This window comes from Magnolia sinica, chromosome 5 (genome assembly GCF_029962835.1).
Source record: "Magnolia sinica isolate HGM2019 chromosome 5, MsV1, whole genome shotgun sequence".
NCBI lineage: Eukaryota > Viridiplantae > Streptophyta > Magnoliopsida > Magnoliales > Magnoliaceae > Magnolia > Magnolia sinica.
Window position 1 is genome coordinate 19,839,307 of NC_080577.1, and position 139,524 is coordinate 19,978,830.

A 139,524-nucleotide genomic window follows, 5' to 3' on the forward strand; every position below is an offset into this window, starting at 1 on the left:
GGGTTGGACTGAATCCGGTCCGACTCGGTCCGATGCCCAGCTCTACTTCGTGACATGGGCCCACTATGATTATGTAGTGAGGAGCTTACTTTACTCTACAGGGCCCTCCGTGATGTACGTATTTTATCCATGCATTCCATCCATATTTTTCATATTATTTAGCTCATGAATCCAAAATTGAAGGATATCCTAATTTCAAGTGGATCATACCAGCGGAAATAATGGGGATAATATGATGTACATCATTGAAATCTTCTTAGGGCCTACCGCAATGTTTATTTATCATCCAACGTATTCATAAGGTCACATAGATCTAGATTAAGGGAAAATATTACAAATATCAGCTTGATTCAAAATTTGTGTCTCTCAAGAGGTTTTAAACAGTAAGCATTCAGTTTCCATTATTTCATGTAGTGTGGTCATCTTGAGCTCTGGGATTGCTTCAATTTCAGGCTTATGCCTAAAATGATATGGAAAAAATAATGGACGGCATGAATAAAACACATAGATCAAGGTGTGCCCCACATACAATCCACACCACGCTGTAGCTTGGTGAGCTCCACGCTACACAATCGGCGTCCGCACGAGCTAGCCGGTTGTACAAGATTCCTTGGGAGAGGATTAGGTGGGCCCCGGCCTACCCAAGACGGTGCGGCCCTTACCATGGGGCCCACTTTGATGTATCTATTATATATCCTGCTGTCCATCAGTTTTTCCAGATCATTTTAGAGTATGATCCTAAAAATGAAGAAGATCCAAATCTCAAATGAACCATACTCTAGAAAACAGCAGTGACCCAACGCCCTACCATTAAAAACTTCTTAGGGAATATTTTCATATTTTAGTAGTGTTTATTTGTCATCGCATCCATTGATAAGGTCACATAACCCTTGATGAAGGGAAAAATTGAATATAAGCTTGATCTAAAACTTTTTTGGCTCATTAATGTTCAATCACTGCTTCCTCTGGCATGGTCCACCTGATAATTATATCTAAATTAATTTTTTGGATTAAAAAATAAAATGATATGGAAAAAATGATGGAAGGCATGGATACACAATAGATACATCAAGGTGGGCCTCACAGTAAGGGCCGCACCGTCCCGTGTGAAGCTTGGGTCTCACGTGATCCACTCTCCAGATTCCTTACCTTAAACAGTGCCCTCGTATGTACTAAAGAAACAACCTTTTTAGTGACCAATCACCATCAATACCGCTTTAACCAGTAATCTTTGCGTGAAATTTTTGATACTCTTGTGGAGTGTGGCTGACGATGCACAGGCACTTACAAATTGCATACATGTCATAAAAATAGATCAAATTAAATTATTCAAATTATTATTTCCAGTTGGAATTAAAAAAAAAAAAAAAAAAGTACACTTTATTAGACATCTAACTCTTGGTTTGGTTGATATTTATTAGACGGTCAGAATGAGTAATATACAATGGTTCGTTTCCACCAAATAACGAATATTCTTTGGGATTTTGACTAAGTGGGTTCAACAATTTAGTTAGTTTAACTTCATTTAACATATGCCAAGTGTACAGTTTCGATGGAAGTGGATTAGGTGCAGGCCAGGTCACCTATCATGGTGCAGCCCTGAATTTAGGACCCACCTCGATGTATGTATTGTATATTCACACCGTTCATCCATTTTTTCCAGCTTATTTTAGGGGATGGTTCTGAAAATGAGGCAGATCAGGTGGACTATACCGTAGCCCGTAATGTCTACCATAATGTTTACTTGCCATCCAACTGTTGATAGGGGCACACAGATCTAGATGAGCCGAAAATGGATTATATAAAAAAATCTAACTTGATCTAAAAATTTCGCGACCCATGAGAAGTTTTAACGATCAATCACCATTATTTCCCGTGGTGTAGTCTATCTAAGATTTAAATATGCTTCTTTTTTGGGCCCGTGCCCCAGAAAAATGGATGTTTGAAAAACATACTGACAATGTAAATATACAATTCATACATCAAGGTGGGCCCCATGATGATGGCCGGGGCACGCTTAATCTACTCCCCTACCTCACCCAAGACTATGTGGCCCTTACTGTGGGGCCCACCTTGATGATGTATGTATTCTACATTTTATGGCATGAGCCATCAGCCCAAAAATGAAATAGCCCTAAATCAATCTCAAGTGTATCATATCACATGGAATAAAGTTGATTGACATTAAAAACTTCTTATGGGCCACAAAAGTTTTGGATTAAGTTGTTATTTATTTTTTCTCTTAACTTAGACTTATGCAATCTTATCAACGTGTTAAATGGCAAATAAACATTGCAGTAAGCCCTAAGGAAGTTTTTAATTGTGTGAGCTTGATCTCTACCGTTTGCTATAGTATGGTTCACTTGAGATTTAGATCTTCTTCATTTTTAAGCTCATGCCTTAAATAAGCTAGAAAAGAGTATGAATCCTCTCTTTGCCACAACCAGTCATTTGTTGCAACGTGATTGGACCACATTATCACAAACTACATTTAATGCAACAACGCCATGTCAGTGATAACATAGACCAATCACAATGTGGTAAAACAGAAAATCCTGTTTGTGTCAAGCAAGATCCCAATTCGCGAGACAAACAAACAAACAGCATGAATATACATACATCAAGGTGGGCCCGCGGGAGGACCGTACCTTGTTCGTATTGGATGAGACCGGAGCCGTACCTAATCCGCTCCCATTTGTGAGTGACTGCAAAGCAAGCATCACGCCCCTCCCCAAGCATCATATCAGTCCATCTTTACCTCAACCAATGCTATAAACCCACGTATGCACAAAAACCTCTTTAAGACCGCTTGGCCAAGGAAAGGAACTCCACCCAACATTCCCAAAATGCCCACCTCTCATGTCCTTCTAACCTTCATTTGTGCTCTATCAGCCCTCCCAGCCATCCTTACCAAATCCCACTCATGTGCTGATGGGAATTTCTCTATCATGAAAAATGCAAGAAACATCACAATCACAAACTGCAAGAAGTTGGGAGCTCTTGATGCTGAAATTGGCTGGGAAGTCACCAATGCCACCACTAATGATCAGATGATCCACATATTGTTCGGCGCACATCCCCCGACCCCAACCGGGTGGGTCGCATGGGGCGTGAACCCTCTCAAACCACAGATGGTAGGGACGAGAGCATTCATCGCCTTCATGCAACAAAACAGATCTATCATGGTACTACCTTACTATATCACCGACGAAACCAAGCACCTGTGCCAACTCAAAACGTCGAAGATCGACCTCGTCTACACATCACTGGCAGCAGACTATTCAAATGAGACCGGCTTCATTACCATGTCGGTAACGTTATCTCTCTCGTCCATGTACAGCGTATCAGGATTGAATCATGTATGGCAAGTTGGCACACATGTGATTGGCACCGAGCCTCGTATGCACGCCACCACCATCCACAACTTCGATAGCCGCGAGACCATCGATCTAATGTCTGCAGACAGTCGATGCACACATTATCACCGTCAAAAACTAAGAAAAGTACGTGAATTAAGTTCCGCCAAACCATTGTACATCTTTTAATACCTGATTATAATCATAGAAAGAGAGAATTGCAATGAACACAAAGGATTCTAGTATGGTTGTGTTCTACCCTTTGTTCTCCTTTCTTTAGTGAAAGTTCCATTTATTAAATGAAGATTAGTGATGTAATGGGCATTTTGTGCAGGTACATGGGATAGTGAGCATGATAGGTTGGGGGATAATCCTGCCGCTTGGAATTATCAGTGCAAGGTACTTAAAAGAATTCCCATTCGAAGTCGAGAAGAGTTATGCTATTCATGTGCCGTGCCAGATATGTGGGTTTGTGATTGGGACGATCGGTTGGGCACTTGGAATGTCGCTTGGAAACCAGTCGAAGAACTACATTTTGAGAAATCATCGGATCATAGGCATTACGATCTTTAGCATGGCTTTATTGCAGGTAAGTTTTAATTACATGTTCTACATACAAGGACTCGTGAGAATATGGAAGATTAGTTAGAGATTATAGATTTCCATCAGGTTGGGGACAATGTATCTAAAAATCATGATATTTCATTTCTTGGGTGGGCCACGGTGAACAAAAGATCATGGTCCATCCATTTGGGTTGTACCATAGTTTTAATAATCGGTGATTGGAGTTGCAACTCAGATGAGTCAACTTGACTCAGGTTTTGGACCAAGTTGTCCTGCAGACTCGGAATGTACAAAACTCAGCCCTTCACTCAGTTGACTCGCCCATGACTTGGTCGACTCAAACAGAGTCACTCAATTGAAAAGAAGGGAGAAGGCAAGATTTGATTGTTTGACCTTCAAGGGAAAGGAAAAACAACTGACCAATACAAAACAAGCCATTGTTTGACTTCGGAGGGAGAGGAGAAACATACAACCAATAGAAAACAAGCTATTGATTTGGCACCTTTATATATATATATATATATATATATATATATATATATATATATATATATATATATATATATATATAATTTGGTCTCGGCCATAACATCAAAAGAGAGGCAAATCGAGGGAGGAAACTATTTCCTTTTGCCATATCCTATCGGAATTGGATCAAGGTAAAAGTTGAGCCATGAGAGTTTCATTGGGTGTTACATTCGGTGAATGGTTCAGATTTTGAGCTCATATCATTAAAAATGAGTTTTCATAGAGTTCTCAAGCATATAAGGAATGCTCGGCTACCCACAATTAGTTTTCACAAGCTTTCATGAAAACTTTTTGAAAACTCATTTCCGATTATATGAGCTCAAAATTTGAGCTGTCTACCTAAGGTAGCTGCACCCCATGAAAATCCTAGTATTCAACTTTTACCCTGATGTAAATCAAGGGAAACTATGTCCTTCTACCATGGCCAACCAAAGTTTTGGATCAAAGTAAAAGTTGAGCCCAAGGGTTTCATGGGTGCTGCATTAGGTGAAGAGTTCAAATTTTGATCTCATATCATCAAAAATGAATTTTCAAAAAGTTCTCATGAGAACTTTTTGGAAACTCATTTCCGATGATATGAGCTCAAAATTTAATTTGTCCACCTAATATAGCACCCTAAGAAACTCACAGGACCCAACTTTTATCCTGATTTAAAACTTTGGTAGGCCATGATGAAAGAGATAGACAAATTAAGGGAGGAAACTATTTCCTTTTGCTATGGCCCACAAGAGTTCGAAATCAAGGTAAAAGTTGGGCCTTGAAAGTTTCATAGGGTGATGCATCAAGTGAATAATTTAGATTTTGGGCTCATATCACCGGAAATAAGTTCTTAAAAAGTTCTCTCTCTCTCTCTCTCTCTCTCTCTCTATATATATATATATGTGTGTGTGTGTGTGTGTGTGTGTGTGTGTGTGTGTGTGTGCCAAATGCTTGGCCGCACATAAGTTAATTTGCACGGAACTCATGTGAACTTTTTGAAGAACTCATCATACGTGATGTGACTCCAAAATCTAACCGTGAAGCAGCACATCATGAAACCTTAGGCCCAATTTTTACTTTGATCCAAAACTTTGGTGGACCATGAAAATCGAAAATAGTTTACTCCCTTGATTTACATTTCTCTTTGCTATGGCCCACCAGAATTTTAGATTAGGGTGAAAATGTGTCCCTTGGGGTTTCATAGGATTCCGCATCACATGGACCGTTCAGATTAGACGGCCATGACACGTGTGCAAAGGTGCGCACATGCATAGATGCGTAGGTGAGCATGATTCTATATAAATATAAGGCTTAGATATTAATGATGATGATATACTTCACATATGAGGTCTTTGGTCCGATCCATTGGACCTCATGTTATTGTCCACCCTGAACGATTAATATGAGGTATAGTAGCCCACATTAATATGGATCATCCATCATGTGGGGACCTTTGAGTTGGACCATCCATCATGTGGGTCTCACCTTCGATGTGGACCTTGCATCATGTGGGATCTCCCTTGATTATCAAGACCATCCATCACATGATATGGGGAGTCAAAAAGTTATTTAAAATATATATATTATATGAAATAAATGAGTTCACAACCCTTTAAATAGAGATACTAAGCAATGTGAGAAATTTCAGAATCAAACTACAACTAAAACTCCTAGAATTTGCAACTTACTATAAATAGTAAATTTTCTATTTATGGCCTGTTTGATTTTTAAGCTTAAGTGTCATTACCATGGAAATGGGTAATAATTATTTACCTAGGTAATTACCACATCTTTACCAATGTAGATGTGACAACTTACTTTTTAAACATTTAAATCAAGAAATTTACAAAATCAACATGGGGCACATTGTGATGTAAGTGAGTTATCCACACCGATCATTTGTTATGCCAGCTGAATTTAGGGCATGAGCAAAAAAAATGAGGCAGATCTAATGCTCAAATGGACCACACCATATTAAATAACGAGAATGAATACCTACCATTAAAAACTTCTTGGAGCCCTTAAAAGTTTAGAATTAAGCTGATATTTGTGTTTCACCCTTATCCATGTCTGTGTGACACTATGAATGGGTTGGATTATGAAAAAAAAAAAATCTTAATGTGGGCCTAGTGAAGAAAACAACTTTCAATGGTGGACGAATTAAGGCCACTATTTCCTTTCGTGTGGGCCATTTGAGTATTGGATCTGCCTCGTTTTTTGGGTCATGGCCCAAAATTTTCTAATAAAATAGATGGACGGTGCAGATACATCATATACATTATAGTGGGGTCCACATATTTAAGTTAACACTTTTGTATCGATTTTCGAGGTGGAATTGCTCTCACATTTTCAAACAATGTGAAAAGTAATAATTACTTATTTACCGGGATTTACCTGTATTGTGAAAAATTAAATAGGCCCCTTATAGTACGTGTCCTATGTGTATTAACCACATTATTCTCCTAATTTTTCTAAACACTTTTTATGTTGGACACAACTCCAAAGCCCAACGGATGAAAAGTTATAATTAAACTAAAACTTACTAAAATTAGTAAAAATGGAAATAAACATAGAATTCGATATGATGGAATCTAGCGAATTTGGCGTAAAATCGTATATGGTACGTCGAGTAACTCCTTGTTTGCAAGATATGCCTTTCTTTAGGTTCTGACTGTCTTGATAACTTCCGCTTCTGATTGGGTCTTCTCTTGTTCATCCTGGACATGAAAGTGTTCCGCGACCCACATCAATCACATAAGTTACTTTTGGATGACATCACAATTGTTAAACTAACTTAAGTTTTTAAAAAAGTAACTTGTTGAGTTACAAAAAAAAAAAAAAAAATTGTTTTTTTTTTTGTAAAAAAAAATAATAATAAGAACTTATTGAGTGGTATCTAAAAAGGCCTTGACAGGCCAACCGGTTGGACTTTGAGAAGACCTCTCAAGTATACACAACTACCCTAAAAATTTACATAATTAATTAATCTACAGATTTCAAGTCTAAGACTCGTCCAGGTCTCCAACTCAACTCAGCTAGACAGACTCAAGTGCAAGCTCCAAGTTTTTGAGCCATGGTTTCTACACCGTGTGGCCATGTTGGGGCTGGAAAACTTGATTTAAAATATATAAACAATGTGACACACCTGATGGTAATTACAATTATCTCTCTCTCTCTCTCTCTCTCTCTCTCTCTCTCTCTCTCTCTCTCTCTCTCTCTCTCTCTCACTCTCTCTCTCATAGTTTCCCGACCAGGCGAGTTGACTGAGAACTCAACCGAGTTCTACCCTTATTAGCGAGTCAGCAGAACTTACCGAGTCAGTGTGTGACTGGCCTAGTTTACCGAGTCCTCAAGAGACTCGATTAACTCAGCCAAGTCGAAGTTAGGATAAAGAAGTTCTTCTTTTTCTGTTTTCTATTTTTCTTTTTCTTTTTCTTTTCTTTTTCTTCCCCCATTGTGTATGTGTGTGTTTCTCTGTTTTCTGTTTAAATTCCTTATGAAGGTTTGTGTTTTGGGTTGGTGATGTTGGCACAGGTGCTGGCCCTGTGGCTAAGGCCTAAGAAGAAGGACGATTTCTTGAAGTACTGGCGCATATACCATCATTTCATTGGCTATGCTTTGTTTACATTGATAGTAGTGAATATTTTCAAAGGTATTGACATTCTCAGCCCATCTCAACAATGGAAATGGGCTTATCGTACCATCCTTGCCTTTCTCGGCCTCATTGTCCTCTTCTTTGAATCCATCACTTGGGGTAAATTCATATATCAATACTTTTATGTCGACAAAGAGAAGCTAGTGAACACTAGTGGGTAAACCTTTTCGGCACTCACATGCATATGACATCCAATCCACTCATCAGATGGGCCCCACCATGGAGATACCTTCTTGTGAAAACTAGACCGTTCTGATTATCTGTTAGTGGGTCAAACGACGGTTACGAGAAACTAAATAGGACTCCAGATGTAGCCTTTGAGGATCCAATTTTTTTTTGTTAGGCTAGTAAAAACAGTTTGAAGTCATGGCATTCGGTGGTTAGTTTGTATTTGTGTGTAAGATTGCTAACTAGTGGTGAATTAACATTTTCCGTTGTTCTTTCTTACTTGAAGGCTCTGGGCATGGACCATGGTAGAACGTAAACAAACTAGCTCTGCTTTTTTCTAAGGTTTGCTAATTCCACCCGCGCGTGTTAACCTTGACACCCACTCGGGCACACGTGCCAATATGGAACACTTGATCAGATCTTTCCATCAAGTGGGAGTGTAGGACACAAAAACATGCAAAACAAATGAATGGCTCGAAAAAGAATTTGCTTTAACCATCAGTTCACTGTATACATTGTGGCCCATCTGAACTGCCTAAGCTTACAGGCTCCATATTAGCACACGTGTGCATGTGTATCAGTGGGCTAAACGTGCATATATAGAATTAGCAAATATAATCCTTGGTCACTTTTCCACACGTGTCTGTGCACGCACGTGTATGTTTGTAGGCCATCTGCTGTTAAAGACAGAGGGGCCCAGTTGTTTAAGCGAACAACTTTCTAACTTAGATTTGCATGGACTCATCAAATCCTGCCTAGGCAATGATCCATATTTTCAGGTGATTAAATCATTAGAGATATCCCCAATTACCTAACATAGCAAGATTTGATTGGAACATGTGCCGCTAGAGAGCTGGCCCAACAAAATTCCGTCATATTAAGCTAAAGATGTCTAGGATGGTATGGTAATTATCAGTAATACTTGATATACAAGCACTCAAAAATCATATCTTGACATATATTAGCAAAAATAAGAAAAAAAAAATTAAGTTAATTATGAACCCACATTTACCAAGTCGCAATCCCAAAATCAAATTGCTACAATAATTCTAGCCTTTGATTAATGTACACAAGTATGTTCAAATAGAGCCCTTGGATATTTTTCATTTCAACTGTCCATTAAATGCCATCAATAAAATGGTTAGATGATCATATAATTGTCATTTTTTAAAGGAATTTTACAATTAATTCCTACCTAATTGATATGCTACCTCATTTGTATGATAAAGCCCAACTGATCAAATGGGTTGGTGGCTCAGATAAGACCCACTGTGATATTTATGTTAAATCCACCTCAACCACAGGTGTTTCACCCATGTTAGGCCTGGGACCAAAAGTCAGCCCCATCCATGAATCAGATGAAAGAAATAATTAGAAATAGTGTAGAGGTCAACACTAGGTGTGACTCACTTGAATCATCGATAAGCTTGATTTTTTAGGCCTAGGTCTAAACTTTTGTATAGAATCGAATGGTTGGAGTGGATTCTATTAAATTATCATGGTGGGCACTATAAAATTGAATGTTGGACGTCTCCTTTCTAACTATTTCCTTTGGTGTGGCCAACTGGAATCACAAGGCAACCTGGATTTTTGGAACAAGCTCTAACATAGGATTACACATATAATGATTGGAATGGATTTGACATAACATGATGGTAGGCCCACCAAAAATCAAAGGGCTGGCCTTCCTCTCCCACTGTTACACATTTATATTTAAAAATAACAATAATGATAAAAAAAAGAAATTTTATTGGACCCCGACCCTTCATTTTTCATAGCCCACTAAGATATGTATGTGAGATCTACTCCAATCATTAGATATGCAATCCCAATCATTAGATATGCAATCTCACATTAGGCCCTAGAGCCCATAAAAAGTTGAATCTATGATTCAGGTGGGCCACACCAAAAGAAACTACTGGAGAGAGACATCAACCCTTTATTTTTACCAGGCTTATTTTGATTATTATATGAAATCATCTTCAACCATTGGATGACATAACATAATTTACGACTAAGGCCCAAAAATAACCTTTGTAATGATTTAGGTGGGTTACACCATAGAATTGTTTGGAGGGTAAGCATTTTCCTATATAATATTTACAGTCCTGTGGCCCACCCATATTTTCCTATATAATATTTACAATTGTGTGGCCCACCCAAATCACCGATGGGGCTTAGTTTTGGGTCCTCAGCCTAATGTGTGGTGAAGCACCCACTCGTCAGCAATTCCACATAAGTATCACAGTAGGGCCTACCGAAGCCTCCAACCCATTTGCTCTGAGGGGATAATCTGTGGGACCCATAGTCCCCGGCAGCAGAATATCTATGTGCCGAGGTCACCGGCAATACGTGGATTGGGTATCTAAAGATGGACGATCTTTTTAGGGGATCCTTGTGACCCATTGTGATATATTTTTTATCCACGACATTTATCCATTTTGACAGCTAATTTTAGGACATGAACTAAAAAAAGAGGTAAATTAAAGGCTTGAATTGACCAAGGGAAGTAGTGGGGATTAAAAGCTTACCAATGAAAACTTCTTGGAAGCTTAGAAGTTTTGGATCGAGCTAATATTTATTTTTTCCCTTCACACAGGACTATGTAACCATACGTACGAGTTGGATGGCAAATAAACACCACAATAGCCCTTTGGAAGTTTCCGATAGTAGGAATTCAATCTCCACTACATTATGTAGTGTGTTCCATCTAAGCCTTCAATCTGCCTCCTTCTTAGACTTATGCCATTAAACAATCAACATCACCCAACAGTACTTTTGTGCCCCGCAAAAAGTTTTTAATAGTCAATAACAACGGTTTGTTGTGGTGGCCTACATGTATTGAGAGGTACCATATAATGTTGGGCCCGGATAATAGAGAGATCAGTACAAGTGGGACCCATGATCTAATAATCAAAAGCATTTGTCTCATGAAACATCAATCGATGTGTATAAGAACTATACATTCAAAGGAATGAAAAAAAGTGTTTGATTTTTTTAAGATGGTAGACATTTTTTTTTATTTCATATATTTATTTAATTCAAAGATACCCAATGCTTAATATTATTAAAGATTTATGATTATTCTATTAAGAAGAGTATAGAATATGGTCCATTAATTGAGGGGTTGTTTGATTGATGTATATAAATAGGGCATGGGTCGGGTGGTCTTTCCGGCTTGGCTTTTGTTTCATTAGACGGGTCTATGGGCTGGTAATGGGCCTGGTATGTATGGCCTGAACAATTTTGGGGCGGGCTTGGGCTCAAGTCATAGCATGAATCACATTTCTTTTCATTTTTCTAAATGTCTTTTTATTTTTATTTTTATTTTTATTTTTATTTAAAATTTTTATGTGCGGTCCACTTAATTAAGGGATAGGGATTGGATTATTCTGGGTTATGGTAGGTCTGACTTGTGACTAACTAAAGTGCCATTTGGTAAGCCGAAAAATAAAGTCTGAAAATTAATTCAGTTAATGAAAGCTTATACTGCTAAGTTTATGTATTTAAAAGTATTGAAAATTTTGTTTGAAAAAAATATTATATCTGAAAATAAGTTTTTTTTTTCCCAAAAATCCGGTTGATAAAAATAAAACACAAATGTATAAGAACGTTGGAGAATATGAGACAAGATACACTATTGCCTTGTCACGAAATTTGGCACAAGCAGATTTTTGTGGGAAAAAAAAAAACTTATTTTTAGATATCGTATTTTTTTCAAATAAAGTTTTCAATACTTGTAAGTACATAAACTTAGCTGTACAAGCGTTCATCAACTAAATTAATTTTCAGACTTTATTTTTCAGTTTACCAAATGGCACTTTAGTTAGTCCCTAGTCAGACCTGCCATAGCCCATAATAATCTAATCCCTATCCCTTAATTAAGTGGGCCACACATATAAAAAAAATAGACATTTAGAAAAATGAAAAGAAATGTTGTTCATGCAAGATATGACTTGAGCCCAAGCCTGTACCAAAATTGTTCAGGCCATACATACCAGGCCTATTACGGGCCCATGGACCTGGCTAATGGATCAAAAGCCAAGCCGGACAGACCACCCGACCCATGCCCACCCCTGCCTAGCAAACGGTCTCTTCGCACGTGGACCCAACGGTTTCCTCCAAAAAAATGTACTATATTGGAAGATCCCAGCTATAAATGCTTAGCTTCTGGTTGGATCGTTTGTAGTCCACTGATTAAAAAGCTAGGATCCTCCAATATAGTAGAATTCAGGGGCATCTCCTATCCACGGTGGGACCCACTAATCTAACGGCCTTGATCACTAAACATAGTACCACATATGCAGCTTGGGGCCGTCATAATCCGATAATTCCTCACCACAGAAAGGATCGGGTCAATGTCCTAGTTGCCCTTAAGAATCGCAACTGCAAGAGCAGCGCCCTGCCACCAAAATTTAGGATAGGTACAAATTAGTGAGAACGGATTGGCTACTCTCCCTGCCACCAGCCCCGTGCTGATGGTCGGTGCTCCGTGGGCCCCACCATGATGTATTTGTTTCATCCATTCGGTTCATCCATTTTTACAGATCATTTCAGAGCTTGATACAAAAAATGAGAGGAATATAAATATCAGGTCGACCACACCACAGAAAAACAATAGTGATTGGACATCCACCCTTAAAATCCTCCTAAGGCCCAATGTACTGTTTATTTGACATCCAATCTGTTGATTAGGTCATAAATACCTAGATGAAAAGAAAAAACAAATATTATCCTGATCCAAAACTTTTATGGCCCCCAAAAAGTTCTTAATGGTCGACGTTCATTCAACACTTTCTCCTGTAATGTGGTCCACTTGAGAGTGGGATATAACTCGTTTTTGTTCTCATACCATAAAATGATATAGAAAAATAGATGTACATCATGGATGAAACATATACATCATTGTGGGGCCCACAGAGCACTGATCACCAGCCATTAGCTGATGGCAGGGAGAGTAACCAATCCGTTTACCAAATTAGTGGCCTCTTCATTTTGTGCAAGTGGGACCCATAGTTGAGTGATCTATACCACTGATCTGTGAGGGCCCACTGTGGATTGAGTATACATACAAAAGTATCCTTGATAGGAAAATCTTAACCATTCAATAAGAAAGCTGAGAACAGACGATTAAGCAGAGAAATACCTCAACGGCATACGTTAAAAGAAGAGGCTCGTGATTAGTAGCTATGATCTTCCAATCTGGGCGATTTCTGGATAAGCCCATTCCCGTGGATTGGTGATCGAGGCTGTTGAACATGCATGTGGGGCCCCAAAAACATTCGTGATTGAAGAATCTTAACCCTTCTATTGGTGACATGTAGATGGACGGTTAAGATAGCAATATAGCGACAACTTCAATTGTAAAAGGGCAAAGGTTGCATGTGTAAAAGATCCAATCTAAGAAAATTTTAAGGCATGATCTGTCCATGTTGAGGCCCATTTGATCAGTGCTCTGAACCACCAATATGTGGGGCCATCCACACACATATCTGACCGTTAAAAAATTTATCCCTGGCCATCCTTTTTTTTTCGTATTCTGTGGCCCACCTGTGGTTTGAAATGACCTGAAATTTAGACCATAAGATCTAAACAGTCTAGCCCAACTGATGAAATCTCAAATCTCACACACGTGTCAGAATTTCGCACATATACCTTCGTGTGGATGTAAGGGCTCCCACAAGCGTGTGGATCTGAAAATAGCAATTGGGAGGAGTTCTAGGATCATTACACTCGGGTTTTTATTTCTGACAACTTGAGCTTATGGTTCAGCAATCCAGATCATCGGTCTGTTACAATCCAGTGTGTATGAAAAACTATCAGAAGATCAGAAAATTCGTTCAACTTTTCTTGGGGTTATTTTCCGTCGAATGTGGACCGTTTATTCTGTTTTCTCTAATTGACCCTGTATTTGTAGGGCGTAGATTGAAAGTTTGCAATATTCCTATTAATTATATTTTAGGAAAATGTCCATCAAAGATGGGAAACAGCATACCAATGGTCTAGATTTTTTGGCCCACTTGTCAGAAATGAAAACCCATATATACTTGTCAAAAAAAGAGTCGCACGTACCATATTACTCCTTCCTCCAACAACCGTTAGACTCCTGTGTTTGTTCACCCCATTTAACAAAATGGTGGTGAATCATCATCCTCACATGTGGCACAGATTACAGATGATCTGACCATCCAAACTGCAGGTTCCATTGTGCATGAAGCATATCTCTATGTATTATACTACTAAAAGTAATATATATCAAATGAATGGTTAAAAGTAAGCATAAAGTGGTCCGAATTGGAAGAATAAAAATAAGAGATTTAAGTATTATATTCTAATCAAAATGCTTTATCTCTGCTCCATCCACATCTGGGTCACATATTTGGACGGTCTAGATTTTCATACAACTAAACCATACGTATGTTCTAAGAATCACCACCATTTTTAAATGGTGCATAACTAACATAAGGGATAAACCCTGACTGATAATATGCGGGAGAGAAGATGCAGGCGTACAACATCCCACCAATTCCAATCGGATCCTCGTTTTTGTCTGAGAAAGAGAAAATCAGAAAGAAAAGAAGAAGCGCGGGCTACATAACTCCAGTAGTCCTCTCTCTAACAAAACAATTAAAATGGCAGCAGCGGCCGTGGAAGGGGCAACCGTGTCGGCACTGAGGTCCGTGCTGCAACGTGTATATAAGGCCGCGGACAGGTGCGGGAGGCCGTACGATGGAGTGAGGGTGGTAGCCGTTGGAAAGACGAAGCCCGTGTCCCTCATCCGCCAGCTGTACGACGCTGGCCATCGCTGCTTCGGCGAGAATTACGTCCAGGAGATCCTCGACAAGGCCCCTCAGGTATTTCATCTTTGGGCTACAACACCTGTTTGTGGGGCCCACCATCTCGTATATTTGAAATCCACTCCGTCCATCATGTGGTAACTATTATTTGGACCGTATATCCATAATACAACCGAAAATTAAAATTGATGTGGGCCACACCTGAATTGTTGATGAAGCTGATTTTTATGCTTTAACTACGATGATATAACCTGATAGACGGATTGGATTCTACATATACAACAAGGTGGGCCCCACAACTTGAGTGTTTTACGTGCTGCAGAAAACAGGTGTTGTAGAGGATTCCTGTGTGCTTCGCGACCCACTGGGGCCCGCACGCTGAGATGATCCCAGGATTTGAACCGTTCATTTTCTCGTTACTACTAAAATACATAAGATATTCGTCCCGCAATCACGTTTCTCTGGTGATCCTAACCTCTGTTTTTTAGAGTTGAATGTGAGCCGTCGAAAATCTTATTTTATTTGTTAGAAATTCATATATGGATGGGGATGATCACTGTCGTCCATTCAGCGTTAGTTTATCATGGTGGACTGTATGGCACAGAGTCTACAATATGGACGGTTCTGATCATTGGAACGTTCGGGGCCAATGGGCATCAGGACACTCAGGATCCCTGAGTTGCGACGGAGGTGAAACAAACTTGGGGATGATCACCTAGTGTCAACCTCTGCGGGGCCCACCGTGATGTTTGAGTCACATCCGTTCTGTCCATCGGGCATGTTGCCACAAGTTTCACATAGGGCCCAAAAACCAGGCCCATCAGACACTCCAGTGGTCTACAAGACAGGAAACAGTGGAGAGGAAACACCCATTGTAGGGTTGGGCGTGGGGCCCACCATGTCGTTTATCTACCATCCAATACGTTCATCATGTTCAGCACTCCATGATGAAGGGACAGCCCAAGAAACAGACTATTCAAGACCCTAGGTGAGCCACCTCAACTGATTTAAAGGTTCTATACTTGATTTTACATTTTTCCTGATGCTGTGGCCCACCTGAGTCTTAGATCTGTCTGATTTTCGAGGCTTCTCACCTGATGAACTGTTTGGATATCCAATTCACATCCACAGCCGGCTTGCACGGTCGACTTCACAGTATAGTCAGACTCAATGGGGACATCCATTCATGGATTTGCTATTTCTTGAAATTCCACCTTTCATTATTTCAAGAAATGGAAAACACCATTAATCAATTCCTTTTAGTTGTGCAGCTTCCACCAGATATCGAATGGCATTTCATCGGGCACCTTCAGAGCAATAAAGCAAAATCCCTTATTGGTAAGCTATGCTTGTGTTTGTTTTAACTCGAATTAAACTGACTAAATTGCAAAACACTATGACAAGTCGCAGATTGGTCGAACGATCCTAACCTCTGATTCATGGATACTTGTTTGTAGAAATAGGACCATTGGGGTTATCTTTTATTTCAACCATCCAATAAATGTCCACCAATCCAATAGTCACAAAATCAAATAAGTGTGATTTTTTGTTCATGATACATCTAATGTACTTGTATGATGCCTGCCCATCATCCATCAAAATTTGCCAAGTATCGTAATTTGAAATTCTTGTAGAATTTAATTTAAATTCCATTTCCCCCTTTTTATTTTCCTTTTTAAAAAAAAAAAAAACCAAGTCATTTTCTGTAAGTGATGAATATCTTGAAATTCCAATTCTGCAGCTATTGTCCCAAATCTTGACATGGTTGAAGGTGTGGACAATGAGAAGGTAACGTTTTGTTGCATGTTTGGATACATTACCATATTCGATTCCAATTTGCTCATCTAATAAAGCTGAAATAGCCAAATTCTAATTTCCATCCACTTTGTCATTTTGCAATCTTTTGTCTAATGAAGTTGATTGAACTAGCCAAATTATAATTTCCCAACCGTTCGCTGGCACAGAATTCCGATTATGAAAGAAAACAGCAGCCTGAGGCTACTTCCTCACTCATGAGTTTTTAGCTTCTCCTCTTATCACATTGAATGCTCACGATTCAATCAACTCATTCATCCAAACACATATTTCATGATTCAATCGACTCATTCATTCAAACACATCCTTAATCAAATGGTCATCATATTGATAGGCCTGTTTTTTACTTCTGGGATCTTTGATGGAACTGAGTATGTGCATGGTAGCTGGCCAAGGCATTGTGCTTCTCTGACTTGTCTGATTCCAGATTGCGAATCATCTCGATCGTGCGGTCGCAAGCATGGGAAGGAAGCCTCTGAAGGTTTTGGTACAAGTTAATACCAGTGGGGAAGCATGTGAGTGGAATTATAAATAATTATAATAATAGTAACCCCCCATTTTACATGGCTCTATGAACTTCAATTGCAATGATTTAGTTTGTGGTGAGGGCAAGCTCCTGAGTCATAATTTCTGTTGTTCCATGTCCCACTTGAAACACAGAGAATTGCATCTGGGGGTTTGCTTTTCATCATAAGACCCACTGCACTCATATCCTATGTTATGATGTGAATGAATTGCAATGAGCCTCCAAACGCACCCTAAATCGATATTGACTTGTGTCTACACCTCAATTGGAATGAGAGAATCTGGGTTTGAATCTAGTAGTGTTCTCCTCTCACTTCTTTAGGGGCTGTTCATATGCAGGACCTCCCATCTAATTGGGTTAGCTTAGCTCAATCTGCTTGGTTACATTGAGGAGGAGAACCGAAATAATTTTTTCAAAAGAAAAAGGGGGCACTCATTTAAAATGCTTCCACTTCGGCCAGAGAGATTTTGTGTAAACCAAACATCGATTTTTTCCAATTCAAACCCTTTTGGATAAAAAAGAATCCATAAAAGATGGGATTCCACCAAAAAAAAAAAAAGAACCAAAAAGAAAAGCCAACCGAACTGAGTGTTTCTTTTCATCTTTCTCATAGTGTTAATGAGGATATGTGCTTTCATGTGCAGCAAAATCGGGTGTTGATCCCACAGATTGTCTAGAACTCGCTAAGCATGTTAAGCTGGGATGTCCAAACCTCCGCTTTTCTGGCCTAATGACAATCGGGATGCCAGACTATTCATCAACTCCAGAGAATTTCAGGGTGATCATTCTAGGTCCGATAGTCAGTTATCACCTTCGATTCTACTGAATTATACTAATGCAGCATTGCTTGTGTTGGAGTGAGACAGACATTGTCGAACTGTAGGAACGAGGTTTGCAAAGCACTCGGAATGGCAGAAGAGCAGTGTGAGCTATCAATGGGCATGTCCAGCGACTTTGAACAAGCAGTAAGGACTAAGGTCTAACATCATCGAAAGGTGCAGCGAAAACATACAAGGAATACTGACATTTTCAGTTAAATTGGTTTCTGCAGATTGAAATGGGGAGTACGAATGTCAGAATCGGATCAACCATATTTGGACCGAGGGAGTATCCAAAGAGAGCGCAAGGCTAGTAATCATCAACCTCGAACACATTGAGTAGTATGCAATCTTCATGCACCTCATCCATTTCTTGATCATGCAGATTAATGTTAATATCTACCTCTATACTCCAATCTCTCGTGGCCGAGAAGAAGTGATGACTTGATGATCTGCCCCTTTAATCATAAATCCTCCTGTTAGCTATTAAATGAATTGGTTTCTTACTTTCTTAGCTTGCTGGTTTTGTGCAGTCTAAGAGCTTATTACCAGTTACAAGCATGGAAGTGTAATTAGCAGCTAAAGCACTGGAACTTACATTTTTTTTTCCTTGCCAGTAAGATAGTCTTTCAGGGTAATACCACTTACTCATTAAGCATAATCGCATACGGTATCAGACACGGTCGGTTGTAAAGTGCTTAATTCATGATTATGTTTGTGACCATCCAATCATGGTTATTTTTGGCCTTTTGGGTCATATCCAATCTACAGTGGACTCCATCTGATGGTTTTTGTTGATTATAGATCGGTCTACTTGGGCTTCACACAAGAATTCGCTGAATAATAGGTTATGAAGAATGTGTGCATGATCATGTCTCTAGACATGCTTCAAATTTCATGTGTTTGTTCCACTTTGGTTGAATTTATTCTAAAGAATAGTTTAATGATTCTGTTATTATCTAAACAAGCATTTAAAAGTGTAAGATGGACTTCTAAACTTTCGGGACATGTACAGTCTTCTTCTGTGAGGACCTCTGTACTTTCATTTGCAGGGTGAGAGATTCTGTTGAGTGTACGTTTCAAAATAAACCCCTCAATGGGTTGGGTTTTCAGGTTGCGGGGGCTTTTTGAAAACTAGCTTGTTTGAAAGGTTGTTCACCCCTCGATGGGTTGTTTTGAGGTGGTTTCCGGTTTGAAAGTTAATATTTCCAAGAGTAAGATTTTAGGGGTTGGCATTTTAAGAGAAAAGGTGCGGGCTTTTACGGAGGTATTTGGGTGCAAGGAAGCTTCTTTTCGTACGATGTACTTGGGGCTACCGTTTTGCATAGGAAGACCGGCGAAGCATATGTGGGACGGGGTGATTGAGAGATGTGAAAGAAAGATTTCAAAACGACAGTCAAAGTACTTATCTATGAGTGGGAGGATGGTAATGATTAAATCATCTATGTCAAATCTTCCAGTCTATGTTATGTCTATTTTCAAATGCCCAAAATCTATTTTGAACGCATTGGAGAGATGAAGAATGATTTTTTATGGGTAGGGTCGAGGAAAAACACTAGTTTCATCTAATGAAGTGGGATGAAGTCTGTAAACCAACGGTTTAAGGAGGAATATGGATCTTGAAGTTAGAAGAGATGAATTTCACTCTTTTGGAGAAATGGGTATAGAGGTTCAGGGTGGAGGGAAAGGCTAGATTGAGGAGGGTAATAGCGAAAAAATATGGGGTAGAGGAAGATGGGTGGTGGACGAGGGATTCATCCTTGTATCGATGTTTTTATCTGTGGAAGTTAGTAGCGTCCCTAAAAGAGAGTGTAGGAGAGAATAGGCTTTCATTTGAGGGATGGGAATAGAATTAGATTTTGGGATGATATGTGGGTTAGAAATGTGAGGTTGGGTTAGAGGTTCCCATCTTTAGCTAGGGTATCAAGGGTAGAAGGGGAGGAGGTTACATGGAGCCTTATTTTTAGGAGGAATCTTTCGGATAGGAAGTTTGAAGAGATGGTTCTTTTGCTTGAAATGTTATCAAAGATTTTTCCACTTTTGTCATAGGCGGATTCCTTGAGATGGTGTAAATCGAAGACATGTTCTTTCTCAATGAGATCCTTCTATCGGTTCTTGTGCTCGGGTGATGATTATTCTAACATTGCATCAATAGCATCCCTTTGGCATTATAGTGCTCCTATGAAGGTGGCGGCTTTTGGTTGGCTAGTAGGTAGAAACAAAGTGCTAACAATAGACAACCTTTGTAAGCAAAACATGTATCTCGGGCATTATAGTGCTTCTATGAAGGTGGCGGCTTTTGGTTGGCTAGTAGGTAGAAAGAGAGTGCTAACAATAGACAACCTTTGTGAGCAAAACATGTATCTCGCAAATGTTTGCTTGATGTGCTCCAAAGATGCGGAATCTGCGGATCATCTATTCATCTATTGTGTATTTGTCAAGGAGGTTTGGTATCTTCTTCTACAATTTTTCAGAGTTTTTTGGGTGTTCCTGAAGATGATTGACGAGTTTCTCATAGCTTGCCGTGAATGGGGGGATAAGGGAAAGAAGGGAAAAGTCAGAGGCATTTAAGTTTATTAGCGACTTTATGGGCTTTATAGTTGGAAAGGAACCAGCTCTGCTTCAACAACAAAATGACTGGGCTGGTGCAAGTTTTCAATAGGGCAATTCTTAATATCAAGGATTAAGTGGAAGCTTAGATTTTTAAATCTCCTCTTCCTTTCCATTTGGGGGAGTTCTGTTGGGTGGAGTTGTAGTTTTTTGTATTTTTGTATAGTTGTCTCCTTTGGCTTTGGCCTTTTTAATATATCATCATCGTTCAAATAAAAAAGGTTGTTCTCCTCTCTATTGTCCCATGCCCGAGAGAGAAGAAAGTTTTCTAACAGTATAAATAAAGATATTAGTATAGGGCTTGAACCCCTTCTAGAGACTATACATCTTTCTAGAGACTACGAGTGCCCATGTGGGGAGGTGTGCTTGCAAGAACGGATGTCCAATGTCACAAGCCAGGACCAAGAAGTGACATGTGCATTGAAACTTGAAACTTCAGGAATGACTTGAAGCTGGTGAATGTGATTCCTTGCAGAATGATGTATCCATGTTTTCTTATTTCTTTTTATAAATGTATCGAAGTTATCATTCACTGTAAACGGCTAAATGCCTTTAAAATTAGATTTGTAATGTTGAGGATGCTTGTTTGCACGTTCACACAAAATCAAGCCACATCAAGCCAAACCAGTGCATGCACGGGTGTGGTGTGGCATGCAGGAACCTAATTAGTTTGCAAATATTTTTAATTATTTCATTAATTCTAGTCAAAAGCATGAATATTTCAAAAGTTTTGAAATGGCTGATTGTGCAATAAAACACCTTTTTGAATCCATTGAGGATCCATAAAGGGGCTTCTCCTATGGGTTTAACATAAAAAATCTAGAAAGCCTTTCATCTGTTCTCTCTACAACTATTCTCTCCATTGTTTTCTCGTCGGTAAGCAAACAGCCCATACCACTGCTCATTTGGATGACCTAATAGTGCAGCTAGGATCTCTGTTCATTCATTAAGGTGGGCCATTGGATCCCGGGGGAATCTCTGCTGTGAACCATTGCACCTTGTGGGGTTTCATTATCCTAAACAAATTGAACCCAGTCCATGCTTCAGTCCATAATCTCAACTTGCGGATTGAGCGTGCATAGTCACTTCAAAATCATCTGCCATTGAAGGTAATATCAGCCCCATTTCAGTGATAGCTCCAATGGCTTGGAAGTAGAAGAGGCACATTTGTATTGTGATAAATCGGTTGGGAGAGAATTTGGCTTAAGATTGCATATAACATCCTATTTGAGCCAACACATTTACCATTCCAAAGTCTTGCACTGCGTTTGGCAACCTTGACAAAAATGGTGGGAAAGAGTTCAGTTCTGCCACTTCTGGCAATATAGAATTTTCTAAGCAGCTCTCTTTCCAGAATGATAAAAGGAGATTTTATAATAAAAGTGGCGTATATTAGCTCAAAGCAGACTGAATAAATTGTTGAACCTCCCGTTGCAAAGTTACAGTAACAAAATGCAGGTTCTCTTGAACAATCCTAACCTCTGATTCATGGACATTTGTTTGTTGGAATAAGACCATTGGATTTTTCTTCATGTTTAACCATCTAATGTGTCCACCAATCTAAAATTGAGATAATCAAATAAGCCTAATTTTGGTTCTTGAGACATCCAAACTGTCGCATCAAAGTTTTTCTCAATGATAAAGACAATATTCCTTGCATCCCAGTGCAAGCTTAAGGGTAGCATTTAATTACACAACGGCATGGCCCACAAGATACACTAGTGACTTAAGAGAGCATCTTCATGCATTTCAGCAGCTCTATGTAATCTGTCCAAATTGGAGCTACAAATGAAGAATTTGAAAGTTTCTTTCGATTAGTACTTCACACATCTCTTTCAGTTGAGTGGAAGCTTTATTTAGGCAAGAGGTTTAGAGCATATCGAAATGGCAAGAACGTACATGCAATGTCACACAGCAAGAGCAGGAAGCAACATCTGCCTAAACTTCGGAAATGACACGAGGCTAGTGAATATGATTTCTTGTAGAATATTGTTTCAATGTTTATTTTTTTCTCTTTTTTTATAAATGTATCAATGTTATCATTCGCTGCAAACAATTTTAAAATTGGAATGCAAAGTTAAGGTGCAGTGACCCCAAGGATGTGGAATCATTCATCAAATGCAAGCCCTCAATTTGGACCCAAAAAAAAAAAAAAAAAAACAGCCCTCAATGAGAGCCATCCATCTAGAGCAAGGTAGCATACCCGTGGATAAGCAACTACTGAGATGAATTGGTGTTCAAAACAATCAGAGGGAACTAGTTTACAACCCTGAGATGGACCCAAACAACAAGACTACTGCAGTAAAACAATGTAAATTCGTATGTTCCCTTTCCATGTGTCTAACGGTAGGCATTGGCTCCTGCGGTGGGGCCAACCATGTTTTTTTCTTGGGACCCATACAACAGGCAACTGGGTGACTGGGACACCACTTTCTATGTCTCCGTATCAGTTTATAGCACTTCAAGTAATACTTTTAAAATAGACAGCTCTGATCGGATCACGTCAGTGGCAACTGAGCACTGATTTGAAGCTTTTGATGCATGTGGAGGCCATTATGAGATGGTTGATGAACAGTGAATATGCTAATTTCTCGGCAGACATCCTCCCCAGTTTCTCTGTCGTTAACAAGATCTGATGTCACCATGTATCTCACTTCCATGAAATCCAGACAGAGCAAATTAGCCAACAGGAGCAGAACCCCAAAGAACAAGCATCAGATAAATGTTCATATTCTCCCAAACGACCATCTCCGATGGGTTCCAAGATATCACCAGAAGCACTTTGCAACTTGGGTTATGTAAAACGGCTCATATTCTTAATATTCTAGTCAACTTGTATACCTGCAACCACATTTGACCAAATCAGTTATAGGTGAATATACATACATATAAATTCCCGCTTCAGAAATTACCAACCTGAGCACTTCTACTGGGCAGGTTGACCTCCAAGCAGTATCGAAGGCCGTCGACCCTGTAGTGGAACAAATAACATTATGTACGTTTAATGGCGTGAAGTACTTTAAGCCCACTTTTACAATGAAAATGATTTCAAATTGAGGGGCAGAAACAATGCACAGATCTTCCAAAATATCCTGTAAAACCTGCACATAAAATGCATGCAAGGATCTTGATTTGAGGGAGTGAGCAAAGTACCTTTTGTTAGAGGTTCTTTGAAGATATTGATCACCCCCAATGCATCCACGTCCACCATATTTGATTTCATCAGTATTAAGTGTTACCTGTGTCAATGAATTTATGTTTTTGATGGTGAGATATGTAGACATGTAGAAAGACAGCCAGGTTAGGCAACTGCCGGATCTGCACCTCGTGGATGAAAGAGGAAGTCAGTCCCAGATGTTTTCCCATGAATTATGGTTAAAGGTCTCTACCATTATCAATGGCCCCCTTCTGGCCCATTTGGGTATCTTTTCAGTCGTTAAGTACATCATTGTATTATTGAAATTGACTATTTTTACAAACGTCGCAATTTCTTAATTTGTTGTTTCTAATTCCTGCATGAGAATGTTTTGCTACTAATATGCTTATGAGATATGGATTTCATGTTTTACTACTGATTCTTACATTTATATTTGTGAGCAAAAGACATCTATTTATACTTAAATACTGAGATATGTTTTACTTTTAATACTTATTGTCACTCAGTTAATGTCCTTTTCTATGGCATTTAAGCTGAAATGAAACCTGAAAAGCAAGGTTGTAAAACACAATCCAATTGTGGTACCAGCTCCACCCCAATTATATCTGAATTGCTGATACATGAATATTGTAGCCTTGAGAAGTGAAATAATAGACATCAACAACTTATATGAAGTTTCAATATGAAGGGATTACAAGTGATAGGCAGCAGTAACTTACTTGATACTCTCCAGCTTCTTCTACACCTACACTGTATTTTTCATAGGAATTTTGCGGGTGAAAGTTGAATATGAAGAGCAACGGACCTCTCATGTAAGAAATTACCTGTGAAAAACAAATTGTGCCCAATTCAATGTCCATAGTTTTCCATGACCAGACTCAGAGAATAGAATAACGGCTTCATGGAGCAAAATAAATAGAAGTGGATGTAGCAATGAAGCAGGATAAACAGTTTCTACAAGATGATGAAATTAAATCACAAAGTAGTCTTCAGTTTTCCTTTCAGTTTCTTGATACAAACACCCATTTCCTACAGCCTTAATACCGTAAGGGCCTGTTTGGTTTTCCTATTTCTTATGTAATGCAAAGCAAATGAGACATCATTATCATCTCAAGGTGTTTATTTAAACTGAAATTATGGCCTGTAAATCAAGAGTCAAAGATAAAAGGAATTGTAATCAATACATGTTTACATTATAAAATTATATTTTTTACCATGATTTCCAGGTGAAACAAATAACGAGAACAAATTCATCATTGCAGTCAAATGTAGATGATGCTTGAACATAATTAGAGGAGAGTAAATACTTCCCCGTTTAGCCAATTAGTGTTGTAACTGGAAAACAAACACCCTGTAAGACAATTTTCTTTTCTCACCACATTCATATGACTCAAATATACACAAATGAGGATGTGGAAAAGAATAGCATGCATGTCCCTACTTCAGATTACAGAAATGTCAAAAGATGCCTGACAAGAGATGAAGAATCAATCAAAAAGAAGAAAACTGCTGTTCTACTATCAGATGATTTCGCCCCTTTCAAGTGATTCCTGTTGAACTTAAGTCTCAGTGCACAAGACAAAGTAGGTCCATCATAAAAAATAAAAAATAAAAAGTTGCTCCCCACATTCTTTAGACAACTATACTAGTAAAGGTGCAAATCAAATGCATACATTCAGCTATACACGTGTGTCTGCACATGTAACATCTTGAGGAACCTCAATATCACTACATTAGTTGAATCAATACTGGTTATTCTTGCCTGCAGAAAAAATAGAGGCATACCATACTAGAGTTGTTTACATGATGAATGTTGGGTGGACCTCTTGACAGTATATGCTCGTTTTCATCCAAGTTCATCATGTCCTGCAAAAGAAAACAACGTCATCTGTTTGGCTAATGGTTAACACTAGAAGCCTGCTAAATCCACAAAAGAATTAAAAAAACAAAAAATAAATAATAAAAAAAAACACTAAAAATTTTATGAAAGAGTACGAATGTCATCTATATCCCACACGACAAATACTGTATCACTAGAATAGACAATTCAGCCAAATAATACAGTATAAGACATAAATGAAAAGAATAAATTAAAACAGAATAGCGAAAGCATAGATATCATACAAGCTCTGACTCATTCATTGTGGACTCTAACTAGAATGAAACAAAGAAATTGCTATCATACCAAGAACTTCAGCAGAATATAAATCCACAGCCAATGCAGCCGCAGAAGTAGCCCATGTCAGACATGAACAACATGAATAGCGAGCTCCAGTCAAGACTTGTCATGTATCAAAAACCAGAACATTAATCATGTGTTCAAGACATCGTATTCAAAGTCTGTTACGTTGCGGCCTTAACAGTTGTTACGTAACAGTAACGGTGGTGCCCGCACAATACGGGGCCATAATAGCCTATTTGAAAAAAAAAAATGGCAAGTGGGTGTAATGGACCAACATATTTTTTCCTTCGAAAATATTTTTCCAACTGTCAGAGGGCCGTGGTGGCCTCTATCAAAACAACCATAAGGGCCATTACGGCTCATATTATAACGACCATAAGGCTGGCCTTTATGGCCACCATTACCATTATTGAATACCTTGGTTCCAGGTTTCCAACCCTATCTATCATGGTCAACCTAGCACATTGTGATCGATTATCATTTCATAATGGAGAAAGGGGAGGCTGAAGATATCAAATGTATTCATTACAAGAAGTGGTTGATATCTTCACCACGGGGCTTTCAAGGATTCGACAATTATGCATTAGCAGCAAGTTTCCATTCTCAAAAAAATAAAAATAAAAAATACCAAAAAACCAAGGTGCACAGCATTAAGGGAATCATCAATGTTATACTTCAACTAATTTTTCTACACCCATAGTGTATGGTAGTCAAAATTTTGAGTGGGCTTTAATGTCTCATTTTCTATCAAGAAAATAGAAATTGCTAAATCAATTAATAGGCTGCTCCAGTTGTCTTGCATTCATAGTTTAACCAGATAAGCACTCCAGGTGCATAACAGGCCAATACATTTTATTTTTTTTTCCTTTAAATAAAAATAAAAAAATAAAAAATAAAAAAATAAAAAAAAAATCAACCATTACAGGGCTGTAAGGGTCGTTATGGCCTATACCATAACGGCCATAAGGCTGGCCATTATGGCCACGTTAGCATTATTGAATACCTTGATTCTAGGTTTCCAACCCTGTCTATCATGGTCGATCTAGCACATTGTGATCGATTACCATTTCATTAGGGAGAAAGTGGACGCTGAAGATGTATTCATCACAAGAAGTAGTTGATATCTTCACTAGAGGTATTTCAAGGATTCAACAACATTGCATTACGAGCAAGGCAGCAAGTTTCAAAACTCAAAAAATAATTTAAAAAAATAAAAAATAAATAAATAAATAAATAATAAAAAATCTAGCGCAAGGCGTACACCATTAAGGGAGTCATCAATGTTATACTTCAACTAATTTTTTCTACACCCATAGTTCATGGTAGTCAAAATTTGAATGCATTTTAATTTCTCAATTTCTATCAAGAAAATAGAACTTGCTAAATCAATTAAATGGGCTGCTCCAGTTATCTTGCATTCACAGTTTAACCAGGTCGAGTTGTGATTTTTTCCAATCCTTGTTTTAGTTTTACTGTTAATCATCATGCACTATGCTGATTGCTAAACAAACATGCAATAAGAATCATCAATATTTCATTCACAATTACATCCTTTGGAAGTGATAATTCAGGGAAGAACATGTGAAATATAGAATTGATAAAAGAAAATTATTCTAGTAAGAAGTTAATCAGAAGGGACCAAAATCCTACCTTATCAAATGAGAAAATATCATAATGCAACCCTTTATCCATAAACAAATTCCACTGACGATGGGCTAGAGAAAAAGAGAAGTCGTTGCTGGGCATAGGGAATTCAACTTTCTAGCACAACATAGAAAAATAAATAATAAGTAATTCCAGCTTTGAGAAAGATGAAAACAGGAAGGGCCCTCAAACCAGATGGTATATCAATAGAGGTTTGGAAGTGTGAGATAGATACTAGTTATTTTAGTTGACAAAGTTGTTCAACAAGATTATAAGATCAAAGAAAATGACAAATAAATATAGTGTGGTACCTACTTATAAGAATAGAGGAGACATACAAAGACGCACTAACAATCATGGGATTAAACACAAAGCTAGATTTATGACATAGTTTTACTTGACATGATGAGGGAGGGCATAAATCCATGAACATAAAGCTAGATTTATGAAGGGGTGCTCTAGAATCTAAGGGCCTGTTTGTTTCACCGATTCCCTTGGTAATGTAAAGGAAATATGTAATAATTACAAATTACTTCAACTGTCTCATGACATCAGCTGCATCTGGCCACCGATTCCCACATTTGATTTATCCATGGTAAATTCATAATAATGACATTTTTATGTTACTTTAATATCAAATCATCAGAAAATTACATTGATGTCATTGCTTGATTTGAGATTTTCACAGTAATTACATGGAAAAGTGCAACGATTACAAATTTCTTTAACTGTCTCTTGAATACATCTGCATTTGACTGACAATTCCCATATTTGATTTGGCAGCAGTAAAACCGTAATAATGACACATTTCCTTTACATTACTAGGGAAATGAGCAAAACAAACAGGCACTAAAGGATTTAAAATTAGTCAGACTAAAATAGTATATGGAGTGAAATATTAGCAGCAATAGGGTGTGAAAACGAGGAATTAGTAACAATTGCTAACCAAGAGGTTTCCCAAAATGACCACTTTCAATACCTTCGGTCAATAATTCATGAGTGGAGAGATTGAAAAGGATGTTGCCCATGGAATTCAAGCTGGGTGGAAGAAATGGAGATGTGCCTATGTGATCGACATGTACCACTCAAATTGAAATGGAAATTTTATAGTAACAATTGCTAACTAAGAGGTTTCCCAAAATGACCACTTTCAATACCTTCGGTCAATAATTCATGAGTGGAGAGATTGAAAAGGATGTTGCCCATGGAATTCAAGCTGGGTGGAAGAAATGGAGATGTGCCTATGTGATCGACATGTACCACTCAAATTGAAATGGAAATTTTATAGGATAGCTATAAGACCAGCCATGCTTTATGTAATAGATGTTGCGTAGTTAGGAACAACATCTTCATAGGATAAGTTTAGCTGAAATGAGGATGTGAGGCAATACAAGGAGTGATTGAATTAGAAATGAATGCATTTGAGGAAGATTAGGAGTAGCACCAACAGGTAATAAGATGAGGAAGAGTACACTTAGGGGGCGTTTCGCGCATGGTATTAGATGGGATTAGGAGGGATAGAATTGCATTTGGTCCCATGAAATTCCATCCAACATTTGGAGAGGGTGGGATTAGGTGGGATGGAATTGCATTTAGTCCCATGGAATTGCATTTGGTCCCATGTAGGATTTCCATGGATTTTGAAATCCACTACACATGTGGGCCCCACATTGATGCATGTGTTTATCCACGCCGTCCATCCATATAAACCGTTTACACGTGGCATTCTAGTTATATATGTGTACAAGTGAGCGACATCTATTGCTAATTTGGTCCTCTGATTACAATTCCATGGTCCACCAAACATGGTTTTGCTTAGTCCAAATTTTTATCCCAAACATGGGATTAGGTGGCTACAATACCATGGTATTTCCAGACATGCAATCATTGAGTAATGATGATGTTAATCCCATTTAATACCATTCAATTCCACGAACCAAACACGCCCTTAGATGGTCCGATCATGTGCAACGGAACTGCGTAGGTTAGATGGAGCGAGTTGGTACAAGTTGAAGGCTCTAAAAGGGCAAGAGGAAGGCATAGAAGGATGTGGATGGAGGTAGTAAGAAAAGTAACGCAGGGGCATTCTCACATCAAGCTCGAGTGGGGTGGCCTGTGGGATGCAGGGGCACACTCACGGTGGGCGACCCGTGTGAGACGAGCCCCACCCGTGTGAGGCGGGTGGCTTGTGTGAAGCGGAACCTATGTGAAGTGGGGCCCACGAGGGGGTTTCGGCTGGAGTCCTAACCCATGGGATGTGGGGCCTAGGCTATGAGATAAAGGGATTGATTCGTCATGCTCTATCAGTTCAAGCTTTTAGAGCAAGTGGCTAATTGTCCTACATCAAAAAGACTTGATGACCTATGGTCTTACCGAAGGTCTGGTCCTTGATAGAGTCGAATGGTGGTAGGATTCTTGTAGCCAACCCCAAGTAACTGGGATCAGGCTTAGATGATGATGATGATGACGACAATGAAATAAATAATATTTCCACAAAAAATTAAAGGGAAAGAAACCTCACATTTGGATGCCCAAATTCATTGCCCATGAAGTTGAGGTAAGCATGCCCACTGATTGTAAACGTAATTAATTTGATCATCTGAACTCATTAAAAAAATGCAAATTCTTAGAAACCTCACATATTTTATTTTACTAAAGAATCACAAGAAAGAAAATGAACAATGAAGATGAATGAATAGGTGCCTGAAATAAAAATATGGGAAATTGCCATAAACTTCTAATGATGAACTGCCAAAATATATGCATATAGTGTTTAGCAATGTCAAGGAATCAAAGAAGTGTAGCATACTTTGTGCAATGAAGACCCTCTAAGAATCAGATCCTCTGAACTGGAAGAATGCTCTTTGATATCACCAAACAAAATTTCTGCAAATGACTTTCCACCAGATATGGACTGCCATGGAATTAAAATGGATCACCCTAACATGAAATGATATAACAGCAAAAAGATCTGAAAAACTACTAAACCACAATAACCAATAAAAAATCAAATTGAAAATGCACTAACATATTTCCGTGCTAGGAATTCAAACAATATATAGAATCACAAAGAAAATCAATTTAATTCAAAAGGCTAAAAGGGAGATGAGATCACATAGGTAATGTAAACAATAGAAACATTATGGTAATCAAAGACGAATCATAAATGTAACTTCAATTCATTATTAGGTGAGCTAATATATGAGAAATAAACAAAATAGTGAAGTTAACAGCTATGCTGCTCCTAAACAATAAACAATAAATGGATGAATAGTGAAATTAACTTCATCTATCTCTACTTTTCCCCTGGTATATAATATACATAGATCATGTTTTCACTTTCACTCGTTCACTCTCACTTTAACACAGGAAATGAAAGGGGGGGGGAAATTGACCGATGAGTGCAAGTAAACTTGTCAGAAGAACTGCAGTTCACCTTTTCTGCAGCTACTTTTGATGGAAGATAAAGATATAAAAACTAGAAAAGAAGTACACAACTGAACTCAAAAGGGATAAAGACCAAGGCTGAAGTAGCAGACAAAGATGAACAAACCCAATAAATGGAAACCAATAGAATTTTGAATTTCTCAACTTAAACTTCAACAACAATGAGTGCATGTTAGAAACTGGGTCTTCAATGACAACAAAGGGTGGACAAAAACTTACGTATGGCCATTTGATCCTTTAAGCAGAGTTGCATTTTTTCATAAATGGTTGTGACCCTTGGGGTTATGTCGTTTCCTAATCAAAATGATAGGAGAGCACATCATGTCCCAATGTTATGGAATCACTTTGCCAAATTCCTCAACATGGCGACAAAAATCTGAGATCTCAAATGGAGAACCCTTCACCTGTGAGATGAACACCCCAATAAAAACCCACCCTATCAGCCCAATCCATTTATTAAAAAATAAAAAATAAACATCTCAAAAGCTATAAACCCTAAAATGTAGGACCATATACATGGTAATGGTGGGCCGATACATTTTCTTCCTTCGACCAGAAAAAAAAAAAAAGACCGTTACAAAGTCGTGACGCCCATTACAACCCATATCATCACCTAACCTAACCCTACGATCAGTGCAATGACCAATTCTTAAAAGGCCAAAGATCAGCTCACCAATTCCTAATGACCCTAACTGACATGACCCATTGCTGAGCAAAAGGAAAGCGGAGGTCCAAGGATAGCATCCATTTAGAGGACAAAGCAAGTAGGCTGTAACACCAAGCTGGAAAAAGAATGGCTATTTCAGAAATGCAAGAATCTGCTCAACAGCATACCTAGATGGAAAGATCAGCACATTTACAGAGAGGTGAATAGTGCGGCAGATATTTTGTCTGAAACTGCTGGTAATTACTGTCAGGAATGGTTGAGGACCACCCAAGATGGTTTCATAAACTTTTCCTACACTCTTCTGCATGTGCTTAATTGCTTCTGTTAATAATTAATGCCTTGAAGAAGAAGAAGAAGAAGAAGAAGAAAAGACATTCCTTCGACATGGTTCTCTCGAGCTTCTAGTATATAATTTTTCACCTGTGTCAATTGGGTATATAGTCAGTTCACTGGGAGAATCACCCTCCCAACTCAAAAAGTATTTTTTGGTTGGAAGAAATCGATTTCCATGGATATGTATTCCACTATTTCTATTACATAAAGTATCTGTTGAAATTGATTGTCATTATTATGCCTTTCCTCGAAAAACAATTGAATTGAATAAAATGATTATTGTTTCCAAAAAAAAATTGAATTGATGTCTCCCAAACAAGCTACTCCGTGGGCATTTCCTCTCTTCGCTGGAAACACCAACAAACCATTGAGAGTTCTTTTTGGTATTTCACACTAAAAAGAGCATCAATCCAAACAATGGCAAAAGTAAAAATAAATAAATTTCCGTGGAAATTTTAGTTGCAAAACAAATTGCAGACTGTGGATTCCTTCCATGATTTTCACATTTTTAGTTTTCCATGGAGGTTTCCAATATGCACATTTTGGATTCTTCCTATCCAAACAGGCCTGACTATGAAAACTCTTGATATTCCAGATCAATGCTATCCTTGATGACCAGAGAGGTGTTGGCCGGTGGATATCAAGGTGTCCAATGGCTTAAATCCTTGGTTGCACAAACCTTCTACCTAGGTGCCACTCCCACTACAAATCTCACTCCCCTCCCATTTCCAAGCTGTTCACATTTGCTTACATTTTGAACAAACGCTTCCCCACTCCCATACCCAAACCTATTTCTACTTCCCCCTTACCTTTTGTGCAGCTGTACTCCAAAACATAACACTTCAAGAAACAATGCTACTTCAATCCACCACACAAGAATATCTCAACAGTTGACTTTAACAAAACAAAGCTATGATGATATGCAGTGGCCATAGAAACAAGATATGACTTTTGTTGAAATAACTCGACAGCAAGAGGACTTCCTTCTTAGATAGAAGAACAAGAACACGAGAGGAATCTCAGTAAGTGGACCAGAGATTTTCTAGGGTGCTCAATCCATCGAAAGTATGAAATAAGCTTTAAAATGATATATTGTTGACACAGTCACATAGAGACTGCCTATGAAATAAACATTGGATAAGAAGAATTACCTGGTTGTGGTTTTCAGCATACATAAGCATCTTATCTGCATTTGTTTTGCTGCTCGAGAGCACGCTCGCCATCTGCATTAGTTTATAAACTCCCTTCAGCACTTGGAACAACAATAAATATAAAGGTTATAAAGCCTTGGGTCGATGTGAAAGAGAAACTCAGAGCAATTTAATAAACAAAGCACACCAAAGAAACAGTTCTGAAGTAGATAAACTACTTAATTCAACCATCACATTATAAACATAAAGGGACTTAGAGAGAGAACAACAACTATGATGGCAGTCTGATAGTATTCAATCAGCCCATGATCATAACTGAAACCTGTGAGACTTCACCATACAGTCAAACAGAAATCGAGAACACAAATAAAAAGCTGTTCCGGTAGCTAGGACAGCGCTATGATGATGGTGATGAATTAAAGTTGTTCAGTCAAAACAACATGTCAGAACTTACAAGACCTCAAAATAAATGGACTCCTAAGTCTCACCACAACTTGATAGTGACCAACATAACATACATACCATCCGAGAAAAAACTTAGGGCCTGTCTGGATTTGCGGAAAGCATGGGAAAGTGATGCAGGATGTGTGATCTAAGCTAGATATGATGTAAGGAAATTATAGACGGATTGAAGAGCAATTCAAAGTATAAGATATACTAACGTACTACAAATCTAAGAGATCAAATAAACAACAAAATTCAGATTTCAATCTAAATCACAATCCCACAATAAACTAAACCATATAAAACATGTCTAAATCACAATCCCACAATAAACTAAACCATATAAAACATGAAATTTCAAAGGATCAATGGAAGGTAGAACTTCCCCCTTTAGCATAGGCTTAGGTTTAATTCAAATGGGCTGATTTAGTCTTTCTAGGGTTAGGGATATGGGAATCTAGGGTTATGGATTTGAAAGGAATTAGAGCTTTGGTAGGATTTGGGGATTTAGGATTTTATATGGAATTGAGGATTAGGGTTTCATAGGGAATTAGGGATTAGGGTTTTAGGCTAGGGTTTATGGGATAGGAAGATGGATTGAAGAAATGGAAGAAAATGGAGAGAAGGGACTGACCATACAGTTGTACGGCCCTGTACGTACTTGTAGGGGCTGATGGTGATGGGTTGGCTTTGGTGGGGCAAGGAATAAGAAAGGATGCGTTTGGGGTAGCAAGTTTAGGTTTAGAAGGAGAGTAAAGAGATTTAGGGTTTGGAGAAAAAAAGGTGGAAGAAAATAAGGATTTGAGAAGGACGAGAAAATACATTTTCAAAAGAGTAATAAAGATGATAGATTAGGCTTCACACCTTGGTGTCACACCATCAATCTTCATTCAAAAGAGATTTCTATCTCGAAACAAGAGAGAGAGCTTCTTTTTTTTTTTCAAAACATTCAATAATGGGCTAGGGATGGTCGTCCAAGCCTTTTATAGTCTCAAGAGGGACTTTTTACAAAAAGGTACTCTCAGATAAAAATCCTCACATTAAGACGTTCAATGACTTTTTTAAAAGCGCTCTCAGATGAAAATCCACATTAAGACGCTCAATGAAAGAAAATTTGTTCCCAACTCCCTAACCTCAACTAAATGTCAAAATAAATCCAACATGAATAATCAACTAAATAAAAGAAATAAATCTAAACATCCTAAAGTCTCCGATCAATGTGAGGATCACAATGATTCAACAGTCTGATCAAAGCATCCTTAAGATCCAGCCGTCCGATCGATGTGTCCTCGCAATCCAACGGTCTAAACTCCTCAATAAGCAACCTACATACATCTTCCTAGTGTAAGGTCTTCGAAAATGCACGATCATGCACGTGGGGTCTTCAATGTGGCCCACCTAGGCTCGTGTAGTGGTCACCAAGCCAAAGTGAAATTGGAGTTGATCTCCTCCTCTGGTATACTCTGTAAGGCGCTCGGATGTCCTCATCAACTCCCCTCAGCTGAGAAGAATTCACATCTAGCAAAATAAAGTTGCGATAACACTCCAAGAGGTCCGTGTCGAGTCATTGAAGTTGTCTCTGTGATCCATGCAAAATTTGACACTAGCATGTTCTTCCACTTGACAAGATATTTCTGAAATCCTCCATGTTTGGTGGAAACCATTTGCTCGTCCAAAATATCATTATCTCTTTTCTTCTCATAGGTATAATAGATCGTACGGGTAACAAAAGCTGAGAAGATGAATCTGGTAATAGTCAAGGGTCATGGGACAGGTCGAGTGTGTCATCATCTAGGCCCATGTGGACATCAAGGAAAGGGCCCTGGAAAGGCGCAAGATCTTCCACATTAAATGTAGAACTAATGCTCATACTAGGTGGAAGATATACAATATACACATTGGGACCTAATCTAATGCAGGGGCATTTTCAAACTGGGCTCGAGTGGGGTAGCCTGTGGGATGCAAGGACACACTCGGGGTGGACGGTCCATGTGAGGCGGGTGGCTCGTAAGAGGCGGCCCCCACCTGTGTAATTCGGGCAGCTCGTGTGAGGCAATACCCATGTGATTTGGGGCCCGCGAGAGGGGTTCAGCCGAGGTCCTAACCCATGAGATGTGGGGCCTAGGCCAAGAAATAAAGGGATTGATTCCCCATGCTCTAACAGTTCGAGCTTTTAGAGCAAGTGGTTAATTGTCCTGCACTAAAGGCCTGTTTGATTTCTGTTTCGTTGCGGTAAATACATGCAAATGTATTTAATCATGATTTACCCTTTCCGCCTGCAAAACTGTCGGCAGAAATATTACTGTGTTGATCTTGTTTGGTTGCCTCCCGTGAGCACCATAAATACGGTCAAGACTGGAGCTTGTTGTTTGTTTTCCACCTTGGAAATGAACGCCAGAAGCACGAGGGATTTTATCGCACGCGTTACTGGAGTAATCTCACCAACTGTTGTGGGACCACCATGACATCAGTGTTGCGAGATACGTGGAGATGATGGAGATGATGGACGCGGTACTCCTGCGATAGCCTTTCGTAGGAAGTTCCAGCACTGGATACCCAGGTGGGGCCCAATGTGATGATTTTGATAAATCCTCTCCGTCCATTATTATTGTGAGTTAATTTTATGACATGAGGACAAAAATGAACCGTACCTAATGCTCAAGTGGGTTGAAAATGTGAGAATTGAATTTCGACAGATGAAATATTCATGGGCCATAGAAGTTTTGAATCTTTCTAATATTGGTTTTTCCAGTTCATCCCAATATGAATGACGCTATTAACGGTATGGATGGAATCTAAACATCACTATAGTACCCAGGGACGTTTCAACGGTATGAATTTCCCCAACCACCACAACCATCTAGTACGGCCCACTTGAGTCGTGGATCCCGCTCAATTTTTTTCTCAATGCTTAAAATGAGCTGACAAAGCCGATGGACAAGGTGGATTCCATACAAACATCACGGTGGGCCATGTCGGTCTGGGTTCCCAGCGCATGAAAAACCTGCGAAAGGCTTTAGCCAGCAATCGGTTTAAGTAGGAAATCCGCGTCGAGTGAAGAGTGATTCACACCGTTGAAACTATCTTATTGCCCATTAGAATCTTCGTTTGAAATACAATTGCTGGTGGAAAGAAAAAAAAAAAAAAAAAAAACATGATATGGAGAGGGGATCATAAATATCAGCACCGTTCTAAACTAGTGTGGCCTTTAAAAATTTTTAATGGTGGCATCACTGTCCCCACTGTTTTATGTGCAGGGGTCCACTGGAGCTTTGGATTTGCCTCATTCCAAAACGAACAACGGAAATGGTCCATGTGATCTCCGATATGGCCAACCATATATGTGTTTAGCACAATCCACGCCGTCCAAATTTTTCGTAATAAGGATTAAGGCGTGCAATCGAAAAATGAAGCTTCCTACTGTACAAAGTGGATCACAACACAAATACCACCCATTATACGCCACTGCCACCATTGAAGGAGATGGTGGACCCAACTCCTACATCACCAAACCGTCCGAGGTGACCCCATAAAATGAGCCGGTAAAATGGATGGATGGTGCGGATCTCCTGTGATGATCACAGTGGACCCCAGCAGTGCTTAGGAATACCCCACCTGGTTGCGACTGCGTGCACCAGACGGTGGGATATGGGATTTACTTCCAAATCCGAGATCGGTTTCACATCACTTTACGTCAGCGCTTTCGAGGAAATCCTGCAGGAAATCCTTTCAAAAATCAAACGACGGTTGCCGCCCTGACAGGGGTAATTACAACAACTTCGAATGTGCATTCAGAAATCAAACAGCCCCTAAATTGGTATAAGAGCGGGAGGTCTCGAATTCGAGACTCCTCACCGGGGGTGATTAATGCAAGGGTATTTTCACACCGGGCTCGAGTGGGGTAGCCTGTGGGATGTAGGGACACACTCGGGGTGGGCGACCTATGTGAGGCAGGTGGCTCATGAGAGGCGGGCCCCACCCATGTGATTCGGGTGGCTTGTGTGAGGCGGTACCCATGTAATTTGGGGCCCACGAGGGGGGTTTGGCCGATGTCCTAACCCATGAGATGTGGGGCATGGGCTATGAGATAAAGGATTAATTCGCCATGATCTAACAATTCGAGCTTTTAGAGCAAGTGGTTAATTGCCCTGCATCATAATTGCTTCAATATCTTTTATGGTTCAGCACTACGGGCTTGTAATTTCTTTACAGCTCCTTGTGGAAACCATTCTGGCCTAATCCTTATCATCACTTCATCACCTACTAGAAATTCTTTGAACCTGCGGTGAGAGTCGGCAAATACCTTGTACTTTTCGTTGCTCACATTAATCTATTTTCTACTTTCATTATCCAAATCATGGATATGTCATGCAAATGCATCTGCAGACTCGAAAGGTTTATAGGAGATTGAATGCATCTCCATGTGGTTCATTCGGTAGTGAAGAAAGTTTGGTAGAGTCAACCCGGGGACAAGATCTATGGCATGCTGAATGTCTCACATGGGTGGAAGCTTATCAGGTGGGTCCTCAGGAAAACATTACTAAACTCCTCCAACACCGGATTCACTTCAAGTGGCAAGTCTATGCTAACCTTGGGTGTAACCTCTCTTACCATGAGGGTATATACCATCGATTCATCTTTAGTTTCCCTTTCAAACTCTTTGGCGTTTATTATGTAGAGAAACTTAGGCTGGGATTTCCTCACCTCTTTAGGATCACCCTTCTTGACGTCATCTTTCTTCTCTGGGGTGCTTTTGGGCGAAAGAGGATTTAACTTTATCCTCTTACCTTCGTACATAACGAACAAGTATTCAAGCAATCAAATAGTGTCACATCACGATCATAGAACCAAGGTATGCCCAAAATGATGTGGCCTACATCTATAGGCAAGACATCACACCACAGCGTGTCTTTGTATTAAGCAAACTAAATGGGGGGTGAGCGGTTGGTTTTTTCCACCTTTGTTACCTCCAGTGGCTAACCTCAAGTTTGCTGAAAAAAGGAACTATGTCCTCTGAAACTGCCCCCATCCTGAGGCTAGGCGTTGAGAGGTTAAGCTTCACTTACTCCTGAGAAACTGGTGAGAAACTAAATGGGAATGAAACACTGTTGAGAAATTGGTATCAAGGACACATCGACCCATGAAACTCGATAGGGCCGAGGGTGAGGAACTGGTTTCAAACCCAAACAAGATAGTGTTAATGGAGACCACATTGGTGTAAGTATCATTATCAATTATCACTTTGCAGTTTTTATTACCATGCTTGATATAAGTGTGGAAAATTGAATTCATGCGCCAATCATCACTCTTTAGCCTGGGCTAAAGCACATCTGACAATTGCAAGTGATGCAGTCTCAACTCCTTCAACTTCTTCATCACTAGCACCAATTTCGAGCCGATATTCTTCTTCTTCGCAATCATCTTAATCATTCGCATCCTCATCAAATTCGCCAATTATAAGGGCCTTACCTTGCTTTTTCGTAGGGCATTGGTAAGCGAAATTATCATATCCCATCACGTATGCCCACCTCACCTCAAACTAGTACTAGCTAGACCTTTGTCCCTCGCATCCCTATTGTTAGGTTAAGTACCATTTGCAGCTTTGGATTGACTCCCAAAACTAGGCTTAGCTCCCTGGGGAGTGGCTTTGACATTGGTATCACGATAGTTGAATCACTTACATGAATTGTGGTTTCAAATACTGCTTAAGTTCTTGCACCACTTGATAGGCATGCTCTAGGATGCTGACGTCATGAGGAATGAGCTCATGTTGAAGCTCGGGTTGGAGGCCCATCCTGAAACGAGAAAGGGTCATTAACGGGTCCTCGATGTTACACTGCATCAGCCAGGGGGATTGCCACTGATCTAAAAGCTTCTACTAGTTAGAGAGGGAAATGTGTTTTTCCTTCAAGATCTCTTTCATCTCAGCCCATAATGATCCAGACCTCTCCATCTTCCGCTAAACATTTCTCCAAAACAACTTCGCTTGGCCCGCCAACTTTATCTTGGCAAACCTCACCTGTCGACGATCAGACACATCAAACCACTCAAAATAATGGTCCATATCCACAATCCAATCGAGGAAGGCCTTGGGGTCCAAGCGATCATCATAGTTCAGAGTCTCAATCTTCACTCTTCATGACTCGATCATCAAGATCATGGTAGTCTAAATACTCTCCATTAGGTGGTTGGGTACGCACCCCACCATGGCCAACACCTCAACCACAACCTCTTCCACGTCCTCAAATTTGGTTTCCTCTAACTTTACTTCCCGCTTGAAATTGGTCATCTTCTCCAACGTTGGGGTTTGCTTGGAGGGAAGCTCCCAACTAGTTCATGCGAGTATTGGTCTCATTCCTAAAGACTGTCAGTTGATTACTAGTGGCTCTACTTTGGGCCTCGATGGCCGCAAGATTGTTAATGATGGCATTGATAACGTTGGCAAGCTATTCTAAATTATTGTGGGGTGTAAACCAAAACCACACCCAGTACGAGTGGGCATAAACTAGGAATTTAATGGGAAACCTAAGAGCTAAATACTCTACATGCAATATGATGAGAATGGTAAGATTGCTAACCCTAGACATAGCAATATGAGAACCTAACCAACATGCAACATGAAAGTCCTATGCTAAACCTAGGCTCTGATACCAAAATTTGATGCAGGATGTGTGATCTAGGCTAGATATGATGTAAGGAAATAATAGACGGATTAAAGAGCAATTCAAAGTATAAGATATACTGACCTACCACAAATTTAAGAGATTAAATAAACAATAAAATTCAGATTTCAATCTAAATCACAATCCCACAATAAACTAAACCATATAAAACATGAAATTTGAAAGGATCAATGGAAGGTAGAACTTCCCCCTTTAACATAAGCTTAGGTCTAATTCAAAGGGTCCTATTTAGTCTTTCTAGGGTTAAGGATATGGGAATCTAGGGTTATGGATTTGAAAGGAATCAGGGCTTTGGTAGGATTTAGGATTTTATATGGAATTGAGAATTAGGGTTTCGAGCTAGGGTTTATGGGATAGGAAGATGGAGTGAAGAAATGGAAGAAAACGGATAGAACGGGCTGACCATATGGTTGTACGGCCATGTCCATACATGTAGGGGCTAATGGTGATGGGTTGGATTTGGTGGAGTGAGGAATAAAAAATGATGGGTTTGGGGTAGCAAATTAGGGTTTTGGGCTAGGATTTATGGGATAGGAAGATGGATTGAAGAAATGGAAGAAAACGGATAGAACGGGCTGACCATATGGTTGTACGGCCGTGTACAGACATGTAGAGGCTAATGGTGATGGGTTGGATTTGGTGGAGTGAGGAATAAAAAATGATGGGTTTGGGGTAGCGAGTTTAGGTTTACAAGGAAATAGTCAAGGGATTTAGGGTTTGGAGAAGAAAAGTGGAAGAAAATAAGGAATTGAGAAGAAGATGAGAAGGCCAGGAGAAAATACATTTTCAAAGAGTAACAAAGAGGATAGATTAGGCTTCACACCATCAATCTCCATTCACAAGAGATTTCCCGTCTCAAAAACAAGATAGAGCTTTTTTGTTATTTCAAAACATTCAATAATGGGCTAGGGCCAGATGTCCCAGCCTTTTATAGCCTTAAGAGAGACTTTTTACAAAAAGATGCTCTCAAATGAAAATCCTCACATTAAGATGCTCAATAAAAGAAAAGTTATTCCTAAATCCCTAATCTCAACTAAATATCAAAATAAATCCAACATGAATAATCAACTAAATAAAAGAAATAAATCTAAACATCCTAAAGTCTACGATCAATGTGAGGATCACAATGATCCAACCGTCCGATCAAAGCGTCCTCAAGATTCAGCCGTCTAATCGACATGTCCTTACAGTCCAATGGTCCAAACTCCTCAATAAGCAACCCACGTGCATCTTCCTAATGTAGAGTCTTCGAAGATGCACAATCATGCATGTGGGGTCTTCAATGTGGCCCACCTGGGCCCATGTATTGGTCATCAAGCGAAAGTAAAATTGAAGCTGATCTCTTCCTCCTCTGGTATACTCTGTAAGGCGCTCAGATGTCCTCATCATAATGGAAATTGTATTTCCAAAAAACCTTGTTTCTAGGAAAGTGTGGGAAAGGAAACAATACTATTTCTCATGTTTGTTTATCAACATCATTTTCTCAAGAAAATGAGATGTGTTTCAAAATCATATATTAAGAAAAATAAAATTCTCTTGAGAAATTCTTTTGTTTGCAACTTCAAGTCTCAAAGTGTTTATAATACAATGTGAGCCCCACTATAAGATAGGACCCACTATTGTAGCCATGGAGTCAGTTACATGTAACAAAAGATTCCATGAGGCCATGCAAGATTGATACATTGGTGGGTACTACATCCCCAAGGGCATACTTGTGATGGTCAATATGTGGAGGTTGCACAGGGACCCACACGTGTTTGGACCCTCACGAGTTCCGACTAGAGAGATTTCTCACCAATCATATGGGCACGAATGTTAGGGGTCAGCATTTTGAGCTGATATTATCCGGATCCAGCCGTCGATCGTTCTCGGGAATGCCACTCGCCTCCCGGTCGTGCACTTGGCACTCGCCCGCCTGATCCATTGCTTCGAGTGGGCCCGTTAATATGACTGAGTGGCTACAGGCTACTCTGACCAAAGCTGACCTGTTGGAGCTCATATTCACCTCCCAACTCTCTCCTGAGTCCTACAAGCACTATATGGAGAAGCGCATGTTCACGATCTAAGCCATCCATCTAATGAATCTTGCCATGCAAATGTCCTATCCTGAAAATCATGCAGATCATGAGAGCAATTGCAGGTTCGAAACAAATGGTTGGATTGGCCAAGTTTTGTTTACATACCATGGCCTGTGTACTAAGTGGACCAGACTGGCTTTTGGGACATGGCATCTACTCAGTGGGACCTAGATGATGGATGACTTAGATCTGTCACACTTGCGGACCCTCCATGGATGTATAATAGGCTAAAAACTTTCAGATGGTGTGATCCTGAGCATTCCATCTAAGGCTGTTATGTAAGACTGTTGTTATGTTCTTGTAACCACCAGTTAGAATTGTTTGATTTCGGATTTCTTTTTTCCTTCCAAACAGTATTTATCCATTGTGGGGTTTGGATCAACGGGCTACATCTCTTGATGACTGACTGTACATATGCAAACAGGCGCCACATCACTTTTATTGCACCCAAAGCTTTTGGACTTGGAGAAGATGGTCACATCATCCATCTGAACTGTCCATTACATGTGACCCACTTTTCATGGGTCGGATGTTAGTGTAAGGTTGTGACCCACGTAGTGGATAGCTATGATCATTTGAATTGTACACATTGTTGTCAAATGCGATTGCATATGCGCATATTGTGGATTGAATCGAATATGCCATGATGGCATATGCGATCCTGGAAAGTATGCCATGGCATACTTTTATATGCGATCACATATGCAAGTATACGAATGCATACTGCATATGCGATTGCATATTTCCTAATAGCCAGAGTGGAAGCAATTTATTTTTATTTTTATTTTTTCAATTTGGAGAACCTTTGCCTATAAATAGGCACCCATATCCCCTCCATTTTCACTATTCTTTACTCCAAAGCTCTAAATCTCTTACTCTAATCTCTCAACAATTATTTCAAGTATGTTTATTTTTTGTATTTTATAAGTTGTGCTTACTTTTTGTAAATTAAGTTGTAAGTTATAACTTGTATGTTGCTTCAAGTTATCCATTTATCAGTAAAATTTCTTTGTTCGAAATTTATAATAATTAGTTCTCTTTTAATGTAGCTTGATTGTTTTGTTAAAATTTATATAATATAATATAAGTAATTAAATATATAACTTAATGAAACACTCAAACTATAATGAAAAAAGTAAAATAACCCAATCCAATCATGTGTACTAATTAGGCAAGTTTTTCCTATTTTTTTTAGAATTTTTTTAAAAATTTTTAACTTTTTGCTTTTTTTAATTATTTTATAAAAAATATGCCATGGCATATGCGATTGTGCGATCGCATATGCGAACAGCATATGCTGATCGCATACAATCGCATATGCGATTTGACAACATTGATTGTACAAACTTTGGCCAATGGGCTAAATCATCCCAGGGCTACCTGATCATCATACACATGCCTCAATACTCCATGGAAGAATCCTGCCCACTGACATTTATGGGTTGACTTGTTGGTGATCTAGCATGCCCTAGGTTCAACACCATTGAATATCTTGGCATGGGAGATCCAAGAAAATCCAATGGCCGATCCTCAATCACATGCAACTTCTGAATGTGGGAAGGTTTGAGCAGGGAGAAAATGTGGGAAAGGAAATGCCCTCTCCAAAGAGGCTGGTGAGAAAATAAAACGCCATTTTTTACGGAAAATTGATTGTGGAGGAAATTGGTTTTCCCTTCCTTTCCTATGGTTTTGGTGTTTACAACCAGTGGAAAGAGGGTTTCTCAAGAAACCTTGTTTCCTTTCCCACCATTTAACTGAATCCAAACAGGCCCTTAGTTGAATTACAGTGAAAATATTCCTCCAGAGAAAGAATGGCGATATAATTTTCTCTAAGGCAATAGATTTTATGGATGTGTGTGCATGTTCACATGTGATATGTACATTCTTACTCAATTGACCATCTTGACCAATCAGTCTCCCTCTTGGTTCTTTAGCTCATTGCTCTCTATTTCAATCCACTTTTCTACTATTGCAGTAAGCTTCTGGTTATCACTACTACTACAATCACCAAAGAAGGTTTTCCTGTTTAAGATTTAGTTCCAATAGTTCATGTACATGCCTGAGCTCGTAACATTGAACAACAGTCAAATGTGAAGCTTCATATGCCTGTCCTACGAAGGTGAAGAACCAATGAAGTAACCAATCTAAAACAGAGAACGAAAATCAGAGAAATCATGTAAAGCATGCAACACATACACCGGACATGCCTAAAGTATAAAGAGTCAACTCAGCCAAGCAAACCCAAGAGAAGAGTCAAGCCTAGCTATCTTATTCCAAAGGTACAGGTGCACCAGTAGTAAAATAAAAGAGCGAACAACTTGGCTAAACAAACAAAAAGAACAACTAAGTTAATATCATCCAACACAGTTGTAAATCAGCAGTTGAGACCTTCAATGGCCACACATCATGCAAGTTGCAAAACTTTATCCTATTAATCAAGATTGGGAGAAATAGTTTTAGCATCAGCATAAGCACATGCATGAGATATAACCTAGAGACAGAATTGCAAGCAGAACAAAAGAATTCACAAAAGCCCTAATAGAAGCACATTGGAGTAGGATTAGAACTGAGAGCCCTCTGTTCCAAATACCATTCAATGAACAGGGAACAGCTTGAACTGCATGATTATGAAATGCATGAACTAAATGGTCAAACCTTATCCATGCTCCATTCATGATCAGGTACATTCTCAAGGAACCATAACCACATCTCTGATACAGAAAGATTGACATAATAATCGAATCCCAGTCCTCCTTGATTAACTGGCTCACATAGTCCAGGATAAAGAGTTGCCTGACATAGCCAAGAAAACTTCATAACAAACTGAAAAATACAATATAGCGAACAGATCTAGATCTAAAACCACGTAAAGCCTCAAATAACAAGTACCAATAGAAGTTGAAAATGTCAATGGTTTAATGGAAGTAACCAATATGTATAAAAGGCCCATTACTTATGGAGAAGATAATCAGGAGTGATAGAAAAACAGACTGTATGCTCATTAAAGAACCAACCACCATTAATTTAGGAGGAAAACAATAAACAGTACCAATGTTTCCTGACAAAGCAGGAAAGACAAATTTGGACAGCCCCATAGAATAATCCGACAATGTTAATGGATGTGGGGACAAGTTAGAATCAACTATCTCTACAATATATTGTCACCAATGTTTTAAATATCATTATCGCATAATGTATCGCACCCTTGGGATACAAATACATATCAGTTATCGCATGAGACATACCGGTTGTATTGTGTAACATATCGCTGTTGTTGGGAAACATGAGAATAATGGGAAATTGGTTGATTTTTTCAATGGAACTTCAGAGATTGTTGAAAAAGACATCAATACACACTTAGAAATCAAAACATTATTTTTTTAAAAAAAAAGTGCACATAATAGGGGTTTCCTTTGTATGGGGTCCTAATATATGCGCTTGCAAACTGAACTGGTATAAGTATATTCGAAGTCTTTTCATATAATTTATAAATGTAAGAAGACATGTATGGAAACACAAGCAATACATTCAAAAGCAAAAGAAAAATCACTAGATCAGGTTACATGTTTAATTTTGTGTTTAGATACAAAGATTGCAACTGATTTGTGAGACATTGAGAAATTTCGATTTTTCTCAATTTTCCGCAACTTGAACCATCTCCCCTAAATCTCGAAATTGAAGTTTCAAATCTATGATTTTTCATGGAAAATATGAAGAATCATAGATTTGTAACAATTTGACACTAGTTTAACTTGATTTACAACAAAAACATGGATTGGAAATCGAAAATGCTCACTGAGTCGAATAGGTGGGATATATCGGCATTACCTGTGCGTTTCATATCGCACGGGTGGGATACAAGATATATTGTGGGATATATCGGCTGATATCGTCGATATTTAAAACACTGATTGTCTCCATACAACAGTTTCTATGCCCATGTAACAGAAGGCAAAACACATTAACAGGAGAAAGCCTTCATTAATTTCCATGAGCAACTGTTGAAATCATAAATGTATGTTAATCACCTGTTCCTTCACTGTTCATTTGCTTCCAGTCTATGGAACTGGTGTCTAGGCCAGTTTGGTTTTGCATTATCGAAGTTTGCCATTATGGTGGTGATTTTGCAGGCTTGGGTGGTGGGTCCTAGAGGAGTTAATGACCAATTTCTTTGGAATCTAAGCCATTTATCTGTGTTGTGGGCCATTTGGAAGGAAAGATAACAGGACTTCTAAAAATATGAGCAAGTTGGTTTTCCAAATGGGATACTTCATATGCTCATCAGCAATGATACAGCATCCTTATGAAATATTAAGGTTGTTCCACTTGTGGCTAGTATTTTGCATATGGCCCATTGCCTTTTTAATTGAGAAGATCATCTTAATCTTATCAACCAGAAATAAATAAATTATAAAAATAGAAAGACAATAAAACTTCTTAAAACAAAAGAGAGTCAATCATCCAAGTGAGATGCTTAGTGAGCTCTTGGGCGATGCCCTTAAAGGAATTTTAGCGTTGCAGGAAAGTTGACTTCTTTGGGGATTGGATGGATATCCTTATGTAGTATTAAGATTGTTCCCCTCCTGGCTTATATTTTGCATCTGGGCCTTACCTTTTGAATAAGATCATCTTATTCACTAGATGTGTGTGTGTTTGTGGGTAAGGTTCTGCTTATGTCCCCACGTTGATGCAGACATAAGCAAAATCCCCGATGCTTTTAAATGGCACATGGGATAGCCCGTAATCCATTTGAACCGTTCATTTATTCATACAACTAAGAGCAAACCATGGTGTAATAATCAAGCCAATAGGATGATCCTAAGCATCCAATCAATATCATGGAAAATGGACAGCCAAGATTGGGCAAATAAACAAAATAGATCCAATCATCATCTCGAAACATCTACTAGATAGATCCCACTCTATATTGCTTGTGATTCTGAAGTAACACTTGGGTTGATGATTCTAACCACGTGACCTATGGCTCGGAAACAACGGGCGGGTTGTAACAAATTGGCCCCATTCAAAGGGTTAGGATCATCCAATTGGCATGATTTTTGCACCATGGCTTGCTCCCATTGGTGCTATTGAATGTACAGTCCGTCCCACGTGTCATTCAAAATGTCTCCCTACCTCCATCCGATCGGCGTGATTTTCGCACCATGGCTTGCTCCCATTGGTGATATCGAATGTACAGTCCGTCCCACATGTCATTCAAAAGGATTGGGGATGTTCTTCCCTCCCTCTCACTAATATTATCACTGGAAATTATATAGCTCTCTTTTGAAATTTCATTTATATATCCTTTAAGCCTGGAGTAATTTCTTACTAAGTTCAATGTCTCTTTCATTCTTCACAAGAAATTTACAAAACAACCAACCACCCAACCAACATATACATGGATATAATTTTTTTCTTTTTTTATTTTTTCTTTTTTTTAAAGGTATAAAGTCCTAATTTATGTAAAGGTTCACTCTAGCAGTTGGATTGTGAGAGTTACAATCTCAAGGTTAGAAGATCCAGTTCCCCTGAAAAGGTAAAATGTATAATAGGCTTCATTGTAAACTTGACTTTGCTTTAGTTTCAAGCATGTTGGCTTGGTGGATGCTCACAAGTTACATCTAATAACAAAAAAGTGCACAAAACCAGTAAGGGGGGAATTGATTACGGATAACTTACATCTTCTGCAATTGTTACTATATTAGGATGAAGCTCATGTAGCATCTCGTTGGCCAAAATAAGGTACATCAAAGCATCCTTGTCAACATATTGATTACAATACCTAGAATGAGAAAATAATTACTGCCAAATATCTTGAGCAATAATAGAGTTTATATGTGTATGTGTGTGCGCGCATCTATATATAAACAGAAGAAAAACTCGAGTTTCAGAAAATGCTAAAATGATACATCCCAATAAACATTTTACGTGAGAATAATATGCTAGCAATAGAGATTTTAAAAATGTTGCCTAATATAAGCGGCGGCAAAGGACTTAATGAGTGTCAAACAACCATTTACTCCAAAAGCTTAAGCTGTCAGAGTGTGGTGTATCAATGTACATCAAGGGACTTTATTACTTCAACACCCCCTGCACGTGCGAGGTGGGAACTCCTCACGGGAACATATTGACGAAGGTGGAGGGACACTCATATCATAAATAGGCCAGGCTTAATTTCCCGGTCCCTGGGCCGGACTTGATTTTCCTGACCCCCTATGGGAGAATAATATATTAGCGAGGCATATTTGCTACTCTCGAGATTCGAACATAGGACCTTCCGCTCTGATACCATGTCAAACAACCATTTACTCCAAAAGCTTAAGCTGTCAAAGTGTGGTGTATCAATGTATATCAAGGAACTTTATTACTTCAACACTGAGAAGCCTTCCAATCAAAGGACTTGAGTAGACAAACTTTCACAACAAGGCATGTCAGGATGGATCGAGCATCTTCGTGGCAAGTTCAACAGAATCAACAGTCATGCTTGTCTGATTAAGGGAATTACCATCACCTAAGCAAAACTATTTTGTACAGATTTTGGTACTTCTTGATATTTTTAGACGCACAACTTTGTGTAGGATCCCGATCATTAGCTAGGATTAAAATGGAGGATCTTGATAAAAGTTTGACTGAGGTGTTGAAGAAATTTGACTAAGATGATATTCAGTGATTTTCCTAAATTGCAACAACTCAAATTCAATCAGATATCATCTCTGAGAAGCTGGAAAACATCATTCAATAATTATGTGTGGGACCAACCAGCATGGGCCCCACACTTTGTTTCTTTTTGGACACTTGTACCACTGGCGGACCTTTTTCCTCCAACAGATTGTCAATGACAGATTCCATTTCTGGAGGAAATTTGTTCACCAGATTTGAACATCTCTCTTGATTCATTCCCCCTTATGTAGCTGGTGGAAGAATTTTCTCCGCCAGCCAGTGTATTTTGTGCAAACTTTGATATTAGGGCCCTCATTTCTCATATCTCAAGGATTCAATACATCCAATCTTTGGGTCCGTTTTGTAACCCTCCAAACCAGCTTTCCAATTGTTTGAAAGTCAACCCACTACGGGTTGTATATGTTCAATGAGGGCCTTGCAATAGGATGGTTCGCAACTGCTTTCTACTGAATTTTCTGCTAAAATTACAGTTTTGCCCCTCCAAAAAATCAAATCATCTAACTATTTTTTCCTCCCAATTTTGGTAAAATCTTTTACCCAAATACCCTCTGATTACTTCCAAATCACATCCTTCACCTAAGTTACTAGTTCCTTTTTGTGAAATTCCCATTCTATCCCCATTGGAGCCAAAATCCCTATTCAAATTAAATTGTGTTTACCATTTTCTCCATCCATTTGATTCTCTCAAATTACATATACCATCTCAATTGTTTATAAATAAACCCTCTCTCACAGAGAAAGGGTCTTGCTCAGAATTTTCTGAGTACCAATTCTTGAAGCACCCTTCTTTCACACAGAAAATCTCTGCCACTGAAAAGAATTCCAGTAAATTTTCAATCAATTCTCACAGCCAAATGAAAGAGATGATGGTTTAGAAGTTGAATCCAAGAGATAGGTAGTATGGGAGTAGCTAAGGAGAACGCCTCAGCTTCCTAGCTTGAGAAACCGCTTCAGCAACCCTCTCACAGTGAATTTTCTCTTTTAATTCTACCCTTTTACCTATCTTCTCTGTTCAAGCAACTCGAATTCGGAAAATGATCTGAAGGAAAACCATCCGGAGTCATTTGAAGTCTACCAAGAACAAGCCCAAATATAATCTGTTAGATGTGTATCCTGAAAAGCCAATGGTACATATATCAATGGATCCTGTTTATTTATGACCACCTAATCGAATGGGATATGTTTTGTTTTGGTTGACGGACCGCGATGGATGGTGGTGATCACACATGTGGCCCACTTCACATGAAGATTATGTTTCTATTGTTTCATTTTATTTTTATTTTTTTAAGTCTTTAACGTGATGTGTTAGCATAGAGTTTAAGCATATTGGCTTTGGTTATGGAATAATTCAATCATGGGGGTATATTTGTACTTTTCTCATTTTATTATTTCTTTCTTTTAGTCCTTAAGGTGTTGTATTAGCATAGAGTTTAAGCATATGGGCTTTGGTTATGGAATAACTTGAGCATGGGGGTATTTTTGTACTTACACATATAATGACAGCCTAATGATTATAAGAGGAGAGGCTAGGGGCATCAGCACCTTCTAAGCCTTCTCTCTCCTCTTACTTCTTCTCATCTTCTCTCCCTTTGTCCTTCTCAATCTAAGGTGCCATTTGATAAACTAAAAAATAAGCTCTAAAGTGCTGAATAGTAAATTTTGATATAATTTTAGGGATATTTAGTCAAAAGTGAAAAGAAATTTTAATGCACCACCACTTTCAGCATTAAGTGGAGAGGAAATGAAAAGAAGACCCATATTTTCAGTGAAAATTAATTTAAGCATTTAATGACTTGGATTTGCCAAACAATCAAAATCAATGAAAAGCACTGAAAATATCAAATTTTGGTAAGAAATGCTGAAAATAAGTTTTATCAAACAGCCCCTAACTCAAGGATTATGTTATCAGTGACAGTGAGGTAAATGTTCTAGTACAGCATTCCTTCCCCTTTTCTTTCACTCTCTCCTCTTCCCTTTTTTTCTCCACAAGGTGAAACCCAAAATTACTTTAGGGGCTGATCTACACAAATCTCTTTCATTTGTTGTTCAACCACCATATGATGGGTTGTGTAGTTGTGCCTCATGAGTGTGTTTGAGGCCCACTTTCACATACAACCATTTTGATAGTTTAGAGTGGGCCATTGTGCATCTATAGTCATATTTGAAAATTGAGATCGTCAATGAAGGAGAAGGATTCCTCGTATTCGTGATGCAGGACAATTAACCACTTACTTTAAAAGCTCGAACTGATAGAACATGGTGAATTAATCCCTTTATCTCATAGCCCAGGCCCCAAATCCATGGGTTAGGTCCTCGGCCGAAACCTGCTCGCGGGCCCCGAATCCATGGGTTCCGCCTCACATGGGCCCCAAATCCATGGATTACATGTAGAGGTGTACACGAGTCGAGTCGATCCGAGCTTTGCCCAGCTCGTGCTGGGCTCGGACTGCTCGAGTCCTAGTTCGTGCTCGGCTCGGCTCGGCCTTCGAGCTCGGAACAGCAACTCGTGCTCGGCTCGTCCGAGTTCGAGCAGAGTTTTCGAGTCGAGTTCCAATAACATCAGAATGTTTCACAGATCAACCTGATTTTGGGGCCCTAGAGGTAACATATTTCACATATCAGCAATGAGGAATTGGATTCAGTTTGAAATTGAAAGAACACTTACCGGAGAGAGTAGAGAGAGAGAGGGTAGGTGCAGGGAGAAGCCAACAGGGGCGGGCGGCCGTGCAGTGCAAGTAACGGCCGACAGGGGCGGGCGGCTGTGCGGTGCAGGGAGAAGCCGACAGGAGCGGGCGGCCGTGCAGTGCAGGGAGAAGGCTGAGGGTGAGGGAGAGAGTAGAGAGAGAGAGAGAGAGGGTAGGTGAGGAATGAGGATGAGTGGATGAGGGAGAGAGTAGAGAGAGAGAGAGGGAGGACGGCCGCCGGATGAGAGGGAGGACTGGGAGAGAGGCGCACGGGTCGAGTTTTCAAAAGGGTTAAGGACATAACTAGGGTTTTTTTTGTTTTTTTTTGAAATGGGTATATATACTACACGAGTCGAGTCCAAGTCGAGTCGATTTCAAGTACTATTCAAGTTGAGCCGAGTTGAGCAGGGTCAAGCTCGTGCTCGGCTCGAACTCAATTCGAGCACCAAAAATTAGCTCGTGCTCGGCTCGAACTCATTTCGAGTCAAGTATTTCTGAGTCAAGTCGAGTGAGTTGCCGAGCTAACTCTGCTCATGTACAGCTCTAGTTACATGGGCCGCCCACCCGAGTGTGCCCCTACATCCCACAAGCCACCCTACTTGAGCCTGGTGTGAAAATGCCCCTGCAGTAATTCGTCATAAATCGGACCATACATGTGTGGAGTGATCATCAATCTATGCCTTTTTAAAGCAAGTTTTTGATGAGTTCAAGTTCTTCTCTAGGTGTTTGATCGCTTCTTTCCTTAAATATGGATGTCAAGAATAATGCTAAGGATGGTCTTCTACCTTCATCCAAATCAGTGAATCTTCGAATTACATTGACCCAACTTAATGGTGCTAATTATTTACAATTGGCCACATTCATAGAAGTATTAGGAATGGATGCGGGTGAGAGAGAAAATAGGGTCGGAGGGAAAGGAGGGAGAGGAATGGATGGCATTTGGGTATAAATCCTAAAACATCAATGAAAATGCCCCTCTAAAATATATCAATATGATATGTACTACTGAAAATGGGTTGGCCGGGTGGATTTAGTCTGGAGTTGCAGGATCCTAGACACAGCCAAGCTAGGCTCAATAAGGAAATGGGCTTAATTTTCAGGCCTATGCTTAGCCCAAAGAGGGCCAACACTGCCCATTTACCCCGAATTACAGCGACAAAAACAACCAATTCTTCACATGAAATGTCAAGGCAATAGTACCACATGGGTAATAGATACGGTGACAAATCTCATTCTCAACAATTTCTCAGCCTGGGAATCTCTTCAGGAGATTTTTAGATTTTTAGCATTTTGGCAATTTCTCATGATATTATCAAAAAAAAAAAACTGCAAATAAAATATTAAAATCTTTATTGTATAAACTAATAAATACTTTTAAATTTTTTTAAAATAGTAAAAATTAATTATTTTTAGCTTTTAAATAATTTTGCTTTTAAATCATGATATGTTAAATAATTCCAACATTTTGAAAATCTTATGTTACTGTTGCGATAATATCGTTTAATCAGTAACATGAGATTTTGAAAATCATTTATTGTCTAATCAATTTCCCACAAAAATATTGTGAGATTTTGAAAAACTTGGAGATAGATATTTGTCACAGCGGTAACACATGCACATAAGACTCAAAACCATTGGGGGAAAAAACTCATCTCATGAAGAAGGAATCCATCATAGGAATTCCACATTTCCTAGCAAAAATCGTCTAAAAACAGATCAAATAACACCAAAGAATGGGATTATGATATCGTTCCGTCTACAGATTCTACACCAGTTCACTAAAATGTTAATTACACACTTTACTTACTCCTCGATGTCACCAGTAAAAGCAGCAAACCCGTTGTGCGTATACATCATAGACGAGAGTGAGTGGAACTGGAAACCGTCAATTTGATATTCCACAACCCACCTGTTCCAACATTTATCTGATGAGCCATGCTAATTCCAAAACCCAAATGCAATTTCATCCTACCACTTTCAACCAAAAAATCTTCTATAGAAAGCTAAAATATGATCATCAGTCAGCTGTAAAATGAATGACATTGCCAATGGCACCAAACATTTCAAATTTCTAAATAAATAAATTTAAATAATTGAAATAAAATTAAAATAAAAAATTTTAAAAAAATAAAAATAAAAATAAAAAAAGAAAGAACAAGTAGAAAAGTTTTATGTTCATAAAGTACCACTTCAAATTTGATAGAAGATAATGTAGCACATCGAGATCGCCATACTTGAACATTCTGGTACCCCAATATTTGTGTTGCCCTCGTTTGCCTAGTCATCAAGGATAGTTTACAGAAACTGAGAGTTGTTACTAAGAAACATATAAGAGCCTCAGCCTTCATTCTTGAAATGCTACAACAACTAATTGCCTCTAAAATATCTTCCAAGAAAATGCTGGTGCTGTTTTGAAATATGCTGCTCCAAAAATGCACCAATGAAACTAGATTACCATTATAGCTTGGTGTGCGGGTGTATTCAATTAACCAACAAGAATTTCCCCACTCTCGCAATTCATAGAATCCGTCACACTATAAGTATCTGTTTACAATCTGTATTTACTGGAGACAGTTCTCTCAATAAAAAGAAAATATGTGCAAGAGATCCACAACATCCATTGTGTGTGTGTGTGTGTGTGTGTGTTGGGGGGTGGGGGGCTTCTTGCATCCCAAAAGTCAGGCTGATACAAAATTCAAATGGGACCACACAATAGGAAATAAGCTAAAATCACACCGAAAAACTCCAAATTCAAGTGGTGTGGCCCACCAGAGTTTTGGATCGACCTGATTTTTGGGGTGTCCCTTCAAGCTGGTGGGGGACTGGGGCGCACCCCGCAAACAGATTGGATGCATACACACCACACTTAATGCGACCAACTACAAAGTTAAATAGGCCTAGAAACAAGCACAATGCTATCAAAATGTTCAGTACATTACGAAAGCTCCTCTAATCCCAATGAACTCGAAAAAGAAAACAGAAAACCATACAAGAAAAACTCCAACAAAACCAAAAGAAAGAAATACGTAGCTCCAACAAAGAAGAAAGTAAATTTTGAAACAAATGTTTATGAAAATGAAAATCAATATTACCAGTATGAAAGTAACAATCATTCGTTCCATCAAATAATGACAAACCAACCATCTCATCTGCAGCCGCATAGGAATGGACAATATCTAAGAAAACCAGTAGCCCAAGCCCTGTAGACATGAAAAAAATTCACAAAATGAGGACAGTAAACATAATAAACAAGAAAAGATATATTTACACAAAAACAAATCAATTTGGAAATCTAATGTTTAAATTCCAGTGATATTTCAATAAGAATGGTATAAAATTTCTGCTTATCAAAAACACTGATATAACAAATGAGCTGCAAGATTATAACAATGCAATATGAGCAATAATGGCAGACAGAAGGTTCATTCAATCAAGGAAAAGCAACAACAACAAAAATCCACTTCTTTTATTCATATAGTTAAACTGAAGAATTTGGGTTTCATTGCAGTTGAGGTGGAGAAAATGGAAAGATAGAGTGGGCACTGGAAAATGTGTAGTATCTAACTTCTTAGAACTCACAAACAATAAACTACTAGGCTGCAAAAACTGAGTTTTAATTGCAAATTAAAGAAAACTATAAAATATTGGAAACCAATTTTCTGGAAAATAAATCCAATATGTCTCTCTCAAAGCAATGAAAATACTCAAGTCTGGAAGAGATCGATGGTCTGCAAAACTATTTGATGCCAAACATGGAAAAATGAAACAATTTTAGAAATGAGTCTTGGTATATGTAGCCACAGATGTTACACATGACATTGAAAATTGAAAGGCCAGATCATCTACAAATCTGCAAAAGCAGGTATAAAGGCCATGATTCTTTCACAATCAGTGGCGGGGATATCCAACCACTTCCATGCCATAACTGACAATCTTAGCAGAAATCTACACAACGAATGCAATGATGGACAAGTGGACCATCCAACCATGTGCTTCATCAACCAAACGCTTGAAGTCATCAGGAGTGCCAAATCGGCTGCTAACAGCAAAGAAATTTGTGACCTGCATTATGATAAAGGAAACACATTTAGTTGTTGGCAAAAATTATTTCTGTCAACAGAAGGCACAAAGTAAACAAACAAATATATACGTTGAGTTTCTGTGGTTACTATGCAGAAAGATGCAAACCAAGCAATGTACTTCAACTTAAAACTGAAACTAATTGAGAAACTCCACGCACTCACATGCATGGCTTCCTGTGCATGCATAATCAACTCACTTTATACCCAACGGAGGAATAATCTTTATGCTCAAGAATCCCAATCAACTGAATTGCATTGTATCCAGCTCCCTTTACATGTGTAAGGACCTGTATAAAAGAAAGAAATACCAAATAGATGGATGAAAATAATACTGAGAATGCAGTCAAGGAGGGGAAAGAACAAATATTGGGAGTTACCCTCAAGGTAAATTCATTAAAAGAAGAAATCTTCATTTCAGTCCCACTTATTCCAACATGGCATTCATATATACGAAGAGATCTTGGCACTTGTGGACGCTTATTTTTCCATTTATACACACTTTCAGGAGGTGGTTCCCAATGCACTGCAAATGATTGCTTTCCATCTACATCTGAAATGCATGAATAGACATGAGAAGCAAATAAAAATGCAACCAAAAACCATGCTTCCAATGTTTTAGCAAAGTAAACCAACCATGTAATCTTGCCACATGCCAGAAAAAATAAGTATTGAAGATGACATGACAGCGAACAAAACCCACGTATTAGGATTGAATGTCCTTATCACCTTGACAATAGTCAGCAATTTCTCCCTCAATTTGAAATCAGTGAGCTGTTGATATGCTTTGCAGAGATAGTTCCACATACTTTTTACCGTTTTGTGAGGACTTAGACTTACAGCAATCAAGGGTTCCACAAAATCTAGAATCCACATCATAACTTGCGGCAATCAAGAGTTCCACAAAATCTAGAATCCACGTCATAACCTTGGCATTATTGATTTCCAAACCCGAGTTCCTTAGCATCAGTGGATATTTCAGTTTAGCTATCAAGCATGCATAACAAATCATTTCATTCAACAAAAACCAGAATTGGAATTCCCAAAGAGTATAATTATTCCCATCAAACTTAATCAAAATTGTTTCAATATCTTCCATGATTAAAAAGTTAATCAGAAACTGAACGTTATAGAGCTAACCTGAGTGGGTGATGGGAAATAAAAATCCTCAAAAGTATCTAGAATCAGAGAGCATGCGCTAGCCTGGCCCAACAAGAGGCAGAAGACTACAAATAAATGCCGAGTAGAGGGGATTCTAACCAAAGATCTGTTCACACCGCTAGATTAAACTAATTGGTGTCAAAATAAAACGCTTTGAGAAGCTGTCTAAAATCTGCTGTAGTCGGCAATATAGCAGCAAAAAACAGCACTGATCGCAGCCCAAAATCTATTGTAGTTGCCAATAGATCTACAATGAACGGCAATGGAAGCAATCAATTTTGAGATGAAGAGGATGTTGGTGGCTGCTATCAATCCTACCACAAGAGGACAGCAAGAGAACGACAAGATCTTAATCAGATTTAATCTAGATCAGCGCCTTTCATGAAAGGGAGGGATTCCGAAAGAGGGACATCTTCAAGAAGAGGTGAAAAAAAGAAGTCCATTGACTAAAGATCCCACGTATGGGTTGTCTTCACTGGCAGCAAATAGTGGATGCTTAAGATGACAGCAGGAGGTGGAGAAGACAACAGAGATCAGGGATGAAAGTTAATCTGCTGCTACGTTTTAGCTGTATACATATTGGTTGTAGTGGGCCTGGGTTTTAGCTCTCTGCTAAAGATGTATCTTTTGGACATTATAAACTCACAGATCTGATCTTGTCTGTATACTACACCAGCAGTTCACTACTTGTCCTTTTGGACCATATAAACTCACAGATCTGATCTTGTCTGTATACTACACCAGCAGTTCACTACTTGTCCTTTTGGACCATATAAACTCACAGATCTGATCTTGTCTGTACACTACACCACCAGTTCGCTACTTGTCCTGTTGAAGCCATTCGTTTGTTGGTGACCAGCGTTTATCGCCAGAGTGGTATGCTTCTTCAATCAGGTCGATCTGCTTTTTGCTGATATTGAGAATGCTGAGCCATTGGTCTCCCTTGATTGCATTGGATTAGATCAGCTGCAGCAAACCCCCAAGGAAAGGTGACCGCATGGGATGCTGTACCTCTGATTGTGACCACCAAAGGATGTTGGAAAGAGATGTAGTGTTACATGCTGATTGTCTATTGACAGTGCTGGGCTGTTTGCTCCTCCTACTTATCGCTTGTTTCTCTGGTTGATAGTAACGTGTGGTCCTCTGAAAATTTGTTGGACTGTTGCTTTGTTTCTCTGGACTAGTTGCTACAATATTGTTGTTTGTGCCCAAGATAACTCATGGAATCCCAAGCCAAAAACTCGAACCAATGATCAACAAATTTCCTCGGTTATTCCTAAGTGTTGAGAACTACTTGTCACAGGCTTGTTCGATTAGAATATTTCTTACATCAAAGCAGAAATTGAAACATCTAACTGATGCCGGGCCCATAGAAGATTCTAACACCTCTCAATGGAAAGAAGACACCTGCCAAGTCAAGAGTTGGCTTTTCTACAGCATGTGCGAAAATGTCTTCTACCATAATGTTATGTATGGTGATTGTGCAAAGGAAATTTGGGATACTCTCCAACAATTACATTAAAATGAGAAAAACATCCAGCGCTTATGTGATATTTTCAAGGAGTTTCAAACCATGAAACAGGGAGAGAATCTCCATGAACATTGTACTCGGTTTAAGGGCTATTTGATGAATAGAAACTTCATGATCCGTTCACCACCGATGTTGCTTAATGACAGTGTCAGCGTGAAAAAATTGGAGTTGCAGTGTTGGACTCTTTGCTACCACAGTTCACTCATATCTTGACCTGGTCAAGGCACAGCTCCTTGGAAGTGAATGTGTTCCACCACTATCCAATGTTTTTGCTCAAGTGTTATGGGTGTCAACTCCTTCCTCATCTATGTCACCTCGACCTCAGAGAACACGACGCTTATATCAAATGGTGGCAGCAATGCTCGTGGTCGTCACACAGGATGGCGTGGTGGCCACACAGGAGAGAGGTCGTGGACACGCTGGTAGGCAGCAGCGCTTCAATGTTTACTATAAAAGGGGAATCGTACTGTCGACAAATATTGGGATCTTATCCGGAAGACTAGTAGCCACCCATCTCCTCATGCAAATCCTATTACGTACACAGGAGAGCCCTCCACAACTGGTGGGAACTCTTCAGGCCCAAACGATTCTGCGGTGATCTCAAGAGACCTTCCAATAGGAACAGGATTGCAGACTCTCCTTCTTCCTCCTCAACCTCTCTTGCCAACATAAGTAATGCATTAGCCATATCCTCTGGTTCATCACCTTGGGCAATTGATTCTGGGGCCGCCGACCACATGGCAGGTAATATGTCCATTTTCTCCTTTATTGACACTTCAGTTCATTGCCCTCATGTTTCTCTTGCTGATATCTAATTATCCAAGGTCATCCGGAAAGGAATCATCTCACCCAGTAAACATATAGTGTTGCCCTTAGTTCCTTATATTCCAAACTTTCCTCCTAGTCTCCTTTCTGTTAGTCAATTGACCAAGAATTTAAATTGCTCAATAACCTTTTATCCATCTCATTAACTTTTAGGACCTCAAGACAAAGGAAATGATTGGTGAGAGGCATACCACCTTGAATCAAGGGGCATTGGAGCAACTCTCAATGTTCAAGTTAGATATTGAGAAAACATACGACCATGTGGATTGGGCCTTCCTCAATTACATGCAAGCTCGCACGGGGTTCGGGAAGAAATGGACAAGGTGGATTGGAGAGTGCATTGGGTCAGCCCACTTCTCAGTCCTTCTTAACGGATCGCCCACCGGCTTCTTTAAAAGCTCTAGGGGTCTTTGGCAAGGCGACCCCCTATCTCCTTTCTTATTTCTTATAGTCGTCGAGGCCCTATCCAGAATGATTTCCAAAGGCCAAGAGGAAGGAATTATCCAAGGATTCGAATCAAAGGACTTGACACCCCGATTTCCCACATTCAGTACGTCGACAACACGTTGCTCTTTAGCGAAGCCAACCACGAGAAGCTCTCAAACCTCCGCACCACGATTCGATGCTTTGAAGCTGTTTCTGGATTGAAGGCTAATATGTCGAAATCTAAATTGTACGGGGTAAATCTGAATCAGGACGAAATCAACGGCTTCATTGACTTCTTCAACTGCTCCAAAGGCAGTTTCCCGACGACCTTTGTGGGCCTTCCGTTATGCATTGGCAGACCCCCAAAATCGCTATGGGACAAAATCATTGTCAAATTCGAGAAATATTTAGCCAGATGGAAGACCGGATACCTATCTTTTGGGGGCCGCATCACTCTCATAAAATTAGCTGTATCCAACCTTCGCCTTCACTTCATGTCGCTATTCAAATGCCCTGCCCCAGTCTTGGCATCCCTCGAGAAATTAAGACGTGATTTTCTATGGAATGGGAATCAAGGAAAAAAGAAATTTCATTTGGTGAAATGGAAGGATGTGTGTAAGCAGTATCAAGATGGGTGCGTTGGTTTAAAAAGCCTCAAACTCATGAACCAAGCCCTATTAGGCAAATGGACATGGCGATTAGGGAGTAAGGATGGGAGTTTATGGAACAAATTTATCAAAGGCAAATACGGTCGATCCCCAGGTGGCTAGTGGACTAGGCAGTCATCTTCCTATAAGGCATCAGCCCTCTAGAGAGACGTCATCTCTATGCAAAAGAAGGTGCTCAAAGGAGTGGGGTTTACTGTCGGTAATGGAGCTAAAGTTGAATTCTGGAATCATGTTTGGGTCGGTGATTCAGCCCTTAAGGTGGACTTTCCTAATATCTATCGGATATCACCTAACCGAGAGATAGCTATGGGCGACTACTTCTCCTACATCGGTGGGAAGCTGCTATGGGACCTAAGATGTAGAAGGAACCTCCAGGACTGGGAGGTTGCTGAATATTGGGGTGCTCCTGGACCGTCTCTCGAACTCCTTACCGGATCCCACGTGTGAAGACAGGTTAGTCCGGTAGGCCGATAAATCTGGTGAGTTCACAGTTTGATCTCTCTACAATCTTTTGGACGGCATTTCCTCCCCCGATGAAGGCATCATGACCGATCATATCTGGCAATACTCAGCCCCTTCTAAAATTTCTTTATTCGGTTGGTTGGTTGGAAAGAAAAAGGTTCTCACGATTGACAACCTCAGGAAAAGAGGTCTCATCCTTCCAAACATACACATCTGCTGCATGGCCAATGAAGAGTCGGTGGACCACTTATTTATTCACTGCCCGTTCATCCAACAAATCTAGTCTCAAATCATCAGCCGTTTTGGCATTTCATGGTCCTTCCCTATCTCCACAGATTGGCTTTTGATGGCTTGGCACGGGGTCAGGATCGGTCGACAGCGAACTCCAATTCGGAGAATATCTCTCCTAGCTATCTAGTGGGTAGTTTGGGAAGAAAGGAATTGTAGGACTTTTAGGAACGAGTCCAAATCGTCAGATTTTGACGTCCATAGAGTGAAAAACATGATCATTGAATGGGTTGCTGGTTCCGACGCTCTAAAGGGATGTAATCTACTTTTCTTAAGTGATTAGGCGGTCCGCTTCCTTAGCGCCCCCCACCTTTCTGTAGTCTTTTCCTTTTTTTCCTTTTCTTAATAAAATTTTTGTCACCTTTCAAAAAAAAAAAAAAAAAAAAAAGATACCACTGATCTATATTGGCACGCTCGATTTGGACAGCTCTCTCTAAAATTGCTCAAGAAACTCTTTCCACCATTGTCTAATGTGCACTTAATAAATTGTAAAAACTTATCAGTTGGCCAAACATAGTCGATCTACTTATTTGACTAGATTTATTAACCGTAGTCATGCACCTTTTTCATTGGTACATTCTAATGTGTGGGAGCACATTCAGATACCTAGTTTGAATAAATTTAGATACTTTGTTACATCCACTGATGATTTTTCTCATATGCCATGGGTATTTGTGATACATGACAGATCCGAAGTATTTGATATGTTTAAGCCTTTTCATGCTGAGGTTAAGACTCAATTTCATACATATGTTCAATGTCCTTGGTCTAACAAGGCTTTAAAATATTTGTCAAACACATTTCATGAATACCTCACCTCAACAAATATGACTCATCAAACTTCATGTGCTACACCCCAACAAGATGGGATTGCGAAAAGAAAAAACCGTCATATTCTTGAAGTGGCGCAGTCTATTTTAACTCACATAAAAGTTCTCAAACAATTTTGGAGCTATGTTGTCCTCATAGCTTGCATTTGATTAACCAATAGCCATCAACTGTCTGTCATGGTCAAACACTTTTTTTTGCCTTTTTGGAACGTGGAATTGGGTGGTGTGAAATTGCATTTGGTCCTATGCAAATTCCGTCCAGCATTTGGAAATGACGAGAAGGATTGGATTAATCCTGGTATCATATCATCCAGTCCAAATAGTAGATACAACGGGATTTCTAATATATTTTGAAAGCCACTACATTTGTGGGCCCCACGTTGATGCTTGTGTTTTATCCACACCATCCATCCATATGCACCCTTTTCACGTGACATGTGTTTTATCCACCCCATCCATCCATTGCGCCCTTTACACATGACATTCAAGTTGCATATGCAAACAGCCTATAGGTGACCGCCATCAATTGTGAAATCTGGTCCGTTGATTACATTTCCATCGTCCACCAAATACACATTTCACTTAATACAATGTTTTTTTTTTTCCGAAGGAAGAATTTGATCCCAAACGTGGGATTGCACAATCAAAATACCATGGTATTTCCGGACATGCAATCATTGCGCAATAATGGTGTTAATTCCATCTAATGCAATTCTATACCAATTAATCCCGCGTTCCAAACAGGCCCTAATGCTTTACCACTCCAATTGCCAGCTCATGTATTTGAGTGCACAGCACTCGTCCAGAAAAACATTCTGCAGTCAGACAAGTTGGATAAGCGTGCTATCAAATGTACTTTTCTTGGCTACCACCACACACAAAAAGGTGACAAATGTTTTGACCAGATCACTAGTCCTCTACATACTAGTGCTTATCTAACCTTCTTTGAAGAAACTTCATATTGCTAACATGAACTCATTGCAAGTAAACTTTATGGGGATGATCCCCATCACTTGCTCTGGTACGTACCACATCAATGCAAGTTTGAGAGAATGAAAATGTCATATTCACGAACTAATGCCTTTGTAAGATATATAACGTCCTATACCCCTACACCTAGTTAGCAATTAGCATACAGCTTGCATTACAATTGACATACATGATACACCTAGCAGTCAACTATAATTACAACACTCCCAATTTTGAGATTGTGTACATATACTGGATTATACATCTCTACAACTATGCCTAAGATAAGTTACAGAACACTTAAGCTTCATTTTGCTGTTGGTAGAGAGAACATGCCATCCAAGCAGCCACAGACCCACTTTCAACAACATTCTTCCTGCATGAACTAAATCCTACTGAGTGATTACACAAGAAACAATAAGGCCATGTTTGGTAGTTAACAGTTATGATCTACTAGAGCTCTAGATCTCTAATACATAATTACTGTCAACATGCATTTATTATGTATTAGAGATCAAGATCCCTTATCTATAATACATAATTAAGGTAAAGTAAAATGTGACAAACTAGATTTTAGACAACTACCAGACAGGGCCTAATTGTTATTTGGTTACTGCAACTGCAGTAGCCCAATTCAGGAGCCACAAGTTGTCATACACAGAAACAGCTATGGGAGACAATGAGATAAGCAAATGCAAGAAACCACCCCATAAAATTTGCAAGGAGCAAGATACATGGACACCAAAGAAATGAAGTTGGAGTTACATGAAAGATGCACACTGAAAGAACAGAAAACAATGAGGGTCACAAAAATGCATGAAAAATATGAAGGCTGCGGCAAGCAAAACGCTGGTTATGTAATAGAAAGAAAAGTTATGTAGGGTAAACGAATTGATTGCGTATATTTCCAATGTGGAATGTCAGTTGGACTTCATGTTACGAGAGTAGTCATGCGAATTTGAAATTAAATGAAAGATGCACACTGAAAGAAAAGAAAACAACAAGGGTCACAAAAATGCGTGAAAAATATGAAGGCTGCGGTAAGCAAAACACTGGTTCTGTAATAGAAAGAAAAGTTACGTGGGGTGGGGTAAACGAATTGATTGCATATATTTCCAATGTGCAATGGCAGTTGGACTTCATGTTATGAGAGTTGTCATGCATTAGGTACAATTGCAAAATAGACTTAAAGGTTTAGAATAACAAAAAAAGTTGCTTCTTTATTTTTTTGGGACTCAAGTGTGCAGCATTCATGACTCAATATCACAGTGAGGGAAATACTGGCAGCATTCATCAACTAAAACAAGCTTTGGATTAAGTCCCTGGAACTAAAGAGGGAAAATCAGGAGGTACAAGTGTCTAGTTATAAGTCAAAAATCATAATCCCGTCATTGAAAAATATATCACCTGCAAGGACCATCATCAATGAATAAAAGGAAACAGGAAAGCAAACAGAACTTCATAATGTCCGAACAAGTTTACCAGGAAGAACGTATGTGGCCCAAGCAGGAACCCGCTCCAAAGGCCCACCAGGAGTGTTAAAATAAACCCTGTATCTACTTCCATGAGAGATAGCTGGAATGTACTTTTCTAACCACGCCTTTCTTCCTTTGCGCATCTCTATCCAATAGGCTATAGGAGGCTTCTTTGCTCGAAACTTTGCACGCCAAACAGGATCATCCACAACATTAAAAATATCATATTCTTTTCCATTATCAATGACATCAAAAGGAGGCAAGTTGCTGACAGGATCATCTTTATGGCTTTCTTTCCATGCTTTATATCGTGTTTCAGGATCTGCAATTTCACCCAATTCTTCTTCTGTCTGGGGACCATTGGGGCCAAACATTTCTTCATATAACTTAGATGGTACTTCGAAACGTGACTTAAGGAAGCGATCCTCTCCAGGTTCCCAGTACTCATTCATTCTTTTAAGAATTTCATCAACACTAACCCCATTGTCACCTTTGTCATAGTCGTCCATGTAATTGTACTCCTGAAAATAATATTCATCTGCTTGTTCTCCATCCCTAAGCTTATCCTCAAGAATAATTAGCCAATAACCAAAATCATCACGGCCAAAGTGCCCCTCTCTTGCACAGTTTTCCGTTGGCGACCACCCATTAAAATCACCAACAAGAGAGCAATAGCGAGCACCTGCATTGCACATGATTAGGCTCGTGAAAGAAACCAGATACAAGAATGACAATAAGCAACTAAGCAAGATGAAAATAATCAATTCTAAGTCAGTATGCAAAAGATAGCTGCTTTACTAGCATTGTAGATATGGCAAATGCAGCTAATAAATCACTGTTGTGTCACTGTAACAAAACCTGGAGCCCATTCCATGAAATCTACCCGATGTTGCCTGTGGCGGTGCAGACCTAGTAACTCATACCTGAAAAATGCAACCAAAAAATTCACATGAGGAACTGATAACACACAGGACAATAATGCAGGTAACAAACAATAAAAACTTCTGGTACTCCACTCCGAACCATAAAAACTTCTGCTACTCCACAGCAATCATAGAAAAAAGGCATGATAACAGAGAATGGTCAAGAGTCGAACATACGTAGCAGAGGTTCCCCACACCATGGCTGATTAATGTTGCTGACTGGGCAAAATAGGATGGTGATGAGAAACAGACCCCACTTGATCCCATCAACTGCTAAAATGTCAGAGCAAACAGGTGTGTGTTCACCATACAATCTAAATGAGACAGTGATGAGAAATGGTCCCCATTTGATCCCACCAGCTGCTAAATGTCAAAGCAAGTTAACAAATGCCATCGCCAACAATATGGGGCAGTGCCAAGAAATGGGCCCCCACTTTATGCCACAGCCTACTAAAATGTCCAAGTGAGACACTGGTGAATATCATAATAATCCAAGGTAGAAAGGTGATCAAAAGTGAAGCCATCACCCAAAATCTTAACAGAATCAGGGCCCACTTCCATCACCATCAAACACCGAAAACATTGCACAGAGATTCAGCCATCAACAAATTTCAGCCTTGAGTGTTTCACACTGGATCATTTCCCTATGATTGACAACTGTGTTATTTCATAGTTGGTGCGAAATCATTAATCTAGGGTACCAAGAAGGTTTAAAAACTCAGTTTTGGAGTGCGACTCATCCTGGTATTTGATCAAGACATTGCGAGGACTCAGTCTGATACCATAACAAGTTGCATGGATGAAACCAAAACAAATTAAATAAATATTAAAAAGAGAAATTTTTCAAATTTAAAAAAAAAAAAAAAAGAGAGAGAGAGAGAGAGAGAGAGAGAGAGAGAGAGAATGAGAAAAAACTGAAAATTTTAGGGAAAAAGCATAGACACACAACTCAAACTCACATTAAGTTGGTCACACAAATTTAGACATGCATTTAGAAAAAGTTAGATGCATTTATTAAACATAAATTAAGTAATTAACAGATTTAAACCTAAATCTACAATAATTAGCCAACACATGGAAATAGGAAACAATACAAATTGTAGATTAGACAACCTAGGCAGGCTAGTATGATCATACATAAGTCCAAAATGTATAGCAACTTGAATGAAATTATGTAGTATCTATGTAACTATGTAGTGGTCATGTCAAATAATACCAAAGGGAGCTGTGTGCTGGCTGAAACTGGTCTCAACTCGGTCCATATTGGTCCGACTTGTCATGATTCAGAATGAGGGCCTAGTCAAAACCGAGTCACCTGATCTAAACGTATAGGTTGTACAGATTGAACCAATTCCCACCGAAACTGATACAACTCAGGCAATACCAACTCATGTATCAGACAAATTTTTAAAACAATGGGTGAAAGAAGGAATTGACGCAAGCCAAACATGTTGAACCTATCCCTAGAATTGCGGGTTCATTTAGAAAGGTTGAAATTTAAGCACAAACCCCGCCCAGCCCATGACAAGAGTAAGTGGGCCTGGAACCTTGATGGGAACGCGTGCAAAGACCCAAGCTCAAACTAAGCCCATTTATTTTTTGGGCCCATCAGAACTGGGCAAGGGCTCGGGCTTGAATTTAGATTCATGCCAAACCTCCATTCAAAAAAAAATTTTGAGCAAACCAGGGTGATTGATCCTAAAATCAGCCCGTGTCTGACCTATGGGCCTAAGAGCGAGTGGGCCATCCCAGACTATTACAAACCTTTGACATAATCAATGTGGTTCTTAAAAGAATCACAAAAACCCTTCACATAATGAAAATCATCCACGGCTGTTACATTTTGAATAATAGTTAGTAAAAGAGCATACAGCCCGCAATGAAAATTCAGCGAACGAATATATATATATATATATATGGTAAAAAATTAAAAAGGGCTAAAAATTCAGCGAATGAGGAGTATGGGTTTAAGGCGGTTTAGATTTAAGGAAAAAAAAAATGAATATATAAATGCGTGTGTGTGTGTGTGTGAGTATACTATATATAAATAAGGTTAAAATAGAAAGCTTCAATTAAAATAAATAGAATTTCCATATGTGGACAATAATTCATGTAGATAGTCAAATGGTGTTCTTTGCCTCTCTTGAATGCTTCCTTTTCAAGTAATCCTTATATAAACCAATCCATCTCTATTATTAAAAATAATAATAAATAAATAAAATCACTTTCTGCTGAGTTTTATCAATGGATGGTGAGCGCCAATTTTTATTTTTTAAATAGCCCCAAAAGTTTTTTTATTAATAAAACCATTTTATTGAAGGAAAAAAAAAAAAAAACGTGTTTAATTTGGATTGCCCAAAAGAACGACTTTTTTCTTCTTCTTTTTTCCAACCTTAAAAAATAAAGGGAGTTTCAAACATTTGATCAATTATAAGGGCATGTTTGGATGCCTGTGAGTTCTTTTAAGTAGTAAGGGTGAGAGTTACTTATAGGTAACTTGTTTGGATGTAAGTTATAAGTCACTTACGGCCTATAGGTAAGTTAGTTTTTCTGTTAGGATAACGTGTAAGTTACTTACAGGTAAAAAGTTATATATTCACATCGAGCAAAGCTTAGATTAGGGAATTGTTTCTAAATGTTATGATCATATAAAAAAGAGTGGGATCAAATACGTCATTTTGCTAAGCCCATCAAAATGAATATTTGAGCTAATTCTTAGGCCAATCTAATCATCAAGGGGGCCATAAAAGTGGGTTCACAAATTCAAAATATCTATAATATGGAGCAATAACTCAATTTAAGCATTGAAAAGAAACTTAAAAACATTAATCGCAAATCTAATAATCAAAGTACATTACCAATGTCTTCTTTAACTATAAAAAGTACATTTAAAATTTTCACTTGGGAATCATCCTTTCTAACCATTCATTACTTTGGATAGGTTACATGATTAAGGAACGTAGAAGCAAAATGCAGTCTTTCCGCAAGGAATGTGTAGGCCCTATACATCATGTCAGAATCAATTGTTGTCATATTCTCCAACTCATCCCACAATCTCCCTGCTGTTTTGCTTTTGAATGAAACATATTTATCCATTGTTTCCTGAATGCTTTCAAACTTTTCAATAACAGTTGATGCAAGAGAGGCATTCTTCTTCTTCTTCTTTGGTGCCCTTTGAGCGGAGGTTCTCACATTCCTTTGACCACTTCCTCCGTCATATTGATATTAAAGTTGTGTTCCGTCGGAATATACATCATCGGGTGATGCAAATGGTGTATATGATCCAGAGGGATATGGGGACAATGGGATGTCATCCATGTAATGAGATGAATGGAGGACTTCTTCCTCAAATCGGTTGTAGTTCGTGCTGCATTCCTTGTAGCAAAATTGTCCCCAAATATTATATCAAATTGAGCTAGCAGTGGGAATGGCTTGTTTCTGATATGATCAGCTTCAAGTTTTTCCTATAAAACAAAAGGAATTTACTTAGTTTTTACTTTATATGAATGGCTTCAAGTTTTGAATGAACTTCACTTAAATGAATTCATCACAAACGTCTGGCTCAGCAATAACACGTTTCCTTTCTTCATCACAACTGAAGCCACTTTTGGCTAAGTGCAAGCTTTGTCAAATTATGTTTCTTTTTTAGGTTCGTAACCGATATATGCACTTTTTTGCCACCCACTTGCATAAAAAATGTCTCTCCACCACTATTTTTGCTACTTTATTCATATTAGCTTCTCTAAAAGCGTTGTTAGATTATTTTTTTTCCCAACGATACTTCCTCAACTAAGGTGTTTGTCATACATTCATCCATGTATGAAGTCCAGTTAATTTGTGCCTTTCAGCCGTTGCTGCCTGCCTTCGCATTTTGTGACATACCTTTAAACATTCTACATTTAAACATTATAAATTTGTAAAGCCACATAAAATAGATTAAAAGTAAGTGCAAATAGATGTAGAAATATTATCTAAATTGCAATAATAAAATAGCGCATTCATATGTTAAGCAATATTTTTTTATGAGCATCTACATTCTCAAAAATCATTTTTCAAAAATAACTAATTGATGTTCTGTTCTGACTTATATGATTCCCACATAGCTGACGCAAGTCCAAGTTGAAATTCTCTCCATCTTTGTTTTTCCCTCCTAGCAGCAGTAGATTCATTTCGAAAGTCGCATTCATTCTCCTCACTACTCTCAATTTCCCTCTCATTACCTTCATCTTCATGCACATCACTTTCATCTTCGTCACCACCATTATCATTGTTATTCTCGAAATCAGGCTCTTAATGACGTTTCTCATTGATAATATAATTATGGAGGATGCAACATGCTGTGACTATATTGACTTGTGTATTTAAAGGATAACCTGGAGCAATCTTCAATATGGTAAATCGTGCCTTCAATACTCCAAAAGCGCGTTCTATAGCATTTCGTAATGAGGAATGACGAATATTAAATAACTCTTCCTTTGTCCTATGTTGACATCATTGCCCAAATTCTTGAAAATGATTCCGAACTCCAGGAAATGGTGCTAAAAAACCAGGCGCATTCGCAAAACCAGCATCTACTAAGTAATATTTTCCTATAAAAAACACAGCTTGAAAGTCATTTAAATTTAATTTACTTATTAATGAATAAATACATATCTATAGGTCTACCTTAGATTAGTACCTGTCGGGACAATCAATCTATGTTGTCGGTTAAGAGCATCTACTAGTATTCGTGAATCTGATGTCGATTCCTCCCACTCCGCTAGTATATATTGAAATGTTAAATCAAAAGAGCAGCTCGCTAACACATTTTGGGAAATAAATCCCTTCCGATTACGCCACTTGGCTTGCTCCTTTATACCGTTCATCGTTAGAATATGTGAGCAGTCTATGGCTCCAATACAATCCTCAAAGTACGGGAAAAACCTTGTACTATTCATTATTTCGGGTGGTACATCATTTTTGGGTGATTTTATAATATCGCGTTGTAGAAGTATAATTGTATTAAACATTTTGTTAAAGTGATGACTAATTGTATCCCCGGAATGGTTAAAATGATGTTGCATAACACGGTTCTTAATATTATGGCTAATTATATAAAGAAAAATTACTAACTCTTCTTCTAGTGATATGTCAAATGTGTCTCGCAAGTTAATCTTTTCTTGTATCATGTCACGAAGGCAAAAGAAAGCATTTTTGTGCATACGAATGTAGTTGAAGCACGTTGGCCCCGGTCCATTAATAATCGCGTTCGCAGCCTGTGCGTTTGTCCAGTTTCGTTGATGCTAATGCGATTCTTCTAACATATTGTTTTTATCAAGCCAAATAGTCATTAATGGACAAGCCGTAGTCATTGTATACATCCTATGAAAATCCATCTCAGAATCCGAATCCATTTCACAAATAGATCTAAAAATTAAGGAATTATTAAGTAAAGAAAAATAAAAACCAAATAAAAAATATAATTTCATCAAGCAATAAAGGTATGAGAGATATGAATAGTTATTAAGTCTTTATTATCTAATATGCTAAGTACATGAAAACCTTCCCGTGCATGTAGGTGCAACTAGATTTGTCGGATAGTTTAGATCATTGGATCTCGAGGCAGCCTATGTAGACTGCATTGGACGTAATTGACGGTCCACATTGTTGAGATCTTCTGATAACAAAATCTCCCAAGGTGGGAGAACACTAACCATTCAAGGTGAGGCCCATCATATGCACGCAATAATTTATTTATTTATTTTAAAATGCATGCAATTTCCACTCACTATCAGAATTATCCTTACCGTCCATTTTTTAGAATTCAAATGCATGAAAATAATTAAATAAAAAATAAAAAAAATAAATGCATTAAAAGAATTCAACGGAGCATATTAAGATGAGATCTATGCGGCCCACCTTAATATATTAAAAAATAAATGCATTAAAAGAATCCAAGAATCCATGTGCGGCCCACCTTAATATATTAAAAAATCCCACCTTAATATATTAAAAAATAAACACATTAAAAGAATGCAAGAATCTATGTGAGGCCCACATTAATATATTTTTTGTATATCCAAGCCGACCATTTGTTTTCCACCTCATTTTAGGATGAGATCCCAGAACTTAAGCAAAGCCAAATCTTAGGTGGACCACACCATTAGAAACAGGCAAACAGCTCATGGCTCCTTTACACTAATCACAATTGTTTCCTGTGGTGGGGTCCACATGAGATTTGGATCTGCTTAATTTTTGAGACCACGTCCTAAAATGAGCTGGAGAAACAAATGGACGGAGTGGATGTATAACACATTGTCAAGGTGGGCCCCACGGCAGGGGTAACACCCACTAAAGTGTTGCCCGAGTAACAAAATCAGATTGCGTACTGAGTTACTTAGAACGCTTTTATCGTACTGAGTAAACTCAGTTAGGCCCACCATGAATGTATGCAGTTTATCCAATCCGTCCATCCAGTTTTTCATCTAATTGTAGACATTGAGCCAGAATTTTAAGCATATCCAAAGCTCAAGTGGACCATACCACATGAAACATTGGAAATAATGATTTCTACCGTTGAAACATTTCTAGTGTCCACAATGATCTTTATTTGTCATCCAACATTTCATAAGATCGCAAACACCTGGATGAAGGGAAAACAAAAATATCGGCTTGATTCAAAACTTCTGTGGCCCCGCAGAAATTTTCAAAAGTAGACACTCAATTCACACTATTTCCTATGGTGTGGTCCACTTAATCTTTGGATATAGCTAATTTTTTAGATCAGGACCTGAAATTAACTGTTAAAATGGATAGACAAGGTGGATCAAATACATAAATCGCGGTGGATCCCACAGAGTTTACTCAATACGCTTAGCATACCGAGTTACTTAGTACGCAATCCGCTTCCCTGAGTAACACCTAATTGACTCCCATTTTCAAAGCAAAAAAAGGGGGGGGGGGGGGAGCTTGCGGTCATCACTTGGGAAATAAAACCCTACTGTTTTGGCGAAGGAGAGGAGGGTGGTAGTTGCAGAGAGAGAGAGAGAGAGAGATTGTAGAGAGGGAGAGAGAGATCGGTATAGAGAGACTAACGCAGGGATGAACGTGATGAGGTCGAGCACCGTCTTCCTCAAGAGAATAACTATTCCGAATCCACGGAACTTCTCTAGACTCCTCACAGAGGCTTCTCGAATCCACGAGAAAGAAAGAAAGCAAAATATAAAATAAATTCTATAAAATTCGAAATTGATTAATGAACGAAATAAACGAGTTCACAACCAAGCAATGGGAGAGAAATCAAAAGCAAACTACAACTAAAACTCCTAGAATTCGCAACTTACTATTTATAGACAGTCGTGATGTCTACTAGTGCGCAAGGTTTTCAGCCAAAAATAGTAAGTGTCCTATTTGGCTTCACCAAACCATTCTCCTAATTATTCTACGCTCTTTTCACGTTTGGCGCAACTCCTAAAGCCCGACGGATGAAAAGTTATAATCAAACTAAAACTTACTATTTATAGTAAAAACGGAATTAAAATAGGGAAACAACCGTCAATCCGGGGGTATTTCGTAAATCCGGCTTGCGCAACCCGGCGTAACAGGGTTGGTTGGCTAAAGTAGCTCGTTCTACCCCAAAATCATATATTTCACGCCTGATAACTCATTCCGGATTGTGAGATACGCCCGATCTAAGGTCTGACGATCCGGACCACTTCTATCGTCGACCAGGCCTTTTCTGATCCATCTTAACCATGAAATTGTCCACGACCCGCTCTACATCAGAGACGAAATCCTCAATCCCCTCTTTATAGAAGCTGATCAATGGTGGTTGTTGGTGCGGTAAATGGCGGTTGTTGGTGCGGTAAATGAAGCTCTGTTGCGGTAATAGTGTTGTAGGATGTGGATTGGTTGCACTGCTGCGAGGCCTACAGGAGTTTCTTCAATGGCTAGTGCTTCTTCTTCATTGGTTGAAGCTTCATGACTGTTAATGGTGGTTGGTGAGCTGGTGCATTTCTCCCTCTTCCCCTCTATTTAAACATCCAACCGTTGAGCTTCATGGCCTTATCTTGAATGGTTAGTGTCATCCCACCTTGGAGATTTTTTTAATCAGAACATCTCAACAATGTGGCCCAACAATGTGGACTGTCAATTACATCCAATGCAGTCTACATAGGCTGCCTTTAGATCCAATGATCTAAATTGTCCAACAAATCTAATTGCACCTACATGCATGCAAATGTTTCCATGTACTTAGCATATTAAATAATAAAGACCTAATAACTATTCATATCTCTCATACCTTTATTGCTTGATGAAATTATGCTTTTTTATTTGGTTTTTATATTTCTTGACTTAATAATTCCTTGATTTTTAGATCTATTTGTGAAATGGATTCGGATTCTGAGATGGATTTTCATAGGATGTCTACAATGACTATGGCTTGTGCATTAATGACTATTTGGCTTGATAAAAACAATATGTTAGAAGAATCGCAATAACATCAATGAAACTGGACAAGCGCAGAGGCTGCGAATGCGATTATTAATGGACCAGGGCCAACATGCTTCAACTACATTCGTATGCACAAAGATTCTTTCTTTCGCCTTCGCGACATGATACAAGAAAAGAGTAACATACGATGCACATTTGGCATATCACAATAAGAAGAGTTAGTAATTTTTCTTCATATAATTAGCCATAATATTAAGAACCACGTTATGCAGCATCATTTTAACCATTCCGGTGAAACAATTAGTCATCACTTTAACATGATGTTTAATGCAATTATACTTCTACAACGCGATATTATAAAACCACACAAAAATGGGGTACTGCCTGAAATAATGAATGGTATGAGGTTTTTCCCGTACTTTGAGGATTGTGTTGGAGCCATATACCGCTCATATATTCCAGCGATAATCAGTATAAAGGAACAAGCCAACTAGCGTAATCGATAGGGATTTATTTCCCAGAATGTGTTAGCAAACTGCTCTTTTGATTTAACATTTCAATATGTACTAGCGAGGTGGGAAGGATCGGCATCAGATTCACGAATACTAACAGACGCTCTTAACCGACAACACAAATTGATTGTCTCGACAAGTAATAATCTAAGTAGACATATAGATATGTATTTATTCATTAATAAGTATATTAAATTTAAATGACTTTCAAGCTGTGTTTTTTATACGAAAATATTACTTAGTAGATGTTAGTTTTGCGAGCACGCCTAATTTTTTTAGCACCATTTCAGGTAATTCGGTATTATCTAAAAGAATTTGGAGAAAAGTTGTCAACATAAGATAAAGGAATAGTTATTTAATATTTGTCATTCCTCATTGCGAAATGCTATAGAACGCGCTTTTAGAGTATTGAAGGCACGATTTTCCATATTGAAGATTGCTCCAGGTTATCCTTTAAATACACAAGTCAACATAGTCGCAGCATGTTGTATCCTACATGATTATATAATCAATGAGAAACGTCATCAAGAGCCTGATTCCAAGTATAACAACAATAATAGTGATGACGAATATGAAAGTGAGGTGTGTGAAAACAAAGGTAGTAAGAAGGAAATCGAGAGTAGTGAGGAGGAGAATGAATGTGACTTGCGAAATGAATCTACGGCTGCTAAGAGGGAAAAACAAAGATGGAGGGAATTTCGACTTGGACTAATGTTAGCTATGTGGGAATCATGTAAGTCAGAACAGAACATCAATTAGTTATTTTTAAAAATTGATTTTTGAGAATGTGGATGCTGATAAAAAAATTATAGCTTAACATATGAATGCACTATTTTATTATTGCAATTTAGATAATATTTCTACATCTATTTGCACTTCTAATCTATTTTATGTGGCTTTATAAATTTACAATATTTAAATGTACAATGTTTTAAGGTATGTCACAAAATGTGAAGGCAAGCAGCAACGGCTGAAAGGCACAAATTAACGGGACTTCATAGATGGATGAATGTATAACAAACACTTTAGTTGAGGAAGTATCATTGGAAAAAAAATTTGACAACGCTTTTAGAGAAGTTATTATGAATAAAATAGCAAAAATAGTGGTGGATAGACATTTTCTATGCAAGTGGATGGCAAAAAATGCAAGAATCAGTTACGAACCTTTTTTTTAAAAATATGACTTGACAAAGTTGCACTTAGCAAAAGTGGCTTCGGTTGTGATGAAGAAAGGAAATGTGTTATTGCTAAGCTAGACGTTTGGGATGAATTCATTAAGGTGAAGTTCATTCAAAACTTGAAATCATTCATATACAGTAAAAACTAAGTAAATTCTTTTTGTTTTATAGGAAAAACTTGAAGTTGTTCATACCAGAAACAAGCCATTCCCACTGTTAGCTCAATTCGATATAATATTCGGGGACGATTTTGTTATAGGGAATGCAGCACGAACTACAACCGATCTTGAGGAAGTTGTCCTCCATTCATCTCATTACATGGATGACATCCCATTGTCCCTATACCCCTCTGGATCATATACACCATTTGCACCACCCGATGATGTATATTCCTATGGAACACAACTTCAATATCAATATGACGGAGGAAGTGGTCAAAGGAATGTGAGAACCTCCGCTCAAAGGGCACCAAAGAAGAAGAAGAGGAATGCCTCTCTCGCATCAACTGTTATTGAAAAGTTTGAAAACATTCAGGAAACAATGGATAAATATGTTTCATTCAAAACTAAAACAGCAGGGAGATTGTGAGACAAGTTGGAGAATATGACAACAATTGATTCTGACATGATGTATAGGGTCTACACATTCCTTGTGGAAAGACCGCATTTTGCTTCTATGTTCCTTGATCATGTAACCTATCCAAAGGAATGAATGGTTAGAGAGGATGATTCCCAAGTGAAAAGTTTTAAATGTACTTTTCATAGTTAAAGAAGACATTGGTAATGTACTTTGATTATTAGATTTGCAATTAATGTTTTTAAGTTTCTTTCCAATGCTTAAATTAAGTTATTGCTCCATATTATAGATATTTTAAATTCGTGGACCCACTTTTATGGCCCACTTGATGATTATTTTGGCCTAAGAATTAGCTCAATTATTCATTTTGATGGGCTTAACAAAATAACACATTTGATCCCACGCTTGTTTATATGATCATAACACTTTGAAACAATTCCCTAATCCAAGCTTTGCTCGGTGTGAATATATAACTTTTTTACCTGTAACTTACAGGTTATACAAACAGAAAAACTAACTTACATGTAAGTGACTTACAACTTACATCCAAACAAGTTACCTGTAGGTAAATTTCACCCTTACAACTTAAAAGAACTTACAGGCATCCAAAGAGGCCCTAAGTGACTTACAGGGTAGTGACTTCTCACCCCATCCCCTTGCAGTTTTTTTGTAGGTTGACTTACAGGTGAATTTTCTCTGCCAAACACAACCTGTAAGTGACTTACCTGTAAGTCACTTACATTTTAGCCAACTTACAGGCATCCAAATTTATAAGAGTATTTTTCAAAAATACAGTGTTTTACTAAGTAGGTGAATTATCATAACTCATATTGGAGTGAAAATCAACCCCACTCGTATTCAAGAAGAAAAAGGTCGAGAGGGAGAGAGAGAGAGACAGAGAAAGAGTATTCTCTTACCCAGAAGCTACCTCCATCAAATTCGCAAACCGAGTAAACATGTCTACCTTCAGATCCTTCAACAATTTATACCTAAACACAGCAACAGAGTATAGATTAGGTTACGAATCGACGACACGAACGGTGCTCTGGAATCATCGGCATTGGGGGGGAGGGGGGGGGGAAGCTTTCCGAATACCGTTCACGGAGGAACTGAGCAAACGCCTTGTTGGAAATGCCGAGCTTGGTGAGGAATCCGACGGGATCGACGCCAGTTCTCTCGGCTCCCGTCTGGGGTTTCTTTGCAGGCCGCCTAGATTTCTTAGGTTGCGGTGGTTGGTTCGTCGCAGAACAGCGCCATCTGGGGATTGGTGGGGTTATGGTCTGCTGCTGCCGATTGGGAGACTGACGAGATAGTGAGGGTTTGTTTGGAAGGAGAAAGAGAGGAGTGGTAGGGATGCATGAGACCATCGCGCGCTGCTGCTCCCGTCGCCCGTCGAGGAGGGAGAAAGAGATAGACGGCGGTTTCTTGGGTTTTTGATAAGGCGCGGTTTCCTGGGTTTTTGATAAGGTGGCCCTTTCTCGAGTTCGAATCACGAGAGTGTCGAGAGGTGCAACGGATAGTGTATTCGCTTTTCTTCTCTTGACGCTCACGACCCTTCCGGAGTCGCGGACGTACACGAATCGTAAACCGTGGAGCCCACCTTGATGTATGTGTCATTATCCACCCCGTCCATCCGTTTTTCCAGCTCATCATAGGGCAGGAGCCCAAAATTGAAAACAACGGGATAATGGCATCAACAGTAAAAATATGTATATGGCTGAGAGTAATGTTTATTTCTCATCCAACCTGATGGTCACACAAACATTGATGAACAAAAAACACAAATATCAAATTGGTCGATAGCTTGTTGCCCAAGAAGTTTTGGCCTGTTTGATTTTCCAAATGCAGGGTAAATACTAATGCTGAAAGTCAGGCGGGTTGGGTCGGGTTGGGTCGGGTCGGGTCGGGTCGGGTTGGTGCTCAACCCTATTTCAATCCAAGGTTCTTGTACCTCAACCCTAACCAACCCAACCAACCCAACCTCGAGTTGAAATTCTCAACCCAAGCCCAACCCAGGGGGGTTCGGTTGGGTTGATCGGGTAGATACATGCTAATATTTTAATGATTGTATTAGTTTATTATATTTTAATACAAGTTTTATTTTTTATATTTATAATTTTTATTAATCATATACATATTTATTTATTGTAAAGAACTTCATTTATTCTAAACAAACAAGCTAAAATACAAGACAACTATATATTTAAAGGTCATGTTGTGTAGCACACAATCTATTCATTTTTTTTTATCAAGCTGATATGTGTGTCCCTTCATCCACGTTTTTGTGTTCTTCTTATGTTGGCAAATAAACATTTTGGTGGCTCCTTAAAAGTTTTAAGAGAAATTGACCAATGTAGATGATACCTTTTACCTAGCATTTTTTCAAAGCGATCCCAAACTTACACTCCCAGTCTAAACCTTTCATGTATGGATAGACTAATTGGGGATGAAAATACCCTTGCTTTTCAAAGTTAGGTCTCATTTCCGAAGACCTATGGCTACGGATTATAACCGTAGCTATAGGTAGCGTATCCGGAGCTTAAGCTTTGAAGGCCCTCTACACATGTGTGGGCCACCCTTTTAGCACTTTTAACCCCTTTTTAAACCCCTAAAACATTCCCATTTTGATATATTCATAATGTCTTTCCCTCAAAACCCAAAAACCTCCCTCTAAGCCCATTTCCCGCATCCAATCCTCCCCACCCGTCTTACTCAGGGAAGCGTTTGGTGCAGGGTATTAAATGGGATTAAGTAAGATAGAATTGTATTTATGATGGGGACATCATGCGCACACGCGCACTCACGCTGCCTCTCCTACGCACGTACGTACGTAGAAGGAGGATTCCACCATCGATCTGGATCGATGACGACGTCTAGGGAGGGCCTCCTAACTAGAAGTCAAGTTTTGGTTCAGAAAAGTGACCCGATAGTCAAGAAAAGCCCACCATGGGATCTCATGGTCGTAGCCCACTCGTCGGATTGGTTTTATATTTTAGGTTTTGCTTATTGTTATTATTTAGAACATCGTGAACGCTTTAGATTTTCTTGTTTGGCTTTTTATTTTAGTTTACTTCATCGCCAAGTAATAGGTGTCGCACATGGTGCGAATTTTTGGGTATAGGGTTCTCCTTATAAATAGGCACCCCTTGTAGTTCTTTTCATTCATTGAAGTTAATAAAAAAATTCCTGCTTTATTTTTCTGCTCTCTTCGTGAGTTGTGGAAGAATTCAAAAGTGGGTGCGAAGCCCTCCCTTTTCGAAGGGCTAAATACCGTGGTGCGAAGCCACATCGATCCCAATTCACCTCCATCTTCCATCATTTTTTTTCTATCTTCCCCCACCATCCGTACTTCGAATTTATCCTTTTGTTGCATTAGATTTCTTCATTACAGCAGGTTTCCAGATTTCGGCCCGCAGGTGAGCTGAAACTTCGGCGGAGCACCACGCACAAACCGTACATCGGATCGAGCTGAGATTTGGGAGTTTTGGAGTCCATCCCTGGCCGACCAGGGCCAAGGTGGCTTTTTTCTGAATAGTGGGCCCCACACACGTGTGGCCTGGATCACACGCACGTCCGTCTGGGCCATTGTTGTTGTCCACACGCGGGATCATCTTTTGGCACAGGTTTTTATCCTCTTTTATCCTCTCATAGCCGTTTTTCATGAATTTTAACCCTAGATTACATGATCCCTAATTGATTTGCCCATTTTTATCACCTTAGGGTTCCCCGAATTGAAATTAGGGAATCCCTTGGATTATGGACTAATTTTTATGCATGAGTAGTTGATTTTATTTCCCTTTGACATCGTTTGGTTTATAATTTTTATTGGTCCGGTCCTAGCCTGTGTCGACTTGGACCCACATGGATTTCCCTTTTTAATTGAAGTTTGGATTTTCGTGTGGGACGTGGAATTTGTGTGATTGTTTCTGAATTAGTAGAATCTAAGCCTGAATTCTTGCATATCATATTTAATTTTCCATGTCTTGCATCAATTTAGTTCCATGCAATCCCATCCATCATTTGGAGAGGATGGGAAAGGTTGGGATTAGTTAGGATTGAATTACATTTACTCCCATGAAATTGCATTTGGTCCATGCAGGATTTGTGTGGATTTTGAAATCTATTACACATGTGGGCCCCACATTGATGTATGCATTTATCTATGTCATTCATCCATATACATCATTTACATGTGATGTTATATATGTGTGTGTGTGTACGAGTAAACAACATCCGTTGTGAATTCGGTCCACTGATTACATTTCCATTTGTCCACCAAACATGATTCTACTTAATCCGATGTTTTCCAATAAAAATTTTTTTATCTCAAACATGAAATTGGATAGCTACAATGCTGTAGCATTTCTAGACATGCAATCATTGTGCATTAATGGTGTTAATCCCTTATAATACAATTCAATATCATTCAAATCTACAAACCAAACACACCCTAAGGGAATAACTACTTTGAATCCTTGGAACTGGAAATTCAACGAGGTAAACTTGAAATTGAGCGAGACAAGTTGAAATTTAAGCGAGGCAACCTACGAATTGAGCAAGGCAAGGTGAAAACTAAGCAGGACAAGCTAGAAATTGATGAAAGCAAACTAGAAATTAAGAGAGTGAAATATGAAATTGAGCGAGGCAAAGTGAAAATTAAGCGAGACAAGCGAGAAATTCAGTGAGACAAACTAGAAAATGAGCAAGACAAACAGAAAATTGATCAAGGCAAACTAAAAATTCAGTGAGGTAAACTATAAATTGAACAAGACAAACTAAAAATTAAGCGAAGCGAACTAGGAATTGAGCAAGGCAAAGTGAAAATTAAGCAAGCTAAGTGAGAAATTGAGTAAGGCAAGCTGAAAATTGAGCAACATAAGTTGAAAAATGAGAGAGCTAAAAACTGAGCGAGCAAAGCTTGAAAATTGAGTGAGGCAAGCTAGAATTTGAGCAAGGCGAGCTTGAAATTTCGAAGGCAAACTAGAAATTCAGCGAGGTAAGCTGAAAAATGAGCAAGGCAAGCTTGAAAAATGAGCAAGGCAACCTTGAAATTCAGCAAGGCAAGCTTTAAATTTAGCGAGGCAAATTAGAAATTAAGCTAGCCAAGCTGAAATTTGAGCAAGCCAAGCAAAATATTCAGCAAGGGAAACTACAAATCTAGCGAGCCAAAGTGAAATTTGAGGGATACAGACTACAAATTAAGCAGGGCAAACTACAAATTGAATAAGGCAAACTATAAATTAAGCAAGGCAAACTATAAATTCAATGAGGCAAGCTGAAAATTGAGTGAGACAAGCTGAAAATTGAGTTTGGTAAACTAGAAATTCAGCGAGGCAAGGTGAAAATTGAGCGAGGCAAACTAGAAATTGAGTAAGGCAAACTACAAATTCAGCGATGCAAAGTAGAAATTGAGAGAGGCAAACAAGAAATTCAGCGAGGTAAACTATAAATTTAGCAAGGCAAACTTAAAATTAAGCAAGGCAAACTAGAAATTAAGCGAGGCAAAGTGAAAATTGAGCTAGGTAAGCTAGAAATTGAGCAAGGAAAGCTGAAATTTAAGCAAGGCAGCCTATAAATTGAGCGAGGCAATATGAAAATCGAGCGAAACAACCTATATTTTGAACGAGACAACCTAAAAATTGAGCAAGGCAAGCTAAAAATTAACTGAGACAACCTAGAAAATGAGTAAGGCAAACTAAAAAATGAACAAGGCAAACATGAAATTCAATGCGGCAAGCAGGAAATTCAACAAGGCAAACTACAAAAATGATCGAGGCAAGCTCAAAATTGAGCAAAGCAATCTCAAAATCGAGCGAGGCAATCAAAAAATTAAGTGAGGCAAATTAGAAAATGAGCGAGGGAAACATGAAATTCAATAAGGCAAACAGGAAATTCAGCGAGGCAAGCTCAAAATTGAGCGAGGCAAATTAAAAATTGAGCAAGGTAACTTATGAATTGAGCGAGGCAAGGTAAAATTTGAGCAAGGCAAGTTAAAAATTGAGCGATGCAAACTAGAAATTAAGCGAGGGAAATATGAAATTGAGCGAGGCAAAGTGAAAATCGAGCGACGCAAACGAGAAATTCAGTGAAACAAACTAGAAATTCAACGATGCAAACTAGAAATTCAGCAAGACAAACTGAAATTTGAGCGAGGTAACCAATAAAATTGAGCGAACAAACTATAAATTAAGGAAGGCAAACTAAAAAATAAGTGAGACAAACTAGAAATTAAGCGAGGCAAAACCAGGAATTAAGCAAGACAAGCTAGGAATTGAGTGAGGCAACTTATAAATTGAGATAGGCAAGCCAGGAAATAAGTAAGGTAACCTAGAAATAGAGGGAAGCAAGCTATAAATTGAGCGAGGCAAGCTAAAATTTCAGGGAAACTAATTGAAAATAAGCGAGGCAAACTAAAAATTGAGCAAGGGAAACTAGGAATTGAGCGAGGCGAAGTATAAAGTGAACGAGCGAAACATGAAATTCAGCGAGGCAAAATAGAAAACGAGCGAGGCAAACTGAAATTTGAGTGAGGCAAGCTAGAAATTGAGCGAGGCAAGCTGAAAATTGAGCGAGGGAACTAGAAATCGAGTAAGGCGAGGTGAAAATTGAGCAAGTCAACCTGCAAATTCAGAGAGGCAAGCTAAAAATTGAGCAAGACAATCTAAAAATTGTGCGAGACAAAGTAAATAGTGAGCGAGGGAAACATGAAATTCAGCGAGATAAACAAGAAATTGAGCAAGGCGAGATGAAAATTAAGCGAGAAAAACTATAAATTGAGCGAGGCATGGTGAAAATTGAGCGAAGCATGCTAGATATTAATCAATGCAAGCTGAAAATTGAGTGAGGCAACCTAGAAATTAAACGAAGCAACATAGAAATTGAGTAAGGAAAACATGAATGTGAGCGAAGCAAGCTTGAAATTGAGAAAGGCTAACTTGAAATTCAACAAGGTTAACATGAAATTTAGCGAGGCTAATATAAATTTGAATGATCTTTAAACAAAATTGAACTAGCCTAACACATAATTAAACGAGCTTCATGTGAAATTGAGCGAGACTGGCTTGAATTTGAGCAAGGCTGACTTGAAATTCAGCGAGGCAAGGTGAAAATTCAGTAAGACAAGCTAGAAATTGAGCAAGGCATGGTGAAATTTTGAGCGAGGCAACCTAGAAAATGAGCGAGGCAGGGTAAAAATTAAGCGAGGCAACTTAGAAATCTAGTAATGCAAAATATAAATTGAGCGAGGGAAATGTGAATTTTAGCGAGGCAAACATGAAATTAAGTGAGTCAAGCTGAAAATTGAGTGAGGGAAACATGAAATTTAGGCAAATAAGAAATTCAGCAAGGCAAACTATAAAATAAGCGAGGCAAACTCAAAATTGAGTAAGGTGAGCTGAAAATTAAGTTTAGCAAACTAGAAATTAAGTGAGGCAAGGTGAAATTTAAGCGTGGCAAACTAAAAATTGAGCGAGACAACATAGAAATTGAATGAATCAAAAGAGAAATTGAGTGAGACAATCTAAAAAATGAGTGAAGCAAAGTAGAAAACGAGTAAGAGAAACATGAAATTCAGCGAGGCAAACAAGAAATTCAGCGATGCAAGCTAGAAAATGAGAGAGGCAAGTTCATAATTAAAGCAAGGCAAACTAGCAATTGAGCCAGGCAAGCTCAAAATAGAGTAAGGCAAACTGAAAATTGAGTTTAGCAAACTATAAATTAAGCGAGGCAAGGTGAAAATTGAGCGAGGCAAATTAGAAATTGAGCGAGACAACGTAGAATTTGAATGAGTCGAGATAGAAATTGAGCGAGACAATCTGAAAATTGAGCGAAGCAAAGTAGAAAATGAGTAAGCGAAACATGAAATTCAGCGAGGCAAGCTAGAAAATGAGCGAGGCAAGTTCAAAATTAAAGCGAGGCAAACTAGAAATTGAGCAAGGCAAGTTAAAAATTTAGCGAGACAACCTAGAATTTGAACGAGGCAAGGTGAAATTGAGCAAGGGAACTTAGAAATTAAACGAGGCAAGGTGAAAATTGAGCACGACAACCTAGAAAATGAGTGAGGCAAGCTAAAAATTGAGCGAGGTAAAGTAGAAAGTGAGCAAGGGAAACATGAAATTCAACGAGGCAAACTAAAAAATGAGTAAGACAAACTGAAATTTAAGCGAGACAAACTTGAAATTGAGTGAGGCAAAGTGAAGATTTAGCGAGACAACCAAGAAATTGAGCGAGACAAGTTGAAATTTGAGTAAGAGAACCTAAAAATTGAGCGAGGCAAGCTGAAAATTGAGCGAGAGAACCTAAAAATTGAGCAAGGCAAGGTGAAAATTGAGCGAGGTAACCTACAAATTTAGAGAGGCAAACTAAAAATTGAGCGAGACAAAGTATATATTGAGCGAGAGAAACATAAAATTCAACGAGGAAAACTGAAAATCAAGTGAGGCAAACTAAAAATTGAGCGAGTCAAGGTGAAATTTGAGCGAGGCAAGTTGAAAATTGCGGGAGGCAACCTAGAAATTGAACGAGGCAAAATAGAAATTGAGCAAGGGAAATATGAATTTGAGCGATGTAAGCTTGAAATTGAGTGAGGCTAACATGGAATTCATCGAGGCTAACATGAATTTGAATGAACTTTAAATGAAATTGAACTACCCTAACACATAACTGAATGAGCTTCGCATGAAATTGAGTGAGGCTAACTTGAATTTGAGCAAGGTTGACATGAAATTCAGCAAGGCTAACATGAAATTCAGCGAGGCTAACATGAATTTGAATGAACTTTAAATGAAATTGAACTAGCCTAACACATAATTGAACGAGCTTTACATGAAATTCAATTTCTCATCAGTGAAGTTGACCGAGCGGTTCATAAAATTTTTCATCATAGTACATGAATCTGTGGAAGTTCCCCATCATATTTTTATGATATCCCTATCAAATTTATGAATTGTTCAGGGAATTTCACTAATCATGAACTAGGAATGTCGGTGATGACTCGAGCATATTGCTGAGAAGTAGGTCAAATGGACCAAAAACTCTCGCAAATTGGAAATCAGTTTGCTTGATACTCTTATCGTATTGAGTTAACTAAGTTGGGCCTACCTCGAATGTATGTGGACTATCCACGATGTTCATCCGTTTTTCCATCTAAAGTAAGGGTTTGAGCCCAAAATGGTAGCATAGCCAAATATGAAGTGGATCATACCACAGGAAACAATGATTCCACCTTAGAAACCTTGCTATGCCCCACAATGATGTTTTATTTGTAATTTATCATGTTCATAGGATGACTTTTACATGGATGAATAGAAAACCAGGTGCAAGCTTCATCCAGCAGTTCAATGGCCCACAAAAAATTTATGGTAATAAGGGAAATATATTAAATTATACCTATGGTGTGTGCTTTCTTCCGTGGAGGGACCATTTTCAGAAAAACGAGAAAATGCAGATGTATGGAGAGGGTGCGATCCAATGAGAGGATGGTGCGATCTAAGAAAAGGGAATTTCGTGTAGGAAAAGGGTTTCTTGTCTCTCTTTTTTATTTTTTGGAAATGGAGCGAGGTAAGGGAGTGAAAGGAATGTCGGTGAAAACCAGGGGTATTTTCATCCTCAATTACTCAATGCGTCCGTGCAAGGTCTAAGTTGGTAAAGTAAGTTTTGCACTGTTCATAAAAGACGCTGGGATAAAAGGTGGCGTCTACGGTGATAATTTTCTCAAGTTTTAATATTGGCTATTAAATTACCATTGAACTGTGTGATCCACCTTAGATTTGGATCTGCTTCATTTATGGGAAAATTTCCTAAAATGAGATTTCAAAATGGATGAACGGCATAGATGTAAGGAAAATAACATCATGGTGGGCCCCACAGTCAGGGATCTACATACCCCGGTGGATCCGGGGATCACCGAAGCCGCGCCCGTCAAGACACGTTACCAACGAACCTCCGATCTCACAGGCGAACTGATATTTATCTCCCTCTCCGAAAATGGAAACGGAAATCGTGAGAGAAAAATCGCTGCGTCTCCGATTCTCAGCGATTCGAGCTGTTGTATGTTTTCTGAGTTGATGGCGAACCTTCCTCAATCGCTCTCCCTCAATCCCCCTTTCGTCGGTCCAAACCCTTCCTCAGCCAACGCCAGCTCTCAGGGAAACAAAGACAGGAAGATGGCCACTGCCGAGCAACTTGTCTTCGAACTTAGCGATCCCACTCTCAGAGAAAACGCCCTTCTCGATCTTTCCAAGGTGAGTCGACTCATCCCAACAACTCTTCTTTTTCTCCGATGCTCATTCTGTTCATCAAAAGGATTTTTTTCCGTACAATTGAATAAAATTGATCTCCGTTATGGTATGTACGAATTACATGAAGTCGATGATCACGTGGCCTTGTGTTTTTATCTCCGCCCTTTTCTGATCTATCGATATTGGGAATGTATCGGATTCGACCTGAAATGTTCCCAGCGTCATTTGTTTTTAAATTCATTTTTGTATAAATAGATTTGTTTTGGCATCAGAATATTTGATCTTTAATCTTTCAAAACCACATGATTATGGACCACATCAGCTCAACATCATCGCACGCACTATGGCGAGTTGATGTTTCCACAATCCTTTCCTTCTTCCAGTGCTTATGTGTTATGAATTGTCGGTGTTTGAGATATTCAATGAGTTTTAAGGCTGTCTCCATCTTTTTCTTTACAGAAAAGAGAGTTATTTCAGGATCTTGCTCCCATGCTGTGGAATTCTTTTGGTACCATTGCTGCGCTCTTGCAGGTTTGATTCCATTTCTGTTGAGCAGGGGTAATCCGCATTAAACTTTTACAGGATGTGCTGCTTCTGTAGGAGCTGAGATTGAGTGCACAGCATGGCCCGTCTGATCTCTGTGTACTTTCCGGATCTTCTGCTGGTGTGCACTCAATCCTGCTGCATGCCACAAATCCAGGTGTACCATTTGATTCTATTATGAGAACTGATCACCTATGGCTGGCTGTAGGCTATGGGCCGTTTTTTATTTGGCTGAATTTTTTGTTTCCACTTTTGCCCTTGAAAATATTGGATATTTTTGGTACAAAATGCCTGTTTTAGTGTGTTATTGATTAACTTCAGCCATGACCAGTTAAAGGCGATTTATTCTCTTCCATTATTGGCAATTGATGGTTAAACATCTGGGTACTTTCAGGAAATAGTTTCAATATACCCTGTTCTTTCACCACCAACACTCACTCCGGGTGCATCTAATCGAGTTTGCAATGCTCTCGCTCTTCTTCAGGTTAATCATCTTTCTCTTAGGTTTATTCGCGGAAGTTATAATCCCATAAGATATGTTTATTTTATGCAAATTATGAGTTTCAACCTTTTGAAAAAGTTTAATTGAATATCATATTTGTGAAGCGTAGTAGGTTTGATGCCAATTCAGCAACTTTAAATCGGCGTGTTTTTTGGGGTGCGAAATGTCTTTTCATTTCTTGTGGACACAATTTATTTGCCTAAACCAAGCATGTGGGGTATAATCAATGTTACCTAGATTGTCGACTCCCTACATTTTCCGCTCCGAATCATGCGATCCGGATTACGGGTCTTTTTTTTTTTTTTTCCTGAAAGATAACGATTTCATTACGAAGAAAAAGATACAAAGAAAGGGAGGCTACAGAGATTGCAAACTCCTAAACACCTAAAAAATAAAGGTCGCTAGCTGACCAATTGTCTACAGAGGAGGCCCATTCAATTAAGAGACACTTAGACTTGGAGATGACTGCGTCGATCGAATTTGAGGCGTTCTCAATGCATTTGCTGCTCCTTTTGATCCAGACAGACCACCAGATGGAAAGAATCGCCATCCTCCAAAGTCTGGATTTCCTTTTGCCGATTTTCACCCCATGCCATGCGAATAAAAGATGGTCTGCCGATTCGGGAGTGCACCAAAAAATATTGAACTGAGAGCTGATATCAGACCAGAATTTAGATATAAAAGAGCAGTGCAGGAGGAGGCGATCAACTGTTTCCTCGTCTCTCATACAGCAGAGGCAAATCTTTGCTAGCAGCATCCCTCTTTTTTTTTTTTTTTCAGATTGTCTATGGTTAGAATCTTCTTCTTGCTGACTAACCAACCAAAAACAACGAACTTTGGGGGGGCCGGGTATCTCCAGATATGCGAAGGGTGACAGGAAGTGGAGCTGTCCAGGTTGTTGTGGATCAGATGATAGAGAGATTTAACGGAAAAGCTACGAGACTTTTCTAGTCTCCATAAAAGTTTGTCGTCGCCAGTGTGAGAAGGCCTAGCCGAGCAGAGAGCATCCAGCAGGGCCGAGAAATCTGAAAGTTTCCAGTCATTCCAATTCCTTTGGCAAAGAATGTTCCATACTATGTTGTCTCCTACGATGGAATAGCAGTCAGCCACCGATACGTCTTTACGAGGGACTAAAAGATCAATATTGCGAAATCTGTCCTTAGTGGGGCCTCCCCCAACCAGATATCTTCCCAAAATCTGATGTTTGATCCCTTTCCCAGATCGAAGGCGACACCTTTGAGAATCAACTTTTTCGTTTTTAGGATGTCTTTCCAGATAGCCGACGCCCTGTAGTTCGAGGAATCTTTGGTCCACCATCCCCCCTCTGATTTGCCGTACTTGCTTCTGATTAGCATGTTCCTGAGGTGACCGTTTTCCGACCTTAGTCTCCAAATCCATTTCCCCATAAGGGCCTGATTCGACTTTAGATCCTTTATACCTGTGCCTCCTTCCAGAGTGTGGCTGCGTACTTCTTTCTAGTTTAAAAGGTGGAATTTCTTAACTTCCTTGCCATGCCAAAGGAAGTCTTGTCTGAGCTTTTCAAGGGTAGCCAATATCGGGCCCGGGCATCTAAATACCGACATAAAGTAGAACGGTAAATTGGAAAGGGCTGCTTTAATAAGGTTGAGCCGACCTCCTAGTGAAAGACAGCGGGCTTTCCATCTAGCGAGGTAAGACTGAAACCTGGCTATAACTTTCTCCCACTGATGAATAGGCGGCGGACCATAGTAGAGGGGAGGGCCAACAAAGAAAGAAGGGAGAGGCTGCCGTGTAGTCGAACACTTCAGCGAACGAATTGAGCTCCTCTGGCGTTAGATTGACCCCAAAATTTTTTGATTTTGCTAAGTTGACACGCAGGCCAGAAACAGCTTTGAAACATTGAATTGTTGTGTGTAGGAAATCCACCTTGTCAGGACTAGCTTCAGAAAATATGAGGACGTCATCCGCGAATTGGATGTGGGAGATCTGGTGCGACATACCTCTCAATTTGCAGCCACACAGGAATCCTTTAGCTTGGCCCTTATGCAGCAACTTGGACAAAGCTTCACCCACCATCAGGAATAGGAAGGGAGATAGGGGGTCTCCTTGGTGTAATCCCCTTGAGCTTTTGAAGAAACTGTGAGGGGATCCTTTGATGAGAATGGAGAAGAAGGTCGAACCTATGCAAGCTTTTATCTTGCTTCTCCATTTGACCCCGAAGCCCATCGGCATCATCATGTAATACAGAAAGGCCCAATCTATGTGGTCATACGCTTTTTCGATATCGAACTTGCAAATGATATTTTTGGATCTAGATTTGAGGCAAGAATCCAAACATTCGTTTGCAATAACGGCACAATCTACGATTTGCCTACTGGGAATGAAGGCACTTTGGTTGCCTGAGATGATCTTGCCTATCACCATCTTGAGCCAAGAAGTTAGAACTTTAGCAAGGATTTTGTAAGGACCCCCTATCAGATTGATCAGCCTGAACTCTTTGAATGTGGATGCCCCAGCATTCTTTGGAATCAGAGCTATGAATGTGGCCCTTAGCCCTGAGGACAACTTTGATCTGTTATGAAATTCATTTTAGAAGTCCAGAAGATCTGATCTGATAATCTCCCAGAATTGTTGAAAAAACAGAATGTGAAATCCATCAGGGCTTGGAGCCCTGTCATTCCCAAGGTCTTCAATTGCCTTCCATACTTCCGCCACGCTGAAGGGAGCTTCGAGCTGAGAAGCTTCTTTTGAGGAGATGGACTCCGTCTGAAGATGATCTAGCCGAGGCCTGAGCCATTTATCTTCCTTGAGCAGCGAGGAAAAGTGCGAAATGGCCTCCTCAATTCTGTTTTTATCTTCTATCCGCTTGCCATTGACTACGATGTTACTGATTTTGTTAATTTTGGAGCGCATATTAGCAATGCTGTGAAAATAGGAAGTGTTCCTGTCTCCCTCCTTTATCCATTTGGCTCGGGATTCTTGCTTCCAAGAAGTTTCCTTTTCGTAGGCCCTCGCTGAGATGGATTGGATCAATTGAATTCTTCTAGTTAGCGTGTCGGAAGACATAGGAGAGGATTCTGCTTCTGCATCAATCTTCTGCAGCTTTGACAGGAGGGAGTCAGTCTCCATTTCCCTAGCCCTGAGATCCCTTTGCTTCCACTGCTTCAAACAGGTCTTTAGCTGTTTGAGTTTAGAGGATAATCCGTAGCCTACAAAGCCCTGTACCTGGAAACCAGTCCACCAATCAAAGATCATTTGATGAAAGCCATCAATTAGCAGGCAAGAAGAGTCGAATCTGAAAGGTTTCGGGCCCTAGTTCTATTCATCAATAGATAGAAGGACGGGATTGTTGTCCGACGTGACTCTAGGGGGAATTGACTGGAAAGAAGAAGGGAAGATGTCCAGCAAATCTGGGGAAATCAGGAATCTGTCTAGACGAGACTGGATTGGGGAGGCTGTCCCATTGGTCCAAGTAATCCTGGACCCAATTAGCAGGAGATCCAAAAGCTCGAGGTCGTCTATCTAGCACGAGAATGCAGCCATCACAGGAGAGATCTTATTTCCTCGGGATTTTTCTATAGCGTATCTTGTGATATTGAAGTCTCCCGTGAAGCAACAAGGGCCAGCAAAACTCTGGTGAATAGAGCTCAATTCTTCCCAGCAATCTTTTCTTTTGGCATCTTGAAGAGGACCGTAAACCGAGGCTATTAGGAAGAGACGACCGGAAGCTAGCTCTTTCAGAATTGCTGGGATCGAGAAGGAGCCGATCTGATTGGACTGCATAGCCCACTTTGATGATTGCCAAGCCATCAGAATGCCCCCAGAGCTTCTTGAGGAGTTTAGAACTAGCTGTTGGACTCCACTGGACTTCCAAAGAGACTCCGTCAGATAGTCATCAAAGTGGGGGACTTTGGTTTCCTGAAGGCGGATGATGTCCGGGTTATTTATGGAGCAGATTTCTTTTATGAGTCTACGTTTTTGCTTTGACCCCACTCCCCCAACATTCCAAGTGATTATCTTCATGGGGCAACAGATCTGCCCCGATTGCCCATTTCCTCTTAGATGTTGCTTTGGAGGTTCAGCCCTTTGGAGTGAGAGAGGAGGTGCTGCAATTCTCTATTGTTGCAAGATTTGGATAGTCGACGACAGCGGGGTTTTGTAGCCGATAAAGGTCTCCCTCAAGACTCCACGCACTAGAATAGGGCAATGAAGTCCTCAGGGCAATCCCCGAAGTATAGCCCTAAGGCCCTTCCCACGTGACCGATAGCGTCCCTAATCCACTTCTTCCTTTGGATGGTGTCGATTAGCTTAGCTCTGAGAGTATCATCTGGGAAGTGATGGGAACTCCTTGTCTGAGGATCCTTCATCGTCCTCAGTCGAAATTGCAGTGGTTCAACTTTGATTACGACCTCGGAGGAGTCTTCCTGGAATAGCGTGAGAAGCCCATGGTCAGTCCAGTCCGAGAGGGGCGAGGTGGGAGAGGAAATGGAGAATGAAGAAGGAGGATTCTCTGACTGCATGGAGATGTTGTTGTAGTCAGCGACGTCATCACCTGTCCACGATCGAGTAATGGTGCCTGTCTGGCTAGCTTGTCTCTTCTCTCTGGGTAGCAGGAGCGGAGTCGACGTCCCATTCCGAGGGGAATGATGAAGGGGGATGAGATTGTGCGGTTTAGAGCGGTCGAGACTCGAAGAGGCGATCGGGTTTTGGTATCTTAAGGGTACCGGGTCTAAGAGAGACGATGCGTTGTCAGGTCCGGGTCTCGATCGAGTGAGGGACGGGTTCTCTACGATTCGAGCACGTGGCAGGCATCTGCAGTCTCTTGGGGCACGCTTTGACGTGTTGGAGATAGCAACCGGCGATAGGCTACGTGGCGAGATCTCCTGCGGGGGAGAGGAGAGGTCACACGTGCCAGGGGGTGGCACGTGTCTGGGGAGATGAGTAGAGGCTTCACCACGTGTAACCATCTCCTTCGAAAGAGAGGAGGGGTCGCACGTGCCAAGGAGCATGCCTCTGGGGAAGATATGAGAAACCTCGCCACGTGCAACCGTCTCTGTGATGGACGACGCATGGGTCGTGGAGAGAGAGCCACGCGTTTGGGGATGTGACTGGCCTCTGCCAAAGCCATCGAGTGCGCCCGCTGGTCCGAGAGGACTGAGAATAGGTGCTCCGAGGGAGCATGGGATGGGTGCTCCTCCTTCCACAGGAGCCCTTGTCCTGGAGTGCGGGCAAGGTTCTCGAAGCTTCCAGAGGTCACCCCATCTCAGTGTTGGCTCGTTCTTGGCTTCCCTCTGAAGCGGTAGATTGATATGTCTGCCTTTTGCAATTACTTGTATATGGGGCGGGAGGGGATCTCCCTGGGTTCTACAAACCCGAACTCTGGCCATAGCCACCTCCTCTCCCATCCTGGTTTTGGGGTCCAGTTCGATGAAGGAACCTATGGCCGAGGCCACCAATATGAGGAAATCTTCGTACCAGAGTTCAAAGGGAATTCCCCATATGAGGATCCATACGTCTTCTTCCCCGAAGATGGAGTATTCTTCCCAGGATTGCACCCTGACGATCCGTCCGTCGTTGTGTAGGGCTCCTGCCATGATCAGAGTGTCCGGATTGAAGCCGGGACCAACCCTGATCCATAGCTCGTTCTAGCTGATGGGATTGATTGTGTATTCCTCCGGCACGATTCTACAGCAGCCATCAATCCAGTCTTTGACTTGGGAGAGGGGAGCCCCCTCTCTGGTGTTGATTACCACCGAGTTCTGCAGCGCCTTCTTCGAGAGATCCAGGTGATCTTGGCTGATGTGTAGAGTAGGTTCGGACTCTCCGGAAGGGGGTTTCTCTGGTCCTTTCTCGTATTGTTGCTCTGTTCTTCTAGGGGTTTGAGGTAGAGATGCCTCTATTGAACTCAGGGGGTTGGTGAGGCTCCTTGAAAGAGATTGTGTTTCGACAATGGGGGTCCCCTCGAGTAGACTTCCTTTGAGCTCCTGAGGTTGCTGCAGAAATTCGAGATGAGCTCCGATGCTGAGGACGAACTTGGCCAAACCTGGCTCTTTGAACCAGTAATGGCATCCCTCCGAATCGTTCGCCGTGAAGCATGAGGATGGCTGTAGAGAATACTTCCTTAGAGCTCATTCGGACAAGGGCAAAGCCTCGATACTGGCCCGAAGCTCTATCCCATGGCATAATCACATCCATGACTGCGCCCGCTCGTCTGAAGACTCTCGAGATGTTGATAGGGAGCCATCCAGCCGGGTAACCTCTGACAAACAAAGTAGGGTAATCAGTGGATGATCTCTTTGTGGAAACTGCAATGCTTCCTTTGTGTTTTTTCTTGACTACTTCGGTCCATTCTTCTATATCTTCCTGTTCGTGGAATCGGTTCCAGTTTCCTGGGTCTCTTGTCTTCTTCGTTGGATCCTTTGACGTCGCCGTTTTCATCGGGTCTTGATGATCCGTATTGCTGTTTTTACCATTCTGAAGTTATGATTCTCGACTCTAATCATTAATTACGTCGTAATCTGAATATTTTACAGAGATTATAAAGATATTCTTTGATTAACACCACAAATGTAGGATCTACAATAATAATATTCATCATATTTCATATATTAATTCCAGTATCAGACTATCAGTTTGCATATATAACTATACTGAGCATACTTCAATTTATGCGTTGGAGTGACCCACATGATCCTACCCCAGCATAGCCCATATTGGAGAAAGTAGTGTATTGTGCATTATGTATCCATTCCTGTACATTGTACCGGAGCGACCCACGATCCCTATAACCTTGGGTATAATGCACCAACTATTACCAATAACCTATTGAATTCGTGGTGGTATTGTGTCGGAATCCTGTCAATGGTTGTAGGTGTATTTTGCCTCTCTTCAGTAAGATGACTTCTGGTTGATTTTTTTTCGTGGCCCGGTACATTGAAAACATCACAGTTATTAACAAAAGAGTCTAGAAAAACCTAGGCATCATGGCATTTATATTTGTACGTCAATATGCCAGGTTCGGCCATCCTATGCCAGGATGTGGGGTATAATCAATGTTACCTAGATTGTTGAGCCCCTACGTTTTCCATTCCAAGTTCTGCTATCCGGATTATGGGCCATCTGATGACCTAGATTGCAATTTTTACCATTCCGAAGTTATGATTCTCAACTCTAATCATTGATTAAGTCGTGATGTGAAATTTTTACTGAGAATGTAGATATATATTCTTTGGTTTCTACAGTAGCAGGTGCCTAACACCATGAATGCAGAATCTACGATAATGATATTCATAATTTCATTTGTTAATTTCAGTATCAGATTATCAGTTTGTAATATAACTTTATTGTGCACACTTCAATTTGTCTGTTGGAGCGACCCACATGATCTTACCCTAGCATACCCATATTGGAGAAAGTAGTGTACTTTGTATCTGTTCCCATACAATGTACCGGAGCGACCCACAATCCCTGCAACCTTGTCTATAAGTCACCAGCAGGTACCAATTCACTATTGTATTCATGGTGTTAATATCGTGTCGGAATTCCATGAATTGTTGGAGGTGTATGTTGTGTTTCTTCTATGGGATGACCTCTGGTTGCATCTTTGTTCGTGGCCCGGTAGATTGAAAACATCACAGTTATAGAAGTATCATTAACAAGAGAGTCTAGAAAAGCTTAGGCCAAATAGAGCATCATGGCATTTAAATTTAGGTGTCAATATGCCAGGTTTGGGCCAGCCATTTCCAGACCCTGGTCTGTTTATCAAATTGATCCTGATGCTCATGCTGGGGCCTGACTATATGGGTGTGGACCTTAAGCTTTGCACAATGACATTGAAATCATTGTCAATGCTGCTGTTGAGATCAAATGCGAATTTGGGGTTTAATTTGGTTTGTTAAATACCAAAATACCCTCCCTAATGCTCCCTTGGGAGGTTTTAGAAAACTTTAGTTCCTCAAATTTTGCTTCTTTTGGCGAATAGCTGACGGCCCTACAGGCTGATTCTGAGCGCAGCCTGGTTATTTGCTTAAGCAGCCAGGTCCATGCCTACAGGCTTTATTAACAGGCTCAAGCCCGGCACATCTTGGGTTGGTTCTTCTGTTCCAGGTGGGCTACTGGACCATTGCGACTTTACATTTAAAATGCTAGAACAAAAAGCAAAAAAATGTCAAGGAATCTGCAGATATTTTTAGAAAAATACATCTGTAAATGAGCTAAAAAGTTAACTCTAAAATAAAATAAAATAAAATAAAAGAACTAAAAAGTCGTAGGGAGGGATGTTTCTTCAGTTCAAGCAGATAACATCAAGTCTCCTGAACCAATCTGTTAATGCAAAGTAATATAACATACGAAATGTTTATAAGTTTCTAATTTGGACACATGTCTAGCCAGCAGATTGACATTACCAAAACACATCTATATTGCAGGATGTTGGCTGGCTGGCGCTGAAATGTATCTTTGAGCAACCCTATGAAAAGGAGGATATGTAACCGGGATTTACGATGCTTCTGAAAGTCTCCTCGGTTAGCTTCCTAATATAGCATGAATAATCCAGCGCCCTAGACATGACAAATAGTTTGCCCCTTTTCCTACATCTAGTTATTTTACCTTGGCGACCTTAGCATGATCTGATGCTCTGGGCCAGGGTCAATCCATTCCCCATCCCACCTAATTTTAGGCTGGGGTTGAGGTGGACTTTAATTTCCAGACCTATAGCCCAATCCATCCAGAGTTGTTAAAGCCCGGTCCATCCTGTTGTATTTACAACCAAAGCTATCAAAAGTGATACTGCTTCTTATTAGAAGAAAATCAAGAATTTCATCCCTATTATTTTATTTTTTTGTCTATGCTCAATGCACAGTGGAGCCGGCAATTTCAATGACCTGGATAGGTTTGCTGTATGTTACATGTACACTGTAGATGAGTTTGTGACTGTGAATCTTAGCAAATGCAAATTGCACTCTAGCCCATTTTTAAAAAATACGCAGGAAAATGCTATGGTTGTTAATGCTTCCAAATAACACCAAAGCTCTAACATCTCTCTCTAAAAAAGGGAAAAAAACACCATAACTCTAACATGAAAATGGAAAAATGCCATTGTTGTTTATATTTCCGAATAACACCAAAAGTCCAAATCTCTAACATCCCTCTCTTAAAAAAGAAAAATAAAAAATGAAAAAGAAATAAAAAACCTCAACTCTAACATGAAAGCAACGGTGATGTACAATTAGTTGTATAGTACAACTGATAATCTCTTCACCTTTAAATTTAGAAATGATTACTTGACACATCCAAGAATATGCATGTGTGTGTGTGTGTGTGTGTATTTAAGGCTGAAATAGTTGATCATACAAGTAATAATATATTGATACTTCTCAAAAAGTACATTGTTCTACAAAAAAAGTACAATGGTTAGATTTGTAGAGTAATTAAATTCAGAGTATATCGATACTAACGTAACATTTTATTAGTATAAATATATGTGACTTCTATTGCATAATAGAAGTTAATGACATCTTATTGGGCCTTATGGCAAAGACTGTCCAGGCCACGATTTTGGTATGCTTCTAAACTTAAGCCTAGGCCCTGCCCATGGGTTGTAAAGTTTAGTGCTTGCCCTGCACAACATGGGGCCATAAATGCCATTGGGCTACCTAGTCTGTTGACTGCCCTACTTTACAGGGCTGTAAATGGCCCAGACCTGGGGTTAGTTTTGGCTGACTTCCCTAGTTTACAGGCCCTTCTTGTTTATACCCACCGGTCTTGTGATGTGAATTCAATCTCCACGAGGCTGTAAATATGTTATTCTTTCTTCTTCAAAGTCCATGCCCCGCACAACATGGGCTAGGCCATAACTGCCATTAGGCTACCTAGCCTGTTGATTGCCCAGTTTACAGGGCTGGGCTAGGCCATAAATGCCATTAGGCTAGCCTATTGCCCCAGTTTACAGGGCTGTAAATGGGCTGTACCTGGGGTTAGTTTTGGCCTGAATTTTGAACTGGTTTGGCTGGGCCTGGCCTATCGGCAGGCCTTCTAGTTTATACCCACTTGTCTTGTGATATAAATTCAATCTCCATGAGGCCCTTAATATGTTATTCTTTCTTATTCTTCTTCTTCTTCTTCTTCTCTAAAAGGTGCTGCTTGTTCTAAAATTGAAAGATTGACTGCAGTTATTGCCAATTGTGCACAAATGTCAGAAAAAAAACCCATCCGGAATCCACTTAGACAAACATTTTTGAAGGCAACTGCCAAATTGCCGTGCTTTGGGAACTGGTCAAGTGTGGCACAAGGCGCGGAACCATTCTAAAGAAAATGCATATGACAAAACTCTGTTCCGAGATCCGCTTCTTTGTATTTCTTGTTAAGGTAGCATAGTCAAACAATCATTTTGAAAATTACTTTTGAGACTTGTAGAAACAATTCCCACACATGCCGGGATTGATGTATTGAACATGAAAGTCATTTACATCAACTAAAGTTTTATTTCAAAGACTCGATGTGCAGCTAATTTTTCTTTTTCTCACTGTCATTGCTTGCTGCTTGCACATACCCTAGGAATTCTTTAAATTCATTGACATTGTTATGCTGATCTTGCTCAATTTTGTGGACATAACTGATTTGATTTCCTTTTTCAAATTTGTGGACAACTTGACATAACTGATTTGGATTTCCCTTTTTGTTTACCCTTTTCTACAGTGTGTTGCTTCGCACCCAGATACAAGGACTCTTTTCCTCAATGGTAATTCCTCACAGTCCTTGTTTATCCATTTGAATTAAAATTCAAGTTCCAAAGTGACATAATATTGTCATGATGCAAATCAATGGTAATTCGTCACTGTCCTTGTTTATCCAATTGAATTAAAATTCAAGTTCCAAATTGACATAATATTGTCATCATGCAAAAAGTTGAACTGAAATTCAGTAATTCTTTAATTGTAATACATAATTCAAGTATATCCCTAGATTTAATTGTAGTCTGTCACTTGAGGAGCTATCTTAGTTTGCATAGTATCTCTAAATATCTTGCAACTCTGTGGATGGATGTGTTCTCTTGTCAGTAAGGAGTTATGATTTCTGTGCCTATCATTAACTGCCAGAGCCTTCTTATGCTATTCCATTTTATTCTTGATGAATAGATATTACTTACAAAAGAACAGAGAGAAACAGACACAGAGGAAAAGCAGCTCTCTGAAATCTAAACAGAGTAAAAACTACAGGCACTAAGCAACAGAAAAAATGCTGAAGCCATGAACCAAAAACCAAGCCCCTAGCCCTTTCCCGCTATAAGCAAGTTATCGCTGACCACACTTTTCTTCATTAAGCGATTTGCCTGCATTAGAACAATGTTGCCCGTAGAATTCAAGCTAGGTGGAAGAAATGGAGATGTGCCTCTGGAGTTTTATGACATCTTCGTGTACCACTCAAACTGAAAAGGAATTTTATAGGATAGCTGCAAGACCAGCCATGCTTCATGGGACAAAATGTTGGGCAGTCAAGGAACAACATGTTCATAGGATGAGTATAGCTGAAATGAGGATGTTGAGATGGATGAGTGACAAAATGAGGAAGGAGAGAGCTAGAAATGAATGCATTCGGGGGAACTTAGGAGTAGCACCAATAGGTAATAAGATGGGAGAAAGTAGTCAGATGGTTTGGTCATGTGCAATAGAGATCAAGAACTATGCCGGTTAGGAGTGAGTTGGTTCATGTTGAAGGCTCTAAAAGACAAGGGAAAGGCCTATAAAGATGTGGATAGAGATAGTATAAAAAGATTTGAGGTCCTATGGTCTAACTGAATGTCTTGCCCTTGATAGAGTGGAATGGCGGACAAGATTCATGTAGCCAATCCCATTTAATTGAGATAAGGCTTAGATGATGATGATTAGCAGAACGGTGCACAATGGAGAACAATAAGAATGAAGAACATAAGTCGGACACTTCCTCAATAAGATTTGTTACTTCCCAAGGGCAATTCGATCCATCTCAATGTGTTGCTTGAGTCTCCTTCAATAATTATGTAATTCAGATTGTGTCAGGCATTAATGTGATTCCTTGCAGCAAAGCAGCAACTTCAGTGAAATTAAGAGTCCTGGACATGCAATGGGCCAGAAAACTCCAGCAGGATTTCTCCCTCGCGGTTCCTCAGAAGACCTCCAATCCCAGCCTGGCCAGGATTTCGTAGAGAACATCCATCGAAATTAAGCTTGACGCAATAACCCTGGGGCTTTTGCCACTGCTAGACATCCATTTGTGTTTATTTATCCACATGCACACAGTATCATGTTTTCAGAAGCAGAAGTAAATTGCTGTTCAAGTTGCTTTGCTTGTTATTATTCCAAAGAGCTTACATTTCAGTTTTATAGATTCCAATATTTTCTTATTTTGTCTTTATGTATGATTTGTGGTGTGAATCATGATTGATGTTACAGGCACCATTTGGGTAGGGTATCTTGCAACATCAGGATTAAGCGCAATCAAATTCACATTGAAGAAGTGGTTGTTTCTTCCACTTGTAAGTTTGGAGGTTTTTAATAGAAGTAAAATGTTTAAAGATTGCAAGTAACTGGAATGAAGTGGCTTTTTCAATGTGAATCTGAAATGGAGGCAGGGCATGGCCCTCCCAGAATTGTGATTAGGTTTAATTGGGTTTTTCCGGGATCCCCTACCCAAAGGCAGCTGTGACTTAATTACTCCTCACTCTGTGTAGGTTCTGTTTGTTTGTTTTTTCATCCCAGGGCCACATTCCTTCATTTTATATTTTTCTCATCTTTTTTCATGTCGACAGCATTTTATGTTTAGGTTTTCTTCTAATTAGAGCTTCTTCCGTGAGGTAGCTTCTTCTGATTGGCATCTTCTTATAAACTAATATATTCCATAGTAGATATTGACATCTAGATTGCTCAGAGATTGAGGGCAATGTGGTCCATTTATTTCCATATGAGTTGTGTTATTTGTCTAAAGAGGAACGTAGGAGCATCTGGTGGCTGAGAATCAGATGTGGGCTACCAGTTGTAGTTGAAAGAGAAGTTTTGATTCCTGCTTTACAGTTGTGCCATGTAGAGGCTGCTTTCTTACTGGTCCTTGGTTTCGGGAGCTTCAATCTTTGAGTCCTTGACTGGTGTTCTTACCACGTTGATTCAGTTGATCTAGGGGTTAAATGGACCTGATAGACTAGAGAACCTTCAATAGATGAGTGTAGTGGAATTGCGGACCACATTTCATCTGAAATAGGACTATTTGCAGGAATTAAATACAAAAACCAACGTTAGCAACTCAATTTCCAGCAACTAGTGATAAATTCCAGGAACTAGGAAAGCTCTCTGTAAATAGAATTGTTTTCCAGTGAGTAAACAGATTTTCCAGCAACTGATTTCACAAAAATCAGCAACCAAAATAATTGGAAACCATACCTGAATTAAGTGCTGGAAGGGTAAAGGAGAGAATTCTACTTCTAACAACCATGGCTTCAAATAACACCAGAACTCCCTAAAATGAGTTGCACATTTCTCCAAAAAGAATATAGAGAAACAGTTCAATCCAGTGTTCAGAGTATCATTATCGTTACATGTATTGATGACTTGGGATATGGTGGAATTTTTCAGTGAAACTTTAGAAGATGTTGAAAGACACATCATTACACACAACAAAATATTAAAAAAACAACCATGCATATTCAATTAATTATGCAATGTCGGACAAAAGCATATTTAATTAATAAATGTGATTCTAATCCTAAGTTTTAAGAAATATCGCAATAATTCAACATATATAATGCACAAATTTAAAACTAGGATCCCCAACAAAATTCAAAAAATTGGAATTTTTTTTTCCTGGAATTTTGCAGGTTTTTTTTTTTTTTTTTTGATGAGATAACGAAAATTTCATTAAAGAGAAAAGAGGGGAAAATTGTCTGCTGAGGTAGCTGGCAAGATTAACTCCTGAAAAAAAGAAATTACAGTGATTAAGATTCACTACAATGGAAGCCCATTCAATAGTATACCCATGAACTTTGCTAATGACTGAGCTCACTACATTAGAGGCGTTATTAAAGACCCTTCCATTACGCTCTTCCCAAATCGACCACCACATGGCCAGGATAATCATTCTTCAAACCTTAGTTGTTTGGGAACCAAGAGCAGCACCATGCCAAGCTTTTAGCAAGCAGTCTGTCGACTTTGGAGAAGACCAAGAGACACCGAATGAGTTAAGGACTGCTGACCAAACTGTAGAGAAGAAGGGACAATGTATGAAGAGGTGATCCACTGATTCTTCAGCCTTCATATAGCAGAGGCAAATGTTTGGAAGGACCATTCCCCTCTTTCTCAAATTGTCCACAGTGAGGACTTTACCCTTCCCTACCAACTAGCCAAAGAACGCAATCTTAGGAGGGGCCTTGCACGTCCAAACTTTTTCTATCAAAGGCTTGTGAATATCTTTTGTTTTCTTCTCTATAAGGCTGTATAAAGACTTCACTGAAAAAAGGCCTTTCCTGTCCAGTCTCCAAGCCAAGGTATCTATCGAATTCCGAGCAAGGATATGAGGATTAATATGGTTGATAAGAGTTGAAAAATCTTCCAGTTCCCAGTCCCAAAGACTCCTTCTGCATGGGGGGTTCCAGATGATATCATTTCTCTGGCAGGAATAGCAATCCGCAACCGATATAAAATGATCCGGAACGAGCCGATAAATACTTGGAAATTCACCTTTGAGAGGAACGGCACTGGCCTATGGATCTTCCCAAAAAGCGGATCCTCTCACCATTGCCAATACAATAAGAAGTACCATTGAGGACTACCTTTTTAAGGGAGAGGATTCCTCTCCATAGAGCAGAAGCCCTATAAGATGTGGAATCCTTAGTCTACCACCCGCCTGTGGATTAACAATATTTGCATTTAATTAACGTGTTCCATAGAGTCCCCTCCTCCAAACCGAGTCTCCAGATCCACTTCCCAAGCAAGGCTCGGTTCATTGTTTGAAGGTCTCTAATGCTAGCACCGCTGGCTTGGATATTTTTGCAAACCTCTTTCCACTCGACCAGATGAAATTTCTTCTTTTCCTCCTTCCCATGCCATAGGAAATCTCGTCTAAGTCTTTCTAAGGTAGACAAAACTGCAGGAGGGCATTTGAAAAGAGACGAAGTAAAGAGGACATAGCAGCTTTGATGAGAGTGAGATGACCGCTCGACGATAAATATCTGCATTTCCATCTTGCCAGGTACGATTCAAATCTATCACCTTGTCCCACAAGCTGTTCGGAGGTTTGCTAATGCATAAAGGGAGGCCAACATACATAGTGGGGAAAGAACCCATTGAGCAGGATTAGCGAGGTTTCCAGTTTCTACGTACATCATCGATTTTTTAAGATTTACCCTAAGGCCCGAGTCTGCTTCGAAACAACGGACAATCATGCGCAAATTCATGATTTTTTCCTGCTCGGCTTCGCAGAAGAGGAGGGTATCATCAGCAAACTGAATGTGAGAGATCCGATTGACCATATTTTTAATCGAAAAGCCTCTGAAAATGCCTTTTATCTGACCCTGTCTCAGCATTCTGGAGAGGGCTTCACTCACTATAAGAAAAAGAAATGGGGACAGCAGGTTGCCCTGACGTAAACCCGTGGAGCTACTGAAGAACCCTTTTGGGGAACCATTAAGGAGGATCAAAAAGGAAGCCGAACCGACACATTCCTTCATCCAACTCTGCCACTTGGCCCCCAAAACCCATCCTCTGAAGCATGTAATGCAGAAATTTCCAATCTACATGATCATAAGCCTTCTCTAAGTTTAACTTACATAACAGCCCTTTAGATCCTGATTTGTGATATGAATCCAGACATTCATAGGCAATAAGAGCGCTGTTAATGATTTGTCAATGATTTGTGATATGAATCCAGACGTTCATAGGAATTTGGCAGGTATTAACACTGCTATTGTTGTAATATCGATAATATCGCGTGATATAAACTCTAAAATGTATATTTTCAAAGTGATGTTGCCGATATCCCGTGATATCGTCAGCACATGTGATAATATCGGTGATGTTATTGACAATATCTTGCAAATTTTATTTTACCCCAATATTTGTATTGCTGAACCAACAATACCGAACCAGGAACACTGATTTACTCAATCCAATATAATCTCTCTCATATCGCTGAAAACAACCCATCTGTACTATAAAATAAAGCCCTGACAACTCATACCCTGGTTACTTTTAGTCTCAAACCCTTACAACTGGTTTCTTAAGAACTACGAAATGGCAAATTCGTCTGATATCAGCCACTGGCTGACTCAAACCTTTATAACACTTCCAACTGAGGTTCCTAATATCTGTATGAACAAAAGCTAATTATACATGCAAGCCCGTGTTATGATCAATGGGGAGGCTCCAGGCCTTCCAAACAGTGGACACCTGAGGCCTTTCTATGATGGGTTGCTGACATCATCATTTGCTGATGATGTCAGAGCCCCCGGGTCTCCAAACAGTATGCATCTGCTGTCTTTATTTCTTCTCTGTGCTGCCTTTGGATGCACTAAACAAACAGCAAAATCTGGCATGCTTTCCCAACAACATATGACTGAAGGTTGTGCCCTGTTTTGTGTTTGCTACATTGCTTTGATCCACTTCAAGTCTTGATCCTTATGTTGCTTATGCTGGCATTTTCTGGAGTCTTGGATCTAGTACCTGTGTTTGCATCACACCTGGTGCCATGAATTATAGTATGATGGCTGCAGTAACAAAACCCGTGGCTGGCACGATTTACATGAGTTTCCAGCTTGGCTTGCTTGAGCAAGTGTGCTGGTTGACTTGATTGGGGTGTCCCTGCCTTTGAGGGTATGTTAGTGCTTCCCTCTTATCTATGCAGCCACGGGTACCATTTCCTTTTTCTCTATTCTCTCTATTTTTAATTAACTTCTTATTGATGTGAATGATTGTGGAAGGTTCATCAATTAATATGTACTTCAATAAGTTTGCGCTCTTCCTTTTATCATGGCTGACATTGAAAGAATGATCCTTCGATGGATTGAGTTCTTCCATTGGCACTCTAGTGTTCCATTGATCTGGTTGAAATTCATTAGGATAACTGTGTAAGGGAGTATTAATAGAATGCACAACATATTGTTCCCTTGCAGCTCATATACCTTTATATCTGTATCCATTTCTAAACACCACCAGCAAGACAAGGCCATTTGAATACTTGAGACTTACCAGCTTGGGAGTCATCGGAGCACTTGTAAAGGTACCATGTAATAACAAATTTTTTACTATATATTATTTTAACTATGCTTCCATGTCATTCGTGCTTGAGGGATGATGTATTGATGTAAACAAATCGATTTGGCAAAACTACTTTACAGCATATAAGTTTATGCATTCTGATTTGGATGACTAAATGTCTTCTCAAATTAACTGTATATGGAATCATCATCATCTAAGCCTTATCCCAATTAATTGGGTTCAGCAATTTACTGTATATAGAATGCAAATGGTAATTGGGTGAGGCACATAGTTCCAGTACTCAAAAACTCCAGAGTCCAACCTCATACCAGATAACTGAGGTTATGACTTTCCCCATGCGCATGATCCCCTGATCCTGTCTGCATGTCACTGACATGGGCATTTCAGCAGTGCAAAAGGTGGCACCCACCAGAAATGTGACCACACAAGAAAATCATGCTGTCATTTCATCAGGTCGGTCGCATGTCGAATTTCTTTCTAAAGCAACCATTCTTTTCTCATGGGGGTGGCCCACCTGATGTGTGGACCAGCCTTACTTCTGAATAAGGTCTTACATGTGCTGCAGGTGAAGGCATCTGGGGCTAGCAACCTCCTTTTACGTATTGTAGCTCATCTTAGTGGCAACTTAGTGGGGGTGAAAAATGGTCACAAGAAGTGCAGGTGAATGCTAGAAAATATTCAAGTTGGGAAGTAGTGTATTTCCTCAAATTGTTCTGAATGGCTACCGGACAGGCAAATAAACAAAGACTGAAGTAGATCACACTAGAAAATAGCAGCAGTTATCTGAAGTGGTTGGAATTATGGATATGAAAAACTTGCGTCAGTTAAAATTATTTCTTTGCTATTATTCATTGGATTATGGATTTTTGTGTATTTATAAGTTGAAGAAATTGTATCTAATATTTTCTTTTACAGGTTGATGATACAGAAGTTATTAGTTTTCTTCTATCAACAGAAATAATCCCACTTTGTCTGCGAACAATGGAGATGGGTAGTGAACTTTCAAAAACAGTGAGTACCAACTTTCTGGATCTCTTTGGTTATTTTGAACTCCCTATCATCCGGTTGTCAATTTCCTTGGGAAATCCTTTTGTTATTACCGCTCAAAATGTTTAGGTAGCAGATTTAAGCATAGCTGGGGATAACTGTTATAGGAGATGACAGTTGATTATGTTATTTATTTTGTTTAGCTCACATCCTTGTAAAAGTTAGATAGCTTGTTTTTCCGATTGGAGCTTAGTGGTGGATCTTATGTGCAAAAGGAAGAAAAAAAAAATATAATTGTCTATTAATCATTCAAACTTGTGGAATTATTTTTTTAGTATTTAGGTCTACAGCTAAAATGAGGTATATAAGGGCTGTCAAAGGGCTGGGCCAAGGTCTGTCCAAGCCAGTCTGCAATTGAAAACCCAGGCCTGAGTCCGTCCCACGCCCGTGGTGGGCCAAACCAACCAGGCCTGAGCCTGGCTCATGATGATTATGCATGGCCTGGTTCTGGTCCGGCTTGAGCACAGCCACCTTCTTAGTGCATGATATAGGCTGTTTGTTTGGTGTGAGTTGCGACCAATCATACATGATATTGACAAAAATGTCCTTGAAACCTTAAAATGGACTGGGCTGGATCAGGTTTATGCCAGGCTGATGGGCTTCTATACAGCCCAAGCTGGTCTGATTAATAAACAAGATTAATTTTTAGGCCCGAGGGCTTAATAAACAGGCTTAAATTTCAGACCCAGGTCTGGCCCGTGGGCCTAGTATTTCAGCCCAAGCCCAGCCTGAAGCAGGCCAATCCTGAAAACCAACAGGCCAGCTGGCCCATTGACCTCCCTCGCTGATATGGAAATGACACTCCATTATTGGCATGCATTTTGTTATTTCATAGATTTCATTTCCTCAAAAAAGGCCATTTCCTTCTCTCTAAAACCTCAGAAATGGTGATTTCACCTTTTTTGAGAGACAACTCTCACCTTTTGACATGCCTATCTTGTTCTGGGAGGGCAGTTGTATCTTATTAAAGCAGCCTTCTCGAACATGCCTATCTATTTTATGTCCCTCTACGGCTGCCCAAAATCAGTGTTAGATAGGCTTGATAAATTAGAAGGAGATTTTTTTTTTTTTTGGAAAGGGGCCAACGAAAAGAAAAAAAGTTTAACCTGCGTAAATGGAAAAAAATTTGCAAGCCATTTAATGAGGGAGGAGCCAGTTTGAAAGATATAGATCTTATGAATGTTGCCCTTCTTGGAAAGTGGCATTGGAGGTTCACTTACGAGACGAGAAAACTTTTGGAGAGATCTCTTTGTCCAAATATGGCACTCATAGGGGTGATGGAGCATAAAATCTTCCTCTCTCTATGGCACTTCTCATGTTTGGAAGGCAACTGTTATCACCGAGCATAAGTTTCATGAAAAAAAATTCCTTTTCTCTTAGAAAAGGGGTATTCATTTTTGGGTGAACATTTGGTGTGGGAATAGGCCTTTACAAGATCTCTTCCCGGGTATTGCTACTATTGCCGTGGACCGCTTCATCCTTGTTGATCGTTGCTACTCCATAGAGGAGAGTCCGTTGTTTTGTCTCCTTGTCTGAGAAATTTGTCGGATGGGGAATTTGAGGAGCACCTTAGCCTTCTTGACCATTTGAAGCTTGTCGTGCCTTTGGCTTAGGAAGAAGACTCAATAATTTGGAAAGCTCATAGCTCCGACGTTTTCTCAGTGTGTTTGTTCTATAATTTTATTTCTAAGCTGTCTTCCCAGCCTTTTTTTTCCCCGTTCCATTATTGGTCTTATGGTGTCCCTCTGAGGATTGCAGTTTTTGTTCGGCTTGTGGGGAGGAAGAGAGTGCTAACCATAGATAACCTTAAAAGATGATCCCATATTCTACCTAACATTTGATTGATGTGTATGGGTGACGCGGAGTCAATTGATCATCTCTTCATCCATTGCCCCTTCATGCATAAAGTTTGGGACCACTTCATTTCTCTTTTCCATATCTCTTTGGTGATGCTGAAATTTGTTGACCATCTTTTATGGGCTTGGCAAGGAGCTGCTGCAATGGGTAAATCTCGGAAGGCCATTTGGAGGCTCGTCACGATGGGAATCTTTTGGTTTATCTAGAAAGGCTGGAACAGTCGATGTTTTCAAGACAAGTATTCCTTTGTTGAAAAGATTATTTGTTTAGTGAAATTTACTGTTTTGGAATGGGCTCGTTATGTAAAAGCAATGAAGTCTGCTAATATTTTTTCTTGGTTTTTGTCCTAGTGTCGGGTTATATTCTTTCTCCGTCTATTGGCAGTTTTTTTTTTTAAAAATAAAATTTCAGTTATCTTTCTCTAATAAAAAAAACCTCACTTTTTAACCATTGACCACTCCATATTGCCATTGAAATCGTGTATATGCTAAAACAAGCAGTTAAATAAGGATGATTTTCCACAGACTCTCTTTTCCATTGTTTTCCTCAGATGTGATGTTTTGCTTTTCTCATCTACCTTTTGGTTTCCACCAATCCAAACATGGCTTAAATAAATAAACAAAAAATCTGCAAATAAAGAGTTTGACTCCACTCAAATTCTATCCACCAACTTTATTCCAAAAAAGTTGTGTAATGGTAACCGTGGTAATTGCCATGCATCATGGGGTCATAACGACTGTAACAACCGTTACGGAAAAGTTGACCTGTAACGGCCCATACGGTTATGGAATACCATGACCATATGGGCCTTGTATAGGCTTTATACACTACACAGTTGTTGATAATTCTTATTTCCAGAAACCTGTTGAGGTGTTTGGGCATTTAATATTGCTAGAGACTCCAAAGTCCAATCTCAAATAGATTCCCTTTTTATCAATCATATGGTGATCTATAAACAACCACATGAAGTAATTTTTTTGGGAAAGCATTATTATTATTTTTTGGGAAAGCATTATTATTATTATTTTTTTTTGAAAAGAATTATTAATATTGTTATTTTTTTTGGAAAGCATATATTTTTTAAGCCGTACAGTGTGTTGTACAGTGTCCGTGTTGTCTATAAACAATCACATGAAGTATATTTGCCGTACAGTGTCTGTGTTGTACAGTTGCTGCAAGCATTCCAATGAATATGGTTTAATATACAGTCCTTTTAAGGGATCTCCATTGGACCTGTGGGCTCCCAATCCAGTTGGCTGTGTATATGGGTCTTCTGTTGGATTTGTGTGTTCCTCACTTCAATCAAATGCAAATCTGGGCTTCATCTTTTAATGCGATGGCATTTGGGATCCAACCTTGGACTGTGTCAACATACTTGATTTGTTGCCTGGATGCATCAGTAGGTCATTAGACTACTATCCGATTCTCCACATGTGAATGAATTCCCTAATACGAAGGATCCACTTGGTTTTTTGATTTAAAGGTTTGTATAGATACCCATGGAAGGTATTTAGTTTATTTGGGGTTTGATGGGCACATTTAAAGATGTCAATGGCAGTGCTTGTGTTCACATCTCAAATGGACGTGGATTGCCTTGTGTTCTAAAATGGAAACTTGCACTCTGCATTCAAGGAGCCTTTCTACATAGGGGGGATGTTTTAAGTACCACACGGCATATTTCGTTGTGTGTGGCGTTCCATTGGCAGCTCCAGGTTCTACTTGACGTCTTCTAGTTGTTATCCTTGCATATACTCTGGTTCATGTGGAGGACATGAATGCCACGGATGTGCTGGACAAGCATGGGTGAAAAGATGATTGTCCATTAGACTTGTTAGGTGAACTGTAGCTTTTGATCTAACTTCAGCTAAATGTTACTAGTTTAATGTTGGAGAACTGCTATTCAAATGCATTTGAATTCTAACCAATCCCTTTTGATCTACTTGAATGGTGTAGGTGGCTACCTTTATTGTTCAAAAGATTCTCTTGGACGATGTTGGGCTGCGATATATCTGTGCTACAGCAGAACGATTTTTTGCTGTAGGGCGTGTTCTGGCGACCATGGTTCAATCACTTGCCGACCAGCCCTCTAACCGGCTGTTAAAGCATATTATTCGTTGCTATCTTAGACTTTCGGACAATGCGAGGTTGGTTTATAGATTTGTTTATGGCTTGATTTATTATGTATTGTTCAACACCTTTTTATGTTTATGTTTATTGGCCTATCTTATGACATCGAAGTGAGATCCTTGGTTTCCTCAAATGCAGGGCTTGTGAAGCTTTGAAGAATTGCCTTCCTGACATGTTAAGAGATTCAACCTTCAATAGCTGCCTTCGTGTGAGTGCCTAATTTGTGGAATCTTTTACAATTTACTTTTTATTTATGCCCTTGGGCATTTGGGCGGTTGTAGGGATTGGAATGATTGTCAACCTGAAAGTGACCTGGTTTTTGCAATGTGCATTCATGCAACTCCTAATGGAAACAAAGTCCTGAGTAGAATATGGGTCAGGCTGGTGAAAGACTCTGAAGACTTCATATGGGTTGGGCATGAGTTAAAGTTCCCCTTATATTTGCCCCAATGAGGATGTTCAGCTCACAATATTTTGCTCTTTTTTGTCCTCGTTTCTTTTGCTTCACAATTTTTCCTACTTATATTTGGGTCCGAACCCGTAGATCAATGGTAGATGAGGCGTGCTTATGGTATGCAGTGATGGCCATTACAGGGCTGTAAAGGCTGTTACTTAAAGGTAGTAACAGTGGCAACCGTTACATGTTATGGGTTCGTAATAGCTGCAACACCCGTTACCGAAAAAATTAGCTATAATGGCCGTTACAGCTCCCGTAAAGGCCCCATAACAGTCCAATAGGGGGCCGACACAGGTTTTTTAGTTATTTATTTATTTATTTTAGTTTTATTTTTTTATAAATAAAAAAAAGAGACCGTAATGGCCGTTTTAGCTTGTATCGTAAAGGTAACAGTGGTGGCCATTACGGCCACTGTTATCGTTACGGAATATGCATGCCTCAACGTGTGTGCGCGCGTGCACGTGTGGGACTCGCTGCAAGGTTGGCCCTTGTAATTCTCCCTCTGTTTGACATTGGTTACACATGCTTCAGGATGACCCAACAACCAGGCGGTGGCTTCAACAGCTCATACATAATGTGACCGGAGGAAACCGGGTAGCAGCGCTTCAGGCAGGAGGACTGGAACATATGCTGGGCAACTAGGCTATTTATATTTCTTCACGACCCACGCACACGAATTTTGCTGTTGGTTGAGGTACGTCTGTTGTTGCCTTTGTTGCAAGGGCATTAGTTAGTGGAGCTTCACTGAATGTTCAAGTGCCAACTCAGGCATTCTTGTTTTCGGTAATTGTAACATTATTCATGCGTATATCATCGCAGAAAGCTGAGTAGCTGACAATGTATTTGCATTCAGTGTCTCACACTTTGTTCTGGATTGTTAAAGTTGTGTTGATTTTTAGGTGCCTTCTTATAATTTTGTCTGTTATCTTTTGTATTTGCTTCTTGGAATTCATATCCATGAGGGGAATTGTATGATAGTTGGTTTAATGATTTACGATACTACGGTGTCCTCGGGTCCTTATTCCATAAAGCCGGTGCCTATGATCTAGTCGACCATTTACACATAGAGCCAGTGCCTATGATCTAGTCGACCATTTACAGTGGGACCCACGGGGAATGGACTTTGCACCCAAAGAATGTACTCGATAATTAAACCCTTACCTAACCTTGGTGTACTGGTGTTAAACTATTTAGAAAATAAACACTAACGGTCCATGTTCAACTAAAAAATGGCCAAAGATTGGATGGGCCCACTTGGGCTTCCATTGGAACCTGAATTCAATGGCCACCTTTGTGATATTTGATCGCAGCTTCTGGACCAATGGATTGATCTACATTAACTCCACCAGCAATAACCCGTTGATCCACCCTCAATGGCAGTTGGAGTATTTCTATGAGGCTGCGATCGTCAATTGAAAGGCGTGGCCATGGATGAGAGTGGGCTTCTTTCCCTTCTTGAGTAAGGGAATGAGATTCATCCATGCGGCATGGGACGCGGCCTACCTGGCAGAGCTTTTCACCATCCGTAAGCTCCTCGTGGCCCCATCCGAGATCGCGGATGTGATCATAGATTTTGCCATGCCCACGTCTGATGTGGTGATCTTGGCCAATGATGTGCCATATCCATTCCCATCTGGTGACCCAACTTATTAACTGAACGGGAAGATCATGAGATTCATCATTGATCAACATTGGAAGGTTGACACTTCGGGTGTCCCACCCAACTCGATATAATTACTTTGTCCCAAAAGCAGATCATTCGGTTGAAACTCGATACATTACAATGTATGAATATACAAGTGTTATGGGAGAGCAACTTGAGAACTAATCAGCTACAGTAAGCTACGTGCTAGCTTATTGTGTTGCCCCATTTTTCCTGCAGATGTATCTTTATGTAAAACATCCGAGCAATGAAAATGGTGGACCCAGCTATGAAGATCATCTGGCACATATCACTCTGGTGCATTCGTCAAGTATTTATTTGCTATCCAGTAGACTGGGCGTGTTTCAACAATGATGTCATGCATTTGAGTGCCCATGTGGTGCGTCTGTTTGAGTAATAATGAAAAACTAAAACCTATTGATGAAGTCATGCAAACCTGGACGAAGGGAAAACACAAATATCAGCTTGATTCAAACTTACGTAAGAAGTTTTCAAATGTAACGTAAGCGTTCAGTTCTCAGTGTTCCTTGTGGTGTGGTCAGATGTGGTTCATTTTTGGGCTAACGCCTAAAATGAGCTGGTAAAATGGATGGACGGTGAAGATGTCATCAACAATGAAAGTAGACCCCATTGAAATTCGGTTCCTTATGGTGTGGTGCAGTTGAGCTTTAGATGTGGTTCGTTTTTGGGCTCACGCCCTAAAATGAGCTGGTAAAATGGATGGATGGTGAAGATGTTATCAACAATGAAGTAGACCCTCTCAAATTCGGTTTCTCCAAATCATCTTTTCCATTAGTAAGTTGGTATAATGACTTTTCATGCAATCAAGAGTAAACTTGACTTTTTATAAGAAAACGAAGCTTTCCATTATTCACCCGCGCATCAAAGTCAAATAGGTATCATATTTTCGGTACATTTAAAAAGTTAGGCATTGATAAGAAAATATTTTAAAAAGGGGTTTTAATTTGTAGGCTTTAAAAGGGCATCTAATTAATCGATGGCGTGAAAGGTTACTTTTTAAGTTCACGTCTTAAAAAGATTACTTTTTTAAGTATTTCACATGCACCATATGTGACAACATGCTGCATATGCACATGTGCCACCATTCATCTTCGATCATTCCACATGTGCCAACGTCTTACATTCAACAATGTGACACGTGCTATAAGTAATCTTCAGTGCATGTGTCTAGGGCATTCTTTAAACAGTATATTTGAAAATGGAGAAATTTTTATTATAAACATCTTTTTGAAAAATAATTAAGTGAAAAATCTTTTCATTTCTCACTCTTTTCAAGAAATAGCATTTTTAGAAAAACAACATGTTCAGGTGGGCCACATTTTGCAAAACAAATGTACGGTTCTAAAATACTTGGCTGAGTTTTCTAATCCATCCATCTATTTCTAACCAACGTTGAGTTGACCAGATTTTCAACATGTATGGACTCCTGTACAAGGCAGGAGTTGCTCCTGAATTGGTAGGTTTAGGTCTCACTGACCAGATTTTCAACATGTATGAATTTTATCCACAGTCCATACAATTTTCCATATAATTATAGAGTTTTATTCCAAAAATAATGAAGATACAAGGATCAACTGGGCCACACGGTGTGTTTTAAATTCCGACCGTTGCAAATTTCTTACGTACCACAGAAGTTTTGGATCAAGGTGGTATTTGTTTTTTCACTTCATCCAGATTGTATATGACCATATCAACACGTCGGATGGAAAGTAAAGGAACGGTGGACCTAAGAAGGTTTCAATGGTCGACGTCCTTGGCACATATGCTTCTTGTGGTGTGGTCCACCTGAGACTTAGATTTTCCTTATTTTTGGCCTAGTACTCTAAAATAATACAGAAAAATAGAAAATTCATACAATACAGTAGCCTCTCAGTGGACCTGGGAGCCTCCGCCTGTCTTGAGATCCGAACAGGCGGTGGGCCCCAATTACATGACCGTTATTAAACACGTGCATGCTGTGAAGAAAGTTTTGTTATAGTTTACGGAAGCGGATTGCGTACTGCCCGTGCCCGTACGGGAATAGGTCGGGCAGGGTTACGTGGAACCCACCTTGGTATATGGATTTTATCCACGCAGTCCATCCTATTTCCATATCATTTTAAGATGTGAACCTAAAAGTGAGGCAGACCGAAGGCTAAGTGGTGATAATGGCGCCCTATTTTTGTATGGGTGCGGTGATAATGGCGCCCTCCCTCCGAACCTACATGGAGATAGGTTTCAAGGGAGGGCGACATTATCACCGCCTGTACAGAAATAGGTTCAGACAGGGTTCCGTGGACCTATTTTTGTACGGAAATAGAATGAAGGCTAAGTGGACCATACCACAGGAAGCAGCAGTGATAATGACGCCCTCGCTTGAAACCTTCCTAGGGCCCACTGTGATGTTTATTTTCCATCCAACGGTCACATAGAGTAGGATGAAGGTTAAACAAAAACGTCCGCTTGATTTAAAACGTATTTGGCTCCAAGAAGTTTTTAACTGTGGGTGTTCAATCTTCACTATGTAGTCCACTTGAGCCTGGACCTGCCTCATTTTTGAGATCATTTCCTAGAATGATATGTAAAAATGGATGAATGGCATTGATAAAACCCATACATCACAGTGGTAATCACAGAGCCGTTGAACCGATTCCATCTGGTGGCAGGGCGCAACCCGCTTCCTACAGGGTTTTGGCATGAGAAATTGACCACTGTAGACGCAAACTTTCATCCAGCGTTTTTTATGAACAGTCCCCAACATACTTCCCTGTCTAAACATTTCGCGTACAGACAGATCATTTGAGGACAAAAATACCCCTGCTTTCATGGCCATTCTTTTCACTCCCTCGTAACAAAAAACCCATGCACGCACGTTTTTTTAACCATTTTTCTTTTTAAAATCTCCTTGAACATCTAGATATTATCAATCTACATTTGCTATTTTCCATCTTGATTAGGATGACGTGAAATCCCTCAAATTGGTTGCATTTATACACTTCTAATATTCTGAGTTATCTCCATTTGGGTTATCTGCAATATCTGAAAGGGTTCAAAATATTCTTCACTCCAAAGCACTCTTCCTCAACTTGCATTTGACCGTTACTACAGTTGTGGGAGGTACGGATCTTAAAAAAATGCAAGTGGGTTTAGAGAAATAGTTTGTAGTTACTTTCCTTTGTAGCATTCAATGACAATTCAACTACAATTCACCGACTACCTATGCAAATTCAGCTACTAATTCACCAAGTGTGCTTGGTCAAACTTAACCATTGCGCGCTTGAAATTGAAAAAGAACTCATGGAAATTGAGACGAGTCGATGACAATTGACCAACTACTCGTTCAAGTTCATGGGAAGTTCAATCAATTTCATTTTAGGCTTGGTGGATTTCATGTGAGGCTTGTACAATTTCATTTTTTAGGCTTAGTCCATTTTATGCATTCTTCGTTCAAATTCATGTGAAATTCGCTCAATTCCATTTAAATCTTGTTCAATTTCATTTTAGGGCTTGCTCAATTTCATGGTAGGCTCGCTCAATTTAATGTTTGCCTCGATGAATTTCATTTTTGCCTCGCTTAATTTTATGTTTGCATCGCTCGATTTCTTGTTTACCTTGCTCAATTTTTAGTTTGCCTCGCTCAATTCTAGCTTGCCTCGCTCAATTTCTAGTTTGCTTCCCTGAATTTTCATGTTTCTCTTGCTGAATTTCTAGTTTGCTTCGCTCAATTTTCAGTTTGCTTCGCTTAATTTCATGTTTGCCTCACCGAATTTCCAGTTTGCCTCGTGGAATTTCTAGTTTGCCTCGCTCAATTTCACGTTTGCCTCGCTCAATTTCTAGTCTCCCTGGCTCAATTTCTAGTTTACCTCGCTCAATTTCTAGCTTGCCTCGCACAATTTTCTATTTGCGTCACTTAATTTCTTCATTGCCTTACTCAATTTCATGTTTGCCTCGCTCAATTTGTAGTTTGCCTTGCTGAATTTGTAGTTTGCCTTACTCGATTCCTAGTTTGCCTCACTAAATTTTCAGTTTGCCTCGCCCTATTTTTTAATTTGCTTCGCTTAGTTTTTAGGTTGCCTCACTCAATTTTCAGTTTGCCTTGCTGAATTTCTAGTTTGCCTCGCTTAATTTGTAGTTTGGCTCGTTGAATTTTCAGTTTGCCTCGCTCAATTTTCAGTTTGCCTCACTTAATTTCTAATTTGCCTCACTGAATTTCTAGTTTGTCTCGCTCAATTTCTAGTTTGGCTCGCTTAATTTTCAGTTTGCCTTGCTCAATTTCTAGTTTGACTCGTTGAATTTTCATACTTCTCTTGCTCAATTTCTAGTTTGCCTCGCTCAATTCCTAGTTTTGCCTCACTAAATTTCTAGCTTGCCTTGATGAATTTCTAGTTTGCCTCCCTTAATTTTCAATTTGCCTCGCTGAATTTTTAGTTTGCCTCGCTTAATTTCTAGTTTGACTCGTTGAATTTTCATGCTTCCCTCACTCAATTTCTAGTTTGACTCGCTCAATTTCTAATTTTGCTTCACTGAAATTCCAGTTTGTCTTGTTCAATTTTCAGTTTGCCTTGCTAAATTTCTAGTTTGCCTCGCTAAATTTCTAGTTTGCTTCGCTCAATTTCTAGTTTGCCTCGTTGAATTTTTTAGTTTGCCTCTCTTAATTTCCTTTTACACTCGTTGAATTGCATGTTTACCTCACTGAATTTCCTGTTTGCCTTGCTCAATTTCATTTGATGCTCGTTGAATTGCATGTTTGCCTCGCTTAATTTATAGTTTGTCTCGCTAAATTTTAATTTGCCTCGTTCAATTTTCAGTTTGCCTCGCTCAATTTTCTAGTTTGCCTTGCTCAATTTCTAGGTTGCTTCGCTAAATTTTCAGTTTGCCTTGCTTAATTTCTAATTTTCCTCACTCAATTTTCTAATTTGCCTCGCTCAATTTTCAGTTTGCCTCGCTCAATTTTTAATTTACCTCGTTAAATTTTTAATTTGCCTCGCTCAATTTCCAGCTTGCCTCCCTCAACTTTAGTTTGCCTCGCTAAATTTCTAGTTTCCTTTGCTCAATTTCTAGTTTGCCTCGCTGAATTTTTTGTTTGCCTTGCTCAATTTTCAGTTGGCCTCATTCAATTTTTAATTTTCTAGTTCGCCTCGCTCAATTTTCAGTTTGTCTCGCTCGATTTTCAGTTTGCCTCGCTGAATTTTCATGCTTCCCTTACTCAATTGCTAGTTTGTCTCGCTCAATTCCTAATTTTGCCTCGCTCAAATTCCAGTTTGCCTTGCTCAAATTCTAACTTCCCTCGTTCGATTTCATGTTTCCCTTGTTGAATTTCTAGTTTGCCTCGCTTAATTTTCATGCTTTTCTCTCTCAATTCTTAGTTTGCATCGCTCAATTCGTAGTTTTGCCTCGCTCGAATTCCAGTTTGCCTTACTCAAATTCCAACTTCCCTCGCTTGATTTCATGTTTCCCTTGCTGAATTTCTAGTTTGCCTCGCTTAATTTCATATTTCCCTCGCTTGATTTCCAATTCGCCTTGCTCAATTTCCTTTGATGCTTGCTGAATTGCTTGTTTGCCTTGCTCGATTTAATGTTTGCCTCGATCAATTTCATGTTTGCCTCACTTAATTTCAATTGAGGCTTATTTGATTTCATCTTAAGCTCGCTCAAATTTATCAAGTGCTTGATTGTTTTCAATTATGTCTGATTTTTCACACTATGAGTCACTAAATATCTAGTGAACTTTAATTTTGATATATTTTGCAATTCATGTTTGTAGGTGATGATTCTTCTGTTGGATTCCCAAACCCGTCCTCTAAATGTTCACTGAAATGGTGGTTTGATACGGTGAAGGGTGGATTTGAGAAGCATGATAGTCGGCTAAATCTATTTAGGCAATCCTCATTTTCTTTTTTATTGCACCTTTTATCCTTTAAATTTTTAGAAAATAGGAAAAGAAAAGTTCATTATTTTAGAATGAGAAAGAAAATAGGGTTTACATTTTGAATTTTTAAAAAAGTTAAGTGGCTAGGCTGGGAGAATGGGCTTTTAGATAGCTATATCCAAGTTTGGCTGCCTCGCTCAATTTGCTGTTTGCCTCGCTAAATTTCCAGTTTGCCTCGTTGAATTTCCAACTTGCCTTGCTCAACTTCCAGTTTGCTTCGCTTAAATTCCAGCTTGTCTCGCTGAATTTCCAATTTGCCTCGCTCAATTTCCTCTTTGCCTCACTCGATTTCCAATTTACCTCGCTCAATTTCATGTTTGTCTCGCTCAATTTCTTGCTCCGTAGATTCGGAGTAGTTATTCCTTTGGGGCGTATTTGGTCCGTGGATTTGAATGGTATTGAATTGTATTAGATGGGATTAACACCATTATTGCACAATGATTGCATGTCTAGAAATACTATGGTATTGTAGCCATCCAATCCCATGTTTGGGATAAAAGTTTTGCTACTGGAAAACATTGGATTAAGTAAAATCATGTTTGGTGGACCATGGAATTGTAATCAACGGACTAAATTCACAACGGATGCCGTTCACTTATACACATATATAACTAAAATGTGTACAATTCATCCCTGTAGGAATGACCTTTTGAACGGTATGGATGGCATATAAACATCATGGTTTACTCTAGGTAGGTTTCATTGGTAGGCATTTCTCTATTGCTCTTTTCCTGTTGTGAGGCCGCTTGAGTTTTGGATTTACCTTATTTTGAGCCCATGTCTTAACATGATCCAGCAAAATGGATAGGCAGGGGTGGATTCTCACAAACGACACAATGGACCCCACTTGGATTCTTGTTCGATGAAGATCATGCAAAAGCCTTGGTCACCTTTTGAGCGTTCTCATTAGCGATGTGTTCCAAAACGCAGAGTAGTGTAGGGCCAACGTGGTATTTTTATGTGCATCACATCTAAGCTGCCAACATGTGTACCTGCTTTGGTGATTAGATGAAGTAAAAGGGACTGTCCAATCATCACGAGGGCTATAGGTGAATTTGAAGGTTTTTGGGCTGAGAGTAGATTAGGTAAGACCCATGTTGGCTCTCTATTTGTTTTGGTTACGTGTGATGTGTGGGAGTATGTCAAAATTGATTGTGTGGCTTGATTTGAACCAAACAATTTGACCCTAAGCACCAAGATAGGCAGATATATTGAGCGCGATCGTAAACGACCAAGATCTGAGATGATCGATTGCCTATTTAACCACTCGCAAAGATAATTAGGTAATTACCGGAGGGTGGGGTTCTTTGGGTTGCACTTTGCCTTCTGTACAAAAGGACTTCTGTATGCGGAAATAATTAGATAAAAAGAAAATACTGTTGGGGGACCGAGGAAGTACATAAAGATTAATCAAACGGAATAATCCAATCACACTAAACAAGCACAATGCAAACACACCAAATTTAACGTGGAAAAACCCTCGCGGGAAAAAACCATGGCATGAAGAGACAGATATTACTATGGAAGCAGAAAATTACAAGATTAGAGAGATTACCCAATCCGAACAACCTTGAATCAACCTAAGTTACACCCTTGAAACCCTAGAATGAAATAGAAAGCCCTGGAATACCTCTCAATCCCGATTGCACCCAAATATATGCCTTTAGAAGAATCATAATTGAAATAGGAAACAAATCCCACAAATTCACAACTTTGCGAAAATTTGGGCGAAACAGTTCGATGACATCGAACACATTTCGATGTCATCGAAACTTAACCTTTAGCTTTAATGTCATCAAACAAACACTAAAACGGTCTAAAGACAAAACATGAAAATTGGATTTTCTTCGATTGTATCGAGCCACTTCGATGCCATCGAACATGTCCTTCAATGCCATTGAACATTCTTTGATAAGATTGAAAAAACACCCAGTTAGTCCAGCGAGCAACTGAAGAAAATTCGAAAAATCATATCCATGTCGTCCATATAATTTTCAGGTCATTTTTGGGGGGAGCAGATTGGGTGAGACCCTGGCCTCACCTAAGACGGTGTGACCCTTACCTTGGGGCCCACGTTGATGTGTGTATTCTATATCCACCCCATTCATCTATTTTTCTAGGTCATTTTAAGGAATGATTCCAAAAATCAAGAAGATCCAATTATTAGGTGGACCATACTTTAAGGAAATAATTGCGATTGAACATCGTACCATTAAAAACTTTCTTTGGTGTACCTTACTGTTTTTGTGGTGTTTATTTTCCACCTAACCTGTTGATAAGGTCATGTCAGCTTTAATGAAGGATAAAAACAAATATCAGCTTGTTCCAAAACATTCGTGGCCTATTAATGGTCAATCACCCTATAGTATGGTCCACCTGATAATCTGATCTACTTCATTTTTGAGATAATACCCCGAAATGAGAGTGGATTAGGTGAGACCCAGGCCTCACCCAAGATAGTGTGACCCTTACTATGAGGCCATCTTGATGTTTATATTATGTATAAACCCGTCCATTCGTTGAGCAGCTTATGTGAGACCCCATTGTCACCCATGATAGTGGGCCCTTATGTGAGGCCACCTTGATGTGTGTATTCTGTATTCACCCCGTCCATCCATTTTTATAGATCATTTTAAGCCATTATTTACCAAGGTGGACCATTCCATAGGAAACAGTAGTGATTGAACACCCTACCATTAAAAACTTCATAAGGTGCACCTTAATGTTTCCCCAGTATTTATTTGCCATTTAACTGGTTGACAAGGTAATGGATGGAGAGAGAGAGAAAAAAAAGAAGAAGAAGCAAACATAGGCTTGATCCGAAACTTTTGTGGCTCATTAATGGCCAATCACAACTGTTTACTTTCATCTGATAATTGGATCTGCTTCATCTTCAACATGATATCCTAAAATAATTTGGAAAAATAGATGGAAGGTGTGAATACAGTATACCTGCATCAGGTGGCTCCTGGGTAAGGGCCGCGCTCTCTTGGGTGAGTCGGGATCACCTAATCCGCTCCCTTTTGGGCTAAGTACATTGATTTTTGTGCTGGGTAAGTTGTTTGCTGACGTGTAACCCACCTGATGATTCCATACAGACCACCTTTCCCTGGACAACTTTTAGAATAAAAAAAATGCCATTGTCTCTTTCACCTGCGAGAAGTACATTTCAGATTTCAAAAAAGTCGTAGCATATGCCAGAATTTTTGGTGGAAAAATCCATGAAAATAAAGCAGCCCTTGCCGTGGGGCCACCTTGATGCATGTATTTTGTATTTACAATTTTCATCCGTTTCTTTCCCAATTATTCTAAGGAATTATAAAAAAAAAATAAAAAATGAAGTAGATCCAACTATCATGTGGACCGCTCCAAAAGAAACCTTTGTGATTAACCAGGTCACAAAAGTTTTGGACAAAGCTGGTATTTGTTTTTTTCATAATGTCGCAACCAAATATTAGTTAATCATCTTTGGTTTAGGAAATGAGCTTAATCACTTGGGCAAGTACTTTGACTTTATATGTAGGCAATCTTATAAAGATAATGTGAAATAGCGGTTAATATGATTAGATAATAAGACACTAGATATACTTGTCAGATCCTCACGACAAAAGGAAAGCACCAACAAGTCATTTAATTAACAAAATAAGAAAAACATTATTCATCTATAATAAATAAAGAAGAAACATTTTTCACATTTTCTCATTAAAAAAAAAGCCCTTAGAAAATTTATCCAACCTCTTGTCTCCATTTTGCCATATGTGAAAAGAATCTCTTTTAGAAAATTCTTCCCTCAAAAGAGATCCTTTACCAATATCTCCTCTCAACTTTGCTAGCAAAAAGGAAAATCTTATATCTATATCTATTATAACATGCGTTAACTTGTAGGCATATGAAACGGCTATTATACTTTTAAAATAATGTTCCCTACCTAACATCAAAAACAGAATTTTATTCTTGGAAGGTTGTCTTAAATTTTTTGTGACGGATTAAATCCGTCGCCAATTTGCAATTTTAGCACTGTAAGTCCGACCTAGCTTATGCATGAGATATCCTAGCCGTCTATTAGGTGGAATCCACTGGGTAGCAAATTAATGTGGCCAAATACTATTTAACCACTAGGTAGTTGGCACGTACAAATAGAGAACTTGAAAGAACTCGCCTGATATACTAGGGAAGTTCTACGCTCCTAGCTAATATTTGGGTATCTTGCACATATTCCCGGTTGCTGCATTTATCACATGTAGAGGTATGTGTTGTAGGTATTTGTGTAGCCCGTCAGATAACACATACATATTTATTCATTGTATTATATTGAGATTTTCGATTGTTAGAGTTTACATATGGATGTGATGGTTTCATGATAACGTACGCACGTGGATATTTATATTAACTATTTTAATAAGATGTGGCCATTATTCGTACGTCGACTAAAAGCTTGGTCCTCTTCTCACATAACGTAGTCCATTGTGTAGATGCGCACAACAGAAAGTGCATATTAAGATGCATGTACATGTGAAATGTACTATGAGATGGTTAAAATGAGATCTCCTGGAGATCAATATGATCTGCACCATACCCTATAAGATCGTGTAAGCTCTATATTATAGTAGGGATTGATCGACTAGACTTCACGTGGCGACCATGTAGACAATGATATGCTCAATCATTCTTGATGTGTGGATTGAGCCACATGTGCTATGACGCCACCTACGTATGAGGGACGGACCGGTTTTGCTCAAGTCACCGCACGGAAATGCTAGTCTTGTAAGTGACTCTTGTGTTCTTGTTACTCTATACTGTATGCAAGGTTGTGATGATATGACGTTATTTTGATGTGCATTTTCAAGGTCACGCATAGTAATATAACTGGGTTAGAAGCACTCTAAGAAAGTAGCCAAATCAGCTTCATGTCATAGAAATGGGTTAGAGGAAAATCGTAGATGATCATCATGTGGTGATGATACATACAAGACTAATTACTTAAGGCACCAAATTGAATAGGCAATTATATTTTATTACAAATTATTTGTGAAAAAATATTATTATATTCTTATATAAATATTTTCAATTGACTTTGATCGATTAAGTTTGCTAAAATACAATTCGTTCAGTATCAAAAGTAGTTAAGTGTGCGTCACGATCAAAGATGCACGCATGTGTGTATAGATTAAGTCAAATTTGCCTGATTGAGTGTGGTTAAATCAACCGTTTAGAACAAGTGTTTGGAGATTAGGACATAATTAATTTTCAGTCAACTCATGAATTTGTTACGATGATATTTCATAAGAAGGATTGTAGTCTCAAAGGTCTCATATTAGATCTACCTGATTAAAGAGTATAGATTATGCTTTATCAATAGAAGAGTGCATAATAATTTAATATACCTCATTATCATAATAACCTAAGAGATATTGTAGTTAGTTTTTAATCAGAATTTCTCAATAATTAAGGCCTATAAATATAGGTGTAGGACTTTGATTTAAGAAAAAAATTCTTCTCTCTCCAGCCACAATTCTAGAGAATATCTAATGAAGAAGATGATCGCGGTTTACACATTGGAGGTTTCGAGCATCTAAACCTATGGTGGGCTTTACTTTATTTTTATGCATGTTTTAATCTAGTGAAGAAGATCGTGGTTATACATTGGAGGTAATTCTGTTCTTAGAAATTTTAAAATTGACATTTTTGCTTACACATGTAATGACAAACCTCCAGATACAAATGCAAATGCAAATATGTCCTTAGTCATTGGATTTGGAATCGTATTTCAGCAATCTAAGCCATTTATAGGAGGTACCTTGCTGTGTATGGACTTACAAAAAAAAACTCTGAGTAAGAATTTTTAATTTTTTGATCCGCATATCTTTTTCCTTTGAATATTTGAACACTGATCTCTCCTTAGACCTTTCTTTTGTTAGTCCTTGATAGGATCCTTTTATGTTGAAGATTATTTTGACCATCATCTAAGTTAAAGCCCACCTTATAAATGGTTTAGATAAACATGACTTTGATCCAATTGCTATAGTTTCAATTTCATTATCATAAAAGAGCCGCACCTTTGGTGTTAGATACTTAACTGCCTATTTCTAATAGAATCACAATAGTAGGGTATCATATAGAGGTGTACACGAATTGAGCTAGCTCGGTTACCTCGCTCAACTTGACTCGAAAAAGCTCGATTCGACTCGGTTCGAAGCTGAGTTCGAGCCTAGTCAAGCTGATTTTTTTAGCTCAAAAATGAGTTCGAGTCGAGTTCGAGCTGGGTCTAGTTCGACTCAACTCGAATCAAACTCAGATCGAACCAGTTCGGTGACTTGGTTACTTTGATATTGATGTTGCTCACCAAGTGTTTGATAAAATGACTCAAAGAAGTGTGGCTGCTCACAAGGAAGGTATGTATATGAAATCAACATCCTTTTTTTTATTTTCTTGATTTTTGTGTTGCTTAGAAGGTATTTGATAAAATACCTATAAAACCATTGTTGTTGTCTTAAATACAGTGAGATTTTGAAGGTGCAGTCCAGGTGTTTTTGAAAATGCTGTAATGGCGAACTTGGCTCGTTCTTGGCTTGAACTCGGCTAAAACTAGCCCGAATTGCTGACCAAACCAAGTCGAGCTGGCCAGTAAGGCTCGAGGACGGAGCCGAGCCGAGTTCGAGCTAAGTCAAGCTGAGGCCAGCTCGACTCAGTTCGACTCGATGTACACCCCTAGTATCATATAAGAAGTTCGGGTTTAGATTGGAGTAAATTTCAGTGACTCAAACTATTTAGATGATGAGCCTTATCCATGACATGTCCACTGTTAGGTCTTCTTTTGCCCATAGTCTGTGTTGATTGTGGAAGCCCTAGAAAGACTCTCTCCTTATGAGGGTGTCTGTGTATTCGAAGGAACTTTCCTATTAAATATTTTAATCCTTTGATTATTTAAAGGTTAAGGAGATGTTCATGTTTAAAGGAAGAGTCAAATAATCAAAGGGTTGAAACATTCTAATACAAGGATTTTTTTAATTTTTTGGATATTCCTGAATTCCAAGTGAGATCCATCACAAAAATGATTTACATCAATCCTTTGATTCACATAATTGTTGGGCCTATGGCCCAAAACACAATAATAAGATTATATATCCTAGTTGTCCAATTTGTGTTCACCAAATTAATGTTTAAAGGAAATGATCAGTGATCTAAATTCAATTGCCAAAATCAAATGGCTAATATCACGATATTAGTGTGATTTTGGGGTGTCCATCGATTACAAGGGGCCCACAAATTTGATTGTCTGGATTAACATAATTGTACATTATGCCTCTTGCAGATCAGTTTCCACCATTTTGTTAGGACTTTGGCCCATAGTTTTAAGGCATCGTATGGTAATCTGTAATGAACATGGAACATATACATGCAAAACATAGATTCAATCTACAGCAACCAGATGTCAGGACGCTATGATGGATGGGCCATAGCCTAAAATCAAGATAAATCTAATTAAATGCTCCTGATCATTCAATTGGTGGCTACAAAATGGACAGCTGGAAATGAAGATGCCTATGGAGTGGATGGTTGTGATTTGAAATTTGTTCCTTTCTTGTATAGAGAGTTATTTCTACTTTGGCAGGGTATGATGCTTGATACATAAATACACTTGATTTATAGATACTTAGAAATGATGGGGTTTTCCTCCTCAATTCAGAGGAGAGACGGTGCAGTGGGTTGAAAAATCGGAGTGTTTCACCGCGCTGCTCGACCGGTCGAGTGGGCTGATTGACCGATCGTGGGTGGTGCTCGACTAGCCGAGTGGGGCTCGACTCAAAGTCTAATGACCAATTGATGAATTTTCTTTGGGGTGCTCGACCAGTCGAGGGAGGTGCTCGACTGGTCGAGGACTAGGTTCGACCAGTCGAGCTTACGCAGATTTGAGTTTGGATCTTGTGCGGATTGCAGAAATCTGAGGCCTTTTGCGATAGGGTGTGGAAGGGAGTTTCCTAAAATATAAATAGGGGTGTGTAGGGCTTTTCTAGGTAATGCAAGAGGGTTTTATAAAGCTTTGCAAGGGTTTGCTAAGGGTTTAGGGCTATCAAAGGTGTGAGAGAGAGAGAGAAAGAGAGAGAGGAAGCTTGTGGAACGGAGTCGACGTCTCAGCGCTTTTACATCCTCGTAATCGGTGAGATTTCTTCATTTTTCTTTCATTCTCTTACTGTTTATCCGCTCTTGCATGAGTGAAGAAGGTTGTAACGTTCTACTTCATAGTGAATTGTTGATCTCGATGAGGTCCCGTGGTTTTTACCTCTTTGAGGTTTTTCCACATAAAAATCTCTTGTGTGGTGTGGTTTATGCTTTGATTTATTTCATTACTTTATTATCCCATAATTCTAGTTTGTTTTAGGAGGCTAGAACCTAAGGTTTTGTGCAAGGCCCCCAACAAAGTGGTATCAGAGCCAGGTTCATTGAATGGAGTGGGATGGATTTTGAATTATGGAAGGTGGTTCATCAAGGATGATCAGCCTCAATGGTTTTAACTGGACCATATGGAGGTTAAGATGAAGGACTTGCTTTATTGCAAGGACTTATATTATCCAATTTTAGGCATATCAGCAAAATTCAAGGATATGTCTGATGATGATTGGAAGAAGTTGGACCGAAAGGCGGTGAAGTTTATTAAACAATGGCTGGATGATTCTGTGTTCCACCATGTGTCTACGAAGACCTCAGCCGCTAGCCTATGATTGAAATTGGAAGGGCTGTATGAGAGGAAGACAACCGGCAATAAGATTTTCTTGATACGACGACTTGTGAATCTCAAGTTCAAATATGGTGGTTTTGTGGCCGAGCACATGAATGAGGTCAGCAATATAATGAACCAGCTTTCCGCTATGAAGATGGTCCTGGATGATAAATTGCAGTCTTCGCTTTTTCTTAGTTCATTGCCAGACAATTGGGAGACATTAGTGGTGTCTCTAAGTAACTCCATGCTAGACGGAAAGGTATCCAGGGAACAGGTAACCAGTTGTCTCTTTAATGAAGAGATAAGGAGGAAGTCTCAGGGGTCTACTCAGCAAGAGACCCTTGTGACACATGAACAAGGAAGAAGAAAGAATAAGAAGGGCGGGAAGGCTCGAGATAAATCAAGAGGTAAGTCGAGTATCACGAAGGATGTTAAATGCTGGAATTGTGGCAAGAATGGCCACTATAAGCATGAATGTCGTAAGAATAAGAACGACGAGAAAGGAAAAGGAAGATGAATCAGATTCTACTGCGGTCGCTTTAGATGACGACTTTGTAGTTATTCTTTCAGCAGATCATTATGTTTATCTCATGACTATGAGTCAGGACACCGACTGAGTAATTGATTCGGGAGCCTCATTTCATGCGACTCCACGCAGGGACTTCTTTACAAGCTATAAGTCAGGTAACTATGGGACTGTGAAGATGAAAAATTCTAGCGTATCGAAGATCGTAGGGGTCGGTGATATTTGTGTAAAGACCGATGTAGGCTGTACATTGGTTCTCAGGGATATCCCAAACTTTCGCCTCAACTTGATGTCGACAGGAAGGTTGGATGATGATGACTATGAAAGCCTGTTTGCTGGTGGGCGCTGGAAGCTCATCAAGGGTTCATTGATCGCAGCCAGAGGAAAGAAGTGTTGCACCCTTTATAAGGCAAGTGTTAGTGTGTGCAAGGGTAGGTTGAACGCAACGGAAGATTCAACTGTTGACATGTGGCATAAGCGTCTAGGCCACATGAGTGAGAAAGGGCTTCAAGTACTAGCGAGGAAGCGGCTCCTTCCAAACGTGACAGGTATACCTCTCAAAACCTGTCTTGATTATTTATCAGGGAAACAACATAGAGTTTCATTTATTAAATCTGCTTCTCATGTTAATAAAGTGCATGCATTAGATTTGGTTTATTCTAATGTTTGTGGTCCTATGAGGACAAAAACCTTGGGTGGGGCATTGTATTTTATTACTTTTATAAATGATGCATCTAGGAGGGTTTGAGTTTATGCTTTGAAATCCAAGGACGAGGTCTTTGGTGTGTTTAAATTATTTCATGCTATGGTCGAGAGAGAGAGACAGGTAGATCACTGAAGTGCATCCATACTGACAATGATGGTGAATACATCCGTGGCTTCCACGAATATTGTAAGTCCCTGGGTATATGGCACGAACAGACGGTTCCCAAGACCCCCTAGCATAATAATGTAGCTAAGCGAATGAATCACACTATTGTTGAGACAATCAGATGCATGTTATCCCATGCGAAATTACTCAAGACGTTCTAGGGAGAAGCAATGCATACAACAGTGTATCTGATAAACAGGTCTCCATTAGCCCCGTTGAATGGAGAAGTGCCTGAGAAGGTGGTTGGACATGATCCATCGTACATTCATCTCAGGGTGTTTGGATGCAGGGCATCTATTCACGTACCAAATGATAAGAGGTCCAAGTTCAATATGAAGATCAGGAAGTATGTGTTCTTGGGGTACGGTGATAAAAAGTTCGGTTACAGATTGTGGGATTTGAACGAGAAGAAGCTCGTCAGGAGCAGAGATGTGATTTTCTTTGAAGATCAGTGTATAGAAGACATTGGTAAGCCAGAGAAGAACTAGCCTAGTTCAGGTGAGCTAGAGGACATGGATCCGATTATTTCTCTTGTGGTGCCTGATGACGGGGGAGTACAATAAGGTGCAGAGGACGAAGGAGTTCCTTCAGAAGATGGACCAGAGGAGCAGCCCCCACTTGATCCACAGGTGAGGAGGTCATCTAGGGATAAACAGCCGTCTAAGAGGAACTCACTGCATGAGTACATTATGCTGACTGATGGGGGAGAGCCACAAGATTATTTTGAGGCCCTAGTCGACGAGCATAAGGAGGAGTGGTTGAAAGCTATTCAAGAGGAGATGAAATCCCCACATAAGGACCACACCTATGATATGGTGAAGTGGACACTGCGGTATCTTAGATGCTTATCCAGGTTGAGCCTATGTTATGATGACGAAAAACCTATGTTAGAGGGCTACACGGATGCAGATATGGCAAGCCATATAGACTCCAGGAAGTCTACATCGGGGTTCATATTCACGTTTGTAGGGGGAACGGTCTCTTAGCAGAGCAAACTACAGAAAGTTGTAGCATTGTCAACGACAGAAGCTGAGTACATTGCAATTATAAAGGCATGTAAAGAGATGCTTTAGATAAAGAGGTTCCTATAGGAATTTAGCCTGAAGCAGGAGCAGCATGTGGTCTATTGCGATAGTCAAAGTGTTATACATTGAGTAAGAATCCAAGTCGAAACACATAGAGATTCGGTATTACTGGATCAAAGATACTTTGAAACAGAAGGTGTTACAGCTTGAGAATGTCTATACTGATGATAATGGGTCAGACATGATGACCAAGACTTTACTCAAGGGCAAGTTTGAGGTTTGTAGAAATCAGGCTGACTTGAAGAAAGTGAATCCCTCCCGGGTCAGAAAGGAAGAGTTTTGATGGGATTTCCTCCAAAGACTCGACCGGTCGAGGGTGAGGCTCGACCAGTCGAGCCCTGACTCGACTCAAAGTCAAGCGACTTTGGGTTATTTTTTCCCATGGTGCTTGACCAGTCGAGGAAGGTGTTCGACCTGTCAAGTGGGACGCTCGACTGGTTGAGGACACCGCTCGACTAGTCGAGCTTACGCAGATTTGAGTTCGATTTTGTGCGGGATTCAGAATTTTGAGGCGTTTTTTGTACCTATGCGAAAGAGAGTTTCGTAAACTATAAATAATTTAGAAACTAGGGCTTTCTGAACTATTTATAGTTTAGGTACCTTCTATTTATAGTTTAGGAAACTCCCTTTTCGCATGGGTGCGAAAATCGCCTTAAAATTTCGAATCCCGTACAAAATCGGACTCAAATTTGCGTAAGTTCGACTAGTCAAGTCGTGTCCTCGACCGGTCGAGCGGCCCACTCAACCGGTCGAGCACCTCCCTCGATTGGTTGAGCACCACGGGAAAAAATAATCCAAAGTCGTTGGACTTTGAGTCGAGTCGGGGCTCGACTGGTCGAGCCTCACCCTCGACTGGTCGAGTAAGGCTCACGACCGGTCCAGTCCTGGGAGGAAATCCCATCAGTGATGTGTCTTTGATTAGACAAATTATGCATGGGAAGAGAGCGGCCATGCACTTATACTCTAATAATATAGCCATCATGCACCGACATATCATTAATGTATCATCCGCATGTGCTTCGAGCTTCAATAACTACTTATTAATTCTTTATAAAGTGTCTTCTTATTCATTTTAGAATTCATTTCGAAATATTCTCTGATTTTCCTATGTAACAATTCTCTGCAAAAATCAGTACAAGCAATTTTAGGTTTGTGTGGCTAAAATCACCAGTGCAATTGATCAAAGTTGTTCCTCTAAAAGGAGAGTTATTCTGTCCTGGATGCATGCAGACTGTTGGAACCCAATTCATAAATATTCTTCCCGTGTGGGGGCAAAAACGTGCCTTACCTCTGTTTATTATTATTCTTTCCCCGCAAGAAAACGAATTAGGAGAAACAAGATGAAAAATTTAAGTTATAAATATTTTAAAACTATATATTTTTTTTCAATGAGCTATGTAGAGCCGGAAGAAGTGGTCCAAGCTCACTTAATTATTTGGTCATATGCTCTGGTGATTTGACATGATATGATCATTCATGCTCGCGCCAACTGCTATGGTACATGTGCATTAGCTTGAATCAGGCCGTCCGAATCATGGGCCTACTCCGTTTGTGATCATATCCACAGAAATCTGACGTGACTTGATGCACAAGCTTATATTGCATGTATACAGCCTCATCGTGCCTGTGTACGGCTGATCACGCTCCTTTGACAGTGTGAGTTTTTATCCATGATTCCTGTACGTGTTGCACCGGGACTAGCACCTCTGTCTTTATCGTTTGAAATTCAAACTTTCAAAAGTCGGGTCACGTCCATGTCTCCCTTTGCATGCGAAGAGCATAGGCTGCCTCCTCTCTTCTGCCCGACTATGTAGGCTTTCATTGGAACGAGTAAACTCCGTTGGGCCTACCGTGAATGTGAATGTGTATGTGGTTTATCCAGGCCGTCCATCCGTTTTTCCAACTCATTTTAAGAGTTTAACTCAAAATTGAAGTATATCCAAAAACTAAGTGTACCGTACCACATGAAACAGTGCGAATATTGATTTTCACCTTTGAAACCTTGCTAGGGCATATAGGGATGTTTATCTGTCATCTAACCTGTTCATAAGATCAGACAAACATGGATGAACAGGAAACACAAGTATCAGCTTAACCGGGAACTTCTGAGGCCCCAAGAAATTTTCAACACTACATGTTCAATTTATACTGTTTGCTGTTGTGTGGTCCACTTTAACTTTAGATATGCTTCATTTTTAGATCAAGCCATAAAATTATCTAGTAAAATGGATGGACCGAGTGGATACAATAGTGTACCTTAGGTAGTTTACTCGCTACACTAGGTACCCAGATTGCATCCTAGCCTGCCATCTCTAGCTTGATCGGGCAGTTCTATGGGCGGGCCCACTGTGATGTATCAGTTTATCCACTCTCTCCTATCGTTTTAAGATAGACAGCACAAAAATGAGGCAGATCCAAGGTGTGTACCACACCAAACAATAAGCTTGGGTTCCATTTAAATGGACAAAACATCAAATACAAAACTCATATGTGATGTGGTAAACTTGAGCGCCCCGTTCTACGTTATTTTTGTGCTCGTGACTCGAAATAATTTGAAAAGAGGAACATATGACATGGATAAAAAGATTCATTGCAATGGGCGCACCCACAAAACCGCACCCACAGATCTAGAACTTTTCATCTCATTTTAGGGCACAAGCCCAAAAATAAATCTCATGTGGACCATACAATAGAAAAGTGGTGATTGTACAACGATTATAAAAAAAAATTCTAGAGCCCACCATGATGTTTATCTACCATCTAACCTAATGATTAGGTCACATAGATATGGATGGAGGGGAAAAAAACATATCAGCTTGATTCAAAACTTTTATAGCCCCCACAAAGTTTTTAATAGCGGCATTATCGCTGCTTCTTGTGGGTGGTCAACCTGAGATTTGTATGTCTCATTTTTGGGCTATTGCCCTAAAAAATTAATTACACTATAGGATTGCACTATTGCCGATGAAAAAATTTCTACAGTAATTTTTTCATCAAGAAAAATTTTGCTGGTAAAACCCCTATTTCTTGTAGTGGAGCTGAAAAAATAGATGAATAAGGTGATTAAAATACATACATTATGGAAAGCTATGCAAAACTAACCAATAGGAAGTAGGAACTTTCTACCAAGGAAGTTAGGTGGGGCCACTATGATGTTTGCGAGGAATCGGACACGGCCCAGGAATTGAGCCAAATCCAAAATGCACGTGATTGTACGACAAGAAAAGTAGATAGAGAAAAGATTGCATTTGAAACCTCCGTATAAATCCTCCCGAATGTTTATATGCCATCCAAGCCATTTACACGGTCATTCCCGCTAAAATGAACGTAAAACAAAAAAAAATAATATTAGCCTGACCCAAAACTTTCATAGCTTACTAATGTTTTCACGGTGGACGTTTAAATCCTCCCTGTTTGGTGTTTTGTGGCCCACTTAAGTCTTGAGTTTGCCTCATGACCTTGTCTTAACATAACAGGCCAAAATAGATGTACGGCGTGGATTTCTTATTAACATTATAATATGCAGTACAATCATTGATATTCATGTAGCTTTCTGTGGCAACAAATTCCTGCAAGAGTCTTTTCATCACGTGATCTGCAGCACAACCGTTGATATTCATCTATTGTTTGGTTCACGTTCACGTTTCATCTCATTTCTTTTTCCGCTCACGTCATGGTGGTTTCACGCACCTTTCCGTCGCGTAGAAGTTGCGCATGCTAGCATGAAATTTCGTTAGGTGCTTTTCCCTAGACGTGAAGGATATGGTTTCCTTGCAGAAAAAGGAAGTATGAAAGTACCATATTACTTAAAGATGATGTGTACTCATATGTTATTTAGAACACGTGGCAATAACTAATCCACATTAATATGCCTACTTGATAAATAGACAGACCATGGACCTTTGGGACACTAGTTTGATCGAGGGGAGCATATCCAGACCGTTAGTTTTGGATGGGCAGGATAATCTTCTGATGCACTTTGTGTTTTTACTTGTGATGCTTCGTTGAGCCCCTATAATGTTTTCAAAAATTCACTGTGATCGCGTGGAATATTATTTTCAATTTTGAATGAAATATCTATGTAATATAATTATTGTAAATTTGTTATTTTAATATTAAATCAACAAATTCATGCATTGACTATTGACTTGCTTGCTTGGAATTAAAATTTCATAAAAACATATACATTTGCGATCTCAAATATAAAGATCCAAAGGTGAGTATCCCGACTTTTCAGCTCAAATTGAACCATTTGTTGTATATCATCTTAACCGTCTAACTGTATGCAAAAAATCTTAACGTCACAAGTGGGTTGTGTTGAAGCAGAAATTTGGACATCCTCCTTAAACCGCTGGATACCTGCAAGAGAAGATAAAGATGGACACTTAGCTATAGCAGGGGGGCCTTCCAATGCCAAAGTTAGGCAAACTAGGTCTATAAGAACCTAAGGTTTTAAGATATGTTTTTTCTGTTATGTTGTGTGTACCTTTTCGTCATTAGATATGCTTCTATTTATGGTTGAAAGGGGCGGTGGCATAGATGACAATTTCACTCTTTAGTAAGTGCGTACTGTAGAGAGATTCGTATCCCAAGCGTATCACGAATATCTTCCAAGATCTTCGGCTAAGATCCTTGACAGAGTCGTGTCGCAGTTATCTTCGGAGATTTTCGGTTGAGATTCTGGACAGATCCTCTCGATAAGATTTAAGTAGTTAGAATTAGAGGAAACACGCAGTACAAGGTCGAGGTCGAGCATCTGAGGTGGCCTATATAGTTGTTTCGAATGGTAGTTTGCCGACCTGGATTCTTTAGGGAGCTATGGTCGAGTTTTCCCTTAGGATTGAGCATATTACAAACCTGCTCTGGGAGTCGTGTCCGAGCACGGATACCGAGCTCATTTTGTTAGTAGAATATAAACGAAGTCGAAAATGACCATCCTCTTCATCTTACCATACCAAGTAGGGTTTCCTTGAGTGTAGTAGGAGCTCGAAAATGGATGGAATTGTAGAAGGGCTTGTCATGTAATGGAAGTGGAGATTCTTCATCTTCTGATGGCCGAGCTTGAAGAGTATGCTACTTCCCCAATAGTGGATTACTGCTTTCTGACCATTGATGAGCTCCTTGTTCATAATTGGCGCTGGCTGATCACACAACGAGCACATATGTTTGAGCTGATCCATTCTCCTTAGCCAATCCATTTTTACCTATAAGAAGTTGTATGGGAGATTTTTGTGGCATGGTCCATTTACTTGGGATGCCAATGGTCTAGATCAACGAACCATAGGTTCGACGTTTCAGAATTGAAGGTCCGTGCATAGTGCAGATACATGAGGCACACATGCCATATGATACCGAAAATTTGAGAAAATACACGCCGACTTAGAAAATGTACATGTGACATACATGAACTCAAATGAAACCGTCCAAGTTGCAGGATCCACCGTGGATAGTTTATCGTTACAACTTGCAATCTCAGGTTTGTTAGACCATTTTAACGCTGATTATCTGACATTTGTTGGGCAATTTTAGCCTGCGTAATATTTTTCTATTTCATCGTCCATTAAACGTACACCAATCATCCAGTTAATAATTCAAATCGTTGTTACTTTTTTGGTTGATGGTCCAGCTGAATAAGGGCCCATGATTTGAATGGTTGAATTGGGTTATTTAATGTGATTTGTGTACAATTTCTTAGTGCCTGTGTGTCAACCAGCGCACGCTTTCAGAGTAGTTAAAAGTTTTTCTTGGGAATACAATTGCTCAAGTTGTATGGGAACTCCCATGCGAAGAGTCTCCAACCGCACACTTTGGCACGATAGCTGCATAGGGGCCGTCCATCTAGTGATCAGTAACATGGATAATCCGTGGCCCACAAAGTATACCGATCACATACTCCACGTACTGTTGTGGACCACTATCACTGCCACTGGCCACTCGGAGGACTGGATGGACAGGATCATCAGATTGCTATGGTTTTAGGTTATAGTCCTCCCCTACGTCAATGGCTCCAATTTGCATGCGAATTCCACCTAAACCAGGGCCTCTTATCAGAGGTATGCAGTTCACTACAGTATAACCCATGTTTCAAGTTGGGACCGTAGACGTTGGGTTTGGGATCACGTTGCAATGATCTAAGCCATCTATGCCATAGGCCTTGCCGTTGATGAATATGCCAAACAAATTGTCAAGACTGGGAGATCCTATCAACGGACTGCGAAACAATGGGTGTATGAGATAATCTCTATTTAGAAGGAAAAGAATTGAATGGAAAACAGTGTTGAAATATGACAAGTTGAGAGATTTTGTAAAAATCTCATATTGAAAGTGGAGTCCATATTAACAGGTCGGATAATTGGAACAAGATTCTTGATCATAAGAGGGTGTTTGGCACAGGGTATTAGATATTAGATGGGTTAAGGCAGCATTTGGAGAGGATGGCAAAGATTGGGATAAGGTGGGATGGAATTTCACTTAGTCCCATGTAATTTCATTTGGTCCCATGTAGGATTTACATAGATTATAAAATCCACTACACATGTGAGCCCCACATTAATGCGTGTGTTTACCCATGGTGTTCGTCCATATACACCGTTTGCATATGACATTCTGGCTATATGTGTGTACAAGTGAATGCCATCGGTTTTGAATTAGCTCTGTTAATTAAAAATATTTCATAGTCCACCAAATATGATTTTGCTTAATTTGGTGATTTTTTATTTTTTATTTTTTTATTTTTCAAACATGGGATTGGTAGGATATAATACCATCATAATTTCTATCTTAAAAATCAGTTCAAAAAAGCTAGTTTAAAATTTTGAGGCATGAGCCGAAAAATGAGATAGATTTAACACTAAGTGGTCCACGCCAAAAGAAACAACAATCCTAAGTATATAACAGTAAATGCGCAATTCCCTTTTTCCTATGGCATCGTTCACTTGCGCTTTCGGTATGCCTCATCTTTTCATCTCATGACATAAATTCAACTTGCATAATGGCTATGGATAAGCAACACACATCACAGTAGGACCCATAAATATTTGTGGTAAATAGATAAGGAAATAATTATTACCCATTTACAAGAAACTGAGATTAGGCTTTTCTTAATGATAAATATTAAAATACTGTCCTTTTAGATTGTCTTTTCAGAAAATAAAAAGCTGGAATGGGACGTTAGGCGTTTTCCCTCCATCCGGCGTGTCCTGGTCCACTGGGCGCACATGCTGAGTGGTCACATGCTGTGAACTACCTGTATCTTTGGATATGTATGCTACAAAGGCCATCTTTGGAAATTATGATGATTGGTTGATCGTGGCAGAGAAGAAAAGTTTCAATGGCTTGCATTCAACTCTAAAAAACAGAGGATAAGATCATTTGACCATCTCATCATATTAATTATTAGAATTGACGGTTCAGATTATTGTGCCATCTCATCGTGTGGGCCCATTGGTGTTCAACTCACGCTAGATGTTAGTCACGACCGAGGCAAAAGCAGCTCCTTTTCGAATTGAAAATCTGCGTTTAATTGTGGGAGCGTATTAAGTGCGGTGGGCCCATCTTGATGTATATATCGTTGAGGTGGATTGCGTCCTACCTCCGGCATCTCTAGACTGTTCTGTGGGTGGACCGACTATGAAGTATCTGCTTATCTACTGTGTACATTCCTCCTCTCAAGTCATTTTAAAGTTCATGCAAGAAAATAAGGTAAATCTATCACTTAAGTAAACCATGACAATGCATTAAATACAAGTGCCATAAGTGATTCAGTCAAATATATTTTATTTTTTTGCTTGTATGAAAAAATATATAAATAATGTTAATAAAAAAATACATCACAATAAGTCTGCCCAGCCACTGGCTTGTAGCCAAAGACAAGGGAAACAAGACACTTCGTACATATACTGGATATCTATATGATTCATTCATGTTTTTTCATCTCAGCTTAGGTTAAGAGCCAAACTTGAAGTAAATTGAAATTTTAAGGAGCCTATTTCATAGAAATCAGTAACTAACTAGATTCAAATTTTAAGGGGAACTATTTCATAGGAATTTGTAACTAACTATGAGCCAAAAAATAAAAAGATTTAAATCTCAAGTGGACAGAATAAATAAAATAGAGATAACGGTGGATATTGACCATTAAAAGCTTCCCATGAGCCATCCAAATATTGAATCAAGTTGATATTTGTTTTTAATTTTTTTCCTTTATTCATGTTTCTTATTTAAGTTATGTATAAGTTGTATGGAAAATAAATATCACAGTGCACCTAGATAAGTTTTTAAAGATGTTTTAACCATCACTGTTTCCTATAATATGGCAACCTAACATTTAGAATTTTTTTAAAAATTTATTATTATTATTAATATTTTTTTTTTGAGTTAACTTGTTAATACACACCCTACTGTTAGTCCCCACTTCACTGTTAGCCACCCCCGCTAGGGAGTCGATACCATGTCCAGATGGAGTCGAGATCCTCTATTATCTGGTCAACGGGGATTTCCTGCTATCCTCTGATGGTTTGGCGTCCGAAGCTTTTATTTTTATTTTTATTTTTATTTTTTCAGTGAGTGGTGACGTGGACCAATGAGGATTGGGGTATCAGGAATTCTCTGTTGACCAGGTAACAGAGGATCCGGACTCGTCCAGATGAGGTATTTTCTCCCAGTCTATCACTTGACTTATGGATAAGGTGGATGACACCTAAAATGAGCTGGAAAGCGGATGAACAGCCTGAAATGCAATAAATACCTACGATTAGGCCGCGACGTGTCGAGCGAGGCTGGGCCGGCACTAATCCCGCTTCCTTTACTTGCCACGACCTCATACTTGCACAAGTGTACTCGCTCGTCTGACATGGGGCCAAGTAACTTCGCGACATATGTACCCACGTGAATCAAGTGCGACAAATCTGAAATTGGACACGTGGCCTGAAAATCAGGCCCACCCGTTCAATGGTTCACGTTTACCTTTGAAGTCAAAGGTAAGAAGATCTTGTCGTCGTCGATGAGATTACTTCGACCATAAGAATAAAAAAAACGAATGAAAACAGCTCGCCGAGAAGATGCGGACTGAGATTCGCTACAACTGTGTTAAATGTAGCATCCGTTCCGTCCATCAGATTCTATCCTCAATTCTAAGCACTGGAACCAAAAATCATTCAGTTCCACAACTAAGGTGTGCCAAATCGCAGGTAACACTAGGGATGGGATGACAACCTTAGGTTTGTTTCAGGTGTCGATTACTAGGATGATCTGAAGGTACAAATACCACTCTGATAAAAAAAAATCAGGTACGCCACGCTGCGTGAACTTATAGTTTGAAGAGTAATTTATATTTTCCCCACACTGCGTGAACTTATAATTTTAGGAGTAATTTACATTTTTCCCATTTGTAAAGCTTCTCAAAGTTTTATGTACAGTTGAAATAACGATTCTCACCTAATGGATGGAGTGGATTTACATATGCAACATGTTGGGCCCCACACCCTTGGTGTTTTACGCACTGCGTAAAACAAGTGTTGCTGACGGGTCCGGTCCCGTCCAAGAGGTCCAGAAGACATCCTATGGAGGCCCTGCACCGAAACCTATAGCTGTCATTCTATCCCCAATTTTACCTGTGGTGTGGCCCACCTGAGCTATGTATGTAGCTTATCATTTTTACCCGAGCAAATTAGATCGAGCATGGAACCTGATGGACGGAGTGGATGCTACCTGTAAAACATGGTGGGACCAAAGTGCTTGGCTTTATTGCGCACTGCGTGTGTGACCGTGCTGCGGACTCCCGTCGTACAAACCGGACCCGTTTTTAACGAAATCGGATTGCGTACCGAGTTACTCAGTACGTTCTTATCGTACTGAGTAAACTCTGTGGGGCCCATGTTAATTCATGTGAAATCGGAGTTACTCAGTTCACTCTCATCGCACCGAGTAAACTCTGTTGGGACCACCGTGATTGCATGTGGTTTACCTACGTGGTTCATTTGTTTTTTAGATTATTTTTGATGCATATCCAAATCTTAAATATTAAGTGGATCAAACCGGTAGTATAAAGTAGCAGTATTGATTTTCACCGTTGAAACCTTTCTAAGTCCCGAGTTAATGTTTATTTATCATCCAACTTATTCATGAGGTTAGATAGACATAGATGAAAGAAAAACACAAATATCAGCTTGATCTAAAACTTCTTTAGCGTCTAAAAAATTTTCAACAATAGATGTTTAATTCACATTGTTTCCGGTGGTGTACTCCACTTGAAGAATAGATACACTCCATTTTTAGTTTAAATTTTTAAAATTATTTGTTAAAAAAAAACAAACAAAGTGGATAAAATGTATGGATGACATTTAGGCCCACAAGGTTTCTCAACACGCTTAGCATACCGGGTTACTGAGTACACAACCGCTTCCAATTCAAGTTGTTTACCCATGCTGTCTATCCGTTTTTCC

General features: G+C 39.4%; 4 protein-coding genes across 7 annotated transcripts; 3 read left to right on the forward strand and 1 right to left on the reverse strand.

Moving 5' to 3' along the window:
* The first annotated feature begins 2,794 nt into the window (after positions 1-2,794).
* LOC131247247 (cytochrome b561 and DOMON domain-containing protein At5g47530-like) lies at positions 2,795-8,529 on the forward strand. The gene is made up of 3 exons (XM_058247654.1): positions 2,795-3,503; positions 3,691-3,945; positions 7,962-8,529. The coding sequence occupies exons 1-3, from the start codon at positions 2,847-2,849 to the stop codon at positions 8,241-8,243; spliced, it is 1,194 nt and encodes a 397-aa protein (XP_058103637.1). The 5' UTR covers positions 2,795-2,846; the 3' UTR covers positions 8,244-8,529.
* Positions 8,530-14,753: 6,224 nt separating this feature from the next.
* LOC131245676 (uncharacterized) lies at positions 14,754-18,844 on the forward strand. The gene is made up of 7 exons (XM_058245278.1): positions 14,754-15,104; positions 16,319-16,385; positions 16,789-16,835; positions 17,290-17,377; positions 18,033-18,166; positions 18,255-18,353; positions 18,440-18,844. The coding sequence occupies exons 1-7, from the start codon at positions 14,883-14,885 to the stop codon at positions 18,518-18,520; spliced, it is 738 nt and encodes a 245-aa protein (XP_058101261.1). The 5' UTR covers positions 14,754-14,882; the 3' UTR covers positions 18,521-18,844.
* Positions 18,845-23,001: 4,157 nt separating this feature from the next.
* On the reverse strand, positions 23,002-77,903 carry LOC131245677 (1,4-alpha-glucan-branching enzyme 3, chloroplastic/amyloplastic). 4 transcript variants are annotated; one of them, XM_058245280.1, is made up of 22 exons: positions 77,399-77,903; positions 77,221-77,292; positions 65,540-65,604; positions 64,689-65,363; positions 56,427-56,599; positions 56,247-56,336; positions 55,954-56,029; positions 55,060-55,167; positions 54,154-54,244; positions 53,775-53,876; positions 48,282-48,384; positions 45,258-45,395; positions 33,398-33,469; positions 30,609-30,713; positions 30,321-30,398; positions 27,806-27,916; positions 25,759-25,839; positions 24,693-24,797; positions 23,970-24,055; positions 23,733-23,787; positions 23,589-23,657; positions 23,002-23,509 (listed from the first exon to the last, which is right to left on the reverse strand). In XM_058245280.1, exons 1-21 carry the CDS (start codon positions 77,668-77,670, stop codon positions 23,625-23,627), a joined length of 2,691 nt encoding a protein of 896 aa, XP_058101263.1. In that variant the 5' UTR covers positions 77,671-77,903; the 3' UTR covers positions 23,002-23,509; positions 23,589-23,624. The 4 variants fall into 4 exon arrangements, with proteins under 4 accessions (XP_058101263.1, XP_058101264.1, XP_058101262.1 ...); XM_058245281.1 differs by lacking the exon at positions 23,589-23,657 and having other exon boundaries at positions 23,002-23,469; XM_058245279.1 differs by having other exon boundaries at positions 23,002-23,657.
* Positions 77,904-86,244: 8,341 nt separating this feature from the next.
* LOC131245679 (uncharacterized) lies at positions 86,245-111,203 on the forward strand. The gene is made up of 9 exons (XM_058245283.1): positions 86,245-86,544; positions 87,001-87,072; positions 87,479-87,568; positions 98,261-98,303; positions 104,697-104,803; positions 105,718-105,813; positions 109,660-109,850; positions 109,972-110,041; positions 110,822-111,203. Exons 1-9 carry the CDS (start codon positions 86,353-86,355, stop codon positions 110,930-110,932), a joined length of 972 nt encoding a protein of 323 aa, XP_058101266.1. The 5' UTR covers positions 86,245-86,352; the 3' UTR covers positions 110,933-111,203.
* Positions 111,204-139,524: the final 28,321 nt, after the last annotated feature.

What these genes read in the sequence shown, in the direction of transcription:
- LOC131245677 (XM_058245280.1), bottom strand. Translation starts at nt 77,670, where the DNA reads ATGGTCTCATGCATCCCTACCACTCCTCTCTTTCTCCTTCCAAACAAA. An exon ending in TTGATGGAGGTAGCTTCTGG is followed by an intron (nt 65,605 to 77,220) that starts GTAAGAGAATAC and finishes TGCATTTTTCAG; the next exon opens with GTATGAGTTACTAGGTCTGC. An exon ending in ATGAATGGAGCATGGATAAG is followed by an intron (nt 33,470 to 45,257) that starts GTTTGACCATTT and finishes AAACTAATGCAG; the next exon opens with ATGGCGAGCGTGCTCTCGAG.
- LOC131247247 (XM_058247654.1), top strand. Translation starts at nt 2,847, where the DNA reads ATGCCCACCTCTCATGTCCTTCTAACCTTCATTTGTGCTCTATCAGCC. An exon ending in ACCGTCAAAAACTAAGAAAA is followed by an intron (nt 3,504 to 3,690) that starts GTACGTGAATTA and finishes CATTTTGTGCAG; the next exon opens with GTACATGGGATAGTGAGCAT. An exon ending in TTAGCATGGCTTTATTGCAG is followed by an intron (nt 3,946 to 7,961) that starts GTAAGTTTTAAT and finishes ATGTTGGCACAG; the next exon opens with GTGCTGGCCCTGTGGCTAAG.
- LOC131245676 (XM_058245278.1), top strand. Translation starts at nt 14,883, where the DNA reads ATGGCAGCAGCGGCCGTGGAAGGGGCAACCGTGTCGGCACTGAGGTCC. An exon ending in TAATACCAGTGGGGAAGCAT is followed by an intron (nt 17,378 to 18,032) that starts GTGAGTGGAATT and finishes TTTCATGTGCAG; the next exon opens with CAAAATCGGGTGTTGATCCC. An exon ending in CCAGCGACTTTGAACAAGCA is followed by an intron (nt 18,354 to 18,439) that starts GTAAGGACTAAG and finishes TGGTTTCTGCAG; the next exon opens with ATTGAAATGGGGAGTACGAA.
- LOC131245679 (XM_058245283.1), top strand. Translation starts at nt 86,353, where the DNA reads ATGTTTTCTGAGTTGATGGCGAACCTTCCTCAATCGCTCTCCCTCAAT. An exon ending in CCCTTCTCGATCTTTCCAAG is followed by an intron (nt 86,545 to 87,000) that starts GTGAGTCGACTC and finishes TTTTCTTTACAG; the next exon opens with AAAAGAGAGTTATTTCAGGA. An exon ending in ATGCTCTCGCTCTTCTTCAG is followed by an intron (nt 87,569 to 98,260) that starts GTTAATCATCTT and finishes CCTTTTCTACAG; the next exon opens with TGTGTTGCTTCGCACCCAGA.